Source organism: Pseudophryne corroboree, chromosome 7 (genome assembly GCF_028390025.1).
Source record: "Pseudophryne corroboree isolate aPseCor3 chromosome 7, aPseCor3.hap2, whole genome shotgun sequence".
In the NCBI taxonomy this organism is placed as follows: domain Eukaryota; kingdom Metazoa; phylum Chordata; class Amphibia; order Anura; family Myobatrachidae; genus Pseudophryne; species Pseudophryne corroboree.
The window spans coordinates 183,740,713-183,884,891 of NC_086450.1; the positions used below are offsets into that span (position 1 = coordinate 183,740,713).

The 144,179-nt window shown below is 46.9% G+C and overlaps 1 pseudogene; it reads right to left on the bottom strand.

The window, feature by feature from the left end:
* Positions 1-110,511: 110,511 nt before the first annotated feature.
* LOC134945993 (5S ribosomal RNA) lies at positions 110,512-110,630 on the bottom strand (annotated as a pseudogene).
* Positions 110,631-144,179: the final 33,549 nt, after the last annotated feature.

Consider the following 144,179-nt stretch of genomic DNA (forward strand, 5'->3'; position numbering starts at 1 on the left):
TCTAAGGGAAACTAGACACCGTGCACTCCAAGTGTGGTACCTGACCGCTAAACTAACTAGGTAAATGGTGACTAAATCAAATCTCCCAAACCTCTTTTTGAACGCCCCATACGCCCACTCAGGGTAACTAAGCCCCGAAAGGCACGGAAGGCGTAAGGCGGCTGAAACGGCTTTGTAAATTTTTACATTAAAGGGACACTCGAGCAAGAAGTGGTCCACAGTCTCCACCACCCCAGGACACTCCTCACGTGGGCAAACACGATCACTGGCACCTCGAAACCCGATCTTCCCCCTAACCTAAAGCTTCCCTTGAAAAAGAAGCCAGGCAATGTCCCTGAACTTCAGTGGGATCCTCCGAGAATTAATTAGATTCAACCCAGCTGAGTACACATTGCCCGGGCAGTCCCTTAGCGATGGCTGGTCATAAAAATGAGATCGCAAAATGCTCCTCTCCAACTCCCTTCTAGAGAAGCCTTTGACTTCACTCATCAAAATTCCCCATAGCCTTGTCACCTTCAAGCACAAGATGACGTAGATCGGGAGGTATCCGCATTTATCAACTCGGAGGTTTCTCACCTGACCGCCATCTATCCATGACCTGAGGAAGGGGTGCACCCAAACCCTAAAGCCTTCTACCCACCGAGGGGGGGCCTCCAAAAACAGACTCCCAAGATGTAACTTTACAAAAGTGGATGTGAAAAACACCACAGGGTTGACCATACCAAGTCCACCCTCTGCCCTCGGTCTGTAGGTGATGCCTCTCTTAACGAGATTCATCCTGTTCCCCCACAACAACAGGAAGAACAAAGAATAAATCCTGGACCACAAAGATTGAGGCAAACAGCACACATAACTGACATAAAGAAACACCGGGATCAGGTGAGTCTTACACAGGTCAACCTTTTCCCTGAGAGAAAATTTCCATCTTCTCCAGCTCTCTACTTTACGGGCAGCAACTTCCAGCTTACTCACCCAATTTAGAGTGGTATAATCACCACGACTAAACCAAATCCCTAAGATTTTGATTGACGAATTGGCCCGGGGAAGGCTGTCCGGAAGGCTGAACTCCTCACCTTCCTCCCCCATCCAGAAAGCTTCACATTTGTCTTGGTTTATCATGGAGCACGAGGCCCCAGAGTACTCGCAGATAAGGTGTTCCACATCACGTGCCTCAGTCGTAGACGATACGACAATCGTGACGTCATCTGCATAGGCCACCACCTTCAGCAGACACTCCGGCCCCAATTGCACCCCCTCGAGTGCACCACTTTCAACCCTCCTGACGAAAGGGTCGATTGCGAACACATACAGAAGGGAGCTCAAGGGACAACCCTGACGGACACCGGAGTTGACCGCGAAGGCAGGACCTACCCAACCATTGACAAGCGGGAAACTCTCGGCCTGATTATAAATAACGCAAAGCCAATCCACCACCCTCACTGGAAGTCCATACCTTTCAAGCAAGGCCCACAGGTACTCATGATTGACTCTATCGAAAGCCTTAGACTGATCCAATGCCAGCAAGTACTTTACCCACTTCTCAGCACGACACCGCTCCACAGCCTCCCGGACGCCAAGGACAGCACTAAAGGTGCTACGGCCTTTCACGGTACCATGCTGAGAAGAAGAAAGCAACAGCCCGGAAACTTCCATCAGCCTATTGAAGAGCACCTTTGCCAAAATCTTCCTGTCTGTATTGAGAAGAGCGATGGGGCGCCAGTTCTCAACACGAGATGGATCCTTACCTTTGGACAATTATATGAGGGCAGACAACCTCATGGAGGGAGGGAGCAAACCCTCAGCCAGGCTCTCATTAAAAACCTCCACAAGATGAGGAACCAAGAGGTCCGAAAATGCCTTAAAAAATTCAGATGTTAAGCCATCCGGGCCCGGAGATTTCTTTATAGACAAACCGTCTATGGCCTTCCTGATCTCCTCCGCCGTCACATCACTTCCCAAAGAGTCAAAAGAGGCATCAAGGCCCCCGAGCCCAGGTGTCTCCCTAAGAAACCTTTCCATCCTCTCTCTGATGAGTGGCTGCTCGGACAAAAGATCGGAGTAGTAGGATCTGATGACCCCCAGAATGCCCTCCCTATCCTCACGAAGGACACCCAGAGAATCAACCAAACCCCGCACCTCCTTCAGATCAACCGACTTTCTACAATTCTGACAGGGATCAGGTGAGTGGTAAGCTCCATAATCCCTCTCCAAAATCAAGGAAGCCATGCGACTGTATTGATATTCCCTCAACCGAGCCTTCACCCGAGAGATCTCCCCACTATCTCCACGCTCAGAGATCAAGAAATCAAGTTTCCTTCGCAAGTCATAGTAGGCATTTTGTTTTATCAAGTTTTTCCGGGCTACCAGCCTACGGAAAAAACCCCGAGTACGCTTTTTACACTCCTCCCACCACTCGGATCTACTCCAACCTGCCTCCAAAAGAGTCTCTTGTAGTTGAAAGAAATCTCTAAAGGACTGTCTCACCATCTCCTCCTTCAGGAGCCCCGAATTCAGCCGCCATAGACCCCGCCCTTTCTGAGGGGTTTCCGAAGCATTCAAAGCAAAACTCAGAATACAGTGATCGGAGAACTCTACTAGCTTCACCACAGGAGGCAAAGTTTTCGCGGACTCCTTAACAAAAAACCTATCTGTCCTAGACCTACGACTACCACAATAGAAGGTGTAACCCGTGAGGTCTGGAAAATGGCGAACGTGCACATCCACCAGACCAGCCTCCCTAGTCATGCTAGCTAAAAAATTGGAATCATGACCCAGGGTTGTCTTTGTGCCCCCCCTGTCTTTTGGCCTAGTGATAGCGTTAAAATCGCCACCAAAGACAATCTGCCGGGCTGAAAAAAGAAACTGTTTTATCTCCATGAAGAGACATCTCCTGTCCCTTGGGGACTGGGGCCCATAGATGTTAATTAGCCGTAGGTTCTGTCCCTTCAAGTTGATATCCAAAACCATACACCTACCTACCTGTAACTCTACAATCCTGTGCACGGTTACCATACCGGTAAAAAGCACCGCCACCCCACCGTACGGCTCGGCCGCAAGAGACCAGAAAGACGGTCCACGCCTCCATTCACGCTTTGCTCTATGAAGAACCGCCAGATCACCAATCCTAGTCTCCTGCAAAAATAAAAAATCAGCCTCAATTGTGCTGAAAAAATCAAAGGCCATAAAACGAGCACGTTTGGACAAAACGGAAGCCACATTAATTGTGGCACATCGTATAGGCTGAGGATCCATGTTTCATTGGATTGTAAGGTAGGACCCAATCACTTTCTCTTTGCTTGCCTACTTGACTCCTCATCGGAGCCATACCTTTTAAAACTAGTCCCCAAGGGAAGAGGATCATCCTCCCCAACAAACACCTCCTCAGTATCACTCTCACCTGCAGTGGGAGAGACAGAGAGGTCCATGTCCCGAGCCTCCCCCAAAACAGCAGAAATATCTTGGCCCAAATCATCATGAGGAGGACCCGGATCAGGAGGCTCCGCTCCTGGAGAAGCGGGAAAGGGTCTAGGGTCCACAGGGACAGGATCCACGAGATCCTGGGGCAATGAGGAAAGGATTTGAGGGGTACAGGAAGGCATGAAGGAAAAGTCCCCCACATCTTCCCCGACTGAACTCTGAGGTTTCCCATCAGTGTCTGATGTTACCACCGATCTAACTTTTGAAGACACATGACCAGAACTATCAACCTCATTACTTCGTCTCCTCCTTTCACTCCTCCTACACCCCTTCCCCTCCACCACGGACGCTACTTCCCCAAAGGAACTCTTAACAGAGGACCTCCTTCTTTGTTTCTTGGGTTTATCTTTTGGGACATGGACAAGCTGCCCTTCAGATAAGACGATATCACTGTCCTCCACCTCAGACTCTTCCTCAGAGTTAAACTGAAATCTATTAACACAAAAAATACCAGGGTCTGAATCCCTTCTTTTGGCCAACCTTTTCCTTGACTTAGATTCAACCACCTGAAAGCCATCTTTATCCACCTCAGCAGGCACCTTCCTCACCACACTGTTCTTCTCTACCACCGCCCTCACCACTTGCTTTTCTACAACCTCCCGTCGCTCCTCCTCAAAAAGACGACCCATTTCCCTCTCTAGCTCTTCCCCCATAACCTCAAGGTTATGGGAGGCCTTGGGGCACCTACTATAAGGATGTCCTTCGCACCCACAAAGGTTGCAGGTTACGTTGCCACAATCCCTCGCCACGTGCCCAGTTTTACCACAGAGGGCACATTTCAGGACAGTACAGTCACTGCTTAGGTGACGAAAGTCTCCGCAGCGGTGACACTGTCTAGGTTGACCAGGATAAAAACATTGGATTTTGTCTCTCCCAATGAAAGCAGCAGAGGGAACATGGCAAGGCACCTGACCATTATGCCTAAGCCTGATCACAGCCGACCAGGCTCCACCCCACACACCTTTCGTGAAATCAATCTTCACCAGAGGAGACAAGATGTCGCAATATCGACTTAACCAATAGCCAATATCTGCAGCAGGGAGGGATTCATTCCTGACCAATACAGTTGCACGGACTCTATCCTGGCGAGTAACAGCCGCCGCTTTATAGCGACAATACGATTCACACCCCTTCTTTAGCTCCCACTGTTCCCAGAACACCCGCAGCCCTTAATAAGATATGAAACTAAGGTCGTAGTCAGGGGTCTTTACAGGGTGGATGCAAGCAAAAAGATCAGGGGCATGGAAACCCAATGAGAACACCATTTCCAGGAAATCCCCTTTAGAAGGGGGTTCCTCAATCCCTATCCACTTAAGTGAAACCACGTTGCGACGCTTACCAGCCTGATCAGAAGCCGAAAACACCTTTGGAGCAACAATCCTATTGCCACTTGAGACAGCACCCGCATAAGAGGACAAGCCCGGCTTAGGAACTACCTGAGGCGAGGCCTGCCCAACAGAGCCCACAACATTACTCCGCCCCGCACCCTGCCCAACAGATACAGAACTAGCATTTTTATTGGCCAAAGAGGTTCTAATAACGGATATAGCTGGCAAGGATCTCACAGGTACGCCCAAGCTACCATATAGACCATCAACAATAGCCCGCTCCTCTGCAGATAAATCTTCTTTCCTTAACGCCGGAAGACCTTGGGCAAGTCCACACGATGACACTGGACCCACCGACACACTCTTAACACCAGTCTCGGCAACATGTTTTGTTTTAGCCCTAGCCTTAGAGCAAGTGACACCATCAACATTAGTGCCAGTGGCGTCTTTGGCACCACTCACTCCTGCCACCATGCTTGGCTTGCTAACGCCACCACCCGTAGGCAGATTGGGGAGACTCGCCTCAGCCATCTCACCGGCACGCGCCGGACCCACCATGGACGCAACCTGCTTCCCAGCAGAGGAGGCCAGATCTTGGGAGGTCGACCCCGAGCAAGCAACACCAGCCTGAACAGCGACACCTCCCAGACCACCATCCAACCGCTGTTCCACAATCAAAAGAGGAGACGCCTCCTCCACCATAGCAACATTACACTCCAGGCCCTGATCCATCGCAGAATCCACAGCATCTTCACCAGCAGAAGCACCACCATCACACCTTGGATCCTCTTCCTCAGGCACGGTCGATCCACTTGGCTCACACTCAATTTTCTCCTCTTCCTCCAGCTCTTTCTGAAGTGCTAGCATCCTGGCCTCCAAACATATACATTCAAGCTCCAACCTGCGTATGTCCCCCTCCATCCTCTCCCTTTCCCATTTTGGACAAGTGTTCCTCCTCCTCTTCTTCTCCGCAATCAAAATCCCCTTCTTAACAACTAACATTTTCAACTCAGCAATGTCAATACTTGATTCACCAGTGCTAGCAAAGTCCTGCATCTCCATCTCCTTAGTATCCTCATCGATAATTGCCATGCTAGTCCCACAAGAAGGTTGGGAGTCGCCAGACGACAAACCCGTCTCACAGACAGACTGCTCTGTCACTTTGTCCTGGACCTCCACAGGCAGGTCAGAGGATATACTCCGGGCACCAGCCGCCCTACACTCCAACTTAATTGTCGCAGGGAGATTACCCCCAATTGCAGCGGATGAGAGTTGTGCTTGCGTTTGTTCGGTGTCAGAGGATACCACATCAAGCAACGATCCTGACTCCACCAAGACATCACACTTCAGCCCCGGCTTCTTTGTTTTTGACACAGAGGCCACAGTGGCTAATTTCTTGACATCACCGATCCCTGAGCTACCCACAATAAACTTTGCAGGGGCTACCACAGGTTTAACAGCTCTGGACCTGGTCACCGGTCCCACGGTAGCATCGGTAGCAGCCACTGACTTTCCCTCACACACCAACAAAGCAGATCCAGATGGCACGGAAACGGGGGGACTTAAATTCACTGTACAGGGGGTCATCTTCACTAGACACCCCTCAATTTTCACAGCAACCGAGCCCCCAGTCACTTTTTCCTTAATCATAGATGTCTCATCACCAGTTGGGCACACAGGATTTTTTTTAAGCACAGCAGATGTAGAAATAGGCGCCACTTGAACGTCACCTTCCTTAATCATTGTCACTGATTTATTGGCAGCCAAACTTAACATGGGGGGAACCACTTTAGTAACACCTGTTGGCATGGATGGAACATTACTAGCATGGGGCTTTATTCCCTGATTGTCCTTATCACCATCCAAAACCTCCTCCACCTCCTTTTGATTTTTTACATTAAGGCTGGCAGCAGTGCACACTGGTGCAGCAGACCCAGAGGCCACTATACCAGCCCCTGCATCTACAGAGCGACGATAACATGCAGGGAACCCGCCGACGGCCGGACTTACTAACCTCTTCACCGTCGCGTCAGCAGGGGCTCCAGCGGCAGAAAACTCTCCTTCCAGCTGCTTCACTTCCAGACGCCGGGTCTCAACGCCATTCACAGCACTTGCAGGGGGGAGCTCAGGGCTGCCTATTAAGGTCTTTACCAGCTCTCCTGACCACCGGACTCTGCCGCTAGCACCCGCTGAAAAGGGAGCACAGCCCCCGGTACTATGCAGCGGCTCCACATAAGATTCCATGCTCTGGCCATTAACAGATGCAGCAGGGGATCCACTAGTAGGCAAACTAGGAGCAGTCTTTGCAGGATCAGGGAACACTGGTGTAGATAAACCAGCTGTTGTAGATAGGTCAGTAATTGCAGTTAAACCACAGGCTTTAGACACACTGCTGGGGATTTCCACAGTGACCTCCATAGCAGACTGCATGCAGGATGATTTTACAGAAGTCTTTGCAGGATCAGGGAACACTGGTGTAGATAAACCAGCTGTTGTAGATAGGTCAGTAATTGCAGTTAAACCACAGGCTTTAGACACACTGCTGGGGATTTCCACATTGACCTCCATAGCAGACTGCATGCAGGATGATTTTACAGCAGACTGGGACACTGGACTTGAATCCCCAGCACCAGAGCCTTTGCACTGTATAGGTTCCCCTGGGTCAGGCTCCATAACCGGGGGAAACTGCTTCTCCTTACCCCTGGGAGGCTCCATCCCAGCTGGGAAGGGCTCCAGGGATCTTGGGTGTAATCCGACACTCGAGTGGAACTCAGGAGCTCACAACACACACGTCTGACCAGGCCCATGTAGGAGTGGCACTGCAGTGTCAGGCAGGATGGCACTTCAAAAAAATAGTCCCCAAACAGCACATGATGCAAAGAAAAAAAGAGGTGCTATGAGGTAGCTGTGTGACTAAGCTAAGCGACCCAAGTGGCCGACACAAACACCTGGCCCATCTAGGAGTGGCACTGCAGTGTCAGACAGGATGGCACTTCAAAAAAATAGTCCCCAAACAGCACATGATGCAAAGAAGAAAAGAGGTGCACCAAGGTCGCTGGATGGCTAAGCTAATCATCACAAGTGGCCGACGCAAACACCTGGCCCATCTAGGAGTGGCACTGCAGTGTCAGGCAGGATGGCACTTCAAAAAAATAGGCCCCAAACAGCACATGATGCAAAGAAAAATGAAAGAAAAAAGAGGTGCAAGATGGAATTGTCCTTGGGCCCTCCCACCCACCCTTATGTTGTATAAACAGGACATGCACACTTTAACGAACCCATCATTTCAGCGACAGGGTCTGCCACACGAATGTGACTGAAATGACTGGTTGGTTTGGGCCCCCACCAAAAAAGAAGCAATCAATCTCTCCTTGCACAAACTGGCTCTACAGAGGCAAGATGTCCACCTCCTCCTCATTGTCCGATTCCTCACCCCTTTCACTGTGTACATCCCCCTCCTCACAGATTATTAATTCGTCCCCACTGGAATCCACCATCTCAGGTCCCTGTGTACTTTCTGGAGGCAATTGCTGCTGGTGAATGTCTCCACGGAGGAATTGATTATAATTCATTTTGATGAACATCATCTTCTCCACATTTTCTGGAAGTAACCTCGTACGCCGATTGCTGACAAGGTGAGCGGCTGCACTAAACACTCTTTCGGAGTACACACTGGACGGGGGGCAACTTAGGTAAAATAAAGCCAGTTTCTGCAAGGGCCTCCAAATTGCCTCTTTTTCCTGCCAGTATACGTATGGACTGTCTGATGTGCCTACTTGGATGCGGTCACTCATATAATCCTCCACCATTCTTTCAATGGTGACAGAATCATATGCAGTGACAGTAGACGACATGTCAGTAATCGTTAGCAGTTCCTTCAGTCCGGACCAGATGTCAGCACTCGTTCCAGACTGCCCTGCATCACCGCCAGCGGGTGGGCTCGGAATTCTTAGCATTTTCCTCGCACCCCCAGTTGCGGGAGAATGTGAAGGAGGAGCTGTTGACGGGTCACGTTCCGCTTGACTTGACAATTTTCTCACCAGCAGGTCTTTGAACCTCTGCAAACTTGTGTCTGCCGGAAAGAGAGATACAACGTAGGTTTTAAATCTAGGATCGAGCACGGTGGCCAAAATGTAGTGCTCTGATTTCAACAGATTGACCACCCGTGAATCCTGGTTAAGCGAATGAAGGGCTCCATCCACAAGTCCCACATGCCTAGCGGAATCGCTCTGTTTTAGCTCCTCCTTCAATGTCTCCAGCTTCTTCTGCAAATGCCTGATGAGGGGAATGACCTGACTCAGGCTGGCAGTGTCTGAACTAACTTCAAGTGTGGCAAGTTCAAAGGGTTGCAGAACCTTGCACAACGTTGAAATCATTCTCCACTGCGCTTGAGTCAGGTGCATTCCCCCTCCTTTGCCTATATCGTAGGCAGATGTATAGGCTTGAATGGCCTTTTGCTGCTCCTCCATCCTCTGAAGCATATAGAGGGTTGAATTCCACCTCGTTACCACCTCTTGCTTCAGATGATGGCAGGGCAGGTTCAGGACTGTTTGCTGGTGCTCCAGTCTTCGGCACGCGGTGGCTGAATGCCGAAAGTGGCCCGCAATTCTTCGGGCCACCGACAGCATCTCTTGCACGCCCCTGTCGTTTTTTAAATAATTCTGCACCACCAAATTCAATGTATGTGCAAAACATGGGACGTGCTGGAATTTGCCCAGATGTAATGCACGCACAATATTGGTGGCGTTGTCCGATATCACAAATCCCCAGGAGAGTCCAATTGGGGTAAGCCATTCTGCGATGATGTTCCTCAGTTTCCGTAAGAGGTTGTCAGCTGTGTGCCTCTTATGGAAAGCGGTGATACAAAGCGTAGCCTGCCTAGGAACGAGTTGGCGTTTGCGAGATGCTGCTACTGGTGCCGCCGCTGCTGTTCTTGCTGCGGGAGGCAATACATCTACCCAGTGGGCTGTCACAGTCATATAATCCTGAGTCTGCCCTGCTCCACTTGTCCACATGTCCGTGGTTAAGTTGACATTGGGTACAACTGCATTTTTTAGGACACTGGTGAGTCTTTTTCTGACGTCTGTGTACATTTTCGGTATCGCCTGCCTATAGAAATGGAACCTAGATGGTATTTGGTACCGGGGACACAGTACCTCAATCAAGTCTCTAGTTGCCTGTGAATTAACGGTGGATACCGGAAACACGTTTCTCACCACCCAGGCTGCCAAGGCCTGAGTTATCCACTTTGCAGCAAGATGACTGCTGTGATATTTCATCTTCCTCGCAAAGGACTGTTGGACAGTCAATTGCTTACTGGAAGTAGTACAAGTGGTCTTCCGACTTCCCCTCTGGGATGACGATCGACTCCCAGCAGCTACAACAGCAGCGCCAGCAGCAGTAAGCATTACACTCAAGAATGCATCGGAGGAATCCCAGGCAGGAGAGGACTCGTCAGACTTGACAGTGACATGGCCTGCAGGACTATTGGCTTTCCTGTCTAAGGAGGAAATTGACACTGAGGGAGTTGGTGGTGTGGTTTGCAGGAGCTTGGTTACAAGAGGAAGGGATTTAGTGGTCAGTGGACTGCTTCCGCTGTCATCCAAAGTTTTTGAACTTGTCACTGACTTCTGATGAATGCGGTCCAGGTGACGTATAAGGGAGGATGTTCCTAGGTGGTTAACGTCCTTGCCCATACTTATTACAGCTTGACAAAGGCAACACACGGCTTGACACCAGTAGTCCGCATTTCTGTTGAAATAATTCCACACCGAAGAGGTGATTTTTTTTGTATTTTGACCAGGCATGTCAATGGCCATATTAGTCCCACGGACAACAGGTGTCTCCCTGGGTGCCTGACTTAAACAAACCACCTCACCATCAGAATCCTCTTTGTCAATTTCCTCCCCAGCGCCAGCAGCACCCATATCCTCATCCTGGTGTACTTCAACAGTGACATCTTCAATTTGACTATCAGGAACTGGACTGCGGGTGCTCCTTCCAGCACTTGCAGGGGGCGTGCAAATGGTGGAAGGCGCAACCTCTTCCCGTCCAGTGTTGGGAAGGTCAGGCATCGCAACCGACACAATTGGACTCTCCTTGGGGATTTGTGATTTAGAAGAACGCACAGTTCTTTGCTGTGCTTTTGCCATCTTAAGTCTTTTAAGTTTTCTAGCAGGAGGATGATTGCTTCCATCCTCAGGTGAAGCTGAACCACCATAGGCCAGGGCCTCAGCCGTTCCTTGCCACTCCGTGTCGTAAATGGCACATTGGCAAGTTTACGCTTCTCCTCAGACGATTTTGATTTCGATTTTTGGGTCATTTTACTGAGCTTTATTTTTTTGGATTTTACATGCTCTCTACTATGACATTGTGCATCGGCCTTGGCAGACGACGTTGATGGCATTTCATTGTCTCGGCCATGACTAGTGGCAGCAGCTTCAGCATGAGGTGGAAGTGGATCTTGATCTTTCCCTATTTTACCCTCCACATTTTTGTTCTCCATTTTTTTAATGTGTGGAATTATATGCCAGTAATAGATCAACGTATAATACTGGTGGTCACTGGTCAGCAAAACTCTGCACTGTACTCCTCCTATATAATACTGCTGGTCCCCAGTCCCCACAATAAAGCAGTATGAGCACAGATATATGCAGCACACTGAGCACAGATATGGAGCGTTTTTCAGGCAGACAACGTATACTGGTGGTCACTTGTCAGCAAAACTCTGCACTGTACTCCTCCTATATAATACTGCTGGTCCCCAGTCCCCACAATAAAGCAGTGTGAGCACAGATATATGCAGCACACTGAGCACAGATATGGAGCGTTTTTCAGGCAGACAACGTATAATACTGGTGGTCACTGGTCAGCAAAACTCTGCACTGTAATCCTCCTATATAATACTGCTGGTCCCCAGTCCCCACAATAAAGCAGTGTGAGCACAGATATATGCAGCACAATGAGCACAGATATGGAGCGTTTTTAAGGCAGACAACGTATAATACTGGTGGTCACTGGTCAGCAAAACTCTGCACCGTACTCCGTCTCCTCCTATATAATACTGCTGGTCCCCAGTCCCCACAATAAAGCAGTGTGAGCACAGATATATGCAGCACACTGAGCACAGATATGGAGCGTTTTTCAGGCAGACAACGTATACTGGTGGTCACTGGTCAGCAAAACTCTGCACTCTACTCCTATATAATACAGCTGCTCCCCAGTCCCCACAATAAAGCAGTGTGAGCACAGATATATGCAGCACACTGAGCACAGATATGGAGCATTTTTCAGGCAGACAACGTATAATACTGGTGGTCACTGGTCAGCAAAACTCTGCACTGTACTCCTCCTATATAATACTGCTGGTCCCCAGTCCCCACAATAAAGTAGTGTGAGCACAGATATATGCAGCACACTGAGCACAGATATGGAGTGTTTTTCAGGCAGACAACGTATAATACTGGTGGTCACTGGTCAGCAAAACTCTGCATTGTACTCCTCCTATAATACTGCTGGTCCCCAGAATAAAGATATTTGCACTGCAGCACCCTGAAACAAAGTGAGAGGATGCCAGCCACGTCCTCTCACTATCATTTCCAATGCACGAGTGAAAAATGGCGGCGACGCACGGCTTTATATAGAATCCGAATCTCGCGAGAATCCGACAGTGGGATGATGACGTTCGGGCGCGCTCGGGTTAACCGAGCAAGGCGGGAAGATTCGAATCTGCCTCGGAACCGTGTAAAAAGGGTGAAGTTCGGGGGGGTTCGGATTCCGACGAACCGAACCCGCTCATCACTAACTGACATTAAATTGATTTCCAATCGAAGTAAAATTTCCTGCATTAAGAACTATCCCCCTTAGGTAGGAGTTAGTTGGACCACGACCCATCCTCTCGTATATTTACACTTACTGTAAACTGCAATCTTCTCAACCCTGAAGGACCTGCTGACTTGTACAATTCAAAAGCTGATAATATGGATGGAGCACTAGAAGCGTCACCATTGGCATATAATTATAGTGTAACCTTAGCAATCTAACAGCTTCTTCAAAGATGTTCTGGAGCTTATGAAAATAGAGTAATAAAAGCACACTTTACATGAATGGAGTAAAATGCTTGGTAACGTTAATGAAATAAATAAAAAAAGTTATAAATTACATAGACAAACATATGTTGCAATTTCAAAATAAAAAGGTAAAATTTACACAGAATTACACTTGGCTTTTCTGGGCCAGGGGGCACAGGAAATGCAGGTCCAGACTCCAACTTAGAAATTATTCCCCAACTCTGACAAAAAGTTGATTGGTCCCATATCTTTCATCAACTCCACCACCCCCTGCCCCCCATAGTGATGGTATGACAGTCCTTGAATATTGGTTGGCTTGCTAATTAACCCAATATCAATTACAGGACCACCCATGTAACGTTTAACCTAAGTGCATATAAGAGTATATCATTTTCCCTGTATAATAGCCATATAAAACATTGTATGTTCACATTAATTTATATTATATAAGCTATACTATGTAGATAAAAGTGTTTGGACATTGAGAGCAAATAGATCAAGGAGATTTTATTGACAGTACTTTGTAGGTCCACCACATGCAGTGATTATTGAAGACAACCTTCTTGGCAAACTGTCCACAAGTTCCTGGACAACAGCAGGTGGTATGTTTTGTCATTCCGCCTTCAGTACAGTGACCAACTGCGACACTATAGAAGCTTGAGTTAGTCTAGAACATACCCCTCACTCCAGTTTGTCCCAGAGGTTCTCAATGGGGTTAAGATCTGGACTCTGAGAAGGCCAGTCCATCAGGGTTACCAACTTTTTTGTATACCAGTCCACAGTGTCACCCTGGGAATATGACATTGCGCAGCCTAAAATGATCTTCTTTTCAAACTTGGTTAGCTCCTTCCACCAAGCCATTTCATTAGCAAATGATCTAATCAGTGTCCCTCTACCCCTTTTTCTACCTTCACGAACACGTCTGCCGCAGGAGCATTCCAATTTCCTTTTGCGAGTGTGTGTGTGTGTGTGTGTGGGGGGGGGGTGTTCAATCACTTATGTCTACGTAGTGTTGTCTAATAGTATATAAAATGATAGTAAATTTGATTCCTCTGGGATGTGTGATTGGTTCGATACCTAATTTCTCCCAAACTGTATGCCCTAGGTCCTCTCAAGCCACACCAGCCCAGCATAAAGACTTCAGGTATGTTTATATGATTTGGGAACTTCTAGCTGTGGTGGAAATATCAATATTTAGTAAAAAAACAGATGAAATATGGTGAGCCTTTGCTCTCTGCCTATGTACATTCAATCCACACCTAGGGATCAGACTGCTGTTTGAAAACCCCCTGCCAGCAAAGAATCCTTAAGTAATCTACAGATGTGTCCTCTTACATCTAGTCTTAATACACCATGCAGCACAAGATGCCTGGCATGAGTGAGCCATCAGGTCCTGTGCAACTCTGCTAATATCGGGCGTCTTTGATTAATCAATATATGACCCTTATTATTTTGTGTATGACTGAGTCTGTGTATGGAGCAGAACAGAACTTGTATTGGAAAAAGTCTGCAGCTGCTACATTGTATTACTTCTTATACAGAGGCAGAGTCCATACTTGCCGACTTTTTGGCTGCTCCCTCCAGGAGAGAGCAGCCGAGTCAGCTCATCAGGTGGCGGGGCTCAGCATCTGAGGGTAATCCAGGGCTGTGGAGAAGCAATTGCGGCCATGCCAACTGCTATTCTCACATTATAGGCATAGCAAAGTGGGGGGCTGAGCTATGATGACGCAATTCACTGCAAATTGCGTCATCACCTGCCCACTTTCCCTAAGCGCAGGTACGTCACGGAGGCTATGGGGGGTGCACTCAACTTCGAGAGACTTGGCCACTTTTCCAAGTGGCCGGGAGTGCCACTCGATTTTTGGGAACCTCCCGGCCATTCCGGGAGAGTAGGTCAGTATGGCAGAGACACAGATTTACAAGTGTCATATATCAAATTAACCAGAACAGTCTCATCGTGCATCCTAGTCGCATTGCACTACGACTAAAATGCATATTCAGCGAGAAAAGAAGCAAATAATATGCCTGATGCTAGAAGATTCTCACGCGACCTGGCGTGCCAAGAGGGACTGTTTAGCGTGACTGCAGCTAAGATGTATGAGAACATATCTGCATATTATGCATTTATAGCCAAAAAGCCTTATGTGTACGAATATCACGTCTAGGTAATTACTTTTCCTACTCATAGGACACCATAAGGAATGTACATTTTAATGAAACTACAGTTCCCCTCTGGTTTCCTGAGTGTGATTAACTCCTATTTATCTTTGTGCAGAATTTTAACAGGACATCACAAAAACATAATTTGCAATATCCTAATATGTCCATAATCCCTACAGTGCTCCGAAAGGTTTTGTGAAGAAAGTATACAAAGTTTTTTTACATTACCGTATTGAAATGCACAATCAAAATCAAAACCTCTTACGCAGGATTATTCCTATACTGGTTCCTTTTTCTGTGTTTGAGATGTGTAGAGCAAATCTAGCCATTACCGGCACAACACAAAGCAAGGGGACCCTTCTAACTTCCAATCCCGCATATTAGCTGCATCCAGCATGCAGCTAGACAGACTGGTGCAGTAGTCAGAAAGTGAAAATGTGAGTAAATGAGCAGCCAGCATCTCAGACAGGTGGCTGAAAAGAGACAAAACTGCCTTCATCCCAACAGAAAGTGGGACACAGCTTCGCTGTGACTACTGTAAGACTGCACATTTCTTACACAGTATGGGGACCAATATAGGGATAGAGCCTGGTGAGAACATTCTCATTTGTATCCACTTGTGGCTGCAATTTGTATGCTGAACTCTTTTGCATCTTATGAACTATCAGGCTGTAAAGTTTGGTCTCTGCATACAAATGTGTGAAATAAAGGAGGGTGTATATTATACCTGTCCCCAGCACCAACTTTCCATACAGCGTAAATCATTACAATGGTACATTAGAGCGGTCAGCTTTTGCATGATGAATAATTCAACAAATGAGTTGCTCTTTGTACAACAGGGGGTAGCACAAGTAATTTTATTATATAATTTTTATATATTATTATATAATTTTATTAAAGTAATTGTTTTATATAAATTATCACTGGACGGGGTTAACGCTGATACCACTGACACCAGGAAAGGGGGATTGGCCTCTTGGCACTTTTATTAGGAAGCTGTATAATTGAAAGGATCATAATCTGATAAATAGTGGGTAAAGGGTAACATATTCAATCTGAGATCTATGGAGCCATGAAATGGAAATGACATACAGGAGCTGATTCTGAGTCAGGAGCAAAGCAAAAAACACTTGGACAAGCCATGCTGCGCTGCAAGGGTGCACATACATTTGTTATTTGTGCCTGCTATTCCACTGAAAGTCTTATCTGGCCGAATAGATTGCTCCTGTTATGCTGGGCAATACATTACTTGCAGCACTGCTTTTCTCACAACCTCTGATTTACTGACTTGCAATAAATACTCACAAGTAGCTCCTCTACATTGCTACAGTATTGCTGCTACAGGACCCGATTCAGAACGGACCACTCTTGTGCGAATTCGCAAGGCAGATGATTATCTATCGAATGCGCAAGCATATGGATCATGCACAAGGCCAAACTACGAAAAAATCCTACGTCTTTTTTGATCGCTAGGTGTACGCAAGTTGATTGACAGGAAGATGGCGTTTGGGTGTGGTAACTGGACGTTTTCTGGGAGTGGCAGGGTGTATCTACCCATTGGCCAGAATGGCACTCGCCAGGGGCGCCAAGCAAGGAGGGGGCGCCGCCTGGTGGTGCCACCCACGGCCAAAGGGTGGAAGAGAAGTACTGTCAGACTGTACCTGGTGAGAGTCTGTTACTGCCGGCGCGGCACCGGTGTCCTTCAGCACCGCACTGCACTGGGAGCTCCCAGCAGCAAGCGCTGCTGGGAGCTGTAGTTTATTTTGAGTCTGATTACAAGTGTGGTGCTGCTGGACACTAGTCTGTTCACTAGTGCAGTGCGGTGCTGACAGACACAGGCAGTAACAGACTCTCACCCTGAGCCGGCCCTAGCCAATAGGCATTTTAGGCAAATGCCTAGGGAAGCTAGCATGCCAGGGGCATCCATTCCCAAGGCTAGGGCCAGCTCTGTTATCGCAGCCAGCCAGGAGGAGAGAGGAGAGTTAAGGCCCGTACACACTGGTCGATATATCGGGCGTTCTCTTGAACGGCCGATATATCGCGGGACCGTCGGCCAGTGTGTACGGCCGATATGTCTGTGAACTCCGTCGTTCACAGACGTATCGCGTCGGCCGCGCAGCACAGCCGACGGCCAATATATCTACCGATATATTGATGCGTCGTTGTGTGTGTACGGGGCGGTCGGCCGACCGCCCGTACACATGCTGCAGCGGCCGGCGGTGACTGACAGCTGAACTGGGCGGGCGTGTGTACACGCCACCCAGTTCATGACATTAGTCCCCGACGGATCGGGCAGTGTGTATGCACAGCACACTGCCCGATCCGTCCATAGATATTTCTGCAGATCAGTTGATCTGCAGATATATCTACTAGTGTGTACCCACCTTAAGGACGGAGGCTGCAGTAGAACACAGAGCCGAATCTCTGGTCACACAGGCAGGAAGTGACTTTACTTTCACTTTCTGTCTGCCCTGTGGCTGAGCACAGACGGCAGCTGCAGAGGAAGTCAGGCACTGAGCCTGCGGAGCCAGGACCCTGCCCCAGCACTGCAGCATCACAGCACAAAGGTAAGTTATGGATGGGATAACGGGGGACTTATGGGGAGAGGAAGGTGGCTAATAACACTGCTACGGGGAGGGGGGAGAGACCTATGAGGAGTGGGGGAAGGGGGGTAATGACACTGCTATGTGGGAGTGGGAGACCTATGGGGAGTGGGGGAAGGGGGGTAATGACACTGCTGTGTTGGAGTAGGAGAGCTATGGGGAGTGGGGGAAGGGGGGTAATGACACTGCTGTGTTGGAGTAGGAGAGCTATGGGGAGTGGGGGAAGGGGGGTAATGACACTGCTATGGGGAGACTTCTAAGGAGTGGGGGAAGGGGGGTAATGACACTGCTATGAGGGGGAGAACTATGGATATTTAATATAGAACCAGCCCTGGCCAGCACTTGCTGACTAATTACACATAATACACACTATGCAGTCACAATGTGTGGGTACCATCTCTTCCCGGCTCCCACTGTGGCACTGTCCGCCGTGATACCTAACTTGCCAATGGAGCAGACACAGCATACCAGGAGAAGGTTCTGTGTGTGAGCTGTACTGGCTGATAGGGGGAGATCTGTCTCAGGGGGATGGGGGACTCTTCTATATTCAGAGGAAGGAACTATTATGTGATAATGTGTCTGAGAGGAAGGGGGATCCCTGTATTAGGGGGAAATAACCTGTATGAGGGAGCAAGGTGCAGGTGTGAGAGGAGTGAGGTGCAGAGGAGATGGAAGATGGGAGCAAGGTACAGGTGTGGGACATGGAAGGTGGGAGCGAGGTGCAGGTGTGGAGGATAGAAGGTGGGAGCATGGTACAGGTGTGAGACATGGAAGGTGGGAGTGAGGTGCAGGTGTGGGGGATAGAAGATGGGAGCAAGGTACAGGTGTGAGACATGGAAGGTGGGAGCGAGGTGCAGGTGTGGGGGATAGAAGGTGGGAGCAAGGTACAGGTGTGAGACATGGAAGGTGGGAGGGAAGTGCAGGTGTGGGGGATAGAAGGTGGGAGCAAGGTACAGGTGTGAGACATGGAAGGTGGGAGCGAGGTGCAGGTGTGGGGGATAGAAGGTGGGAGCAAGGTACAGGTGTGAGACATGGAAGGTGGGAGGGAAGTGCAGGAGTGGGGGATAGAAGGTGGGAGCAAGGTACAGGTGTGAGACATGGAAGGTGGGAGCGAGGTGTAGAGGAGATAGAAGGTGGGAGCAAGGTACAGGTGGGAGACATGGAAGGTGGGAGCGAGGTGCAGGTGTGGGGGATAGAAGGTGGGAGCAAGGTACAGGTGTGAGACATGGAAGGTGGGAGGGAAGTGCAGGTGTGGGGGATAGAAGGTGGGAGCAAGGTACAGGTGTGAGACATGGAAGGTGGGAGCGAGGTGTAGAGGAGATAGAAGGTGGGAGCAAGGTACAGGTGTGAGACATGGAAGGTGGGAGCGAGGTGCAGGTGTGGGGGATAGAAGGTGGGAGCAAGGTACAGGTGTGAGACATGGAAGGTGGGAGCGAGGTGCAGGTGTGGGGGATAGAAGGTGGGAGCAAGGTACAGGTGTGAGACATGGAAGGTGGGAGGGAAGTGCAGGTGTGGGGGATAGAAGGTGGGAGCAAGGTACAGGTGTGAGACATGGAAGGTGGGAGCGAGGTGTAGAGGAGATAGAAGGTGGGAGCAAGGTACAGGTGGGAGACATGGAAGGTGGGAGCGAGGTGCAGGTGTGGGGGATAGAAGGTGGGAGCAAGGTACAGGTGTGAGACATGGAAGGTGGGAGGGAAGTGCAGGTGTGAGGGATAGAAGGTGGGAGCAAGGTACAGGTGTGAGACATGGAAGGTGGGAGCGAGGTGTAGAGGAGATAGAAGGTGGGAGCAAGGTACAGGTGTGAGACATGGAAGGTGGGAGCGAGGTGCAGGTGTGGGGGATAGAAGGTGGGAGCAAGGTACAGGTGTGAGACATGGAAGGTGGGAGCGAGGTGCAGGTGTGGGGGATAGAAGGTGGGAGCAAGGTACAGGTGTGAGACATGGAAGGTGGGAGCGAGGTGCAGGTGTGGGGGATAGAAGGTGGGAGCAAGGTACAGGTGTGAGACATGGAAGGTGGGAGGGAAGTGCAGGTGTGGGGGATAGAAGGTGGGAGCAAGGTACAGGTGTGAGACATGGAAGGTGGGAGCGAGGTGTAGAGGAGATAGAAGGTGGGAGCAAGGTACAGGTGTGAGACATGGAAGGTGGGAGCGAGGTGCAGGTGTGGGGGATAGAAGGTGGGAGCAAGGTACAGGTGTGAGACATGGAAGGTGGGAGCGAGGTGCAGGTGTGGGGGATAGAAGGTGGGCAGCAAGGTACAGGTGTGAGACATGGAAGGTGGGAGGGAAGTGCAGGTGTGGGGGATAGAAGGTGGGAGCAAGGTACAGGTGTGAGACATGGAAGGTGGGAGCGAGGTGTAGAGGAGATAGAAGGTGGGACCAAGGTACAGGTGTGGGAGATGGAAGGTGGGAGCGAGGTGCAGGGGAGACGGAAGGTAGGAGTGAAGAAGAGGTGTGAGAGATGGAAGGTGGGAGCGAGGTGCAGGGGAGACGGAAGGTAGGAGTGAAGAAGAGGTGTGAGAGATGGAAGGTGGGAGCAAGGTGCAAGTGAGATGGAAGGTGGGAGTGAAGAAGAGGTGTGAGAGATGGAAGGTGGGAGTGAGGTACAGGTGTGATGTGAGAGATGGAAGGAGGGAGTGAGGTACTGTATATGGGTAATAGAGGGAGGGAGTGAGAGGTGCAGGGGTGAGACTGAGAGATGGAAAGAGGGAGTGAAAACTACAGGGCTAAAGAGGAACATAGGCCATGAGAGGTGCAAGGGGGTAAGTAAGCGAAGGAAGTTCAGGCAGGGGTGACATATAGTATGAGACATCAAGGCATTTGGTATCCCAGCGGTCGGAAAGCTGACGCCAGTATCCCGAAACTGCCGCATGGGAGGGTTAGGGTTAGGCTGCGATGGTGGGAGGGTTAGGGTTAGGCTGCAGGGAGGGAGATTAGGAGGGACACTATTGTGTGGCATAATTTGAATTGAAAGTACTATTGTGTCCACACCCTTCCCCCACAAGACAATGCCCCATTTCCAATACTCACACCTTATTTCAAATGTCTGTAGGAGGGGGTGTGTGGGGGGGGAGTCCGGCCCCTAACTTTGCCAGGGGCGCTCGGACCCCTAGATACGGCCCTGGTGTCAGGAAAAATGCAGGCGTGCCCAATCGTTTTCAGGGAGGGTGTGTGACATCAGCTCCATCCCCGATCAGCCTGATTCTATCGCGCTAAAAATAACAAGAAGATGGCAGCGCTAAAAATGGAAATGATTGATATTGGTAAAAAACGTAAAACAATTTTATTCTATTAATAAATACAATTTCATTATAAAAAGACTATTGTCACATCTCATGCCAGAACAAAGTACAATGTAAATTATAAAAAGTACAATATACACCTTCTCCGATCCCTTGAATATCTGTTTTTAATCAGACCATTTGGTGTCTGTTCCTGATAAATGCCCCATTGTATGTCCATAAGTCTTTGTTAGAAGTATAATGAACAACACAGTTCGGCAAAGTCGATATATTTACTGGTCACCGTTTATTAGAGGTGGAGATGTTTCCATTAGATTGAGTTCTTGCTTGGAATCTTTATCCTCATTAGATACGGTGAATGCCACTGTTTTCTTCTCTGTAGTATGTGCTGTAAGTGGAACAGTGGCCCTCATTCCGAGTTGATCGCTAGTTGCCGTTGTTCGTAGCGCAGCGACCAGGCAAAAAATCGGCACTTCTGCGCATGCATAGTGGCCGCAGTACGCACGCGCCAAGTACTTTCACACAAAACTATGCAGTTTTACACAAGGTCGAGCGACGCTTTTCTGTCGCTCTGTTGATCGGTGAATGATTGACAGGAAGTGGGTGTTTCTGGGTGGTAACTGGCCGTTTTCCGGGAGTGTGCTAAAAAATGCAGGCGTGTCAGGTAAAAACGCAGGCGAGCCTGGGGAAACGGCTGGCCGAACGCAGGGCGTGTTTGTGATGTCAAAGCAGGAACTAAACTGTCTGCAGTGATCGCAAGGTAGGAGTAGGTTTGGAGCTGCTCAGAAACTGCATGAAAATTTTTTCGAGCAGTTCTGCTAACCTTTCGTTCGCACTTCTGCTAAGCTATGATACACTCCCAAAGGGCGGCGGCTTAGCGTTTGCACTGCTGCTAAAAGCAGCTAGCGAGCGATCAACTCGGAATGAGGGCCAAAGTTGGTAGTAAATCCGGGGCTGGTTCAGACACCTGAAGTCACGGTCCGTGGAGCTTGGATGGTGATATTGGGAGATTCTATCGCACTGTAGAGAAGGCCCTTTGCTACGCACAGACTGCACAGACTGTAAAAATAATTTGATGGTGAGTGATTTGCAACGGATTTGCAGCTGACCGGCGTTTGCAGAGATTTTCGCAAGGCATACACAGATTTTCACTGTCTGGGTGGCAGCTATCTGATTGCAAACCTCTGCAAATTCGCAGAGGAGCGTTCAGGTCTGAATTTCCCCATAACCTACAGTGTATTGACTTGGTGCATAACAATGTGCTTTGGCCCTCATTCCGAGTTGTTCGCTCGGTATTTTTCATCGCATCGCAGTGAAAATCCGCTTAGTACGCATGCGCAATGTTCGCACTGCGACTGCGCCAAGTAACTTTACTATGATGAAAGTATTTTTACTCACGGCTTTTTCTTCGCTCCGGCGATCGTAATGTGATTGACAGGAAATGGGTGTTACTGGGCGGAAACACGGCGTTTCAGGGGCGTGTGGCTGAAAACGCTACCGTTTCCGGAAAAAACGCAGGAGTGGCCTGGGAAACGGTGGGAGTGCCTGGGCGAACGCTGGGTGTGTTTGTGACGTCAACCAGGAACGACAAGCACTGAAATGATCGCACAGGCAGAGTAAGTCTGGAGCTACTCTGAAACTGCTAAGTAGTTAGTAATCGCAATATTGCGAATACATCGGTCGCAATTTTAAGAAGCTAAGATTCACTCCCAGTAGGCGGCGGCTTAGCGTGTGTAACTCTGCTAAAATCGCCTTGCGACCGATCAACTCGGAATGAGGGCCTTTATTTAGTTACTTGTTGCTCTGTGCTGCTAAGAGGAGGAGTTGCTGATCTTGTGTACTGTATCCATAGTGCGGCCATGCTACATCCTGTATGCCAACAATATCCTGCCTCTCTTGCAGCACTTGTTCCCATTGTATTCACTATCACAGCGACCTCCTCTATTTTGCAGCATCTCTGATCTCTTTCTCCATTCTTTTCCACTTGGTAAATATAACTGGTCCAGCAATAGCTCTGTCCACCTCCCCTATAAGCACACTAACAGGGTTAACAATTATCCACAGCACCCTGTGTCCCATTCACAGGCATATCCCAGTTATTATATGCATTTAATTGACTTTGACACATTGTCTAAAGTGAGTGTGGTATGATATGTCAACACTCATAATGTCGACATCAGTATGTCAACATTCATCATGTCGACATTGATGACGTGTTGACATGATAGAATGTTAACATATAGTCCTTGATGGTCCAGCAGTCAATTGCCTCTTCGTGACGGCTGCTGTGGTATATTCCGTGCCCCAGTCACTTCTGACGTCACTTCCGATGATGTCAAGTGACAAAGCTGCATTGCATTGAATATTTTCCCCCTAGCCCCAACCACTAACCTTAACCTGCCCCCTAGTACCTAAACCTATCCCCACCCCGGCCCAGTTGCCTAACCCTAAACCCCCCCCCCCTCCCATGGCCTAGCCCTAACCTTCTCCTAGTGCCTAACCTCCGTCCAGGAGCATTCTAAGAGAGGAGGGGACCCGTGTGCAGACTCTGGGAGGGCCACCTCCTCTCCACAGCGCTGTAGGTTCCGGCATTGTGCCACAGTCTACTGCACATGTGCAGGTCTCCGTAAACATGACGTCCGCCATGATTTGGAGACAAATTTCGTACTGCGCATGAGCAGCGGTCATTTTGGGTGAGATTTTTTGCCGCGACTACTGTGACTGCAGCGGCTGCAGTGCAAGTCACGGGACTCCGGAAAGGTAAGTATTAAAACAACATGGATGCAGTATGGGCGCCCCCCGGGACCCAGGGGCACCTGTGCACTGCGCACATTGCACCTATGATGAAAAGGTTAATGCTCCTGTCCCACAGCCTAACTAATGTCGACATTCTAAGAATAGTTAAATCATTTCTCTAACGTCCTAAGTGGATGCTGGGGACTCCGTAAGGACCATGGGGAATAGCGGCTCCGCAGGAGACTGGGCACATCTAAAGAAAGCTTTAGGACTATCTGGTGTGCACTGGCTCCTCCCCCTATGACCCTCCTCCAAGCCTCAGTTAGATCTCTGTGCCCGAACGAGAAGGGTGCACACTAGGGGCTCTCCTGAGCTTCTTAGTGAAAGTTTTAGATTAGGTTTTTTATTTTCAGTGAGACCTGCTGGCAACAGGCTCACTGCATCGAGGGACTAAGGGGAGAAGAAGCGAACTCACCTGCGTGCAGAGTGGATTGGGCTTCTTAGGCTACTGGACATTAGCTCCAGAGGGACGATCACAGGCCCAGCTTGGATGGGTCCCAGAGCCGCGCCGCCGGCCCCCTTACAGAGCCAGAAGGCAGAAGAGGTCCGGAAAATCGGCGGCAGAAGACGTCCTGTCTTCAACAAGGTAGCGCACAGCACTGCAGCTGTGCGCCATTGCTCTCAGCACACTTCACACTTCGGTCACTGTGGGTGCAGGGCGCTGGGGGGGGGGGGGCGCCCTGAGACGCAATAAAAACACCTTGGATGGCAAAAAAAATGCATCACATATAGCTCCTGGGCTATATGGATGCATTTAACCCCTGCCAGAATCCATAAAAAAGCAGGAGAAAAGTCCGCTAAAAAGGGGCGGAGCCTATCTCCTCAGCACACTGGCGCCATTTTCCCTCACAGCTCCGTTGGAGGGAAGCTCCCTGTCTCTCCCCTGCAGTCACTACACTACAGAAAGGGTTAAAAAAAAGAGAGGGGGGCACTAATTAGGCGCAGTATTAACTATACAGCAGCTATAAGGGGAAAAACACTTATATAAGGTTATCCCTGTATATATATAGCGCTCTGGTGTGTGCTGGCAAACTCTCCCTCTGTCTCCCCAAAGGGCTAGTGGGGTCCTGTCCTCTATCAGAGCATTCCCTGTGTGTGTGCTGTATGTCGGTACTTTTGTGTCGACATGTATGAGGAGAAAAATGATGTGGAGACGGAGCAGATTGCCTGTAATAGTGATGTCACCCCCTAGGGGGTCGACACCTGAGTGGATGAACTGTTGGAAGGAATTACGTGACAGTGTCAGCTCTGTATAAAAGACAGTGGTTGACATGAGACAGCCGGCTACTCAGCTTGTGCCTGTCCAGACGTCTCATAGGCCGTCAGGGGCTCTAAAGCGCCCGTTACCTCAGATGGCAGATATAGACGCCGACACGGATACTGACTCCAGTGTCGACGGTGAAGAGACGAATGTGACTTCCAGTAGGGCCACACGTTACATGATTGAGGCAATGAAAAATGTTTTACACATTTCTGATAATACGAGTACCACCAAAAAAGGGGTATTATGTTCGGTGAGGAAAAACTACCTGTAGTTTTCCTGAATCTGAGAAATTAAATGAGGTGTGTGATGATGCGTGGGTTTCCCCCAATAACAACGGATAATTTCTAAAATGTTATTGGCATTATATCCTTTCCCGCCAGAGGTTAGGGTGCGTTGGGAAACACCCCCTAGGGGGGATAAAGCGCTCACACGCTTGTAAGGGCTCTACCTTCGCCTGAGATGGCCGCCCTTAAGGATCCTGCTGATAGAAAGCAGGAGGGTATCCTAAAAGGTATTTACACACATACTGGTGTTATACTGCGACCAGCAATCGCCTCAGCCTGGATGTGCAGTGCTGGGTTGGCGTGGTCGGATTCCCTGACTGAAAATATTGATACCCTAGATAGGGACAGTATATTTTTGCCTATAGAGCATTTAAAAGATGCATTTTTATATATGCGTGATGCACAGCGGAATATTTGCCGACTGGCATCAAGTCTAAGCGCGTTGTCCATTTCTACCAGTAGAGGGTTATGGACACGTCAGTGGTCAGGTGATGCGTATTCCAAACGGCATTTGGAAGTATTGCTTTATTAAGGGAGGAGTTATTTGGGGTCGGTCTTTCAGACCTCGTGGCCACGGCAACAGCTGGGAATTCCACGTTTGTACCCCAGGTCGCCTCTCAACATGAGAAGACGCCGTATTATCAGGCGCAGTCTTTTCGTGGACAAGCGGGCAAAAGGTTCCTCATTTCTGCCCCGTGACAGAGGGAGAGGAAAAAGGCTGCAGAAATCAGCCAGTTCCCAGGAACAGAAACCCTCTCCCGCCTCTGCCAAGCCCTCAGTATACGCTGGGGCTTTACAAGCAGAATCAGGCACGGTGGGGGCCCATCTCAATGAATTTCAGCGCGCAGTGGGCTCACTCGCAAGTAGACCCCTGGATCCTTCAGGTGATATCTCAGGGGTACAAATTAGAATTCGAGACGTCTCCCCCTCGCCGTTTCCTAAAGTCGGCTTTACCGATGTCTCCTTCTGACAGGGAGACAGTTTTGGAAGCCATTCACAAGCTGTATTCCCAGCAGGTGATAATCAAGATACCCCTCCTGCAACAGGGAACGGGGTATTATTCTACACTGTTGTGGTACCGAAGCCGGACGGCTCGGTGAGACCGATTCTAAATCTAAAATCTTTGAACACTTACGTACAGAGGTTCAAATTCAAGATTGAGTCACTCAGAGCAGTGATTGCGAACCTGGAAGAAGGGGACTACATGATGTCTCGGGACATCAAGGATGCTTACCTTCATGTCAAAATTTACCCTTCTCACCAAGGGTACCTCAGGTTTATGGTACAGAACTGTCACTATCAGTTCAGACGCTGCCGTATGGATGGTACACGGCACCCCGGGTCTTTACCAAGATAATGGCCGAAATGATGATATTCCTTCGAAGGAAGTGAATTTTAGTTATCCCTTCCTTGGACAATTCCCTGATAAGGGTAAGATCCAGGGAACAGTTGGAGGTCGGTGTAGCACTATCTCAGGTAGTGTTGCGGCAGCACGATTGGATTCTCAATATTCCAAAATCGCACCTGGTTCCGACGACGTGTCTTCTGTTCCTAGGGATGATCCTGGACACAGTCCAGAAAAAGGTGTTTCTCCCGGAGGAGAAAGCCAGGGAGTTATCCGAGCTAGTCAGGAACCTCCTAAAACCGAGCCAAGTCTCAGTGCATCAATGCACAAGGGTTCTGGGTAAAATGGTGGCTTCCTACGAAGCAATCCCATTCGGCAGATTCCACGCAAGAACTTTCCAGTGGGACCTGCTGGACAAATGGTCCGGATCGCATCTTCAGATGCATCAGCGGATAACCCTGTCACCAAGGACAAGGGTGTCCCTCCTGTGGTGGTTGCAGAGTGCTCATCTTCTAGAGGGCCGCAGATTAGGCATTCAGGACTGGGTCCTGGTGACCACGGATGCCAGCCTGCGAGGCTGGGGAGCAGTCACACAGGGAAGGAATATCCAGGGCTTATGGTCAAGCCTGGAGACATCACTTCACATAAATATCCTGAAGCTAAGGGCCATTTACAATGCTCTAAGCTTAGCAAGACCTCTGCTTCAAGGTCAGCCGGTGTTGATCCAGTCGGACAACATCACGGCAGTCACCCACGTAAACAGACAGGGTGGCACAAGAAGCAGGAGGGCAATGGCAGAAGCTGCAAGGATTCTTCGCTGGGCAGAAAATCATGTGATAGCACTGTCAGCAGTATTCATTCCGGGAGTGGACAACTGGGAAGCAGACTTCATCAGCACGACCTCCACCCGGGAGAGTGGGGACTTCACCCAGAAGTCTTCCACATGATTAAAAACTCGACAGGTATTGCGCCAGGTCCAGGGACCCTCAGGCAATAAGCTGTAGACGCTCTGGTAACACCGTGGGTGTACCAGTCAGGGTATGTGTTCCCTCCTCTGCCTCTCATACCCAAGGTACTGAGATTGATAAGATGGAGAGGAGTAAGCACTATATTCGTGGTTCCGGATTGGCCAAGAAGGACTTGGTAACCGGAACTTCAAGAGATGCTCACGGAGGATCCGTGGCCTCTACCTCTAAGAAGGGACCTGCTCCAGCAAGGACCCTGTCTGTTCCAAGACTTACCGCGGCTGCGTTTGACGGCATGGCGGTTGAACGCCGGATCCTGAAGGAAAAAAGGCATTCCGGATGAAGTCATCCCTATCCTGATCAAAGCCAGGAAGGATGTAACCGCAAAAACATTATCACCGCAATTGGCGTAAATATGTTGCGTGGTGCGAGGCCAGTAAGGCCCGACGGAGGAAATTCAACTGGGTCGATTCCTACATTTCCTGCAAACAGGAGTGTCTATGGGCCTGAAATTGGGGTCCATTAAGGTTCAAATTTCGGCCCTGTCAATTTTCTTCCAAAAAGAACTAGCTTCAGTCCCTGAAGTTCAGACGTTGTAAAAGGGGTACTGCATATACAGCCTCCTTTTGTTCCTCCAGTGGCACTTTGGGATCTCAATGTAGGTTTGGGTTCCAAAAGTCACATTGGTTTGAACCACTTAAATCTGTGGAGTTAAAATATCTCGCATGGAAAGTGGTCATGCTGTTGGCCCTGGCCTGGGCCAGGCGCGTGTCAGAATTGGCGGCTTTATCCTGAAAAAGCCCTTATCTGATTTTCCATTCGGACAGGGCGGAATTGAGGACTCGTCCTCAGTTTCTCCCCAAGGTGGTTTCAGCGTCTCACCTGAACCAACCTATTGGTGGTGCCTGCGGCTACTAGGGACTTGGAGGCCTCCAAGTTGCTAGACGTTGTCAGTGCCCTGAAAATATATGTTTCCAGGACGGCTGGAGTCAGGAAATCTGACTCGCTGTTTATCCTGTGTGCACCCAACAAGCTGGGTGCTCCTGCTTCTAAGAAGACTATTGCTCGTTGGATTTGTAGTACAATTCAGCTTGCACATTCTGTGGCAGGCCTGCCACAGCCAAAAATCTGTAAATACCCACTCCACAAGGAAGGTGGGCTCATCTTGGGCGGCTGCCCGAGGGGTCTCGGCTTTACAACTTTGCCGAGCAGCTACTTGGTCAGGAGCAAATACGTTTGTAAAATTCTACAAAATTGATATCCTGGCTGAGGAGGACCTGGAGTTCTCTCATTTGGTGCTGCAGAGTCATCCGCACTCTCCCGCCCGTTTGGGAGCTTTGGTATAATCCCCATGGTCCTTACGGAGTCCCCAGCATCCACTTAGGACGTTAGAGAAAATAAGAATTTACTTACCGATAATTCTATTTCTCATAGTCCGTAGTGGATGCTGGGCGCCCATCCCAAGTGCGGATTGTCTGCAATACTTGTACATAGTTATTGTTACAAAAATCGGGTTATTATTGTTGTGAGCCATCTTTCCAGAGGCTCCTCTGTTATCATGCTGTTAACTGGGCTCAGATCACAAGTTGTACGGTGTGATTGGTGTGGCTGGTATGAGTCTTACCCGGGATTCAAAATCCTTCCTTATTGTGTACGCTCGTCCGGGCACAGTATCCTAACTGAGGCTTGGAGGAGGGTCATAGGGGGAGGAGCCAGTGCACACCAGATAGTCCTAAAGCTTTCTTTAGATGTGCCCAGTCTCCTGCGGAGCCGCTATTCCCCATGGTCCTTACGGAGTCCCCAGCATCCACTACGGACTATGAGAAATAGAATTATCGGTAAGTAAATTCTTATTTTTTCTTGGGAATTCAAGTAAAAGTAACATAACCAATAAAATAATAAATAGCAAATAATATATATATATATATATTAGCATCAAAGAAGTAGTGTATATATACTCACATCTGGCTGGTATCTTGTAAAATACTCAAAATGTAGTCCGTGTGTTTAATGCTGTAACCGTTGCCATACACAGATGACTGAATGACTGTATAAGCTCGGTATAAGCTGTCCATATCTTCCTTTTAAATTCTGATTTCCCGTAATGTATTACCACTGGCACTTTACAGTTCTATTACATATTACCCCTACTTCAGCCGTCGCTAATCTATCCTCCTCTCTGGCTCCACACTCCGAGTACCATTAAGTTCACGCCTCTCTTTCTGCAGTATATTGTGGCTAAAAGTACCTCCTAAGCCAATTAATGATCCAGTGATGGCCATGCCCATACAGGACTGACCTGGGACTGAAGCAGTCTATATCTCCTCTTGTTATTGGTGGGCTGTTCCTACAGCGTAGCTTTCCCCTGACTCTTCCATGTCCATGTCCTATCAGCTCGGATTGGGCAAAGATGAGGCAAACTCAGTCTATACCTCTAAGGTACTGGCCCCACCACTGTTAGGGATCACTTTTGCCACTTTCATGGTATTAATCACTACTGGAATACTTTAGCCTCTGGGTGGCTTCCTGCATTACCTTCACCTCTTATACCACCTAAGTGATGTTCTCGGTGCCTCTGTCCTATTAATACAGTATTATTGCCTCCTGCCCATTACTGAAAGCAAAGCCACACTCACTCTGTAGCCGGGTGAAATGCTGTGGAGGGTGCATGCTGCGGATGCAGGCCACTCAGAGGTTCCCCAGCTCTTAGCGGTAGCAGCTACATCAGTACCTCTGAACTTTCACACCCACAGCTGGTCCCCAGCTCCCAGCAGTAGTCGTTCGCCAGCACCTCCGGACTTTCACAGCCGCAGCGGGTCCCCGTCTCCCAGCAGTAGCCACTCGCCAGCACCTCTGGTCTTTCACAGCCACAGCGGGTCCCATTGTGCCAGAGTCTACTGCACACGTGCAGGTCTCTGGAAACATGGCGCCCGCTATGTTCCGTAGACCAATTTCACTATGGCGCCTGCGCAGCTGCCGTTTTTGAAGAGATTTTCGTCACAGCTGCAGCGCCCGACGCTGGACTCCGGAAAGGTAAGTATTAAAATATGGGTGCAATGTATGTGGCGTGGACCCCCCTGGACCCAGTGGCCCGTGTGCACCGCACACATTGCACCCATTATAGAAACGCCAATGGATACCATAACCTGCACTGTTGCTTACAGAACAGCGGGTATCAGAAATGGAGAGGCAAAACCATGGACATTACTGGGCAGTGGCTAGAAGAGAATACAAAGAAATCATCCCGTGGGGTGCTATCTGAGTGTCATGGGAGTGCAGTGAAAGTGGCTGCATTTTCAGAGCGAAAGTACTAATCACAGCACAGTCCCCTGAAATAAGAACTCTCACTCCGAAATCAGGACAGTTGGGAGTCGCTGTATGTATGGAGGAAAAAGGTGTTTTTCTGTGGATGACTGTCTGGGACTCACGTTCCTACTTGCTCACTGTGTAATCGATAAATGTGGTAATGAAGACTTTGCTCTATAAAAAATTTCCCATGAATGCTGCCTATCTTAAAGCAGTAATTCCTCACTGGATATATGTTCCTTTCAAAGTAATTGACCCATTGAAAATAATAGCTCCATTGAAAGTAATAGCTCTGCTTAAACCTCATAGACTGTAATAGGTTATGCCGAGTCTGAGCAGAAGTCTTTCAGGAAAAAAGAATTTGGTGTTTATGACACCTCATACTTTTCTAATAGGTTGAAATAGATAAAATATATGTAAATAGTGATAAAACTAGCAAATATATGCAAAGTACTCTATGACGTACATTTGTTGAAGATAGAAACAGTGCTTTTTTCTGTTAGTACTCAACAGGGGTGGTCTTCAGGTTGCCGACGGCCGGGCATACCGACATCTTTTCTCCCTCTTGGGGGTCCACGACCCCCCTGGAGGGAGAATAGCGCCCACAGCGTGGCGAGCGCAGCGAGCCCGCAAGGGGCTCATTTGCGCTCGCCCAGCTGTCGGTATGCCGGCGCCGGTATGCTGGTCGCCGGGACCCCGACCGCCAGCAAACCATACTACACCCCTTAACAGTACTCAGCACTGGTATTTCTAGCACTCCTGTCCTGTATCACAAAACGGACACAAGACCGTTTCTAGCTACTTTATGGACCAGGGAGACACTGACACTTACCTGGCAACAGGAACTTCAGCAAGCCAGGTGAGTTTAGGTAAGTAACAGTCTATGGCTTAGCCAGGGGAATGCAGGAGGAAAAGACTGTTACCCCATGTGAAACTCAGCATATATTGGCATCTGGATCCCAAATACCCAAGTATCCAGCAGCGTTTTCCAGCCCGAGACTGGAAGAGCCACCATCATCAGCACTACAGAGGACTGGAGAACGGTGCGGAGCTGAAAGAATAGAACTGGAAGATAGCTTGCATGAGGTAATGTAATGTGTGTGCGCAATGCTTGAGAAGGGAAATAGCAACTTGTGCCACTCCCGCCACTTGTGACATTATGAGATCACGTTAAGAAGTCAAGCCACGAGAATGAGGAAGTAAAGCGATGTCCACCCTGTCCTCAGGATGATCCAGGCGCTGTAGGATGTCCTGAGCAGCTCTGCAACAGCAGTACTGGCTGCAGGGAGCTGTTCCAGCACACTGCAAGCCAAATGCAGGGGCCATGGGGCAGTTAGCTACCTGGGTGACAGCTCCGCTCGCGTACCCCTAGTGTGAGGGGCATGCAGATGAGGGAGAGCACAGTACAGGAAGTACAGATGAGGTGTTTGGGGGGGGGTACAAAAACATGGAAATGGAGGAGTTTACTGTACATTACAGGACATAAAGATGAGAGGAGGGGAAGGATATCTTTTTTTTGAGGGTGGGAATATAGAACATATTGGAGATCAAATAGGTGAGTGGGGTGGATATACAGATGAGGGAGCACAATACAAATGCGGGGCACAGTGTTGGACTTACAGGTTAGAGAGGCACAAAAGAGAACATACAGATTGAGGGCATGTGGTGGGGAGTCTGACGGACTTTATAAGGGGGCATGTAGGAAACACATTGGGAGCCTATGTTTCAATGTTTGTTCCATTATATGTCAAAAGCTGGCTACATACCAAGGCTATATTAAGAATGGGGTAGATGAAGCTGCAGCTCCATGCCCCCAATTGAAAACAAGCCCACAAGATCCCTTTGCAGTGCAGCCAATGTTGGCAGGAAAACAAAAATTCCTGTTGCCACCAAAAGCTCAGCTCACTCACCTACCGGCATTGCACATTCACCCCCTACTCTAACCGGCCGGCCGAAGATCCCGAACCACGCCACGGCCTCTCTGAAATTCTGTATTAAATTTGCCTGAGACTTCCCTGCTGGACCAGTCTAAAGCGACGCCTCTGGACCATCTGAAGCTCCACCCTCATACCATCAGAAGTCTGTTCTGTCACGAGTTATTGCTTACCAGTCACGACAGTGAGATGCATGTTGAAAGAGAGGAAGGTCCTGGGGAGGAGGCTGCTGTCTGGGAGAGCTGGGTCCACGGATGCAAGAGCAACACTCAAGAGACGCAACACACACTAGGTCCAGGAGTCTCCTTCTCCAACTATTTCAGTGGTGTCAGTGTCAGTAAGTTTATCTGTGTCGTGTTATGTGTGTATCAGTAAGAGGTGTCTGTGTCATTAAGTGTGTGTGTGTGTGTGTGTGTGTGTGTGTGTGTGTGTGTGTGTCTGAAAGTGGTGTCTGTCCATAAGTGGTGTCTGTTTCAGTAAGTGTGTGTGTGTCAGTAAGGGGTATCAGTCAGTAGGTGGTGTTTGTGTCAGAAAGTGGTATCTGTTATCAGTAAGTGTGTTTGTGTCAGTAACAGGTGTCTGTCTCAGCAAGGGGTATATGTCAGCAAGTGGTGTCCATGTCAGTGTTTGTGTCAGTATATCAGTGTTTGTGTCAGTAAGGGTTGTCTGTGTCAGTAAGTAGTATCAGTCAGTAAGGGGTGTCCATGTCAGTAAGGAGTGTCTGTGTGAGTAAGCAGCATCTGTGTCAGTAAGGGGTGTCTGTGCCAGTTAGTGTGTCTGTGTCTGTAAGTAAGTGTGTCTGTGTCAATAAGCAGTGTCAGTAAGCAGAGTCTGTAAGTAAGGGGTGTCTGTGTCAGTGTGTCCCAGTAGCCCTCAGTTCCCTGTCTGCTTTGTTTTGCCCAAATCTCTGCACACCTTTTCTGTCTGCTCTGTTATGCTTCCGTATCTGCTCTAATTTCCCTGTCTGCTATGTTTTGCCCCCCTCTCTGCTCCCCTTTCCCCATCAGCTCTGCATTGCCCCCATCTTTTCTAATCTGCTCCGTTTTGCCCCATTGTTGATCCCCTTTCCATCTTCTTTGCATGTTGATACTATGCTTTGTATTATATGGCGTTACTGTGTTCCTATCTGTATCATATGGTGGTCACAAACTTTTTCTTGTTATAGCTCAACTAGTAAGTAGTTGAAGGTAGGCACTATGACCTCCATGCAGATAGGCCCTATGTAGCCACACCCACACTACATTGGTCACATCATTAGTCACACCACTGCTGCGCTTTTCACACCTCCTGCTGAGGCACAGAATAGACCATTCATAAATTTCAGCTCAAGGCCCATGTGGACCCTAATCTGGCACTGATTGGTACCAGCAGTTTTTTCATAGGAAATAAACACTGTATACTGTATATAGTCTATGGGAAAAAAACACTTTGATCTTTTTTCAAATAAATCCCTATACCCAGGGGCGCCAAGAGTGGGGGAAAGCGGGTATGGATTACCCAGGCCGGGTCTCTGTAGAAGCCCAAGAATGCAGAGGTGCCATAACCACGCCCTCTACCCCAGCAGTGCTGTGATTACACAACCTAGTGCCATGCACCAGTGTGAAGCATAGACACGCCCCCTCCTTTGGAGATATTCCCCTCAGCGCCAAGGCCCACTGGAAGTCTTCAGATAGGGTGGAAGAAAAAAGACAAAAACACTCTTTTGGGAGCACTCATGGTGATAATTAAAGAATAGAGTTGAAATTCATATTGTGTATTCTGGTTTTATTTTAAAACTTAATCTTTTTTGTATCACTAGCATAAGAAATTAATCACATTGATTATAAGCACCTTGGCTAATATTAAACTTTAAAAAACGTGAGTACCTGTTTAACAAATAAGGTTCAAGTTAAATAGTTGAGGTGAAAATCTCATTTTTGGAACTATGGATTCCAGTGATAAATTATAGGGGGTTATAATTTATCACTGGAATCCATAATTCCACAGGTTACTATTCCCAATCGGAGTCCACGTGGATTGTAAAGTACTGTATGAAAAAGGTCAATATATGAAAAAAAGTGAAAAACTCATGTCTACCTTTTCACGTGTTGACCTTTTTATGTGTCGACCTTTACAAGTCGACCTAGTAACCATGTCGACCTAATGACCATGTTGACATAATGCATGTCGAACAATAGTGGTTGACCTAATGAGTGTCGACCTAAGTGTTGTCGACCTAAAGACCGGATACCGGTCAAATATCTGTCATCATTATTAGTGCTCTCTTGCACCAGCCTTATCCTTGTTGCAAATGGGTGTGGATTATTAGAGCTACACTAAAAAGATCTACTGATAGACATGCATTGTGTCGACAGGGTCAAAAGGTCGACATAAAAAAGACACTATGTTTTATTTTGGGGGGGGGGTATATTCTCACTTGTCTGCCACAAATCCCATTAGTGCACCGCGTCCACTCGAATGACTCGCTTCCCAATCGTAGGCCATGTGGATGGTAAAGTATGAAAAAGTTGGGGAAAAAAACTTGAGTAGACCATATGCGTGTCGACCATTGTAATGTCAACCTTTTGAACTGTCTACTTTCTACATGTCAATGTTTTGACCCAGTCGACCTAATGCATCTCAATACTGCATCAGTCCTATCGTGATGAAACAAATCAGGAAAGTGAAGAGACCCACAGGCATATTAACTAATTATCAGTTTCCAGACCCAATAATTATAATTTGTTATTTCCGCTTATTGTGCCAATAAGATATTAAAGATTGCCTGGATGTATTAAAGACAAGTACACCAGCAGGGACAGGGGCCCGGACAGGAGCCCATCCCTGTGGTGTGTTAGAACGAAGTGAACTGATCGCTAATATGGATCCTTCACCAATACATGTTATGATCTGTAGTCCATAGGTTACAACTGTCTGAGCCATTTGGGGATGGCATTAGCTACTAGAGTCCACGCACTAGAATGTTATAGCAAATGGAGCAAGTACAGTAGGTTTCTATGGAGGCTGCTTTTGTAATAAAAAATGGGGTATCACAGCATAGTGGCGGGATACAAGGGCATTCAAGTTCGCTGGGGATGCAAGATGCCAGACTATCTCAGACGTTTTTTAAAGGGGCAATCACTTACAAGACAAAACCATGCCTTGTGATTCCCCTTTTAAAAAAACGTCCAAGATTGGCCGGCATCTCGCAACTCGGATGCCATTACATTACACCAGATATCTCTGATATCTCCAATATCTGCTGCAGTCACCTGTAGATGCTTATATAGGATATTTAGTATTTGGGGTATTTTGCAATAAATCTCAGTACACATTCCAGCCACATATAGACTATCATTATACAACCCCTGTGCTTTAGTGTAGTAAATAATCACATGTATACAACAACAATGTGGCAATCTAAAGGGTTTCAGAAATGGATCGATAAAAATGTAAAGCATATGGTTAAATATAAAAAAAAAAAAATTCTGATCAAATCTTTGAATACAAGAAGTGATAACCGTAACATCATCTATATTACTTGTGCACTGTCGTTTAGGAGAATTAATTAATGTACGCCATCAGCCAGTGTTAACAAGACTGTGTTTAGATGAGAGTTGCCTTGTGAATCTCATCCCCAAACCACTTGGTGTTTCTGTGTCCTCTCCTCCGGGAAGGATGAATGTGCCAAAATGCTGCTACCTCGATGTCTCTCTTCATTCTCTTCCTTTCTGTTGCTTACACAGAGGTGATAGATCGCACCAATAAATCCCGCAGTGTGTAAGCAGTAATATCCAATATATTTTCAAATATAGTTCAATTATTTTTCACATATATCATAGCAAAATTGGGCTGGCGCGAGGCAGAATTAAGGTCTGTGAGCAGAGTGGGGAAACCTTAATGAGTTTTCTGTGTGATATTATGCATGAGGTCAAGTAGGACACAGCAGGGAATTTTATTCTGGTGGCCAGTCCTCCAGACAGTCTCTGGCTGCCGGCATTAAAACCTGCTGCCCTGAGTGCGACTCTTTCTATTCCTTGTAATTCAGAACAACAGGGCACATGAAGGCACAGGTTCCATGGCAGAGGTGACTGCTCGGACACCCTGTATAGATTGTATTTCTGTGTGTTCTTACACGGCCTTATAATGAACATTTACACCACACATATATCACTGGTTTTATAGAGCAGACAGATTGCTCATTCACTGTAAATCTACTTGCCAAGTATAACGAGGGTGTCTCAAGTCTGAGAAATTCTTCTGTGGAAAGGTTCTTACATTGTTAATCCCAAACTAGTGTACATTTCCTAGAATGTGACCACTAGTGGCGTTCTGTAAAGTTGTTTATGGATCATATTGAATGATCCTACCTTAAAGATGCATGAAATAATCCTGTGCTTAGGCATACCAGGTGACAGATATCTGAGTGTCAGCTCAGTGTCAGACAGAGGCAGCAAAAGCAAATAAAATCATATGATGCATACAAGGGGAGTACACGCATATGACGCAAATGTACAGTAATAGTGCCGTTGTATAAATCCCTAGATAGACGGACCATGTCTTGAATAAGGGATATCGTTCTAGGTCGAATATTGTAATAAGACCAGTTTTCTGTACATGCCAAATTGGAAAAAGCCTACTTTCCAGGTTTGTCACCAGTGAGTGTCATAATAAAAACAAGCACATTTCATTTTTTTAGCCACTTGAATATTGGTCCAGCCTCCAGCGAGTACCTAGTTATGGACTGAGGGCCTCATTTGTATTTGTATGCAAATCTGATTTTATGTACATATCTTATGTTGTTTGGGGGTCTGCACATGCGCAGAATAGATGCTGTAATATCACTTGCAGTCCCCCTTGAGCCGCAGCGTGAATGTGTTGGCAGAGTATATGGGATTGCCTGGTGCAGTGACGTCAGTCTACACACGTAATAAACAGCAATGCAGGTTTATTCAGTAAACACACAGGTGACTCGGATGCATTATTGACATAGGTAATTGGGCCCTTTATATCATACAAGGTAACACAGCAGTGGTAGAGATACCTATCAGTCTGATTGTGTGGCTGCGGTGCCCCAGCAGAAGTTATCTCCTGGTGGCAAGCAACGGAGGACTGCACAGCCGTGCAGTCTGACTCCCGCTGTAGAGAAGATGCGGCGTCCGGCTCTGCGGTAGCTCCGGAGCCACGATACATGCAAGGAACACTGTAAGTCTCTGTTACAGAGCTCCACTCCCGGTCTCAGCTCTGGACGCTTACACCCACACTCTAAGTTGGAGGACCAGAGCATACATCACACATAGCTCCGCCTCTGAGAGACACTTGGCACAAGGGTATTAACACTAGGGGATGTGCCCATAGACATCTATGTAGAAGGAGAAAGGTACAGAGCACATCATACACTAACAGAATGAATGGCAAAGTGGGAGTGATGACCAGGTCTGTTTTACAAAATAGGTTATTTTACCCCCGTCTTGTAGGCATGCCAGTTCCAGGGTCTGCGTCATCGGATGCAGACCCCCTGGACCTGGCTGACCTGATCCTAAGCTTCGGCTTGTGCAGACTGACAGGAGGTCTACAGTAACTCAAATAAACATGCATTACATCAGTTGTTTTGATGAATTTCAGTTTCTGCAGCAACATGCAGATGGTAGGGTCAAAATTTGGCATAAACAACATGGATCATCCCTGCCTTCTGTGCCAACGGTTCGGGCTGCTGTTGGTGGTGGTATAATGCAGGGCCGTAACTAGGTGTGTGCAGAGGGGGCACTGCACATAGTGCTGTAGGGTAGGGGGCGCTGTTGGCAGCACTTGTCAATTATCTATTTTAATTACTTTCACTTGCAGCTTCACCCCTTTTTAAAGACCAGCATCTCCTGACCGCCCCTGTCTACTACTCTGACCCCTTCTGCCGCTAATACCAGAGCCGGCCCTAGGCATAGGCGAACTAGGCAATTGCTTAGGGCATTTGGTATGCCTAGGGGCACATGCAGCTTCTGCTGATTAAAATGATATGCGGCATGCCTATATTCTGTGTGTAGCATTTCGTATGCAGATACAGCCACAGTCACACACAGTATATAGGTATTCCGCATTTCATTTTAATCAGCAGAAGCTGTTTGTGCATCCTAGTCATGACGTTAGCAGAGCTGCCAGCTGACTCACACCAGGCATCTCCTGCTGCATGGTGTATTGCGGCAAGATGTATGAGGACACATCTGTATCCAAGCATAGGCCGAGATCACAGTGTTAGCGGATGTTCGAGTGCTGTGTGTGTGAGTGGGTTGGTTGTGCAATAGTGTTCGGCATATGTGTAAGGTTCATTATGCATGTCATGTGTATAAATGCATTAATAATGTGCAGCAAATGTGTAAGGGGCATTATGTGTGTCATTGTGTGTATAAGGGCACTAATAATATGTAACATATGTGGAAGGGGCACTATGTGTGTCATTATGTGTATGAGGGCACTAATAATGTGCGGCATGTGTGTAAGGTACATTATGTGTGTCATTATGTGTATGAGGTCATTAATAATTTGCAGCATATGTGTGTAAGGGACATTATGTGTATAAGGGCATTAATAAAGGTTGGCATTATGTGTAAGGCGCATTATGTTTATAAGGACATTAATAATGTGTATCATATGTGTAAGGGGCATTACTGTTTGGTGTTATGTGTATAAATGCATTACTAATGTTTTTCATTATGTGTATAAGGTGCTCTACTGTGTGGTGTACCATATAGAAAGGGCAATACTGTGTGGTCTAATGTGAATAAAGAGCAATATGGTGTGGTGTAATGTGAATAAGGAGCAATTCAGTGTGATGTAATGTGAATAAGGGGCACTACTGTGAGGAGTAACATACATAAGGTAAAGTGATACTACTGTGTGATGTAACACGAATTAGGGACACTATCACATGATAAATTGTGAATACAGTTGCAGTACTGTGTGGCGTAATTTGAATTGTGGTTACTATTGTGTGGCCATGCCCCTGGCCAGCAAAAACACACACCTTTTTGACTGTGCACCGAATGTGCACACTGTTCCTATAAAAAATATAGGGCTTAGGAGCACCAAAATTAGGACTACTATGGGGGAGGGGTGATGGTGCTGAGAAAGGAGTGCAGGGTCAGAGGCGGACCTAGCGGTAGTGCTAGGGGGCACCAGCCAAAATCTTGCCTAGGGCATCATATTGGTTAGGGCCGGCTCTGGCTAATACCTATACAACTTGAGATTTCTTTGTTATTCGGTCACACTGTCCTTTATTACAGTCTATTCATTGAGCTACTGTATCTACTCTTGCATTGAAAGGTAGATAATTCTAAGCTAGAGAATTCTAACTACAGTACCAGTCAAAGTTTGGACACACCTTCTCATTCAATGGTTTTTATTAATTTTAATTATTTTTTACATTGTAGATTAATACTGAAGACATCAAAACTATGGGGGTCATTCCGAGTTGTTCGCTCGTTGCCGATTTTCGCTATGCTGTGATTTGTTGCTAATTGCGCATGGCACGCAGGGCGCATGCACTTAGTTATTTAACTAAAAGCTTAGCAGTTTTGCTGTGGATCCTGCGGCGCTTTTCAGTCGCACTGCTGATCGGTGTATGATTGACAGGAAAGGGGCGTTTCTGGGTGGTAACTGAGCGTTTTCCGGGAGTGTGCTAAAAAACGCAGGCGTGTTAGGGAAAAACGCGGGAGTGTCTGGAGAAACGGGGGAGTGGCTGGCTGAACGCAGGGCGTGTTTGTGACGTCAAACCAGGAACTAAACGGACTGAGCTGATCGCAATCTGTGAGTAGGTCTGGAGCTACTCAGAAACTGCAAAGAATTATTTATTAGCAGTTCTGCTAATCTTTCGTTCGCATTTCTGCTATGCTAAGATACACTCCTTGAGGGCGGCGGCCTAGCGTGTGCAATGCTGCTAAAAGCAGCTAGCGAGCGAACAACTCGGAATGAGGGCCTATGAAAGAACACATATGGAATTATGTTGTAAACAAAAAAGTGTTAAACAAAACAAAATATGTTTTATATTTTAGATTCCTCAAAGTAGCCCCCTTTTGCTTTGATGACAGCTTTGCACACTCTTGGCATTCTCTCAGTCAGCTTCATGAGGTAGTCTCCTGGAATGGTTTTCCAACAGTCTTGAAGGAGTTCCCAGAGGTGCTGAGCACTTGTTGGCTGCTTTTCCTTCACTCTGCGGTCCAACTCATCCCAAACCATCTCAATTGGGCTTAGGTCAGGTGATTGTGGAGGCAGTGGAGTAACTAGAAATTTTTCTCCCCCAAGCCAAAACATTCCCTGGCGCCCCCACCCCCATTATTGCCACTAGTAAAATGATGAATCTGCGCGCGCTGCAAAAAAGGTGGCGTGGTCTTGCTGAAATAGGAGTGGCTTTGCATAAAGGGGCATGGCATTGCAGGAAAAGCCCACCTTATACCACAGTTTTACAACCTGCACGCCCAGATGTTGGCACCACAGGAAAAAAAATAATCCTGATTCATGCCCTTTACATTATTTGTAATTTTTCCTCCTTATTGTAATGCCCAGTATACATTATGCCACATACTGCAATGGCCCTTCGATATTATGCCACACACAAAAATGCCCATGACACAATATGCCACACACCATAATGCCCCCGACACATTATGCCACACACCGTAATGCCTGCGACACATTATGCCTTGCATCGCAATGCCCGTTATACATTATGCTACACACTGCAATGCCCCTGATACATTATAGCACATACAATGCCTGTGACACATTATGTGACACACCGCAATGTCTGTGATACATTATGCCACACACTACAATGACCCTGAGACATTATACCACAATGCCCGTTATACCATATGCCACACACCACAATGCCCGTTATACATTATGCCACACACTGCAATGCCCCAGAGACATTATACCACATACCACAATGCCTGTGATATAGTATGCCACACACCGTAATGCCTGTGACACATTATGACACACACCGCAATGTCCGTGATACATTATGCCACACACCGCAATGTCCATTACACATTAAGCCCTACAGTAAGGCTTCTAATTACTTTTACATTACCTGCTCGTTGCCAGGGGTTTCATGCTCTTGGTTCCATGCACGGTGCCAGGGGTTTTCAAGCTCAAGGTGTCATGCTCGTTGCCAGGGGTTTCATGCGCTAGGTTTATGCTTGTTGCCAGAGGTATCATGTGCTGGGTTTCAAGCTTGTTGCCAGGGGGTAATATTTGTTGCCAGGGATTTCATGCACTGGGTGTCATGCTCATTGCTAGGGGGTAATGCTTGTTGCCATGGATTTCATGAGCTGGGTGTTGTGCTTGTAACCAGGGGGTAATGCCTGTTGCTAGGGCTATGCTCCCAGTGCCTCATATGCCCCCAGTGCCAGAGACACATATGCACCCAGTGCCCCCTATGTCCCCCCAGTGCCAGCTACACACATACCGCCAGTGTCAAGTACACATATACCCCCAGTGCCAAATATGCCCCCCCCCCAGTGCCAGGTACACATATACCCCCAGTGCAGTGCCAAATAGGCCCCCCCAGTGCCATTTACACATATATCCCCAGTGCCAAATATGCCCCCCCAGTGCCCGGTATACACCATCCCCGGGTTCCCTGGGCTGCCGCTGCTGTTAGTTTTGGGAAGGAGCCAGAGGGGCAGGAGGGCACAGCGCGTGCCTCTCCTGTGTATCCCTCCTGTGTCTCCAGCGGCATGTCTGTCAAATGAAGTGCCAGTTCATGAGCCAATCAGAGCTCACGAACCGGCACTTCATTTAACAGACATGCCGCTGCCGCCAGAGACCCAGGAGGGACACACAGGAGAGGCGCGCGCTGTGCCCTCCCGCCCCTCCGCCTCCTTCCCAAAACAGCAGCAATCAGTGGCGGCGGCGCCCCCGCAGCCCTGCGCCTCCAAGCCACCGCAGTGGTTGCAGGGGCAGTAGTTACGCCAGTGTGTGGGGGCCAGGTCATCTGACGCAGCACTCCATCACTTTCATTCTTGGTCAAGTAGCCCTTACATAGCCTGGAGGTGTGTTTGGGGGTCATTGTCTTGTTGAAAAACAAATGATGGTGCCAGTAAGCACAAAGCATGTAGCCATACTGGTTAAGTGTGCCTTGAATTTTGAATAAATCACCAACAGTGTCACCTGCAAAGCACCCCCACACCATCACACCTCCTCCTCCATGCTTCACAGTGGGAACCACACATGCAGAAACTATCCGCTCACCTACTCTGCATCTCACAAAGACACGGCGGTTGGAACCAAAAATCTCAAATTTGGGCTCATCAGACCAAAGTACAGATTTCCACCGGTCTAATGTTCATTCCTTGTGTTTCTTGACCCAAACAATTCTCTTCTTCTTGTTGTTCATCCTCAGTAGTGGTTTCTTTGCAGCAATTCGACCATGAAGGCCTGATTCACGCAGTCTCCTCTGCACAGTTGATGCTGAGATTTGTCTGCTACTTGAACTCTGTGAAGAATTTATGTTGGCTCTAATCTGAGGTGCTGTTAAGTAGCGGTTTCTGAGGCTGGTAACTCTTGGTCTTCCTTTCCTGGGGCAGTCCTCATGAGGGGATCCGGTCTGAAGATCGACAGTATCTAGGTCGACAATGTTTAGGTCGACCACTATAGGTCGACAGTCACTAGGTCGACATGGATGGAAGGTCGACAGGGTTTCTAGGTCGACATGTGCTAGGTCGACAGGTCTAAAGGTCGACATGAGTTTTTCAAATTTTTTTTCTTTTTGTGAATTTTTTCATACTTAACGATCCACGTGGACTACGATTGGAACGGTAATCTGTGCCGAGCGAAGCGAAGGCACCATGCCCGAAGCATGGCGAGCGAAGCGAGCCATGCGAGGTGACGCGGTGCACTAATTTGGGATCCCGGTCACTCTACGAAGAAAACGACTCAAAAAAAAAAAAATCCTCATGTCGACCTTTAGACCTGTCGACCTAGCACATGTCGACCTAGAAACCCTGTCGACCTTCCATCCATGTCAACCTAGTGACTGTCGACCTATAGTGGTCGACCTAAACATTGTCGACCTAGATACTGTCGATTTGATGAACCACACCCCCTCATTAGAGCCAGTTTCCTCATAGTGCTAGATGGTTTTTGCAACTGCACTTGAGGATACATTCAAAGTTCTTGAAATTTTCCGTATCGACCGACCTTCATATCTTAAAGTAATGATGGACTGTTGTTTCTCTTTTGCTGAGTTGAGTGGTTTGTACCATAATATGGATTACAACAGTAGTCAAATAGGGGTGTCCACTGTGTACTAACCCTACCTCTGCACAACACATCTGATGGTCTCAAACTAGTGATGTGCACCGGACATTTTTCGGGTTTTGTTTTGGTTTTGGATTCGGTTCCGCGGCCGTGTTTTGGATTCGGACGCGTTTTAGCAAAACCTCACCGAAAATTTTTTGTCGGATTCGGGTGTTTTTTTACAAAAAACCCTAAAAAACAGCTTAAATCATAGAATTTGGGGGTCATTTTGATCCCATAGTTTTATTAACCTCAATAACCATAATTTCCACTCATTTCCAGTCTATTCTGAACACCTCACACCTCACAATATTATTTTTAGTCCTAAAATTTGCACCGAGGTCGCTGGATGGCTAAGCTAAGCGACACAAGTGGCCAACACAAACACCTGGCCCATCTAGGAGTGGCACTGCAGTGTCAGGCAGGATGGCACTTTAAAAAAATTGTCCCCAAACAGCACATGATGCAAAGAAAAAAAGAGGCGCACCAAGGTCGCTGTGTGACTAAGCTAAGCGACACAAGTGGCCGACACAAACACCTGGCCCATTTAGGAGTGGCACTGCAGTGTCAGGCAGGATGGCACTTCAAAAAAATTGTCCCCAAACAGCACATGATGCAAAGAAAAATTAAAGAAAAAAGAGGTGCAAGATGGAATTGTCCTTGGGCCCTCCCACCCACCCTTATGTTGTATAAACAGGACATGCACACTTTAAAGGAACCCATCATTTCAGCGACAGGGTCTGCCACACGACTGTGACTGAAATGACTGGTTGGTTTGGGCCCCCACCAAAAAAAGAAGCAATCAATCTCTCCTTGCACAAACTGGCTCTACAGAGGCAAGATGTCCACCTCATCATCATCCTCCGATTCCTCACCCCTTTCACTGTGTACATCCCCCTCCTCACAGATTATTAATTCGTCCCCACTGGAATCCACCATCTCAGGTCCCTGTGTACTTTGTGGAGGCAATTGCTGCTGGTGAATGTCTCCACGGAGGAATTGATTATAATTCATTTTGATGAACATCATCTTCTCCACATTTTCTGGAAGTAACCTCGTACGCCGATTGCTGACAAGGTGAGCGGCTGCACTAAACACTCTTTCGGAGTACACACTGGAGGGAGGGCAACTTAGGTAGAATAAAGCCAGTTTGTGCAAGGGCCTCCAAATTGCCTCTTTTTCCTGCCAGTATACGTACGGACTGTCTGACGTGCCTACTTGGATGCGGTCACTCATATAATCCTCCACCATTCTTTCAATGGTGAGAGAATCATATGAAGTGACAGTAGACGACATGTCAGTAATCGTTGGCAGGTCCTTCGGTCCGGACCAGATGTCAGCACTCGCTCCAGACTACCCTGCATCACCGCCAGCGGGTGGGCTCGGAATTCTTAGCCTTTTCCTCGCACCCCCAGTTGCGGGAGAATGTGAAGGAGGAGATGTTGACGGGTCACGTTCCGCTTGACTTGACAATTTTCTCACCAGCAGGTCTTTGAACCTCTGCAGACTTGTGTCTGCCGGAAAGAGAGATCCAACGTAAGTTTTAAATCTAGGATCGAGCACGGTGGCCAAAATGTAGTGCTCTGATTTCAACAGATTGACCACCCGTGAATCCTGGTTAAGCGAATTAAGGGCTCCATCCACAAGTCCCACATGCCTAGCGGAATCGCTCTGTTTTAGCTCCTCTTTCAATCTCTCCAGCTTCTTCTGCAAAAGCCTGATGAGGGGAATGACCTGACTCAGGCTGGCAGTGTCAGATGATGGCAGGGCAGGTTCAGGAATGTTTGGTGGTGCTCCAGTCTTCTGTACGCGGTGGCTGAATGCCGAAAGTGGCCCGCAATTCTTCGGGCCACCGACAGCATCTCTTGCACGCCCCTGTCATTTTTTAAATAATTCTGCACCACCAAATTCAATGTATGTGCAAAACATGGGACGTGCTGGAATTTGCCCAGATGTAATGCACGCACAATATTGCTGGCGTTGTCCGATGTCACAAATCCCCAGGAGAGTCCAATTGGTGTAAGCCATTCTGCGATGATCTTCCTCAGTTTCCGTAAGAGGTTGTCAGCTGTGTGCCTCTTCTGGAAAGCGGTGATACAAAGCGTAGCCTGCCTAGGAACGAGTTGGCGTTTGCGAGATGCTGCTACTGGTGCCGCCGCTGCTGTTCTTGCTGCGGGAGGCAATACATCTACCCAGTGGGCTGTCACAGTCATATAGTCCTGAGTCTGCCCTGCTCCACTTGTCCACATGTCCGTGGTTAAGTGGACTTTGGGTACAACTGCATATTTTAGGACACTGGTGACTCTTTTTCTGAGGTCTGTGTACATTTTCGGTATCGCCTGCCTAGAGAAATGGAACCTAGATGGTATTTGGTACCGGGGACACAGTACCTCAATCAAGGCTCTAGTTGCCTCTGAATTAACAGTGGATACCGGAACCACGTTTCTCACCGCCCAGGCTGCCAAGGCCTGAGTTATCTGCTTTGCAGCAGGATGACTGCTGTGATATTTCATCTTCCTCGCAAAGGACTGTTGGACAGTCAATTGCTTACTGGAAGTAGTACAAGTGGTCTTCTGACCCTCTGGGATGACGATCGACTCCCAGCAGCTACAACAGCAGCGCCAGCAGCAGTAGGCGTTACACTCAAGGATGCATCGGAGGAATCCCAGGCAGGAGAGGACTCGTCAGACTTGCCAGTGACATGGCCTGCAGGACTATTGGCTTTCCTGGGTAAGGAGGAAATTGACACTGAGGGAGTTGGTGGTGTGGTTTGTAGGAGCTTGGTTACAAGAGGAAGGGATTTAGTGGTCAGTGGACTGCTTCCGCTGTCACCCAAAGTTTTTGAACTTGTCACTGACTTATGATGAATGCGGTCCAGGTGACGTATAAGGGAGGATGTTCCGAGGTGGTTAACGTCCTTACCCCTACTTATTACAGCTTGACAAAGGCAACACACGGCTTGACACCTGTTGTCCGCATTTGTGTTGAAATAATTCCACACCGAAGAGCTGATTTTTTTTGTATTTTGACCAGGCATGTTAATTGCCATATTCGTCCCACGGACAACAGGTGTCTCCCCGGGTGCCTGACTTAAACAAACCACCTCACCATCAGAATCCTCCTTGTCAATTTCCTCCCCAGCGCCAGCAACACCCATATCCTCATCCTGGTATACTTCAACAGTGACATCTTCAATTTGACTATCAGGAACTGGACTGCGGGTGCTCCTTCCAGCACTTGCAGGGGGCGTGCAAATGGTGGAAGGCGCAAGCTCTTCCCGTCCAGTGTTGGGAAGGTCAGGCATCGCAACCGACACAATTGGACTCTCCTTGGGTATTTGTCATTTAGAAGAACGCACAGTTCTTTGCTGTGCTTTTGCCAGCTTAAGTCTTTTCATTTTTCTAGCGAGAGGATGAGTGCTTCCATCCTCATGTGAAGCTGAACCACTAGCCATGAACATAGGCCAGGGCCTCAGCCGTTCCTTGCCACTCCGTGTCGTAAATGGCATATTGGCAAGTTTACGCTTCTCCTCAGACGCTTTTAATTTTGATTTTTGGGTCATTTTACTGAACTTTTGTTTTTTGGATTTTACATGCTCTCTACTATGACATTGGGCATCGGCCTTGGCAGACGACGTTGATGGCATTTCATCGTCTCGGCCATGACTAGTGGCAGCAGCTTCAGCATGAGGTGGAAGTGGATCTTGATCTTTCCCTATTTTAACCTCCACATTTTTGTTCTCCATTTTTTAATGTGTGGAATTATATGCCAGTAACTATCAATAGCAATGGCCTACTACTATATATACTGCGCACAACTGAAATGCACCACAGGTATGGATGGATAGTATACTTGACGACACAGAGTTAGGTAGAGCAGTGGCCTTCCGTACCGTACTGCTATATATAGTATACTGGTGGTCACTGTGTCAGCAAACTGCAAAACTAAAATGCACCACAGGTATAGAATGTAGATGGATAGTATACTTAATGACGACACAGAGGTAGGTACAGCAGTGGCCTTCCGTACCGTACTGCTATATATAGTATACTGGTGGTCACTGTGTCAGCAAACTGCAAAACTAAAATGCACCACAGGTATAGAATGTAGATGGATAGTATACTTAATGACGACACAGAGGTAGGTACAGCAGTGGCCTTCCGTACCGTACTGCTATATATAGTATACTGGTGGTCACTGTGTCAGCAAACTGCAAAACTAAAATGCACCACAGGTATAGAATGTAGATGGATAGTATACTTAATGACGACACAGAGGTAGGTACAGCAGTGGCCTTCCGTACCGTACTGCTATATATAGTATACTGGTGGTCACTGTGTCAGCAAACTGCAAAACTAAAATGCACCACAGGTATAGAATGTAGATGGATAGTATACTTAATGACGAGAGGTAGGTAGGGCAGTGGCCTTCCGTACCGTACTGCTATATATAGTATACTGGTGGTCACTGTGTCAGCAAACTGCAAAACTAAAATGCACCACAGGTATAGAATGTAGATGGATAGTATACTTAATGACGACACAGAGGTAGGTAGAGCAGTGGCCTTCCGTACCGTACTGCTATATATAGTATACTGGTGGTCACTGTGTCAGCAAACTGCAAAACTAAAATGCACCACAGGTATAGAATGTAGATGGATAGTATACTTAATGACGACACAGAGGTAGGTACAGCAGTGGCCTTCCGTACCGTACTGCTACATATAGTATACTGGTGGTCACTGTGTCAGCAAACTGCAAAACTAAAATGCACCACAGGTATAGAATGTAGATGGATAGTATACTTAATGATGACACAGAGGTAGGTACAGCAGTGGCCTTCCGTACCGTACTGCTATATATAGTATCCTGGTGGTCACTGTGTCAGCAAACTGCAAAACTAAAATGCACCACAGGTATAGAATGTAGATGGATAGTATACTTAATGACGACACAGAGGTAGGTACAGCAGTGGCCTTCCGTACCGTACTGCTATATATAGTATACTGGTGGTCACTGTGTCAGCAAACTGCAAAACTAAAATGCACCACAGGTATAGAATGTAGATGGATAGTATACTTAATGACGACACAGAGGTAGGTACAGCAGTGGCCTTCCGTACCGTACTGCTATATATAGTATACTGGTGGTCACTGTGTCAGCAAACTGCAAAACTAAAATGCACCACAGGTATAGAATGTAGATGGATAGTATACTTAATGACGACACAGAGGTAGGTACAGCAGTGGCCTTCCGTACCGTACTGCTACATATAGTATACTGGTGGTCACTGTGTCAGCAAACTGCAAAACTAAAATGCACCACAGGTATAGAATGTAGATGGATAGTATACTTAATGACGACACAGAGGTAGGTACAGCAGTGGCCTTCCGTACCGTACTGCTACATATAGTATACTGGTGGTCACTGTGTCAGCAAACTGCAAAACTAAAATGCACCACAGGTATAGAATGTAGATGGATAGTATACTTAATGACGACACAGAGGTAGGTACAGCAGTGGCCTTCCGTACCGTACTGCTATATAAAGTATACTGGTGGTCACTGTGTCAGCAAACTGCAAAACTAAAATGCACCACAGGTATAGAATGGAGATGGATAGTATACTTAATGACGACACAGAGGTAGGTACAGCAGTGGCCTTCCGTACCGTACTGCTATATATAGTATACTGGTGGTCACTGTGTCAGCAAACTGCAAAACTAAAATGCACCACAGGTATAGAATGTAGATGGATAGTATACTTAATGACGACACAGAGGTAGGTAGAGCAGTGGCCTTCCGTACCGTACTGCTATATATAGTATACTGGTGGTCACTGTGTCAGCAAACTGCAAAACTAAAATGCACCACAGGTATAGAATGTAGATGGATAGTATACTTAATGACGACACAGAGGTAGGTACAGCAGTGGCCTTCCGTACCGTACTGCTATATATAGTATACTGGTGGTCACTGTGTCAGCAAACTGCAAAACTAAAATGCACCACAGGTATAGAATGTAGATGGATAGTATACTTAATGACGACACAGAGGTAGGTACAGCAGTGGCCTTCCGTACCGTACTGCTATATATAGTATACTGGTGGTCACTGTGTCAGCAAACCGCAAAACTAAAATGCACCACAGGTATAGAATGTAGATGGATAGTATACTTAATGACGACACAGAGGTAGGTAGAGCAGTGGCCTTCCGTACCGTACTGCTATATATAGTATACTGGTGGTCACTGTGTCAGCAAACTGCAAAACTAAAATGCACCACAGGTATAGAATGTAGATGGATAGTATACTTAATGACGACACAGAGGTAGGTAGAGCAGTGGCCTTCCGTACCGTACTGCTATATATAGTATACTGGTGGTCACTGTGTCAGCAAACTGCAAAACTAAAATGCACCACAGGTATAGAATGTAGATGGATAGTATACTTAATGATGGCACAGAGGTAGGTACAGCAGTGGCCTTCCGTACCGTACTGCTATATATAGTATACTGGTGGTCACTGTGTCAGCAAACTGCAAAACTAAAATGCACCACAGGTATAGAATGTAGATGGATAGTATACTTAATGACGACACAGAGGTAGGTACAGCAGTGGCCTTCCGTACCGTACTGCTATATATAGTATACTGGTGGTCACTGTGTCAGCAAACTGCAAAACTAAAATGCACCACAGGTATAGAATGTAGATGGATAGTATACTTAATGACGACACAGAGGTAGGTACAGCAGTGGCCTTCCGTACCGTACTGCTATATATAGTATACTGGTGGTCACTGTGTCAGCAAACTGCAAAACTAAAATGCACCACAGGTATAGAATGTAGATGGATAGTATACTTAATGACGACACAGAGGTAGGTACAGCAGTGGCCTTCCGTACCGTACTGCTATATATAGTATACTGGTAGTCACTGTGTCAGCAAACTGCAAAACTAAAATGCACCACAGGTATAGAATGTAGATGGATAGTATACTTAATGACGACACAGAGGTAGGTAGAGCAGTGGCCTTCCGTACCGTACTGCTATATATAGTATACTGGTGGTCACTGTGTCAGCAAACTGCAAAACTAAAATGCACCACAGGTATAGAATGTAGATGGATAGTATACTTAATGACGACACAGAGGTAGGTACAGCAGTGGCCTTCCGTACCGTACTGCTATATATAGTATACTGGTGGTCACTGTGTCAGCAAACTGCAAAACTAAAATGCACCACAGGTATAGAATGTAGATGGATAGTATACTTAATGACGACACAGAGGTAGGTACAGCAGTGGCCTTCCGTACCGTACTGCTATATATAGTATACTGGTGGTCACTGTGTCAGCAAACTGCAAAACTAAAATGCACCACAGGTATAGAATGTAGATGGATAGTATACTTAATGACGACACAGAGGTAGGTACAGCAGTGGCCTTCCGTACCGTACTGCTATATATAGTATACTGGTGGTCACTGTGTCAGCAAACTGCAAAACTAAAATGCACCACAGGTATAGAATGTAGATGGATAGTATACTTAATGACGAGAGGTAGGTAGGGCAGTGGCCTTCCGTACCGTACTGCTATATATAGTATACTGGTGGTCACTGTGTCAGCAAACTGCAAAACTAAAATGCACCACAGGTATAGAATGTAGATGGATAGTATACTTAATGACGACACAGAGGTAGGTAGAGCAGTGGCCTTCCGTACCGTACTGCTATATATAGTATACTGGTGGTCACTGTGTCAGCAAACTGCAAAACTAAAATGCACCACAGGTATAGAATGTAGATGGATAGTATACTTAATGACGACACAGAGGTAGGTACAGCAGTGGCCTTCCGTACCGTACTGCTACATATAGTATACTGGTGGTCACTGTGTCAGCAAACTGCAAAACTAAAATGCACCACAGGTATAGAATGTAGATGGATAGTATACTTAATGATGACACAGAGGTAGGTACAGCAGTGGCCTTCCGTACCGTACTGCTATATATAGTATCCTGGTGGTCACTGTGTCAGCAAACTGCAAAACTAAAATGCACCACAGGTATAGAATGTAGATGGATAGTATACTTAATGACGACACAGAGGTAGGTACAGCAGTGGCCTTCCGTACCATACTGCTATATATAGTATACTGGTGGTCACTGTGTCAGCAAACTGCAAAACTAAAATGCACCACAGGTATAGAATGTAGATGGATAGTATACTTAATGACGACACAGAGGTAGGTACAGCAGTGGCCTTCCGTACCGTACTGCTATATATAGTATACTGGTGGTCACTGTGTCAGCAAACTGCAAAACTAAAATGCACCACAGGTATAGAATGTAGATGGATAGTATACTTAATGACGACACAGAGGTAGGTACAGCAGTGGCCTTCCGTACCGTACTGCTACATATAGTATACTGGTGGTCACTGTGTCAGCAAACTGCAAAACTAAAATGCACCACAGGTATAGAATGTAGATGGATAGTATACTTAATGACGACACAGAGGTAGGTACAGCAGTGGCCTTCCGTACCGTACTGCTACATATAGTATACTGGTGGTCACTGTGTCAGCAAACTGCAAAACTAAAATGCACCACAGGTATAGAATGTAGATGGATAGTATACTTAATGACGACACAGAGGTAGGTACAGCAGTGGCCTTCCGTACCGTACTGCTATATAAAGTATACTGGTGGTCACTGTGTCAGCAAACTGCAAAACTAAAATGCACCACAGGTATAGAATGGAGATGGATAGTATACTTAATGACGACACAGAGGTAGGTACAGCAGTGGCCTTCCGTACCGTACTGCTATATATAGTATACTGGTGGTCACTGTGTCAGCAAACTGCAAAACTAAAATGCACCACAGGTATAGAATGTAGATGGATAGTATACTTAATGACGACACAGAGGTAGGTAGAGCAGTGGCCTTCCGTACCGTACTGCTATATATAGTATACTGGTGGTCACTGTGTCAGCAAACTGCAAAACTAAAATGCACCACAGGTATAGAATGTAGATGGATAGTATACTTAATGACGACACAGAGGTAGGTAGAGCAGTGGCCTTCCGTACCGTACTGCTATATATAGTATACTGGTGGTCACTGTGTCAGCAAACTGCAAAACTAAAATGCACCACAGGTATAGAATGTAGATGGATAGTATACTTAATGACGACACAGAGGTAGGTACAGCAGTGGCCTTCCGTACCGTACTGCTATATATAGTATACTGGTGGTCACTGTGTCAGCAAACCGCAAAACTAAAATGCACCACAGGTATAGAATGTAGATGGATAGTATACTTAATGACGACACAGAGGTAGGTACAGCAGTGGCCTTCCGTACCGTACTGCTATATATAGTATACTGGTGGTCACTGTGTCAGCAAACCGCAAAACTAAAATGCACCACAGGTATAGAATGTAGATGGATAGTATACTTAATGACGACACAGAGGTAGGTAGAGCAGTTGCCTTCCGTACCGTACTGCTATATATAGTATACTGGTGGTCACTGTGTCAGCAAACTGCAAAACTAAAATGCACCACAGGTATAGAATGTAGATGGATAGTATACTTAATGACGACACAGAGGTAGGTAGAGCAGTGGCCTTCCGTACCGTACTGCTATATATAGTATACTGGTGGTCACTGTGTCAGCAAACTGCAAAACTAAAATGCACCACAGGTATAGAATGTAGATGGATAGTATACTTAATGATGACACAGAGGTAGGTACAGCAGTGGCCTTCCGTACCGTACTGCTATATATAGTATACTGGTGGTCACTGTGTCAGCAAACTGCAAAACTAAAATGCACCACAGGTATAGAATGTAGATGGATAGTATACTTAATGACGACACAGAGGTAGGTACAGCAGTGGCCTTCCGTACCGTACTGCTATATATAGTATACTGGTGGTCACTGTGTCAGCAAACTGCAAAACTAAAATGCACCACAGGTATAGAATGTAGATGGATAGTATACTTAATGACGACACAGAGGTAGGTACAGCAGTGGCCTTCCGTACCGTACTGCTATATATAGTATACTGGTGGTCACTGTGTCAGCAAACTGCAAAACTAAAATGCACCACAGGTATAGAATGTAGATGGATAGTATACTTAATGACGACACAGAGGTAGGTACAGCAGTGGCCTTCCGTACCGTACTGCTATATATAGTATACTGGTAGTCACTGTGTCAGCAAACTGCAAAACTAAAATGCACCACAGGTATAGAATGTAGATGGATAGTATACTTAATGACGACACAGAGGTAGGTAGAGCAGTGGCCTTCCGTACCGTACTGCTATATATAGTATACTGGTGGTCACTGTGTCAGCAAACTGCAAAACTAAAATGCACCAAAGGTATAGAATGTAGATGGATAGTATACTTAATGACGACACAGAGGTAGGTAGAGCAGTGGCCTTCCGTACCGTACTGCTATATATAGTATACTGGTGGTCACTGTGTCAGCAAACTGCAAAACTAAAATGCACCACAGGTATAGAATGTAGATGGATAGTATACTTAATGACGACACAGAGGTAGGTACAGCAGTGGCCTTCCGTACCGTACTGCTATATATAGTATACTGGTGGTCACTGTGTCAGCAAACTGCAAAACTAAAATGCACCACAGGTATAGAATGTAGATGGATAGTATACTTAATGACGACACAGAGGTAGGTAGAGCAGTGGCCTTCCGTACCGTACTGCTATATATAGTATACTGGTGGTCACTGTGTCAGCAAACTGCAAAACTAAAATGCACCACAGGTATAGAATGTAGATGGATAGTATACTTAATGACGACACAGAGGTAGGTAGAGCAGTGGCCTTCCGTACCGTACTGCTATATATAGTATACTGGTGGTCACTGTGTAAGCAAACTGCAAAACTAAAATGCACCACAGGTATAGAATGTAGATGGATAGTATACTTAATGACGACACAGAGGTAGGTACAGCAGTGGCCTTCCGTACCGTACTGCTATATATAGTATACTGGTGGTCACTGTGTCAGCAAACTGCAAAACTAAAATGCACCACAGGTATAGAATGTAGATGGATAGTATACTTAATGACGACACAGAGGTAGGTACAGCAGTGGCCTTCCGTACCGTACTGCTATATATAGTATACTGGTGGTCACTGTGTCAGCAAACTGCAAAACTAAAATGCACCACAGGTATAGAATGTAGATGGATAGTATACTTAATGACGACACAGAGGTAGGTACAGCAGTGGCCTTCCGTACCGTACTGCTATATATAGTTTACTGGTGGTCACTGTGTCAGCAAACTGCAAAACTAAAATGCACCACAGGTATAGAATGTAGATGGATAGTATACTTAATGACGACACAGAGGTAGGTACAGCAGTGGCCTTCCGTACCGTACTGCTATATATAGTATACTGGTGGTCACTGTGTCAGGAAACTGCAAAACGAAAATGCACCACAGGTATAGAATGTAGATGGATAGTATACTTAATGACGACACAGAGGTAGGTAGAGCAGTGGCCTTCCGTACCGTACTGCTATATATAGTATACTGGTGGTCACTGTGTCAGCAAACTGCAAAACTAAAATGCACCAAAGGTATAGAATGTAGATGGATAGTATACTTAATGACGACACAGAGGTAGGTACAGCAGTGGCCTTCCGTACCGTACTGCTATATATAGTATACGGGTGGTCACTGTGTCAGCAAACTGCAAATCTAAAATGCACCACAGGTATAGAATGTAGATGGATAGTATACTTAATGACGACACAGAGGTAGGTACAGCAGTGGCCTTCCGTACCGTACTGCTATATATAGTATACTGGTGGTCACTGTGTCAGCAAACTGCAAAACTAAAATGCACCACAGGTATAGAATGTAGATGGATAGTATACTTAATGATGACACAGAGGTAGGTACAGCAGTGGCCTTCCGTACCGTACTGCTATATATAGTATACTGGTGGTCACTGTGTCAGCAAACTGCAAAACTAAAATGCACCACAGGTATAGAATGTAGATGGATAGTATACTTAATGACGACACAGAGGTAGGTAGAGCAGTGGCCTTCCGTACCGTACTGCTATATATAGTATACTGGTGGTCACTGTGTCAGCAAACTGCAAAACTAAAATGCACCACAGGTCTAGAATGTAGATGGATAGTATACTTAACGACGACACAGAGGTAGGTAGAGCAGTGGCCTTCCGTACCGTACTGCTATATATAGTATGCTGGTGGTCACTGTGTCAGCAAACTGCAAAACTAAAATGCACCACAGGTATAGAATGTAGATGGATAGTATACTTAATGACGACACAGAGGTAGGTACAGCAGTGGCCTTCCGTACCGTACTGCTATATATAGTATCCTGGTGGTCACTGTGTCAGCAAACTGCAAAACTAAAATGCACCACAGGTATAGAATGTAGATGGATAGTATACTTAATGACGACACAGAGGTAGGTACAGCAGTGGCCTTCCGTACCGTACTGCTATATATAGTATACTGGTGGTAACTGTGTCAGCAAACTGCAAAACTAAAATGCACCACATGTATAGAATGTAGATGGATAGTATACTTAATGACGACACAGAGGTAGGTACAGCAGCTGTACCGTAATGCTATATATTATATACTGGTGGTCACTGGTCAGCAAAACTCTGCACTGTACTCCTCCTATATAATTTTATACTGGTGGTCCCCAGTCCCCACAATAAAGCAGCACACTGAGCACAGATATGGAGTGTTTTTCAGGCAGACAACGTTTACTGGTGGTCACTGTCAGCAAAACTCTGCACTGTACTCCTGCTATATAATACAGCTGCTCCCCAGTCCCCACAATTAAGCAGTGTGAGCACAGATATATGCAGCACACAGAGCACAGATATGGAGCATTTTTTTCAGGCAGAGAACGGATAACTGGTGGTCACTGATCAGCAAAACTCTGCACTGTACTCCTCCTATATTATACAGCTGCTCCCCAGCCCTCCCCACAATTAAGCAATAGTGCAAAATCAAGTTTAACAATAACGGAGAGGACGCCAGCCACGTCCTCTCCCTAACATTTCCAATGCACGAGTGAAAATGGCGGCGACGCGCGGCTGCTTATATAGAATCCGAATCTCGCGAGAATCCGACAGCGGGATGATGACGTTCGGGCACGCTCGGGTTAACCGAGCCATACGGGAGAATCCGAGTATGCCTCGGACCCGTGTAAAAAGGGTGAAGTTCAGGGGGGGTTCGGTTTCCGAGAAACCTAACCCGCTCATCACTATCTCAAACACATTAAGAAGGCAAGTAATTCCACAGATTGACTCTTGACAAGCCACACCTGTTAATTCAAAACCATTCCAGGAGACTACCTTAGGAAACTGATTGAGAGAATGCCAAGAGTGTGCAAAGCTGTAATCAAAGCAAAAGGGGGCTACTTTGAGGAATCTAAAATATAAAACATATTTTGATTTGTTTAACACTTTTTTGTTTACAACATAATTCCATGTGTTCTTTTCATAGTTTTGATGTCTTCAGTATTAATCTACAATGTAGAAAATAATTAAAATAAATAAAAACCATTGAATGAGAAGGTGTGTCCAAACTTTTGACTGGACTGTATTTGAAGCTTACCTTGTACTTTGTGAAAAAATTATCAGCATTGCTGCTGAGCAGATCTACAGTATGTAGTGTGTGGCTGCAAGGGATCAGATGTATGCCTGCACACTATATGGATCTGCTCAATTGCAATGCCGATTATTTTTTTTACAAAGTACCAGTAGCTTCATATAGTGTTCATAGTTTTTATGCAGGATCAAATAGGGTATTTGATTAGAATTCAACAGGTTATAGGTTTGAATCCTGGGTATGGCAGTATATTTAAAATTGTTATTTAATAAAGGGTACTGTCATTGAATAACAATGAGCTCTCAAGTTAAGTGCATGAATGTGGTATAAAGAGGATTTGTGTCCAAATCCATTTTCTTGCAATGGTCTATAAATGTGCGCATTATAATTAAATAAGTAAATATATATATATATATATATATATATATATATAAGGTCATTCACTGGCTTTTGAGAGAGGTGGCAGCATTGAAGCACTCAAACTACATGATTTGAGGCCAACAAATTTTTATCTATCCAGTGTTGCGTAAAAACACACAGTACATGGGTCTGATATAAACGTATAGACCTACTCCATTCTTTTTGACCATTCTTATAAATAATAGTCAAAGGAATAGTCACTTCGGTATCAGTCTATGAGTCTGATTGGTCCAATATTGGTGTAGGCTTATCTTGATCTTATAAATATGGATTTCGTCTGGAGTTATTAGCCTCCAACATATTTTGATCTAATACCCCTGAGGAAGTCCTAAGGGACGAAACGCGTCGGGTTCTACATCTGATTAAACCTAATTGGTGTATATTGAAATTGGGTTTCGTATTTGATCTAACCTAATTGGTGTATATTGAAATCTATATATGTCAGATTGAATATCCATCCTGTATGATGATAATGTTATTGACACTATGAAATGGAGATAACATTGTGTTTTATGAATACATTTTTTAAATTATTGTGACTGTCTGTAATAGATTAAGAAGTCATTAGCGCCCTCAGATTTGGTGTGTATATATGTATATATATATATATATATATAAATTAAAATGTGGGAAGGGCCATCAGCCATCATAGAATGGGATTTCTCTGGGATGATTCTTGTCATGCCTCTTCCCCATGAGGCTTGCGCCTTATGTCCCTATTGGAAAAATGGGGGGGCCCCAATTCTATCGCTGCCACCAAAAGTCTCTGGTATAATGTGTGCTAAACGTTTTCTTGATGCTCCCTAGGCCCCTTAATAACAACAACAACAACTAAGCATTGTTTACATGCCACAGTTAGCCAGTGAATTGTTGCAGACCATGTGCATCCCTTTATGCCACACTCTACCCATCTTCTAATGTCAGCTTCCAGCAAGAAAACGTGATGTCACAATGCACACATACTATATCAAGTTTGTCCCACAAACATGGCAGTGAGCTGTGTACTCCACAACTGGCATTTGCCAACCTAATAGAGCATTTTTTGTATGGGGTGGAATGGAAAATACTGTATATAGCATATGCAGCAAACAAATCTGCAGCAATCACATGATGCCATCATGTCAACACGCTCTAGAATCACTAAGAAAAAAACAGCATTTTTTGTGTGGCTACGTGCTACAAAGAATTCAGGCTTTTCTGTGGGTCCTAACCAACATTAGAAATCAGAGATGGATAAAGGGTTGAAGCATGGTGACTGGTATTTACATTTGCAGAGCTGGACTTTGGGGTTGAATTGGCAGAAAAGCAAAAAAAAGTAAGTAACTTTATAACCCAAGCAACCCATGTTGCAATGCAAAGGGTGCAAATGTTGAAAGTGGAGTGTGCTACTGTGCAGGCTCTATGTTGCTACTGCTCTAGGGAGGCTTCATTCCCTGCACCAAGATGGCCACTAAGGCTACTACTGAGCATGTGCAAAACCATTTTGAGACTGTGGACCTAATTCAGATGTGGACAGAGTTGCTAATACTGCTGCTTCCTTGGATGTATGGTGATGCAGCAGGAGTCTTACCTCCGGTTCTGGTCCCTGCGGCCTTCCTGTTACCCGGCTGGTGCGGCTGCGGCGGATAGGCGCTGCGGCAGCGAGGTCCTCTGGTGCGGCTACCGGGTGTCTGGAGGCCGGGGTCCGGGTCCTGGGGAGCGGAGCATGGCACCCGGAGGTGTCTGTTTCCAAGTGTTCTGTTGCTGGAGTGCGGTGTCTGGGAGGCTGAGGCCTGAGGTAGTGGCTGTGTGCTGGTTCCACATGTGTCCTCTGTGCAGGGGGCTGCCATGTTGGAGACCAAGCCAAGCCAATAGGTATCCCAGTTCACATCCAGCCAATCCGGTGCAGTCTTCCCTTATAAAAAGGGGTTGATGCTTAGTCATGGTGCCAGTGCTTCAAGATACTTGCTGCTGTAAGGTGCTGAAGCTCTGTGCTCCCAGGTTAACCCCTGGTATCCTGGTTCTGTTGTGGCCGCTCGGTGGTCGGTTCTGTTATTACAGTCCTTTGCTCCCAGTCCACCTGCTCTTGTGGTTTAACTGCTGGGTCCTCTATCTTGTAGAGGGTCTCCGTTTGCCGACAGTGCTCACAGCGATCCTCTCTTCAACATCGTTCTTCAAGTCGTCTCTTCATTCAGTGTTCTTCAGCATCATTTACAAATCACAAGTCATCTCTTCATTCAGTGTTCTTCAGCATTGTTTACAAATCACAAGTCATCTCTTCATTCAGTGTTCTTCAGCATCATTTACAAATCACAAGTCACTTCTTCATTCAGTATTCTTCAGCATCGTTTACAAGTTTACATTTCGTCTTTCAGAATTCACTCAGACTTATCTCCTAGTCGTTGTGTATGATTGTGGTCTCAGTAAAGCTGAGTTAATCTTTCTTCAGTGTATCGTTCATTGTCCTCATCGCCTACCCCTCTACATTTGACCCAAGTCTTCAATCCATAAGTAAGAACTACATTCAGCCATGTTGTTTCCTTCCTTTGCTGAAAGCTGCTCCCTCAATCAATTGTCAGTTGTCAGAACCTCAACTCAAGCCGAGCGTGACAGCCTCTTGCTGCAGTAGTGCTCTGAGCTGCATCCTAGGATACAGCATCAGATCAGTCACAATCGGGCAGCTTACGGCACCCGTTGTGCCACACAAGCCGCCAGTCACAGAGGCTAGGAATTCTGTGTCCTACAACGGAGATTCCTGACCTCTTCCCACCCTCTAAACTGCAGCGACACGCCTCCGTTTTCAGAAATGGAGGCCTTTGCACCCTCTCCCTGCCCCCAGATGGCAGCAGACTATCAATCAATGACAGCCTGCTGCCCCTCTGCGTCCTATGTCCCAGGACTCATTTGCGCACATGCACAAAGTACCAAAAATTGATACTTTGCAATGATGGGTGCAGATCTAACCGGACCTGAACTTGGCCCAGTGTGAGCGCCACCGTGGAAGATAGTAGTCTTCCAACTAGCTCCAGTGAGACCTGCACTTACCTGCTGTTTTAACCATGGTTCCAGCATCCTGCACTGGGTGATAAATAATCTGTGTAGTGAAAGCACACACTGACTCTGGACTTCTCCACTGTGGCTTTATTTCATCAAGATGACCACACATACCTCCCAACTGTCCCGATTTTCACGGGACAGTCCCGTTTTTTTGGGACTGTCCTGCTGTCCCACCCAAGGGCCGCAGTGTTCCGCGGTGGGGGACGGGAAGGCAGTTGAGAGGCTCCTGTAACTGCTGCTCTGCTTAGCAGAGCAGCGTTGCATAGATGCTGGGCACATGCGCACAGCGTCTATTCAAAGGTGACAGAAAGAGGGGGGCATGCCAGCAGCTCACAGAGCGCTGGGTATGCCCCCTCAGTGACGGTAAAAGGGAGTGTGACTCGCAATCGTGGCGCTGCCATGAAGCCATGCCCCTTTCAGGTAGGCCACGTCCCCTTTCCGGGCATGCACCAGGGTCCCTCTTTGTACATTTCACCACAGACCAGCAACCATTGCACAGTAAAATGTTCATGACCCTGTCACTGACAAACAGAGATCTACTTCCTAGTTACCGGCCAGCTTTCCTGGCGTCGGTCATCAACATAAATCCCCCCCAAAAGATTTTTTTTTATACCTTAGACTCCACCTCCCCTTCCCAGATTGACAAGCAAATTACATTCCAACCTTAAAAGGGAGCACATCACAGCTGTTCTGGTTGATTAATCATATGCTTTCTGCTGCGTCAGGCTGGAGAGGAGAACTGCACCGAAATTCACCAAGCAGGTAAGACATACATTTCCTGGTCTCCAAATGCAAGGTTTTCCTGGGCTTAACAGATAAGCATCCCTGGCTACTTTGAAGCACACTGCCCCTATTGCCACAAGTACTACCCGATACCTATATACACTCACCAGTCCATGAGCTGTATGACACCCCACTCCACTCCATCTACTAGTGTGTATAACAGTGAGTATGGCTGTACCTGCTTTAAAATAAAACCAATCCTCTGGTTAAGTAACTGGCTTCATAGTTGTAGGGAATCCGCTAGTGTGTACAGAAACTCTGCTACATCCTCAAGCCTGGACACACATACTTCCAACAGTTATGGACCCAAGCACAAAAACTTCAAGGACACAAACCCCAAGCTAGTAGAATGCCCACAAAATCATACAGACGCCATCTTGAGCACATACACAGAACACAGAGAGAAGATAGCACAGAGTGTTTCCAGCATAGAGTAGTAGCACAGCAGCAGATTAGAGCACAGAAGCTGCAGAATTATGTCTGTAAGAAGCAGGCATACAGATGCTACACTCACAATGGGGGTTTTCAAGCTAAAAGGTGCACAGAATTATGCAACCTTGAAATTGCTTGTAAATGCAATTAAAGTGTGAGAGATTGTGGAAAGTGACAGTAGAACCCGTTGCAGGAAGATATCAACTGTCACGATTTTGTGCACAATGTTACCTTTGTCAGGTGATGACTGGTGTCCTATGGCTGAGGCTTGAGGCTGGAATCTAGGAGGCTAAATATAGCTCTTGCTCATGGAATTTGGGTAGCAGCCTTTGGCATGAATTCAGGAGATGGATCACACAGTGGCTCGTACCGGACAGACCATCGGCTGAAGTAAGCTGGGCCAGTCTAGTTCCTGATTGAATAAATGCTAGACCGGATTGGTCACTGGCTGACGAAATACTGGACCGGACTGATAGAGACTGAAGTTATCCAACTAGACCGGACAGGATTCTGGTTGAAGAAAAGCTGGACAGGACTGCTTACCAAGTGAAGATATGTTGCTGGACTGGACTGGCTATTGGCTGAAGATAAGCTGGACCAGACTGGCTACTGGCAGAGTCTAGCCTGGACTGGACTGGCTACCAACTGAGGATAAGCTGGATCGGACTGGCTACCAACTGAGGATAAGCTGAACCGGGCTGGCAACCTGCTGAGGATAAGCTAAACTGGACTGGCTACTGGCTGAAGATCAGCTTGACCGGATTGGCTACCCGCTGAGGACAAGCTGTACCGGACTGGTTACCAGCTGAAGATAAGATGGACCAGACTGGCTACCGGCAGAGATTAGGCTGGACTGGCTACCAGCTGAGGATAAAATGGACCAGACTGGCTACCTGCTGAGGATAAGCTGAACCAGACTGGCTACCGGCTGAGGATAAGCTGAACCGTACAGGCTACCAGCTGAGGATAACATGGACCGGACTAGCTACCAGCTGAGGATAAGCTGGACCAGATTGGCTACTGGCTGAGGACAAGGCGGCCCAGACTGGCCACCCGCTGAGGATAAGCTAGACCAGACTGGCTACCGCATGAGGATAAACTGGACTGGACTAACTACTGGCTGAGGATAAGCTTGACTGGACTGGCTACCGTCTGAAGACAAGCTGGGCCTGTTATTGCTGCACAGAAAGACAATACAGGTTCACTTGTTACACTATGCAAGGTAACTAGTTGCACAGGCTCTGAATGCATGCAGCTGGACTTCCTTTAAACCCCCTGCCAGGCTGTGATTGGCTGCAGGGAAACTGGCTAGCTGGACTAAGGCTTAGGTTGGTGAAGTTGAGATCAGCTGGAAATCATGGAATGCAGCAATGTCAGAGAGAATTACAGTACTGCACAAAGGAGCTTGAATAAACCTCAGGCACACAAATAGTTACCAACTGGTCCAGAGAACACTGCTGCAATTTGGAGTCTGTGCACCTGTGCAATCCGCCTGGGAAGGTGCTGCAGTTTGGAAACTAGTATGCACAGCAGCTACTGGTGACCCCAGGGACCCTGAGGATGATCATCACAGAATTCCAGAGCCCTCCTGTCAGAGGACCTAACGGACCCCCCGCCGCACCCACAGTGACACTGGTGAGTGTTTAGGATTCCAGCACTGACCCTGCGTTCTGATCCCAACTAAAGACAGGAAATGAGCTTTGAATGCTCAAAGACAGACCATTTCCTCTACCATAAGTATAGACAAGTATAGACAAGAGAAACTCTTCCTCATTGTATATGTACATTGATGATTTACTATTTGCAGGCCAGAGAACACATTGTAGAAGTAAAGGAGTTACTTGGACAAAGGTTCGAAATGAAATATCTGGGTCCAGCGCATTATTTGTTAGGCCTGAAGATCGAGCAAGATCTGTAAAAAGGTACCATATCTATGGACCAGCAGAATACAGGCAGTACGGATGGTGTAATGGTTAGCATTACTGCCTTACAGCACTGAGGTCATGGGTTCAATTCCCACAATGGCCCTAATTGTGTGGAGTTTGTATAGTCTCCCCAAGCTTGCGTGGGATTCCTCAGTATACTCTGGATTCCTCCCATAGTCTAAAAATATACTTGTATGTTAATTGGCTCCCAACAAAAACTAACTATAGTATGTCAGTGTGTGTAAAGACTAGATGAGAATATTAAACTGACTAAAGACATGTCACCCAAAGATGAGAAAGAGGCTGAAGATATGAAAAACTTTTTTCATCAGAATACCATCAAGCATCTGACGTATACAGTGCAAGTGCCGGGACCTGACCTGATATCACAGATGCAATGTCTGCCAATTTGCTACAAACTCAGGGAAACAGCATTGGATTGCTGTAAAATGGATCTTGAGGTATATAAATGGGACACTTCCATGAAATTGGAGTTCACCAGGTTTGGAAACCCTGCATTGGAATCATTCTGCGATGCTGACTGGGGGAGGATGAAGATAACTGCCATTCCTACACAGGATACTTGTTTATACTAGCAGGCGCAGTGGTCAGCTGAGCACGCAGGAAACAGCCCACAGTGGCATAGTCCACTACCATACCTCCCAACCTCGGTGTATCCGAAGAAGGGCCATCTGTGCGCGTGAAGCGCGCACCCGGCCAAAAAGGGTGTGTGGCCTATTGAAAAAGGTTTGTGGCTTCATGGGAGGGAACACGATCACGAGCCACGCCCCATTTTCATCACTGAGGGGGCATGCCCCCACTGTGAGCTGCTGGCATGCCCGCTCTCCTCCTGTCTCCACTGAATAGACGCTGTGCGCACAGCGTCTATTCACCGCTGCTCTGCTAAGCAGAGCAGTGAGTGCAGGAGCCTCCCAACTGCCCCCCCCCCCCACCCCCCCACTGCGGGACACTGAGTAGTGATGTGCACCGGAAATTTTTCGGGTTTTGAGTTTTGGTTTTGGGTTCGGTTCCGCGGCCGTGTTTTGGGTTCGGACGCGTTTTGGCAAAACCTCACCAAAATTTTTTTGTCGGATTCGGGTGTGTTTTGGATTCGGGTGTTTTTTTCAAAAAACCCTAAAAAACAGCTTAAATCATAGAATTTGGGGGTCATTTTGATCCCATAGTATTATTAACCTCAATAACCATAATTTCCACTCATTTTCAGTCTATTCTGAACACCTCACATCTCACAATATTATTTTTAGTCCTAAAATTTGCACCGAGGTCGCTGGATGGCTAAGCTAAGCGACCCAAGTGGCCGACACAAACACCTGGCCCATCTAGGAGTGGCACTGCAGTGTCAGACAGGATGGCCCTTCAAAAAAATTGTCCCCAAACAGCACATGATGCAAAGAAAAAAAGAGGCGCAATGAGGTAGCTGTGTGACTAAGCTAAGTGACCCAAGTGGCCGACACAAACACCTGGCCCATCTAGGAGTGGCACTGCAGTGTCACGCAGGATGGCCCTTCAAAAAAATACTCCCCAAACAGCACATGACGCAAAGAAAAAAAGAGGCGCAATGAGGTAGCTGTGTGACTAAGCTAAGCGACCCTAGTGGCCGACACAAACACCTGGCCCATCTAGGAGTGTCACTGCAGTGTCACGCAGGATGGCCCTTCAAAAAAATACTCCCCAAACAGCACATGACGCAAAGAAAAAAAGAGGCGCAATGAGGTAGCTGTGTGACTAAGCTAAGCGACCCAAGTGGCCGACACAAACATCTGGCCCATCTAGGAGTGGCACTGCAGTGTCACGCAGGATGGCCCTTCAAAAAAATACTCCCCAAACAGCACATGATGCAAAGAAAAAAAGAGGCGCAATGAGGTAGCTGTGTGACTAAGATAAGCGTCCCAAGTGGCCGACACAAACATCTGGCCCATCTAGGAGTGGCACTGCAGTGTCACGCAGGATGGCCCTTCAAAAAAATACTCCCTAAACAGCACATGATGCAAAGAAAAAAAGAGGCGCAATGAGGTAGCTGTGTGACTAAGATAAGCGTCCCAAGTGGCCGACACAAACATCTGGCCCATCTAGGAGTGTCACTGCAGTGTCACGCAGGATGGCCCTTCAAAAAAATACTCCCCAAACAGCACATGATGCAAAGAAAAATGAAAGAAAAAAGAGGTGCAAGATGGAATTGTCCTTGGGCCCTCCCACCCACCCTTATGTTGTATAAACAGGACATGCACACTTTAACGAACCCATCATTTCAGTGACAGGGTCTGCCACACGACTGTGACTGAAATGACTGGTTGGTTTGGGCCCCCACCAAAAAAGAAGCAATCAATCTCTCCTTGCACAAACTGGCTCTACAGAGGCAAGATGTCCACCTCCTCCTCATCGTCCGATTCATCACCCCTTTCACTGTGTACATCCCCCTCCTCACAGATTATTAATTCGTCCCCACTGGAATCCACCATCTCAGGTCCCCGTGTACTTTTTGGAGGCAATTGCTGCTGGTGAATGTCTCCACGGAGGAATTGATTATAATTCATTTTAATGATCATCATCTTCTCCACATTTTCTGGAAGTAACCTCGTATGCCGATTGCTGACAAGGTGAGCGGCTGCACTAAACACTCTTTCGGAGTACACACTGGAGGGAGGGCAACTTAGGTAGAATAAAGCCAGTTTCTGCAAGGACCTCCAAATTGCCTCTTTTTCCTGCCAGTATACGTACGGACTGTCTGATGTGCCTACTTGGATGCGGTCACTCATATAATCCTCCACCATTCTTTCAATGGTGAGAGAATCATATGCAGTGACAGTAGACGACATGTCAGTAATCGTTGGCAGGTCCTTCAGTCCGGACCAGATGTCAGCACTCGCTCCAGACTGCCCTGCATCACCGCCAGCGGGTGGGCTCGGAATTGTTAGCCTTTTCCTCGCACCCCCAGTTGCAGGAGAATGTGAAGGAGGAGCTGTTGACGGGTCACGTTCCGCTTGACTTGACATTTTTCTCACCAGCAGGTCTTTGAACCCCTGCAGACTTGTGTCTGCCGGAAAGAGAGATACAACGTAGGTTTTAAATCTAGGATCGAGCACGGTGGCCAAAATGTAGTGCTCTGATTTCAACAGATTGACCACCCGTGAATCCTGGTTAAGCGAATGAAGGGCTCCATCCAAAAGTCCCACATGCCTAGCGGAATCGCTCTGTTTTAGCTCCTCCTTCAATGTCTCCAGCTTCTTCTGCAAAAGCCTGATGAGGGGAATGACCTGACTCAGGCTGGCAGTGTCTGAACTGACTTCACGTGTGGCAAGTTCAAAGGGTTGAAGAACCTTGCACAACGTTGAAATCATTCTCCACTGCGCTTGAGACAGGTGCATTCCACCTCCTTTGCCTATATCGTGGCCAGATGTATAGGCTTGAATGGCCTTTTGCTGCTCCTCCATCCTCTGAAGCATATAGAGGGTTGAATTCCACCTCGTTACCACTTCTTGCTTCAGATGATGGCAGGGCAGGTTCAGGTATTTTTGGTGGTGCTCCAGTCTTCTGTACGCGGTGCCTGAACGCCGAAAGTGGCCCGCAATTCTTCGGGCCACCGACAGCATCTCTTGCACGCCCCTGTCGTTTTTTAAATAATTCTGCACCACCAAATTCAAGGTATGTGCAAAACATGGGACGTGCTGGAATTTGCCCAGATGTAATGCACGCACAATATTGCTGGCGTTGTCCGATGTCACAAATCCCAAGGAGAGTCCAATTGGGGTAAGCCATTCTGCGATGATCTTCCTCAGTTGCGGTAAGAGGTTTTCAGCTGTGTGCGTATTCTGGAAAGCGGTGATACAAAGCGTAGCCTGCCTAGGAACGAGTTGGCGTTTGCGAGATGCTGCTACTGGTGCCGCCGCTGCTGTTCTTGCAGCGGGAGGCAATACATCTACCCAGTGGGCTGTCACAGTCATATAGTCCTGAGTCTGCCCTGCTCCACTTGTCCACATGTCCGTGGTTAAGTGGACATTGGGTACAACTGCATTTTTTAGGACACTGGTGAGTCTTTTTCTGAGGTCTGTGTACATTTTCGGTATCGCCTGCCTAGAGAAATGGAACCTAGATGGTATTTGGTACCGGGGACACAGTACCTCAATCAAGTCTATAGTTGGCTCTGAATTAACGATGGATACCGGAACCACGTTTCTCACCGCCCAGGCTGCCAAGGCCTCAGTTATCCGCTTTGCAGCAGGATGGCTGCTGTGATATTTCATCTTCCTCGCAAAGGACTGTTGTACAGTCAATTGCTTACTGGAAGTAGTACAAGTGGTCTTCCGACTTCCCCTCTGGGATGACGATCGACTCCCAGCAGCAACAACAGCAGCGCCAGCAGCAGTAGGCGTTACACTCAAGGATGCATCGGAGGAATCCCAGGCAGGAGAGGACTCATCAGACTTGACAGTGACATGGCCTGCAGGACTATTGGCTTTCCTGGGTAAGGAGGAAATTGACACTGAGGGAGTTGGTGGTGTGGTTTGTAGGAGCTTGGTTACAAGAGGAAGGGATTTACTGGTCAGTGGACTGCTTCCGCTGTCGCCCTAAGTTTTTGAACTTGTCACTGACTTATGATGAATGCGCTGCAGGTGACGTATAAGGGAGGATGTTCCGAGGTGGTTAACGTCCTTACCCCTACTTATTACAGCTTGACAAAGGCAACACACGGCTTGACACCTGTTGTCCGCATTTGTGTTGAAATAATTCCACACCGAAGAGCTGATTTTTTTTGTATATTGACCAGGCATGTCAATGGCCATATTCCTCCGACGGACAACAGGCGTCTCCCCGGGTGCCTGACTTAAACAAACCACCTCACCATCAGAATCCTCCTTGTCAATTTCCTCCCCAGCGCCAGCAACACCCATATCCTCATCCTGGTGTACTTCAACACTGACATCTTCAATTTGACTATCAGGAACTGGACTGCGGGTGCTCCTTCCAGCACTTGCAGGGGGCGTGTAAATGGTGGAAGGCGCAAGCTCTTCCCATCCAGTGTTGGGAAGGTCAGGCATCGCAACCGACACAATTGGACTCTCCTTGGGGATTTGTGATTTCGAAGAACGCACAGTTCTTTGCTGTGCTTTTGCCAGCTTAAGTCTTTTCTTTTTTCTAGCGAGAGGATGAGTGCTTCCATCCTCATGTGAAGCTGAACCACTAGCCATGAACATAGGCCAGGGCCTCAGCCGTTCCTTGCCACTCCGTGTCGTAAATGGCATATTGGCAAGTTTACGCTTCTCCTCAGACGCTTTTAATTTAGATTTTTGGGTAATTTTACTGATCTTTTGTGTTTTGGATTTTACATGCTCTGTACTATGACATTGGGCATCGGCCTTGGCAGACGACGTTGATGGCATTTCATCGTCTCGGCCATGACTAGTGGCAGCAGCTTCAGCACGAGGTGGAAGTGGATCTTGATCTTTCCCTATTTTTTTAACCTCCACATTTTTGTTCTCCATATTTTAATGCGCACAACTAAAAGGCACCACAGGTATACAATGTAGATGGATGGATAGTATACTTATGGACGACGAGTGACGACACAGAGGTAGGTACAGCAGTGGCCTACCGTACTGCTATATACAGTATAATGGACCTGGTGGACACGGTCAGCAGACTGCTAAACTAGTACTACTAGTATAAAGAAAAAAAGCCACCACAGGTATACAATGTAGATGGATGGATAGTATACTTATGGACGACGAGTGACGACACAGAGGTAGGTACAGCAGTGGCCTACCGTACTGCTATATACAGTATAATGGACCTGGTGGACACTGTCAGCAGACTGCTAAACTAGTACTAGTATAAAGAAAAAAAGCCACCACAGGTATACAATGTAGATGGATGGATAGTATACTTATGGACGACGAGTGACGACACAAAGGTAGGTACAGCAGTAGCCTACCGTACTGCTATATACAGTATAATAAATGGACCTGGTGGACACTGTCAGCAAACTGCTAAACTAGTATAAAGAAAAAAAGCCACCACAGGTATACAATGTAGATGGATGGATAGTATACTTATGGACGACGAGTGACGACACAGAGGTAGGTACAGCAGTGGCCTACCGTACTGCTATATACAGTATAATAAATGGACCTGGTGGACACTGTCAGCAAACTGCTAAACTAGTATAAAGAAAAAAAGCCACCACAGGTATACAATGTAGATGGATGGATAGTATACTTATGGACGACGAGTGACGACACAGAGGTAGGTACAGCAGTGGCCTACCGTACTGCTATATACAGTATAATGGACCTTGTGGACACTGTCAGCAGACTGCGTTTATAGTATAAAAAAAAAAAGACACCACAGGTATACAATGTAGATGGATGGATACTTAGTATACTTATGGACGACGAGTGACGACACAGAGGTAGGTACAGCAGTGGCCTACCGTACTGCTATATACAGTATAATGGACCTGGTGGACACTGTCAGCAGACTGCTAAACTAGTACTACTAGTATAAAAAAAAAGCCACCACAGGTATACAATGTAGATGGATGGTAGTATACTTATGGACGACGAGTGACGACACAGAGGTAGGTACAGCAGTGGCCTACCTTACTGCTATATACAGTATAATGGACCTGGTGGACACTGTCAGCAGACTGCGTTTATAGTATAAAGAAAAAAAGACACCACAGGTATACAATGTAGATGGATGGATACTTAGTATACTTATGGACGACGAGTGACGACACAGAGGTAGGTACAGCAGTGGCCTACCGTACTGCTATATACAGTATAATGGACCTGGTGGACACTGTCAGCAGACTGCGTTTATAGTATAAAGAAAAATGACACCACAGGTATACAATGTAGATGGATGGATACTTAGTATACTTACGAGTGACGACACAGAGGTAGGTACAGCAGTGGCCTACCGTACTGCTATATACAGTATAGTGGACCTGGTGGACACTGTCAGCAGACTGCGTTTATAGTATAAAGAAAAAAAGACACCACAGGTATACAATGTAGATGGATGGATACTTAGTATACTTATGGACGACGAGTGACGACACAGAGGTAGGTACAGCAGTGGCCTACCGTACTGCTATATACAGTATAATGGACCTGGTGGACACTGTCAGCAGACTGCGTTTATAGTATAAAAAAAAAAAGACACCACAGGTATACAATGTAGATGGATGGATAGTATACTTATGGACGACGAGTGACGACACAGAGGTAGGTACAGCAGTGGCCTACCGTACTGCTATATACAGTATAATGGACCTGGTGGACACTGTCAGCAGACTGCGTTTATAGCATAAAAAAAAAAAAAAGACACCACAGGAGTGTTTTTCAGGCAGACAAACGTATACTGGTGGTCACTGTCAGCAAAACTGTGCACTGTACTCCTGCTATAGCTGCTCCCCAGTCCCCACAATTAAGCAGTGTGAGCACTCAGCACAGATATATCATGCAGCACACTGAGCACAGATATGGTATGGAGCGTTTTTTTCAGGCAGAGAACGGATAAAAAACTGGTGGTCACTATTAGCAAAACTCTGCACTGTACTCCTCCTAACAGCTGCTCCACAATCCTCCCCACAATAAGCTAAGCAATCAGATCAACTGTGTAACTATATAAACGGAGAGGACGCCAGCCACGTCCTCTCCCTATGAATCTCAATGCACGTGTGAAAATGGCGGCGATGCGCGGCTGCTTATATAGAATCCGAATCTCGCGAGAATCCGACAGCGGGATGATGACGTTCGGGCGCGCTCGGGTTAACCGAGCCATACGGGAGAATCCGAGTATGGCTCGGACCCGTCTAAAAAGGGTGAAGTACGGGGGGGGGTTCGGTTTCTCGGAAACCGAACCCGCTCATCACTAACACTGAGGCCCAAGGGTGGGACAGCGGGACTGTCCCCAAAAATGGGACTGTCCCACGAAAATCGGGACAGTTGGGAGGTATGCACTACAGAGCAGTATTGACTGAATCAGCCAAGGAGGCCTTACACCTCAAGGAGACCTTGGGTCTGATTCAGATTTGTATGCAGTGCTGATGTTCACACAATTGAGCGATTATTGGTAGATAGTGCATGCACTGCAATCGCACTGTACATGTGCCAAGGATTTAAAAAGTGATTGACAGGAAGAGGCCATTTGGGTTAGGTAATGGGAAGTGGCAACAAAAACACAGTCGTGTCACTGCTTTCAGCTGCAATCATATACTTAAAGAAACATGGTGTCAGCATTAGAGATGAGCGGGTTCGGATTCTCTGAATCCGAACCCGCACGAACTTCATGTTTTTTTCACGGGTCCGAGCAGACTCGGATCCTCCCGCCTTGCTCGGTTAACCCGAGCGCGCCCGAACGTCATCATGACGCTGTCGGATTCTCGCGAGACTCGGATTCTATATAAGGAGCCGCGCGTCGCCGCCATTTTCACACGTGCATTGAGATTGATAGGGAGAGGACGTGGCTGGCGTCCTCTCCATTTAGATTAGGGTTGAGAGAGAGAGAGAGAGATTGACCTGAGGCTGTGATACTGTAGAAGAGAGTGCAGAGTTTAGTGACTGACGACCACAGTGACCACCAGACAGTGCAGTTGTTTGTTTTATTTAATATATCCGTTCTCTGCCTGAAAAAAACGATACACACAGTGACTCAGTCACATACCATATCTGTGTGCACTGCTCAGCCCAGTGTGCTGCATCAATGTATATATATATCTGACTGTGCTCAGCTCACACAGCTTATAATTGTGGGGGAGACTGGGGAGCACTGCAGTGCCAGTTATAGGTTATAGCAGGAGCCAGGAGTACATAATATTATATTAAAATTAAACAGTGCACACTTTTGCTGCAGGAGTGCCACTGCCAGTGTGACTAGTGACCAGTGACCTGACCACCAGTATATATAATATTAGTAGTATACTATCTCTTTATCAACCAGTCTATATTAGCAGCAGACACAGTACAGTGCGGTAGTTCACGGCTGTGGCTACCTCTGTGTCGGCACTCGGCAGCCCGTCCATAATTGTATATACCACCTAACCGTGGTTTTTTTTTCTTTCTTTATAGTCATACTAGTTACGAGTATACTATCTCTTTATCAACCAGTCTATATTAGCAGCAGACACAGTACAGTGCGGTAGTTCACGGCTGTGGCTACCTCTGTGTCGGCACTCGGCAGCCCGTCCATAATTGTATATACCACCTAACCGTGGTTTTTTTTTCTTTCTTTATACATACATACTAGTTACGAGTATACTATCTCTTTATCAACCAGTCTATATTAGCAGCAGACACAGTACAGTGCGGTAGTTCACGGCTGTGGCTACCTCTGTGTCGGCACTCGGCAGCCCGTCCATAATTGTATATACCACCTAACCGTGGTTTTTTTTTCTTTCTTTATACATACATACTAGTTACGAGTATACTATCTCTTTATCAACCAGTCTATATATTAGCAGCAGACACAGTACAGTGCGGTAGTTCACGGCTGTGGCTACCTCTGTGTCGGCACTCGGCAGCCCGTCCATAATTGTATATACCACCTAACCGTGGTTTTTTTTTCTTTCTTTATACATACATACTAGTTACGAGTATACTATCTCTTTATCAACCAGTCTATATTAGCAGCAGACACAGTACAGTGCGGTAGTTCACGGCTGTGGCTACCTCTGTGTCGGCACTCGGCAGCCCGTCCATAATTGTATATACCACCTAACCGTGGTTTTTCTTTCTTTCTTTATACATACATACTAGTTACGAGTATACTATCTCTTTATCAACCAGTCTATATATTAGCAGCAGACACAGTACAGTGCGGTAGTTCACGGCTGTGGCTACCTCTGTGTCGGCACTCGGCAGCCCGTCCATAATTGTATATACCACCTAACCGTGGTTTTTTTTTCTTTCTTTATAGTCATACTAGTTACGAGTATACTATCTCTTTATCAACCAGTCTATATTAGCAGCAGACACAGTACAGTGCGGTAGTTCACGGCTGTGGCTACCTCTGTGTCGGCACTCGGCAGCCCGTCCATAATTGTATATACCACCTAACCGTGGTTTTTTTTTCTTTCTTTATACATACATACTAGTTACGAGTATACTATCTCTTTATCAACCAGTCTATATTAGCAGCAGACACAGTACAGTGCGGTAGTTCACGGCTGTGGCTACCTCTGTGTCGGCACTCGGCAGCCCGTCCATAATTGTATATACCACCTAACCGTGGTTTTTTTTTCTTTCTTTATACATACATACTAGTTACGAGTATACTATCTCTTTATCAACCAGTCTATATATTAGCAGCAGACACAGTACAGTGCGGTAGTTCACGGCTGTGGCTACCTCTGTGTCGGCACTCGGCAGCCCGTCCATAATTGTATATACCACCTAACCGTGGTTTTTCTTTCTTTCTTTATACATACATACTAGTTACGAGTATACTATCTCTTTATCAACCAGTCTATATTAGCAGCAGACACAGTACAGTACGGTAGTTCACGGCTGTGGCTACCTCTGTGTCTGCACTCGGCAGGCAGTCCATAATTGTATACTAGTATCCATCTCCATTGTTTACCTGAGGTGCCTTTTAGTTGTGCCTATTAAAATATGGAGAACAAAAATGTTGAGGTTCCAAAATTAGGGAAAGATCAAGATCCACTTCCACCTCGTGCTGAAGCTGCTGCCACTAGTCATGGCCGAGACGATGAAATGCCAGCAACGTCGTCTGCCAAGGCCGATGCCCAATGTCATAGTACAGAGCATGTCAAATCCAAAACACCAAATATCAGAAAAAAAAGGACTCCAAAACCTAAAATAAAATTGTCGGAGGAGAAGCGTAAACTTGCCAATATGCCATTTACGACACGGAGTGGCAAGGAACGGCTGAGGCCCTGGCCTATGTTCATGGCTAGTGGTTCAGCTTCACATGAGGATGGAAGCACTCAGCCTCTCGCTAGAAAAATGAAAAGACTCAAGCTGGCAAAAGCAGCACAGCAAAGAACTGTGCATTCTTCGAAATCCCAAATCCACAAGGAGAGTCCAATTGTGTCGGTTGCGATGCCTGACCTTCCCAACACTGGACGTGAAGAGCATGCGCCTTCCACCATTTGCACGCCCACTGCAAGTGCTGGAAGGAGTACCCGCAGTCCAGTTCCTGATAGTCAGATTGAAGATGTCAGTGTTGAAGTACACCAGGATGAGGAGGATATGGGTGTTGCTGGCGCTGGGGAGGAAATTGACCAGGAGGATTCTGATGGTGAGGTGGTTTGTTTAAGTCAGGCACCCGGGGAGACACCTGTTGTCCGTGGGAGGAATATGGCCGTTGACATGCCAGGTGAAAATACCAAAAAAATCAGCTCTTCGGTGTGGAGGTATTTCACCAGAAATGCGGACAACAGGTGTCAAGCCGTGTGTTCCCTTTGTCAAGCTGTAATAAGTAGGGGTAAGGACGTTAACCACCTCGGAACATCCTCCCTTATACGTCACCTGCAGCGCATTCATAATAAGTCAGTGACAAGTTCAAAAACTTTGGGTGACAGCGGAAGCAGTCCACTGACCAGTAAATCCCTTCCTCTTGTAACCAAGCTCACGCAAACCACCCCACCAACTCCCTCAGTGTCAATTTCCTCCTTCCCAAGGAATGCCAATAGTCCTGCAGGCCATGTCACTGGCAATTCTGACGAGTCCTCTCCTGCCTGGGATTCCTCCGATGCATCCTTGCGTGTAACGCCTACTGCTGCTGGCGCTGCTGTTGTTGCCGCTGGGAGTCGATGGTCATCCCAGAGGGGAAGTCGTAAGCCCACTTGTACTACTTCCAGTAAGCAATTGACTGTTCAACAGTCCTTTGCGAGGAAGATGAAATATCACAGCAGTCATCCTACTGCAAAGCGGATAACTGAGGCCTTGACAACTATGTTGGTGTTAGACGTGCGTCCGGTATCCGCCGTTAGTTCACAGGGAACTAGACAATTTATTGAGGCAGTGTGCCCCCGTTACCAAATACCATCTAGGTTCCACTTCTCTAGGCAGGCGATACCGAGAATGTACACGGACGTCAGAAAAAGACTCACCAGTGTCCTAAAAAATGCAGTTGTACCCAATGTCCACTTAACCACGGACATGTGGACAAGTGGAGCAGGGCAGGGTCAGGACTATATGACTGTGACAGCCCACTGGGTAGATGTATGGACTCCCGCCGCAAGAACAGCAGCGGCGGCACCAGTAGCAGCATCTCGCAAACGCCAACTCTTTCCTAGGCAGGCTACGCTTTGTATCACCGCTTTCCAGAATACGCACACAGCTGAAAACCTCTTACGGCAACTGAGGAAGATCATCGCGGAATGGCTTACCCCAATTGGACTCTCCTGTGGATTTGTGGCATCGGACAACGCCAGCAATATTGTGTGTGCATTAAATATGGGCAAATTCCAGCACGTCCCATGTTTTGCACATACCTTGAATTTGGTGGTGCAGAATTTTTTAAAAAACGACAGGGGCGTGCAAGAGATGCTGTCGGTGGCCAGAAGAATTGCGGGACACTTTCGGCGTACAGGCACCACGTACAGAAGACTGGAGCACCACCAAAAACTACTGAACCTGCCCTGCCATCATCTGAAGCAAGAAGTGGTAACGAGGTGGAATTCAACCCTCTATATGCTTCAGAGGTTGGAGGAGCAGCAAAAGGCCATTCAAGCCTATACAATTGAGCACGATATAGTAGGTGGAATGCACCTGTCTCAAGCGCAGTGGAGAATGATTTCAACGTTGTGCAAGGTTCTGATGCCCTTTGAACTTGCCACACGTGAAGTCAGTTCAGACACTGCCAGCCTGAGTCAGGTCATTCCCCTCATCAGGATTTTGCAGAAGAAGCTGGAGACATTGAAGGAGGAGCTAACACGGAGCGATTCCGCTAGGCATGTGGGACTTGTGGATGGAGCCCTTAATTCGCTTAACAAGGATTCACGGGTGGTCAATCTGTTGAAATCAGAGCACTACATTTTGGCCACCGTGCTCGATCCTAGATTTAAAGCCTACCTTGGATCTCTCTTTCCGGCAGACACAAGTCTGCTGGGGTTGAAAGACCTGCTGGTGACAAAATTGTCAAGTCAAGCGGAACGCGACCTGTCAACATCTCCTCCTTCACATTCTCCCGCAACTGGGGGTGCGAGGAAAAGGCTCAGAATTCCGAGCCCACCCGCTGGCGGTGATGCAGGGCAGTCTGGAGCGACTGCTGATGCTGACATCTGGTCCGGACTGAAGGACCTGACAACGATTACGGACATGTCGTCTACTGTCACTGCATATGATTCTCTCAACATTGATAGAATGGTGGAGGATTATATGAGTGACCGCATCCAAGTAGGCACGTCACACAGTCCGTACTTTTACTGGCAGGAAAAAGAGGCAATTTGGAGGCCCTTGCACAAACTGGCTTTATTCTACCTAAGTTGCCCTCCCACAAGTGTGTACTCCGAAAGAGTGTTTAGTGCCGCCGCTCACCTTGTCAGCAATCGGCGTACGAGGTTACATCCAGAAAATGTGGAGAAGATGATGTTCATTAAAATGAATTATAATCAATTCCTCCGCGGAGACATTGACCAGCAGCAATTGCCTCCACAAAGTACACAGGGAGCTGAGATGGTGGATTCCAGTGGGGACGAATTGATAATCTGTGAGGAGGGGGATGTACACGGTGATATATCGGAGGGTGATGATGAGGTGGACATCTTGCCTCTGTAGAGCCAGTTTGTGCAAGGAGAGATTAATTGCTTCTTTTTTGGGGGGGTCCAAACCAACCCGTCATATCAGTCACAGTCATGTGGCAGACCCTGTCACTGAAATGATGGGTTGGTTAAAGTGTGCATGTCCTGTTTTGTTTATACAACATAAGGGTGGGTGGGAGGGCCCAAGGACAATTCCATCTTGCACCTCTTTTTTCTTTTCTTTTTCTTTGCATCATGTGCTGATTGGGGAGGGTTTTTTGGAAGGGACATCCTGCGTGACACTGCAGTGCCACTCCTAAATGGGCCCGGTGTTTGTGTCGGCCACTAGGGTCGCTAATCTTACTCACACAGTCAGCTACCTCATTGCGCCTCTTTTTTTCTTTGCGTCATGTGCTGTTTGGGGAGGGTTTTTTGGAAGGGACATCCTGCGTGACACTGCAGTGCCACTCCTAGATGGGCCCGGTGTTTGTGTCGGCCACTAGGGTCGCTAATCTTACTCACACAGCTACCTCATTGCGCCTCTTTTTTTCTTTGCGTCATGTGCTGTTTGGGGAGGGTTTTTTGGAAGGGACATCCTGCGTGACACTGCAGTGCCACTCCTAGATGGGCCCGGTGTTTGTGTCGGCCACTAGGGTCGCTAATCTTACTCACACAGCTACCTCATTGCGCCTCTTTTTTTCTTTGCGTCATGTGCTGTTTGGGGAGGGTTTTTTGGAAGGGCCATCCTGCGTGACACTGCAGTGCCACTCCTAGATGGGCCCGGTGTTTGTGTCGGCCACTAGGGTCGCTAATCTTACTCACACAGCTACCTCATTGCGCCTCTTTTTTTCTTTGCGTCATGTGCTGTTTGGGGAGGGTTTTTTGGAAGGGACATCCTGCGTGACACTGCAGTGCCACTCCTAGATGGGCCCGGTGTTTGTGTCGGCCACTAGGGTCGCTTATCTTACTCACACAGCGACCTCGGTGCAAATTTTAGGACTAAAAATAATATTGTGAGGTGTGAGGTATTCAGAATAGACTGAAAATGAGTGTAAATTATGGTTTTTGAGGTTAATAATACTTTGGGATCAAAATGACCCCCAAATTCTATGATTTAAGCTGTTTTTTAGTGTTTTTTGAAAAAAACACCCGAATCCAAAACACACCCGAATCCGACAAAAAAAATTCGGTGAGGTTTTGCCAAAACGCGTTCGAACCCAAAACACGGCCGCGGAACCGAACCCAAAACCAAAACACAAAACCCGAAAAATTTCAGGCGCTCATCTCTAGTCAGCATTTCTACTGCCGCAGCCAGTCTGTGTGACAATATACTCTCTCAAGAAATCGATGTTTCTTGTTTCTGCGTCAATGCTGCATATTTTGCTATGGCTGTGGTGGGTGTCTCTATTCTATTCTACGAAGTGGCTGCTTCACTTGATTAGCAAGTCTGTAGGCTGAAAAATTGCAACTGCATATAGGCATGTGTGTACAATCAGAATCAGGCCTTAAATGTCATACATAAGATACTGTACCATCAACTTGGAGTGCGATATAGAGGATCCATCAATCTATCACACAACACCAAGCACCACAGGAGGTCCAAACATATCCAGATGAGACACCACTTCATTCGTGACCTCGTAGAAAAAAGAATCAGTTAAGGTAGTCTACATTGCCAACAAAGAGATTCCTGCAGATGTGCCAATGATAGGTGTCCAGCATCCTCCACCGCTACCTGGTACCTACAGTACATACTCACCAACTGATGAGCAGTATGGCACCCCGCTTCGTTATATCTACAGGTGTGTTTAACAGTGAATATGGCTGTATCTGCTTTATCTTCAATAAAACCACTTTATTGTTTAAGTAACTGGGCCATTCTTAGTTGTGAGGCGCCAGTGGTGCAATTAGAAAGATTTTCTTAGCGGTACTGAATGCCGAAAAATGGGCGTACTCATGTGTTGTGAGGGGGCATGGCCACATGTTACTAGTGGGAGTGGCTACATGACACTAGCAGACAACACAGACCCTTTTCTTTGGACTCTGGGGGCATGGCTAGAAATATATAGTAATGCCTCCAGTATAATAAATACATATAGTAATGCCCCCAATTTGATAACAATATATAGTAATGCCTCCAAGATGCTTTGTGGTGCATTATAATTGTGGCAATGGCATTCAGGGGTGCAAAGTGTGTGGCAGGTGGTACTGCGTACCCGCTGCCAAATTCTTAAGGGTACTCCATACCCGAGCATACCCGCATACTTCCGCCACTGTGAGGCACTGATGCTTTATATTTACACTGCAATTTAGATTACAGTTTGGATACGCCTCTTTCATATCTAAGTCTCTCTGCACATTTAAAATCTGCCTCACCCACGGTGCAGCATGGTTTTTACTAGTGATGAGCGGATTCGGTTCCTCGGAAACCGAACCCCCCAAACTTCACCCATTTTACACGGGTCCGAGGCATACTCAGATTCTCCCGTATGGCTCGGTTAACCCGAGCGCGCCCGAACGTCATCATCCCGCGGTCGGATTCTCGCGAGATTCGTATTCTATATAAGGAGCCGCGCGTCGTCGCCATTTTCACTTGTGCATTGGAAATGTTAGGGAGAGGACGTGGCTGGCGTCCTCTCCGTTTATTAATGTTGCTGCAAATATTTGTGCTTATTGCTTAATTGTGGGGACTGGGGAGCAGCTGTATTATATAGGAGGAGTACAGTGCAGAGTTTTGCTGATCAGTGACCACCAGTTTTATCCGTTCTCTGCCTGAAAAACGCTCCATATCTGTGCTCAGTGTGCTGCATATATCTGTGCTCACACTGCTTTATTGTGGGGACTGGGGACCAGCAGTATTATATAGGAGGAGTACAGTGCAGAGTTTTGCTGACAGTGACCACCAGTATATATAGCAGTACGGTACGGAAGGCCACTGCTCTACCTACCTCTGTGTCGTCAAGTATACTATCCATCTAGATTCAATACCTGTGGTGCATTTTAGTTTTGCAGTTTGCTGACAGTGACCACCAGTATATATAGCAGTACGGTACGGAAGGCCACTGCTCTACCTACCTCTGTGTCGTCAAGTATACTATCCATCTAGATTCTATACCTGTGGTGCATTTTAGTTTTGCAGTTTGCTGACAGTGACCACCAGTATGTATAGCAGTACGGTACGGAAGGCCACTGCTCTACCTACCTCTGTGTCGTCAAGTATACTATCCATCCAGATTCTATACCTGTGGTGCATTTTAGTTTTGCAGTTTGCTGACAGTGACCACCAGTATATATAGCAGTACGGTACGGAAGGCCACTGCTCTACCTACCTCTGTGTCGTCAAGTATACTATCCATCTAGATTCTATACCTGTGGTGCATTTTAGTTTTGCAGTTTGCTGACAGTGACCACCAGTATATATAGCAGTACGGTACGGAAGGCCACTGCTCTACCTACCTCTGTGTCGTCAAGTATACTATCCATCTAGATTCTATACCTGTGGTGCATTTTAGTTTTGCAGTTTGCTGACAGTCACCACCAGTATATATAGCAGTACGGTATGGAAGCCCACTGCTCTACCTACCTCTGTGTCGTCAAGTATACTATCCATCTAGATTCTATACCTGTGGTGCATTTTAGTTTTGCAGTTTGCTGACAGTGACCACCAGTATATATAGCAGTACGGTATGGAAGCCCACTGCTCTACCTACCTCTGTGTCGTCAAGTATACTATCCATCTAGATTCTATACCTGTGGTGCATTTTAGTTTTGCAGTTTGCTGACAGTGACCACCAGTATATATAGCAGTACGGTATGGAAGGCCACTGCTCTACCTACCTCTCTGTCGTCAAGTATACTATCCATCTAGATTCTATACCTGTGGTGCATTTTAGTTTTGCAGTTTGCTGACAGTGACCACCAGTATATATAGCAGTACGGTATGGAAGGCCACTGCTCTACCTACCTCTGTGTCGTCAAGTATACTATCCATCTAGATTCTATACCTGTGGTGCGTTTTAGTTTTGCAGTTTGCTGACAGTCACCACCAGTATATATAGCAGTACGGTATGGAAGCCCACTGCTCTACCTACCTCTGTGTCGTCAAGTATACTATCCATCTAGATTCTATACCTGTGGTGCATTTTAGTTTTGCAGTTTGCTGACAGTGACCACCAGTATATATAGCAGTACGGTATGGAAGCCCACTGCTCTACCTACCTCTGTGTCGTCAAGTATACTATCCATCTAGATTCTATACCTGTGGTGCATTTTAGTTTTGCAGTTTGCTGACAGTGACCACCAGTATATATAGCAGTACGGTACGGAAGGCCACTGCTCTACCTACCTCTCTGTCATCAAGTATACTATCCATCTAGATTCTATACCTGTGGTGCATTTTAGTTTTGCAGTTTGCTGACAGTGACCACCAGTATATATAGCAGTACGGTACGGAAGGCCACTGCTCTACCTACCTCTGTGTCGTCAAGTATACTATCCATCTAGATTCTATACCTGTGGTGCATTTTAGTTTTGCAGTTTGCTGACAGTGACCACCAGTATATATAGCAGTACGGTACGGAAGGCCACTGCTCTACCTACCTCTGTGTCGTCAAGTATACTATCCATCTAGATTCTATACCTGTGGTGCATTTTAGTTTTGCAGTTTGCTGACTGTGACCACCAGTATATATAGCAGTACGGTACGGAAGGCCACTGCTCTACCTACCTCTGTGTCGTCAAGTATACTATCCATCTAGATTCTATACCTGTGGTGCATTTTAGTTTTGCAGTTTGCTGACAGTGACCACCAGTATATATAGCAGTACAGTACGGAAGGCCACTGCTCTACCTACCTCTGTGTCGTCAAGTATAATATCCATCCATACCTGTGGTGCATTTCAGTTGTGCGCAGTATATATAGTAGTAGGCCATTGCTATTGATACTGGCATATAATTCCACACATTAAAAAATGGAGAACAAAAATGTGGAGGTTAAAATAGGGAAAGATCAAGATCCACTTCCACCTCGTGCTGAAGCTGCTGCCACTAGTCATGGCCGAGACGATGAAATGCCATCAACGTCGTCTGCCAAGGCCGATGCCCAATGTCATAGTAGAGAGCATGTAAAATCTAAAAAACAAAAGTTCAGTAAAATGACCCAGAAATCAAAATTGAAAGCGTCTGATGAGAAGCGTAAACTTGCCAATATGCCATTTATGACACGGAGTGGCAAGGAACGGCTGAGGCCCTGGCGTATGTTCATGGCTAGTGGTTCAGCTTCACATGAGGATGGAAGCACTCATCCTCTCGCTAGAAAAAAGAAATGACTTAAGCTGGCAAAAGCACAGCAAAGAACTGTGCGTTCTTCGAAATCACAAATCCCCAAGGAGAGTCCAATTGTGTCGGTTGCGATGCCTGACCTTCCCAACACTGGACGGGAAGAGCTTGCGCCTTCCACCATTTGCACGCCCCCTGCAAGTGCTGGAAGGAGCACCCGCAGTCCAGTTCCTGATAGTCAAATTGAAGATGTCACTGTTGAAGTGCACCAGGATGAGGATATGGGTGTTGCTGGCGCTGGGGAGGAAATTGACAAGGAGGATTCTGATGGTGAGGTGGTTTGTTTAAGTCAGGCACCCGGGGAGACACCTGTTGTCCGTGGGACGAATATGGCCATTGACATGCCTGGTCAAAATACAAAAAAAATCACCTCTTCGGTGTGGAATTATTTCCATACAAATGCGGACAACAGGTGTCAAGCCGTGTGTTGCCTTTGTCAAGCTGTAATAAGTAGGGTAAGGACGTTAACCACCTAGGAACATCCTCCCTTAAACGTCACCTGGACCGCATTCATCAGAAGTCAGTGACAAGTTCAAAAACTTTGGATGACAGCGGAAGCAGTCCACTGACCACTAAATCCCTTCCTCTTGTAACCAAGCTCCTGCAAACCACACCACCAACTCCCTCAGTGTCAATTTCCACCTTACACAGGAAAGCCAATAGTCCTGCAGGCCATGTCACTGGCAAGTATGACGAGTCCTCTCCTGCCTGGGATTCCTCCGATGCATCCTTGAGTGTAACGCCTACTGCTGCTGGCACTGCTGTTGTTGCTGCTGGGAGTCGATCGTCATCCCAGAGGGGAAGTCGGAAGACCACTTGTACTACTTACAGTAAGCAATTGACTGTCCAACAGTCCTTTGCGAGGAAGATGAAATATCACAGCAGTCATCCTGCTGCAAAGCGGATAACTCAGGTCTTGTCAGCCTGGGTGGTGAGAAACGTGTGTCCGGTATCCACCGTTAATTCACAGGCAACTAGAGACTTGATTGAGGTACTGTGTCCCCGGTACCAAATACCATCTAGGTTCCATTTCTCTAGGCAAGCGATACCGAAAATGTACACAGACGTCAGAAAAAGAGTCACCAGTGTCCTAAAAAATGCAGTTGTACCCAATGTCCACTTAACCACGGACATGTGGACAAGTGGAGCAGGGCAGACTCAGGACTATATGACTGTGACAGCCCACTGGGTAGATGTATTGCCTCCCGCAGCAAGAACAGCAGCGGCGGCACCAGTAGCAGCATCTCGCAAACGCCAACTCGTTCCTAGGCAGGCTACGCTTTGTATCACCGCTTTCCAGAAGAGGCACACAGCTGACAACCTCTTACGGAAACTGAGGAACATCATCGCAGAATGGCTTACCCCAATTGGACTCTCCTGTGGATTTGTGACATCGGACAACGCCACCAATATTGTGCGTGCATTACATCTGGGCAAATTCCAGCACGTCCCATGTTTTGCACATACATTGAATTTGGTGGTGCAGAATTATTTAAAAAACAACAGGGGCGTGCAAGAGATGCTGTCGGTGGCCCGAAGAATTGCGGGCCACTTTCGGCGTTCAGGCACCGCTTGCCGAAGACTGGAGCACCAGCAAACAGTCCTGAACCTGCCCTGCCATCATCTGAAGCAAGAGGTGGTAACGAGGTGGAATTCAACCCTCTATATGCTTCAGAGGATGGAGGAGCAGCAAAAGGCCATTCAAGCCTATACATCTGCCCACGATATAGGCAAAGGAGGGGGAATGCACCTGACTCAAGCGCAGTGGAGAATGATTTCAACGTTGTGCAAGGTTCTGCAACCCTTTGAACTTGCCACACGTGAAGTCAGTTCAGACACTGCCAGCCTGAGTCAGGTCATTCCCCTCATCAGGCTTTTGCAGAAGAAGCTGGAGACATTGAAGGAGGAGCTAAAACAGAGCGATTCCGCTAGGCATGTGGGACTTGTGGATGGAGCCCTTAATTCGCTTAACCAGGATTCACGGGTGGTCAATCTGTTGAAATCAGAGCACTACATTTTGGCCACCGTGCTCGATCCTAGATTTAAAACCTACGTTGTATCTCTCTTTCCAGCAGACACAAGTCTGCAGAGGTTCAAAGACCTGCTGGTGAGAAAATTGTCAAGTCAAGCGGAACGTGACCCGTCAACAGCTCCTCCTTCACATTCTCCCGCAACTGGGGGTGCGAGGAAAAGGCTAAGAATTCCGAGCCCACCGGCTGGCGGTGATGCAGAGCAGTCTGGAGCGAGTGCTGACATCTGGTCCGGACTGAAGGACCTGCCAACGATTACTGACATGTCGTCTACTGTCACTGCATATGATTCTGTCACCATTGAAAGAATGGTGGAGGATTATATGAGTGACCGCATCCAAGTAGGCACGTCAGACAGTCCGTACGTATACTGGCAGGAAAAAGAGGCAATTTGGAGGCCCTTGCACAAACTGGCTTTATTCTACCTAAGTTGCCCTCCCTCCAGTGTGTACTCCGAAAGAGAGTTTAGTGCAGCCGCTCACCTTGTCAGCAATCGGCGTACGAGGTTACTTCCAGAAAATGTGGAGAAGATGATGTTCATCAAAATGAATTATAATCAATTCCTCCGTGGAGACATTCACCAGCAATTGCCTCCAGAAAGTACACAAGGATCTGGGATGGTGGATTCCAGTGGGGACGAATTAATAATCTGTGAGGAGGGGGATGTACACAGTGAAAGGGGTGATGAATCGGAGGATGATGATGATGAGGTGGACATCTTGCCTCTGTAGAGCCAGTTTGTGCAAGGAGAGATTGATTGCTTCTTTTTTGGTGGGGGCCCAAACCAACGAGTCATTTCAGTCACAGTCGTGTGGCAGACCCTGTCGCTGAAATTATGGGTTCGCTAAAGTGTCCATGTCCTGTTTATACAACATAAGGTTGGGTGGGAGGGCCCAAGGACAATTTCATCTTGCACCTCTTTTTTCTTCAATTTTTCTTTGCATCATGTGCTGTTTGGGGACTATTTTTTTAAGTGCCATCCTGTCTGACACTGCAGTGCCACTCCTAGATGGGCCAGGTGTTTGTGTCGGCCACTTGTGTCGCTTAGCTTAGCCATCCAGCGACCTCGGTGCAAATTTTAGGACTAAAAATAATATTGTGAGGTGTTCAGAATAGACTGAAAATGAGTGTAAATTATGGTTATTGAGGTTAATAATACTATGGGATCAAAATGACCCCCAAATTCAATGTTTTAAGCTATTTTTGAGGGTTTTTTCTAAAAAAAACACCCGAATCCAAAACACATCCGAATCCGACAAAAAAATTTCAGGGAGGTTTTGGCAAAACACGTCCGAATCCAAAATACGGCCGCGGAACCGAATCCAAAACCAAAACCCGAAAAATTTCCAGTTCACATCTCTAGTTTTTACCGAGCTTTGCTCCCAACTAAGAATCAGGCCCTCTGTACTGTATGCACAGTGACAATAGTACAAAAACACATAACAATGTTATATGTGTACTACTGTATTTAAAAATCTGTTAAATCAATATCCCTTTTGTGATGGAATTGGTCTGCCTCTTTAGCATTTATCACATATTAGTAGCTCTCACCCTCTCTCTCCTGTGATAATGCTATACCCTTACTTCACTATGGTGGCCATGGCCCCAGCTGCCACAAATCTTTAAACCTAAAAGGTATAACTAATAAAATGGCCAATGACCATATATTTAATAATATAGGCCCTCATTCCGAGTTGTTCGCTCGCAAGGCGAATGTAGCAGAGTTACACACGCTAAGCCGCCGCCTACTGGGAGTGAATCTTAGCTTCTTAAAATTGCGACCGACATACGCGCAATATTGCGATTACAAACGAGTTAGCAGTTTCTGAGTAGCTTCAGACTTACTCTGCCTGTGCGATCAGTTCAGTGCTTTTCGTTCCTGGCTGACGTCATAAACACACCCAGCGTTCGCCCAGGCACTCCCACCGTTTCTCCGGCCACTCCTGCGTTTTTTCCGGAAACGGTAGCGTTTCCAGCCACACGCCCCTAAAACGCCGTGCATCCGCCCAGTAACACCCATTTCCTGTCAATCACAATGCGAACGTCGGAGCGATGAAAATGCCGTGAGTAAACTTACTTTCTTCATAGTAAAGTTACTTGGCGCAGTCGCAGTGCGAACATTGCGCATGCGCACTAAGAGAATTCTCACTGCGATGCGATGAAAAACTCCGAGCGAACAACTCGGAATGAGGGCCATAGTTACTGCTTTTCAAATACTGAATGTGTATGCAGTTGCTAAGGACTTTGGTTAAATGTTAAATCCTCACTTATGCCTGAACACAGATACACAGGTGAACCACAAAGGTATGATTATTCAACTAATGAACTTGGGAGGCAGTATAAGTAGATTTAATTGTGTTGGGGTGGCTTGACCAACGCCAAGCTAGGTGGCCAGTATCTGTTGAGGAAATCACTATGTCAGTGACAGGGTTATGGGGTTACTGTTTGCTGGTGTGATGTTAGAACCAATGTTGATGCTGTCTATTCCATTCCGACAAACCTGACAATCCTGAATAAACTACAGCAGGTTGGTCCAGCAAGATGTGCGTGGACATTCAATTATAACCTGGTTTGCCACTTATCTATCTATCTATCTATCTATCTATCTATCTATCTATCTATCTATCTATCTATCTATCTATCTATCTATCTATCTATCTATCTATCGTATATATTGAACAGGGTGGCACTTGATATCCCGGCTCAGCATACCGGTGCCGGGATCCTGACCGCCGGGATATGACAACTATTTTCCCTCTTGGGGTGTCCACAGCACCCGTGGAGGGATTATAAATAGCATGGCGCGCATAGCACGTCACTGTGCCTGCAGTGTGGTGAGCGCAGCGAGCCCGCAAGGGACTCTTTTGCGCTCACCATGCTGCCGGCATTCCGGCGGCCAGGATCCTGGCGCTGGTATGCTGGGCACCGGGATCCTGACAGCCGGCCAAGCGTAGTAGACCCATATTGAACTTATTGGGTAATTACTAATACAAGAACAACATGCAATGTGTCGGGTGCTAGATTAAATACAGATGTGCCAATGTGAATTTAGATAAAAAGACAATTAATTGGCTGCCTTCACAATGTGGACCTCGGAACCCACCTACAATATGTGAATAGATAAATCAGATAAAATAAGAATTTACTTATTTCTAATTCTATTTCTCATAGTCCGTAGTGGATGCTGGGGACTCTGAAAGGACCATGGGAATAGCGGCTCCGCAGGAGACTGGGCACAAAAGTAAAAAGCTTTAGGACTACCTGGTGTGCACTGGCTCCTCCCCCTATGACCCTCCTCCAAGCCTCAGTTAGGATACTGTGCCCGGACGAGCGTACACAATAAGGAAGGATTTTGAATCCCGGGTAAGACTCTTACCAGCCACACCAATCACACCGTACAACTTGTGATCTGAACCCAGTTAACAGCATGATAACAGAAGGAGCCTCTGAAAAGATGGCTCACAACAACAATAACCCGATTTTTGTAACAATAACTATGTACAAGTAATGCAGACAATCCGCACTTGGGATGGGCGCCCAGCATCCACTACGGACTATGAGAAATAGAATTATCTGTAAGTAAATTCTTATTTTCTCTAACGTCCTAGTGGATGCTGGGGACTCCGAAAGGACCATGGGGATTATACCAAAGCTCCCAAACGGGCGGGAGAGTGCGGATGACTCTGCAGCACCGAATGAGAGAACTCCAGGTCCACCTCAGCCAGGGTATCAAATTTGTAGAATTTAGCAAACGTGTTTGCCCCTGACCAAGTAGCTGCTCGGCAAAGTTGTAAAGCCGAGACCCCTCGGGCAGCCGCCCAAGATGAGCCCACTTTCCTTGTGGAATGGGCTTTTACAGATTTTGGCTGTGGCAGGCCTGCCACAGAATGTGCAAGCTGAATTGTACTACAAATCCAACGAGCAATAGTCTGCTTAGAAGCAGGAGCACCCAGCTTGTTGGGTGCATACAGGATAAACAGCGAGTCAGATTTTCTGACTCCAGCCGTCCTGGAAACATATATTTTCAGGGCCCTGACTACGTCCAGTAACTTGGAATCCTCCAAGTCCCTAGTAGCCGCAGGCACCACAATAGGCTGGTTTAAGTGAAATGCTGAAACCACCTTAGGGAGAAATTGAGGACGAGTCCTCAATTCTGCCCTGTCCGTATGAAAAATTAGGTAAGGGCTTTTATAGGATAAAGCCGCCAATTCTGAAACACGCCTGGCTGAAGCCAGGGCTAACAGCATTACCACTTTCCATGTGAGATATTTTAAGTCCACAGTGGTGAGTGGTTCAAACCAATGTGATTTTAGGAACCCCAAAACTACATTGAGATCCCAAGGTGCCACTGGAGGCACAAAAGGAGGCTGTATATGCAGTACTCCCTTGACAAATGTCTGAACTTCAGGAACAGAAGCTAGTTCTTTTTGGAAGAATATTGACAGGGCCGAAATTTGAACCTTAATGGACCCTAATTTTAGGCCCATAGACAGTCCTGTTTGCAGGAAATGCAGGAATCGACCCAGTTGAAATTCCTCTGTAGGGGCCTTCCTGGCCTCGCACCACGCAACATATTTTCGCCAAATACGGTGATAATGTTGTACGGTCACATCCTTCCTGGCTTTGATCAGGGTAGGGATGACTTCATCCGGAATGCCTTTTTCCTTCAGGATCCGGCGTTCAACCGCCATGCCGTCAAACGCAGCCGCGGTAAGTCTTGGAACAGACATGGTCCCTGCTGGAGCAGGTCCTTTCTTAGAGGTAGAGGCCACGGGTCTTCCGTGAGCATCTCTTGAATTTCCGGGTACCAAGTCCTTCTTGGCCAATCCGGAGCCACGAGTATAGTCTTTACTCCTCTCCTTCTTATGATTCTCAGTACTTTTGGTATGAGAGGAAGAGGAGGGAACACGTACACTGACTGGTACACCCACGGTGTTACCAGAGCGTCCACAGCTATTGCCTGAGGGTCCCTTGACCTGGCGCAATATCTGTCCAGTTTTTCGTTGAGGCGGGACGCCATCATGTCCACCTTTGGTTTTTCCCAACGGTTCACAATCATGTGGAAGACTTCTGGGTGAAGTCCCCACTCCCCCGGGTGAAGATCGTGTCTGCTGAGGAAGTCTGCTTCCCAGTTGTCCACTCCCGGAATGAACACTGCTGACAGTGCTATCACATTATTTTCCGCCCAGCGAAGAATCCTTGCCACTTCCGTCATTGCCCTCCTGCTTCTTGTGCCGCCCTGTCTGTTTACGTGGGCGACTGCCGTGATGTTGTCCGACTGGATCAACACCGGCTGACCCTGAAGCAGAGGTCTTGCCTGACTTAGGGCATTGTAAATGGCCCTGAGTTCCAGGATATTTATGTGAAGTGACGTTTCCATGCTTGACCACAAGCCCTGGAAATTTCTTCCCTGTGTGACTGCTCCCCAGCCCCTCAGGCTGGCATCCGTGGTCACCAGGACCCAATCCTGAATGCCGAATCTGCGGCCCTCTAGGAGATGAGCACTCTGTAACCACCACAGGAGAGGCACCCTTGTCCTTGGAGACAGGGTTATCCGCTGATGCATTTGAAGATGCGATCCGGACCATTTGTCCAGCAGATCCCACTGAAAAGTTCTTGCGTGGAATCTGCCGAATGGAATCGCTTCGTAAGAAGCCACCATCTTTCCCAGGACCCTTGTGCATTGATGTACTGACACTTGGCCTGGTCTTAGGAGGTTCCTGACTAGGTCGGATAACTCCCTGGCTTTCTCTTCCGGGAGAAACACCTTTTTCTGTACTGTGTCCAGAATCATTCCTAGGAACAGCAGACGTGTCGTCGGAATCAGCTGCGATTTTGGAATATTTAGAATCCATCCGTGCTGTCGTAGTACTACTTGAGATAGTGCTACTCCGACCTCTACCTGTTCTCTGGACCTTGCCCTTATCAGGAGATCGTCCAAGTAAGGGATAATTAAGACGCCTTTTCTTCGAAGAAGAATCATCATTTCGGCCATTACCTTGGTAAAGACCCGTGGTGCCGTGGACAATCCAAACGGCAGCGTCTGAAACTGATAGTGACAGTTCTGTACCACAAACCTGAGGTACCCTTGGTGAGAAGGGCAAATTGGGACATGGAGGTAAGCATCCTTGATGTCCAGAGACACCATATAGTCCCCTTCTTCCAGGTTCGCTATCACTGCTCTGAGTGACTCCATCTTGAACTTGAACCTTTTTATGTAAGTGTTCAAGGATTTCAGATTTAAAATGGGTCTCTCCGAGCCGTCCGGCTTCGGTACCACAAACAGCGTGGAATAATACCCCTTTCCCTGTTGTAGGAGGGGTACCTTGATTATCACTTGCTGGGAATACAGCTTGTGAATGGCTTCCAATACCGCCTCCCTGTCGGGGGGAGACGTTGGTACAGCAGACTTCAGGAACCGGCGAGGGGGAGACGTCTCAAATTCCAATTTGTACCCCTGAGATACTACCTGCAGGATCCAGGGGTCCACTTGCGAGTGAGCCCACTGCGCGCTGAAATTCTTGAGACGGGACCCCACCGTCTTGCCTGAGTCCGCTTGTAAGGCCCCAGCGTCATGCTGAGGACTTGGCAGAAGCGGGGGAGGGCTTCTGTTCGTGGGAAGAGGCTGTCTGCTGCAGTCTTTTTCCCCTTCCTCTGCCCCGGGGCAGATATGAGTGGCCTTTTGCCCGCTTGCCCTTATAGGGACGAAAGGACTGAGCCTGAAAAGACGGTATCTTTTTCTGCTGTGAGGTGACTTGGGGTAAAAAGGTGGATTTCCCAGCCGTTACCGTGGCCACCAGGTCCGATAGACCGACCCCAAATAACTCCTCCCCTTTATACGGCAATACTTCCATATGCCGTTTGGAATCCGCATCACCTGACCACTGTCGCGTCCATAACCCTCTTCTGGCAGAAATGGACATCGCACTTACTCTTGATGCCAGAGTGCAAATATCCCTCTGTGCATCACGCATATATAGAAATGCATCCTTTAAATGCTCTATAGTCAATAATATATTGTCCCTGTCCAGGGTATCAATATTTTCAGTCAGGGAATCCGACCAAGCCACCCCAGCACTGCACATCCAGGCTGAGGCGATTGCTGGTCGCAGTATAATACCAGTATGTGTGTATATACTTTTTAGGATATTTTCCAGCTTCCTATCAGCTGGTTCCTTGAGGGCGGCCGTATCAGGAGACGGTAACGCCACTTGTTTTGATAAGCGTGTGAGCGCCTTATCCACTCTAGGGGGTGTTTCCCAACGCGCCCTAACCTCTGGCGGGAAAGGGTATAATGCCAATAATTTTTTAGAAATTAGCAGTTTTTTATCGGGGGAAACCCACGCTTCATCACACACCTCATTTAATTCATCTGATTCAGGAAAAACTACAGGTAGTTTTTTCACACCCCACATAATACCCTTTTTTGTGGTACTTGTAGTATCAGAAATGTTCAAAACCTCCTTCATTGCCGTGATCATGTAACGTGTGGCCCTACTGGAAAATACGTTTGTTTCCTCACCGTCGACACTGGAGTCAGTGTCCGTGTCAGTGTCTGTATCGACCTGAGGTAACGGGCGTTTTATAGCCCCTGACGGTGTTTGAGACGCCTGTACAGGTATTAACTGATTTGCCGGCTGTCTCATGTCGTCAACAGTCTTTTGTAAAGTGCCGACACTATCACGTAATTCTTTCCATAAGACCATCCAGTCAGGTGTCGACTCCCTAGGGGGTGACATCACTAACACAGGCAATTGCTCCGCCTCCACACCATTTTCCTCCTCATACATGTCGACACAGCGTACCGACACACAGCACACACACAGGGAATGCTCTGATAGAGGACAGGACCCCACTAGCCCTTTGGGGAGACAGAGGGAGAGTTTGCCAGCACACACCAGAGCGCTATATATATATATATACAGGGATAACCTTATATAAGTGTTTTTCCCTAATATAGCTGCTGTATATATTAATATGCCAATTTAGTGCCCCCCCTCTCTTGTTTTACCCTGTTTCTGTAGTGCAGGACTGCAGGGGAGAGTCAGGGAGCCTTCCTCCAACGGAGCTGTGAGGAAAAAATGGCGCCAGTGTGCTGAGGAGATAGGCTCCGCCCCCTTCACGGCGGCCTTTCTCCCGCTTTTTAATGGAAAAATTGGCAGGGGTTAAATGCATCCATATAGCCCAGGAGCTATATGTGATGTATTTTTTGCCAAAAAAAGGTTTTTTATTGCGTCTCAGGGCGCCCCCCCCCAGCGCCCTGCACCCTCAGTGACCGGAGTGTGAAGTGTGCTGAGAGCAATGGCGCACAGCTGCGGTGCTGTGCGCTACCTTATTGAAGACAGGACGTCTTCTGCCGCCGATTTTCCGGACCTCTTCACTCTTCTGGCTCTGTAAGGGGGCCGGCGGCGCGGCTCCGGGACCCATCCATGGCTGGGCCTGTGATCGTCCCTCTGGAGCTAATGTCCAGTAGCCTAAGAAGCCCAATCCACTCTGCACGCAGGTGAGTTCGCTTCTTCTCCCCTTAGTCCCTCGGTGCAGTGAGCCTGTTGCCAGCAGGTCTCACTGAAAATAAAAAACCTACTTTAAACTTTTACACTAAGCAGCTCAGGAGAGCCCCTTAGCCTGCACCCGTCTCGTTCGGGCACAAAAATCTAACTGAGGCTTGGAGGAGGGTCATAGGGGGAGGAGCCAGTGCACACCAGGTAGTCCTAAAGCTTTTTACTTTTGTGCCCAGTCTTCTGCGGAGCCGCTATTCCCATGGTCCTTTCGGAGTCCCCAGCATCCACTAGGACGTTAGAGAAATGAAGGCGCACAAAAAAAATCGTCAGCTGCTGTTTTGATACAAATGCATAAAGCAATTTATTAAAGTTTAAAGTGAATTAAAAATTGGCTTTAAATAACCATGCTAAAACATAAGTAACACATGTATAACAGTGAACAGCATAGATGTTAATAGCTCCACACAGACTAGCAGATTGCTTGTTAAAAGAGTTCTTCAGTTAGAAATGATTAGCATGTACATGCAACCAATGAAAGGGGATGAATGATGTTGCTTCTCACACACAGTATGAGGTACTGGGAGATATACTTCACCCTTCCAGTGTATATAGGAGTGCTCCTTTGTAATGCACAGTCCCGTGTAACCTATGTGTCCTCCTGCTTGGTCTCTTGGAGCATGAGAGTCCCAGTGCTGGGTGCAGGAGACGGGGGACTTTGGTTGTGTCCACGGGACGCACACTTTGCAGCAGCTGTGTGAGTCTTGGGAACGCCTGTGTGTGTCGTGTGCAGCGACTTCCGGGTTCGGGCTTCCGGGTTTTGCGTTCCAACTGCGGTCCACCTGTGTAGCAATCAACTGACGCGTTTCTCCACCCACAGGGGTGGTGGTTTCATCATGACCGCACTTATAGTTTGTTTTATATATGTGTAACACTTTCACACCATTCTTTTTCACTCTTCACATTATTCACACATGCAGCAGCAGCTGCTCCTACCTATCTAATTATTTACTTGTATCACTCTTGCAGTGCCCTGGGGTTGGCTGGCTGGGAGGCTTTGGGGTGTCCTGCCCCCCGGACCTGAACCCCTGTAGTTAGTGTTAGGCACTTACCCAATGAGAGGCTACCTTGGTGCGGTGAGTAAGCTCATAGCCCTGGCCAGGATTATGCTAAATGCCTCTGGTTATTACAGGTTGAGCTAGTGTGAGATAGTACACCTGCATATTTTCCCCTCTGACCACTGCATATATATCTATATATTTCTGCTGCGGGGTACACTGGGCTCCACAAGGAATGGACAATGGGGTGTAGAGTAGGATCTTGATCCGAGGCACCAACAGGCTCAAAGCTTTTGACTGTTCCCAGAATGCATAGCGCCGCCTCCTATATCACCCCGCCTCCCTGAACAGGATCTCAGTTTTGTAGTTGGTGCTGCAGTAGCAGGCACTTAACAGAGGGGCTGCTCCAGGCAGCCCTAAGAAGAGCTTTTTTTCTGAGGAAAAAAGTGAAGACTTCAAGGGCAGTAGCAGTGTTACATGTCAGTGGACATTCATGGCTGCAGCTCCGGCTCTCCCCAGCGGCGCTGTACACTCCCGAGCCCTGGTTGCCGGGTAACTACAGCTGGAGGCTCCGGTTTTCTTCTTGTCAGGCACACACGACGGGGGCTCTCCGGGATCGCGTGGCCGCGCTTCGGGAGGTGGTAAGTGGGTCCCGCTTGCGGGACCTGGTCTTTATCGTGATCCGGCGCGGTCAGTGGGAGACGGGCCGCACGCGCTTGCGGTGGACACTGTGGCAGTACAGGCGATCCCACTAGATCACCAGGGCATGGGACAGGTCAGGTTTTTTCTATAAACCGTTTTATTAGACCCCTCAGTTCCCGGTGATTTTGCCAGCAGGGGGTTAGAGCTTGGACCTGAAGCCCCTCCCCCAGCCCCAGGGCGCCATTTTCTGCAAATTTTCCCGCCCTGTAGCTGCATATCTGTCTCTCCCTCACTCCCTGGCAGTGTCTGCTGCGCCATTATCCCTCAGCTCACTGTTCCTGGGAATGCTTGGGCAAATCCTCCTATGTAAAGCCGCCTGGTTGTCAGTGCTGTGACTTTACAAGACACTTAAGTATTCTACCTGCCTTTTTTAGTCAGTGTTAGTTAAGAAAGAGTGCATTTAGTCAGGGTTTCCTAGTACAATTACCCTGTGATATACATCCAGTTCTTACTGTGTACTGTTATATCTATTGTTATATAGCTGTGTAAGCTAGTCCAGTGCAGTATTATTGTTAGTAATAACCTCTGCATTGTACAAACTGTGACGGGATCAGTACGTAATCCCGCTGGACGGGATCCCGGCGGTCAAAATACCGACGCCGGAATCCCGACCACACAATCCCGACAGGGGTGGCAAATGGAACGCAGCCCCTTGCGGGCTCGCTTCGCTCGCCACGCTGCGGGCACGGTGCCTCGCTACGCTCGGCACACTATTATTTTCTCCCTCTATGGGTGTCGTGGACACCCACGGAGGGAGAATATGTCGGGATTCTGCCCGTCGGGATTCCGGCGTCTGTATTTCGACCGCCGGGATTCCGTCCGGCGGGATGTTGACCGCATCCCACTGTAACTATTTGTGTGTGCATTTGATAGCTGAGTGGTGTCCATTTCGTGTCTTTCACTCAAACTGCTATCCCTATTTCTCTGACGTCCTAAGTGGATGCTGGGGACTCCGTCAGGACCATGGGGTATAGCGGCTCCGCAGGAGACAGGGCACAAAAATAAAGCTTTAGGATCAGGTGGTGTGCACTGGCTCCTCCCCCTATGATCCTCCTCCAAGCCTCAGTTAGGTTTTTGTGCCCGTCCGAGCAGGGTGCAATCTAGGTGGCTCTCTTAAGGAGCTGCTTAGAAAAAGTTTTTTAGGTTTTTTATGTTCAGTGAGTCCTGCTGGCAACAGGCTCACTGCATCGAGGGACTTAGGGGAGAGAAGTTCAACTCACCTGCGTGCAGGATGGATTGGCTTCTTAGGCTACTGGACACCATTAGCTCCAGAGGGAGTCGGAACACAGGTCTCACCCTGGGGTTCGTCCCGGAGCCGCGCCGCCGACCCCCCTTGCAGATGCTGAAGATTGAAGGTCCAGAAACCGGCGGCAGAAGGCTTTTCAGTCTTCATGAAGGTAGCGCACAGCACTGCAGCTGTGCGCCATTGTTGTCACACACTTCACACCATAGGTCACGGAGGGTGCAGGGCGCTGCTGGGGGCGCCCTGGGCAGCAATGTATAATACCTTTTATGGCTAAAAAATACATCACATATAGCCCTTGAGGCTATATGGATGTATTAAACCCATGCCAGATATCTCAAACTCCGGGAGAAAAGCCAGCCGGAATAGGGGGCGGGGCTTATTCTCCTCAGCACACAGCGCCATTTTCCTGCTCAGCTCCGCTGTGAGGAAGGCTCCCAGGACTCTCCCCTGCACTGCACTACAGAAACAGGGTAAAACAGAGAGGGGGGGCACTTTTTTTGGCGATATTTTATATATTTAAGCTGCTATAAGGATACAACACTTATATAAGGTTGTTCCCATATATATTATAGCGCTTGGGTGTGTGCTGGCAAACTCTCCCTCTGTCTCCCCAAAGGGCTAGTGGGGTCCTGTCTTCGATAAGAGCATTCCCTGTGTGTCTGCTGTGTGTCGGTACGTGTGTGTCGACATGTATGAGGACGATGTTTGTGTGGAGGCAGAGCAATTGCCGATAATGGTGATGTCACCCCCCAGGGAGTCGACACCGGAATGGATGGCTTTGTTTATGGAATTACGTGATAATGTCAGCACATTACAAAAATCAGTTGACGACATGAGACGGCCGGAAAACCAGTTGGTACCTGCCCAGGCGTCTCAGACACCGTCAGGGGCTGTAAAACGCCCTTTACCTCAGTCGGTCGACACAGACCCAGACACGGACACTGAATCTAGTGTCGACGGTGAAGAAACAAACGTATTTTCAAGTAGGGCCACACGTTATATGATCACGGCAATGAAGGAGGCTTTGCATATCTCTGATACTGCAAGTACCACAAAAAGGGGTATTATGTGGGGGGTAAAAAAACTACCTGTAGTTTTTCCTGAATCAGAGGAATTGAATGATGTATGTGATGAAGCGTGGGTTAACCCAGATAGAAAAGTGCTAATTTCAAAAAAGTTATTGGCATTATACCCTTTCCCGCCAGAGGTTAGGGCGCGCTGGGAAACACCCCCTAGGGTGGATAAGGCGCTCACACGCTTATCAAAACAAGTGGCGTTACCGTCTCCTGATACGGCCGCCCTCAAGGATCCAGCTGATAGGAGGCTGGAAACTACCCTAAAAAGTATATACACACATACTGGTGTTATACTGCGACCAGCCATCGCCTCAGCCTGGATGTGCAGTGCTGGGGTGGTCTGGTCGGATTCCCTGACTGAAAATATTGATACCCTGGATAGGGACAGTATTTTATTGACTATAGAGCAATTAAAGGATGCTTTTCTTTATATGCGAGATGCTCAGAGGGATATTTGCACTCTGGCATCGAGAGTAAATGCGATGTCCATATCTGCCAGAAGAAGTTTATGGACGCGACAGTGGTCAGGTGATGCGGATTCTAAACAACATATGGAAGTATTGCCGTATAAAGGGGAGGAATTATTTGGCGTCGGTCTATCGGATCTGGTGGCCACGGCAACTGCCGGAAAATCCACCTTTTTACCTCAGACCCCCTCCCAACAGAAAAAGACACCGTCTTTTCAGCCGCAGTCCTTTCGGTCCTATAAGAACAAGCGGGCAAAAGGACAGTCATATCTGCCCCGGGGCAGAGGAAGGGGTAAGAGAGGACAGCAAGCTGCCCCTGCCCAGAAACAGAAGCCCTCACAGGGTTCTGCAAAGCCCTCAGCATGACGCTGGGGCTTTACAAACGGACTCAGGAGCGGTGGGGGGTCGACTCAAGAATTTCAGCGCACAGTGGGCTTGCTCACAGGTGGACCCCTGGATCCTGCAGGTAGTATCTCAAGGTTACAGGTTGGAATTCGAGAAGTCTCCCCCTCGCCGGTTCCTAAAGTCTGCTTTGCCAACGTCTCCCTCAGACAGGGCGACGGTATTGGAAGCCATTCACAAGCTGTTTTCTCAGCAGGTGATAGTCAAGGTACCCCTCCTACAACAAGGAAAAGGGTATTACTCCACGCTATTTGTGGTACCGAAGCCGGACGGCTCGGTAAGACCTATTCTAAATCTGAAATCTTTGAACCTGTACATACAGAAATTCAAATTCAAGATGGAGTCACTCAGAGCAGTGATAGCGAATCTTGAAGAAGGGGACTTTATGGTGTCCCTGGACATAAAGGATGCTTACCTGCATGTCCCAATTTGCCCTTCACATCAAGGGTACCTCAGGTTCGTGGTGCAAAACTGTCATTATCAGTTTCAGACGCTGCCGTTTGGATTGTCCACGGCACCTCGGGTCTTTACCAAGGTAATGGCCGAAATGATGATTCTTCTTCGAAGAAGAGGCGTATTAATTATCCCTTACTTGGACGATCTCCTGATAAGGGCAAGGTCCAGAGAACAGCTGGAGGACGGAGTAGCACTAACCCAATTAGTGCTGCAACAACACGGGTGGATTCTGAATTTTCCAAAATCTCAGTTGACACCGACAACACGTCTGCTGTTCCTAGGAATGATTCTGGACACGGTTCAGAAAAAGGTGTTTCTTCCGGAGGAGAAAGCCAAGGAGTTATCCAAACTTGTCAGGAACCTCCTAAAACCAGGAAAAGTGTCTGTGCATCAATGCACAAGAGTCCTGGGAAAGATGGTGGCTTCTTACGAAGCGATTCCATTCGGCAGATTCCACGCACGAACTTTTCAGTGGGATCTGTTGGACAAATGGTCCGGATCGCATCTGCAGATGCACCAGCGGATAACCTTATCACCACGGACAAGGGTGTCTCTTCTGTGGTGGTTGCAGAGTGCTCATCTGTTAGAGGGCCGCAGATTCGGCATACAGGACTGGGTCCTGGTGACCACGGATGCCAGTCTGAGAGGCTGGGGAGCGGTCACACAGGGAAGAAACTTCCAGGGAGTATGGTCAAGCCTGGAGATGTCTTTTCACATAAATATACTGGAGCTAAGAGCGATTTACAATGCTCTAAGTCTGGCAAATCCCCTGCTTCAGGGTCAGCCGGTGTTGATCCAGTCGGACAACATCACGGCAGTCGCCCACGTAAACAGACAGGGCGGCACAAGAAGCAGGACAGCAATGGCAGAAGCTGCAAGGATTCTTCGCTGGGCGGAAGATCATGTGATAGCACTGTCAGCAGTGTTCATTCCGGGAGTGGACAACTGGGAAGCAGACTTCCTCAGCAGACACGATCTACACCCGGGAGAGTGGGGACTTCATCCAGAAGTCTTCCACATGATTGTGAACCGTTGGGAAAAACCAAAGGTGGATATGATGGCGTCCCGCCTCAACAAAAAACTGGACAGGTATTGCGCCAGGTCAAGAGACCCTCAGGCAATAGCTGTGGACGCTCTGGTAACACCGTGGGTGTTCCAGTCAGTGTATGTGTTCCCTCCTCTGCCTCTCATACCAAAAGTACTGAGAATTATACGGCAAAGGGGAGTAAGAACGATACTCGTGGCTCCGGATTGGCCAAGAAGAACTTGGTACCCGGAACTTCAAGAGATGCTCACGGAGGATCCGTGGCCTCTACCTCTAAGACGGGACCGGCTTCAGCAGGGACCGTGTCTATTCCAAGACTTACCGCGGCTGCGTTTGACGGCGTGGCGGTTGAACGCCGAATTCTAAGGGAAAAAGGCATTCCGGAAGAGGTCATTCCTACACTGGTAAGCCAGGAAGGAGGTGACTGCACAACATTATCACCGCATTTGGAGAAAATATGTTGCGTGGTGTGAGGCCAGGAAGGCCCCCACGGAGGAATTTCAATTGGGTCGATTCCTACATTTCCTGCAAACAGGATTGTCTATGGGCCTCAAATTGGGGTCCATTAAGGTTCAAATTTCGGCCCTGTCGATTTTCTTCCAGAAAGAATTGGCTTCAGTTCCTGAAGTCCAGACTTTTGTAAAAGGAGTACTACATATACAGCCCCCGGTTGTGCCCCCAGTGGCTCCGTGGGACCTTAATGTAGTTTTGGATTTTCTCAAATCCCATTGGTTTGAGCCACTCAAATCGGCGGATTTGAAATATCTTACATGGAAAGTAACCATGCTACTGGCCCTGGCTTCAGCCAGGAGAGTGTCAGAATTGGCGGCTTTATCCTATAAAAGCCCATATCTGATTTTCCATTCGGACAGGGCAGAACTGCGGACGCGTCCTCATTTTCTGCCTAAGGTGGTGTCAGCGTTTCACCTGAACCAGCCTATTGTGGTGCCTGCGGCTACTAACGATTTGGAGGATTCCAAGTTGTTGGACGTGGTCCGGGCATTGAAAATATATATTTCAAGAACGGCTGAAGTCAGAAAGTCTGACTCGCTGTTTATATTGTATGCACCCAACAAGCTGGGTGCTCCTGCTTCTAAGCAGACGATTGCTCGTTGGATTTGTAGCACAATTCAACTTGCACATTCTGTGGCAGGCTTGCCACAACCAAAATCTGTCAAGGCCCATTCCACAAGGAAAGTGGGCTCATCCTGGGCGGCTGCCCGGGGGGGTCTCGGCATTACAACTCTGCCGAGCAGCTGCGTGGTCGGGGTAGAACACGTTTGTAAAATTCTACAAATTTGATACCCTGGCTAAAGAGGACCTGGAGTTCTCTCATTCGGTGCTGCAGAGTCATCCGCACTCTCCCGCCCGTTTGGGAGCTTTGGTATAATCCCCATGGTCCTGACGGAGTCCCCAGCATCCACTTAGGACGTCAGAGAAAATAAGATTTTACTTACCGATAAATCTATTTCTCGTAGTCCGTAGTGGATGCTGGGCGCCCATCCCAAGTGCGGATTGTCTGCAATACTTGTACATAGTTATTGTTACAAAACAATCGGGTTGTTATTGTTGTGAGCCGTCTGTTCAGAGGCTCCTACGTTTGTCATACTGTTAACTGGGTTCAGATCACAAGTTGTACGGTGTGATTGGTGTGGCTGGTATGAGTCTTACCCGGGATTCATTATCCTTCCTTATTGTGTACGCTCGTCCGGGCACAGTATCCTAACTGAGGCTTGGAGGAGGGTCATAGGGGGAGGAGCCAGTGCACACCACCTGATCCTAAAGCTTTATTTTTGTGCCCTGTCTCCTGCGGAGCCGCTATACCGCATGGTCCTGACGGAGTCCCCAGCATCCACTACGGACTACGAGAAATAGATTTATCGGTAAGTAAAATCTTATTATTCCATAACCTGAGGGGGCTTGGTGCGTCAGGTTTGATCTAATATAGAATTTTCACAAAGATATACTGTTTTACGTATTTTTCTCTGTGATTTAGTCACCATATCTCTCCTTTATCTCTGCTGGTGCTGACTACACTGCGCAGGGGTTTGGGCTAGAGGTATCGTGCTGCTGACAAATTGTACTGTGTTACCTGATACTGCAAGTTATATCATGTCTGCTTCTGAGGGTAACGGTTCTGCGGCTGAACACACTGCTGGTGTTGCTGAAGCCGCAGATACCTATGAGGAGAATATAGCAGCTTTGGGCTCTGGTTCTGGGGGCTCCTTGCCCCCCAGTGGGACGGTGGCAACGGGGGCAAATAATGACCTGCCGTGGGCCGCTTTTTCCACGCTTCTGCATACGCTAGTTCATAAACTAACACCCCCTATGGGACCCCCAATGCCGGTACAACCGTTTGTGGTCCCTGCAGCTAACCCGCTGTGGGCAGACGATTTATCTGCTCAAATAAAGAAGTTGAACCAGTCCCTGACTACTAAAAAGTCTGACCGTCGCTCGCCTACGTCCAAGGGGTCCTCTAAGCGAGCGCTTGTCTCCTCACAATCCACTGCTGTCACTGACACCTCGTCAGATGAAGACGGCACTTACACTGACCCCACAGGTTCTGACTCAGATACGGCTGATGGGGAGGGTGGCTCACCTGTGGATGTTCCTGATCTCTTGGAGGCTATTAAGTTAATTTTACAGATTACAGATGATCCCGAGCCATCCGTTCCTCCTAAGAAACCGGATAGGTTCAAGCGTCAGAAGGTGATTAAACAAGTTTTACCTTACTCTGACCACCTAATTGATATACGTCAGGAACCCTGGGAAAACCCGGGTACGAAGTTTGTGCCTCAAAAGAAGATGCTGGCTCGCTATCCCCTCGCGCCGGAGCTAAGAATTGGGAAACGCCTCCTCCAGTGGACTCACATGTAGCTAGGATGGTGGTTTCCTCAGCTCTACCGGTCACCACCGTCACGTCTCTAAAAGAGCCTACGGATAAACGTGTGGAGGCTTGTCTGAAAGCGATTTACACCCTCACGGGTGCTGCACAAAGGCCCACTATTGCAGCTACTTGGGCTGCAGAGGCCATTGAAACATGGGCCTTGGATTTAGATGCTGAAATCTCCTCTGACCATGCTAGACAATGCTTGTCTTTTATTGTCACAGCTTCTCGTTATATTAAAGAGGCGGCTTCTGATGCCGGTATCCTGGCAGCCAAGGCCTCTACTACATCAGTCCTGGCTCGCCGGATATTGTGACTGAGATCCTGGTCTGTGGATCTGGACTCTAGAAAAACCCTGGAGGTACTCCCTTTTAAGGGGGATATTCTGTTTGGGGAGGATTTAAATAAGATTGTGGCTGACTTGGCTACTGCCAAAACTGCCTGTCTGCCAAGTACTGCTCCTTCTGTGTCGAAGGCTAAAGGTACTTACTTTCGCCCCTTTCATCCATCAGGTAAAGCAAAAGGTCAGGCGTACAACAAGCAGGCCTGCACTTCCAAACCTGGTAAGCCTAAGCCCAAAAGAGCCTGGGCAGCCCGTCAGCCAGCTTCCAAGACAGATAAGCCTGTCGCATAATGGGGTGGGCCTCCCTCTGGGTTATCCCAGGGTGGGGGGCCGGCTTCTAGGGTATACCCACTTCAGATGCCTGGGTACGGGAAGTCGTCACACGAGGTTACGCCATAGCCTTCAAAAACCGACCCCCTCATCGATTTTGCCAGACAGATGTCTCGTTGGACAAGACAAAGGCAAACACTCTACATTCGGTGGTACAGACCCTCCTGGATACAGGAATCGTAGTACAGGTGCCTCTTGCGCAGAGGGGCCGGGGGTACTATTCTCCGCTGTTTCTAGTCCCGAAACCGAATGGGTCCTCCCGGCCCATTCTCAACCTCAAGGCATTGAACAGATTTGTGAAGGTTTCCAAGTTCCGTATGGAAACCCTTCGCTCTATAGTTCTGGCCTTGGAACCTGGGGACTTCATGGTCTCCCTGGATATACAGGATGCTTACCTGAATGTTCCTATAGCAGTGTCACATCAGCAATACCTGAGATTTGCCATTACCAGTTTCGGGCGTTACCTTTTGGTTTAACAACGGCTCCGCGAGTCTTTACAAAAGTCATGGCGGTGATGACGGTGGTACTCCGCCGTCAAGGGGTCAGGATACTGCCGTATTTGGACGACTTGTTAATCCTGGCAAATTCCCCAGAACTTCTCCTGCGTCATCTAGATGTGACGGTCCGGTTTCTGCAAGCCCACGGGTGGCTCATCAACTGGAAGAAGTCATCCCTGATCCCTGCTCAGAGCATGGTGCATCTGGGAGTACTATTGGACACTCACAACCAGCGGTTGTTCCTGTCTCAGGAGAAAGTCCTGAAACTTCAGGACAGGATTCGTTGCTTCCTATCTCGTCCGCAAGTGTCGATACATTCGGCGATGCAGGTGCTGGGCCTCATGGTGTCAGCATTCGACATGGTGGAGTACGCTCAATTTCATTCTCGCCCTCTCCAGAGGCTGATTCTAGCCAAATGGGACGGCCCGCCTCACCGGATCAGGTCTCAAATGATCGCATTGACTCCGGAGGTCCGTCTGTCACTGCTCTGGTGGCTCCAGGACCAACAACTGTGCAGGGGCCGTCCGTTCTGGATATCCGACTGGGTCCTGTTGATGACAGATGCCAGTCTAAGAGGTTGGGGCGCGGTGCTGGAGCAACACTCCCTTCAGGGGCGGTGGACCAAGGAGGAGTCCCTCCTCTCGATCAATATTCTGGAGTTGCGGGTGGTCTTCAATGCCTTGAACCTAGCCCAGCATTTAATTCAGAACCGTCCTGTTCAAGTAAAGTCGGACAACGCCACCACAGTGGCTTACATAAATCATCAAGGCGGCACTCGAAGCCGCCTAGCAATGAAGGAAGTCTCACGGATTCTACAGTGGGCAGAACGCCATCTACCGGCCATATCGGCAATATTCATTCCGGGAGTCCTGAATTGGGAAGCGGACTTTCTCAGTCGTCAGGACGTGCATGCCGGCGAGTGTGACCTCCATCCAGAAGTGTTTCAACTCCTAGTGGAAAGGTGGGGCCTTCCAGACGTAGATCTGATGGCGTCCTGACACAATCACAAGGTTGCGGTCTTCGGAGCAAGGGCAAGGGATCCTCAAGCAGCATTCATGGATGCGCTGGCGGTACCGTGGAGGTTTCGGCTGCCGTACGTGTTCCCTCCGGTGTCACTCCTGCCCAGGGTAATTCGGAAGTTCAAGCAAGAAAAAGGAATTCTGCTTCTCATAGCTCCAGCGTGGCCCAGACAGCACTGGTTCTCAGACCTACAAGGCCTATCATCAGAGCGTCCATTTCTACTTCCACAATGCCCAGACCTCCTCGTTCATGGCCCCTGTGTCTACCAGGACCTAGCCCGGCTGTCTTTGACGGCGTGGCTCTTGAAGCTTCCGTCTTAAGGGCTAAAGGGTTTTCTGAGGCGGTCATTCAAACTATGTTGCGGGCCCGGAAACCGGCTTCGGCTCGGATTTACTATAGGGTCTGGCATTCTTACTTTGTTTGGTGCGCATCTAACGATTATGACGCTTCCAAGTTTAGTATAGCCAAGTTGTTGGCTTTTCTTCAGCAGAGCCTGGACTTAGGCCTTCGTCTGGCCTCCCTCAAGGTTCAAATATCTGCCTTGTTGGTGTGGTTTCAGAGAAAAATTGCGACCTTACCTGATGTGCATACCTTTACTCAGGGCGTGTTACGTATCCAACCTCCCTATGTCCCGCCTGTGGCTCCTTGGGACTTGTCGGTAGTTTTGGAGGCGTTACAAGAGTCTCAGTTTGAACCTCTTAGTTCAGCTGACCTTAAGTGGCTTTCCCTTAAGGTGGTGTTTCTGCTGGCTATTGCTTCAGCTAGAAGAGTGTTGGATTTGGGTGCCTTGTCCTGTAGTTCCCCAAATCTGATATTTCACCGTGACTGGGCGGTTCTTAGGACTCGTCCCGGCTATCTACCTAAGGTGGTTTCTTCGTTCCACCTTAATCAGGAGATTGTAGTTTCGGCACTTGTTTCTCCTGATCTGTCTCACAAAGAGCGGTCTTTGGATGTGGTATGTCCATCCATTATTTGGTGTTAATATAAAACTTGTTATGAATATTTGGTGTTAATCACTCGTTATGACTACTATGAAATTTACTTATTTCCCTCTGTAACTATTCAGATTATAAACCCCTGATGAAGTCCTAACGGACGAAACGCGTTGGATTTCGCGATTTGGGTCAATAGAGCCTTAACCACAAGCATCTGGTTGGAGATACATCTCTTCCAAGTTCTGACTATGATCACCTGACTGTTAATCCCTCACATCAGCTTAAAAATGTTTATGTATGAGACTGTTATATTGTTTTAATAAGCTTTTACATTCTTACGTCAAAGACGAATGTCTAGGTTGTGAATATTGTTCATTTTGTGTGAATAAAAAAATCTTTTAAATATTGTTATACTAAAGGCGTTTTGGCTCCCACGAGAATCTTTTACTATTTTATATCTATCTTTTAATACCTCATCTGACAGAGGGTATTTCTTAGTGGCTTGAGACTAGTGGTATAGCGCAAGAAAGGGTTACATATTGTTTTGCATATATATATATATATATATATATAGTGCTGTGCAAAAGTTTTAGGCAGATGTGGAAAAAATGCTGCAAAGTTAGAATGCTTTATAAAATAGAAGTGTTGATAGTTTAATTTTATCAATTAACAAAATGCAAAGTGAATGAACAGAAGATAAATCTAAATCAAATCAATATTTGGTGTAACCTTTGCCTTAAACAGCATCAATTATTCACTTGTACACATGTACACAGTTTTTGAAGGAACTTGGTAGGGAAGTTCTTCCAAAGATCTTAGAGAACTAACCACAGATCTTCTGTGGATGTAGGCTTGCTTAAATCCCTCTGTCTCTTCATGTAATTTCAGACAGACTCAATGATGTTGAGATTGGGGCTCTGTGGGGGCCATATCATCACTTCCAGGACTCCTTGTTCTTCTTTACGCTGAAAATAATTCTTAATGACAATTGGCTGTATGTTTGGGTTGTTGTCCTGCTGCAGAATAAAATTTGGAGTCAATCAAACACCTCCCTGATGCTATTGTATGCTGAATAAGTACTTGCAGTGGCACTCCTTGGTCTTATCATCATAAATAAATAGACACTTAGCCATTTTGGGTTTTAATGACCCATCATCAGGCATCAGGTAGCATAAATACTAGTATTTATGGTCCCGTCATCAGGTAGCATAAATACTAGTATTTATGCTGCCTGAGAACAGGTCATTAAAACACGAAACGGCCGCAAGGTGATTTACAGCTACAGCCATCGGGGTGGGACTGGGGGGCCCCATCATGGAGTTTTGTGGGTACAGGCTGGACAACGCAGGCATGTTCAGACCATTTTCAGGGCGACTGCGTAATGTCACAAGCAGCCACTCCGAGAAAAAAATGGCGCTGGAACACCTGCCAGTGCAGCCAGGTTGTGCAGGCTGGTGTCAACCTTAAATTCATGCCTCCGCAACTAAAATTGCGGACGCATTGCGGAGTGGCACCACACACACGCTGGTGCTGGGTGGCTTGCCCTGTGCCGGACGGCCCTCAGCATGTTAGTAGATAGACGCAGATCTTGCTGCGGGGAGCAAGATCTGCGTCCACCTCTGAATAACCCCCTATGTGTCTATTTATTTATGGATAGATATATATATATAGATATATATATATATATATATATATACACACACACACAGATGTAGCCATGCTCATCTATGCTGCAACACAGCTTGCTGCACGGCATGCCACCCTGCGACTATTCACAGTTGGCGATTAGTAAAGGAATTAATGGAGCGATCGCCGACTGAATAATGCTGCATGCCGCATCACAGTAAGATGAGCATGGCTACATCTGTATACTGTGTGTGTGTGTGTGTGTGTGTGTGTGTGTGTGTGTGTGTGTGTGTGTGTGTGTGGTTGCGTGTGTGTGTTGATGTAGATTTTCTTAAATTTCATGGATACCTAAAATTGCCTAAACAATGCAAAAACGGGCATTTTCAAATAGTGTGAAATGGAGCAGTGCTGAATATGGGCCTCAGGGGTCTATTTACTAAGCGTTGGATGGAGATAAAGTCACTGGAGATAAAGTACCAGCCAATCACCTCCTAACTGCCATGTCACAGGCTGTGTTTGAAAAATGACAGGAGCCGATTGGCTGGTACTTTATCTCCAGCGACTTTATCTCCGTCCAAGACTTAGTAAATAGACCCCTTAGTCAGGTTTGTTAGCAAACCAAAAAAGCACACTTCTGGACAAAACCATGCTGCACTGCAGTGGGGCAGATGTAACATGTGCAGAGAGATTTAGATTTGGGTGTGGTGTGTTCAAACTGAAATCTAAATTGCAGTGTAAAAATAAAGCAGACAGTATTTACCCTGCACAGAAACAAAATAACCCACCCAAATCTAACTCTCTCTGCACGTGACATCTCCCCCACCTGCAGTGCAGCATGGTTTTGCCCGTTGTGCTTTTTAGTTTGCTAACAAACCTGAAAAAACTCCTATCTGCAATTTCCTAACTAGCAAAGCTGACTCTCACCCAGATCTCTTTGGTCAGTAACCAGCTTGTGTTAATGTCTTGTGGAGCTCTACTTAGGATTCAGAGGTGCTGAGGTTATGAATCACTTGTTCCCTATAGATACTGTATAATGACATGTACATTCACACATTGACTTGTCTCTGAAATAAAAGAGTGTCCACAACCTCTAATGAGAAACCAAAAGGCCAGTACTTCAAAATAGCTTCACAGTTTAATTTACAAACAAATTAGCCCCTGTTGTTATTACTGAACATCTCTGTGAGAAAGTGCTGACGTACAGTATGTGTTTAGCCCTTAACTAGAGCTGATGCACCAACTAGACCCCTACATGTGTCCTCATACAGAGGGTGGCATTGCACCATACGGTGCGAGATGCATAAACGACTGTGATACTCAGAGGAGTACAGTATCATATTGCTTTAAATTTTGCGACTTAGTTGCATGCAGATGCAGTGAAAAGCCACTTACAGTGTATCAGAGAATGTTAAGTGTAGACTAGTAGGGATCAGCACCACACTGGATTTGAAATCGCCAGGAGTTGTATATAGGGGGTAATTCCAAGTTGATCGCAGCAGGATTTTTGATAGCAATTGGGCAAAACCATGTGCACTGCAGGGGAGGCAGATATAACATGTGCAGAGAGAGTTAGATTTGGGTGGGTTATATTGTTTCTGTGCAGGGTAAATACTGTCTGCTTTATTTTTACACTGCAAATTAGATTGCAGATTGAACACACCCCACCCAAATCTAACTCTCTCTGCACATGTTATATCTGCCTCCCCTGCAGTGCACATGGTTTTGCCCAATTGCTAACAAAAATCCTGCTGCGATCAACTTGGAATTACCCCCATATACCCTTGCGAGTGGACCAACAGTGTGGAACAATAGAAGGATCCCTGATAGGGGTGCTTGATGTAAAAGTTGGTGGTGCTCACAGAGTCAGTGGTATCAATTATAGTGTACAAAGAAAAAAGAAAAGACTATGGGGTAAATTTACTAAGATGGGAGTTCTATTTAATATGGGAAGTTGCCCATAGCAACCAATCAGATTCCAGGTATTATCTTCTAGAAGGTGCTAGATAAATGAGAAGTAGAATCTGATTGGTTGCTATGGGCAACATCCCATCTTAAAAATAGAACTCCCATCTTAGTAAATTTACCCCTATGTTGGGGCACACTTGATGGATATGAAATATGTTAAAAACTTTTTTATTATGGTTAATCATAAAAGAAGAATGAACACAGACTTACATACAAAAAACAGTCACCTTAGGTGGAGTTGAATGGTATAAGTTAAAAGGGTTGACATGCCCCATGTTGACACAAAGCAAATTGCTAAGTGTACATATCCAATACGCCTGTGGTGAAAAATATTAAAATCAAAGATATGCATAATATTTTAGTATATCAGTGTAATATCGTTATGGAGGAAAATGATTTTCAATAATGGTAGATATACTCCTTGATAATGGCTCCCTTGGTATTTGTAATGGTTGTGCTATTGAAGCTTCTTTCTCTGGTTTGTGATCTTGCAAAATTGTACTTCTAGTTGGTAGAATAGGTATAGAGGTAAGGCCAATGTTTTCTCCACCACTTCTGCTGTTTGTTGATGATTGGAGCTACTGCACCTGATATTCCAAGGTAGTCACCTGACCTTGTACTGATCAGGCCTGTCACTGCTTTGCTTCCAAGAACAGATGGATTTGGGCATAGCCAGTGAAGTATGGCAGTAGTAATATGATTCAAACAAATGAGAGAGCGTGTGGTTTCCGCATTTATACCAAGTAGAGAACTTCTGCTGCCCCGCTGATCTGCCCCAAGTCCCTGTTACAGTTGCATTGCAGGGAACTTGATATCTGGCAGTGGATGAGAAGGTTCTCGAAAAAAAGAAAGTGGAGAGAGAGAGAGTGTGTCCCAACTTCTGCTGTTCACCGTCATATAGAATTATAGTGGATGGTGTATGAGAGAGAGGGGGTACAGAGAGGAAAAGGAGGTGGTGAGCTGAGACTCCCCAAAATTACCATTAATAAATGTCTATCATTGACAGTATTGGACCTCTGCTCTAAAAGGCTTTGTGAAAACCGATAAATAACCTTTCATAGTGAGTGATGGTTTGTCAAGTAATATTGGATATGTAAAAGATTGCAAGAAGGTTATGAATATGTTTCATTCATTGGCAGTACAATATGTGATACATTCATTGATAATCCTCATGGAAAAGGTACCACTTAATTTCCTGCAAAGGTTGTGCAATAAAATATGCAACACATTAATCTGAGTACTAGTTAGGTTATAAGTATAATACATTCATTAGTAACCCACATGAAAGAGAAAAACATCTAATTGCATACCAAATAGTGCAGTTAGGCATGAGGCACAAAATGGTAAATATGGGTTCCATGTAGGCTAAAGAAATTTACACCAGGGAGAAAAGGAATATGTTGCTCAAATAGAGTAGAAAGCCACTATATGAGAGGTGGTGAGCTGAGACTCCCCAAAACTACCATGAATAAAAATCTATCATTGACAATATTGGACCTCTGCTCTAAAAGGCATTGTGAAAACCGATAAATAACCTTTCAAAGTGAGTGATGGTTTGTCAAGTAATATTGGATACTGTATGTAAAAGATTGCAAGAAGGTTATGAATATGTTTCATTCATTGGCAGTACAATATGTAATATATTCATTGATAATCCACATGGAAAAAGAACCACTTAATTTCCTGCAAAGTTTGTGCAATAAAAGATGCAACACATTAATCTGAGTACTAGTTAGGTTATAAGTATAATACATTCATTAGTAACCCACATGAAAAAGAAAAACATCTAATTGCATACCAAATAGTGCAGTTATGCATGAGGCATGAGGCACAAAATGGTAAATATAGGTTCCATGTAGGCTAAAGAAATTTACACCAAAGAGAAAAGGAATATGTTGCTAAAATAGAGTAGAAAGCAACTATATGAGAGGTTTCTACAATAAAGAAAGCCACAATGTGTTACGATCCTGATGCTCAGGACAGGGGAGATCTTATGTAGTGAGTCCTGAGCACCAAGACGGAATGCTGGGATTGGGAAATGGGAAGGAAATAGCCCCTAGCACCCTACCTCCGTTGTCTTACCCGTGTTATCAATTCACGCCTGAACGACTATGGTTTCTTGGGCCCATGGCAGCCGCGTTTGAAGGGCGGATTAGGTCTGCCCAACTCCGATGCCCCCTCAGGTCTTAAAGAGAGACAAGGCGTGAACTGAGACAGGGTAATAACAAGGGGACCTCTAACTGAAACAACCACGCTAGGGGCTATAACTACCTAAAAATTAAACGTATGTACGGCACGCCGCCAAAGGAAAAAGAACTACAAAGAAACCACTGTCCACTCCCCTACACGGCACCGCCGAGTTCCGGGGAGGACAGTGAAAGCGGAAACCTCCGCAAATGCACCAATTCACAGTAAAGTAAACACTAAGCGGCATAGGCCGCAACACGCGGCAGAAGCCGCTACTCACGAAACCGGGCGAGAACCCCAGATGACAAACAGGTTCGCAAGGACTAGAAGGATTCCCAGGACCGGCTTCGGACCTCCAAAGTACCAAAGGGCAGGGAGCAAGATCCACCAAACACGGCTGACAGGAACAGAGTTCTGCAAGGCAGGAACAGCATACAAGAAGCTATCACCGGCGGGGCTGCAGTGTGCTGGCTCACATAAAAAGGCCCTGCTGGCCAATAACAGGAGGGCCAGCAGGACCAGCCCCCAGACCCTAATTACTAGTTGCCGTGCAGCTGCCCTGCTGCACGAGCAACCTAATTAACTATTCTTAGCAACGGGGAACGCAGTCCACCTGTGGCGTCCCCATTGCTATGCACCCGGCGGCCCTGCACGCACGGCGTCCTGCGTTGCCAGGGACCCGGCGGCTATCGTGCGCACGGCGTCCTGGCGTTGCTAGGCGCCGTGCGGGGGACAGGGAAGGAGAGTGGCGCGGCGGCCGTGACCGCTGCTCAGTCAGGGCACGGCCGAAGACCGCCGCGCCTAACAGTACCCCCCCCCCCCTTGAGGATGTCACGAACCGGTCTCTCACCTCTGCGGGTTCTGGGGTTCGTCCGTTGCCAGTGCGGTTGCTCGCGGTGCTGTGCGCCTGTGTGGGGACGCGGCGTGATCAGTGGCACAGGTAATGCAGAGTCTGGGAACTGGGAGTGCGGGGACCAAATGGCCTAAGGCACTGCGGTGTGTCTGCTGTATAGGAGGTGGCCATGTTGGAGACCAAATAGGTAATACAGAGCACTTGTGAAAACACCTGTGGGCAGGTGTAAGCCAATCCCGTGCTTGTGCTGCCTTTAAGTAGGCTGGGATTATGTTACTCTGGGCCAGTGCTTTGTTGTATCAACGCTGTGCTCTAGCTCTGAGCTCTCTCCGTGCATTCCTGTGTGATTCCCGTGGTCCAGATATCGCCTCCGTTCCCAGAGGTCCGTCTGCAGCCTTCACTGCTAAAGATCCACCGGCTCTCCGCTGTGCTGTCAGTTAATTGCACACCTACTGGAAACAGTTGGATTCCCAGAGTCTTGCATGAGGTTACCTTGTCTGCCTGCCTTCAACCATACAAAGTTTGGAGGATTCCACTACCCTCAGCTGTTCGTTTGTTCTACTCTGCATTTAACCCGTTCATCACCTTGTCATCTGCTACAGTTTTCACAGTGATCTCCGGAACCCGCAAGTAACCCAATTCAGTACTTTTATTTTTTTATGTTACCATAACAAGGATAATTCTTCACAGCCTCTCAGTTAACTCTCAAAACTTCATTGCAAATCCTTACAGTTATTTCTTCATGTCTGCATTACCCAGTTAAGCACATTCTGCAGTTCAGCATCAAAGCTTGTTTATATTTGGACAATTCAACATTTATTCATCAGCTTGTTTTATATACAGTTCCATGAACATTTCTTTTATTTGTTTTTGAGATTTATCCTGCATATTATTTCTGCCATTCCTGCAATACTTCAGTATAATATGATGATTAACAACTTGTCATTTAACTCTTTACTGAATTGTTATTTTTAATAAATATATGAAACGGAACTTTCTTCGTCCTCCCTGCTTTCTTCATACCCCAGCACCTATACCTGTGGTTGGTCCCGGGTTAACGGATTCACAAAAATACCCGGACCTGACAGTAAGCACTGGCCACATGGATCCGTCAAGTGACCAATTCGCAGGAGACGGTGCTACGTCAGATATCCTTTCCCGTCTGGAAAACCAGGAGTCTATACAGACACAAATAGTGCAGTTTATGCAAACTATGGCAGACCGTTTAGAGACTCTTCATACGGCTATTAAAACGTCTCAAGTCCAGATTCCAACTTCGGTTGTCCCAGTTACCAGTACAGCTTCTCCTGTGACGCTGCCTACGTCCCGCTTGCAGTTACCCTCTCCGAGTAAGTTTGACGGAACTCCAAAACTTTGCAGAGGATTCCTGAATCAATGCGAGATCCAGTTCGAACTGTTGTCCGCCAATTTCCCATCAGCTCGTTCTAAGGTTGCATATATTATTGCCCTCCTCTCCGGTCAGGCTCTGGAGTGGGCATCACCATTATGGGAAAGAGGTGATCCTATCCTCTCTAATTACAAGGAGTTCGTATCATCCTTCCGGAGAATCTTTGACGAACCAGGCAGGACCACCTCAGCATCTTTGGAGATTCTCCGTCTACGTCAAGGTTTACGTCCTGTCAGTCAATATATTATTCAGTTTCGCACGTTGTATTCAGAGTTAAACTGGAATGAGGAGGCCCTGATCGCCGCGTTTTGGAATGGACTTTCAGAGAGAATCAAGGATGATTTAACTATCCGGGATGTGCCAACTAAACTGGATGAATTGATTTCTCTCTGTAACAAACTTGACCGACGCTACAGGGAGCGATGTTTAGAGAAATCCAGGGCAGAGCGATCCAGTCCACGTTATCATCCTAGGCCTCGACAAGATTCTTCATCACAGTCTCCGGTAACGACAGAAGAACCAATACAGATTGGGCGCTCTCGCCTCACAGAGGAGAAACTACTTCGTCGTCGACAGGGTAACCTCTGCATGTACTGTGGGTCCTCCGAACATTTAGTTAAATTCTGCCAACTCCGACCGGGAAACTCTCGCTCCTAGCTTATTCAAGAGAGGTTAAGCTAGGAGTTACTTTAGAATCACGTTCTGGGAAAGAGCCGACCTTGTCTATTCAATTAGAAGTTCCAAGTTCTACAGTGAAAGTTTCAGCTCTCCTAGATTCCGGGGCAGCCGAGAACTTCATCTCCTCAGCCTTTGTCTTACGGTCTAAAGTTCAAACCATGCCTCTGGAAGCAGCAGTTGCTGTTACAGCAGTGGATGGAAGTCGAATTCCAGATGGTATAATTACTCATCGAACCGTATGGCTCAAGATGAAAGTTGGTGTGCTCCATTCCGAATACATCTCCTTCTACGTGATTCCCAAAGCCTCTCAAGATGTGATACTTGGTTTACCTTGGCTGCAGAAACATAATCCTCAACTTAATTGGCAAACCATGGAAGTCCTTTTGTGGGGTAAATCTTGTACCAAGGACTGTTTAGCCTCAATTGTACCTCTCCGGTCAATTAGCCTTCCCGACCTACCTCCGGTGTATCAATCCTTTGCGGATGTTTTCAGTAAACAAGCAGCAGACTCTCTACCTCCTCATCGCGAATGGGACTGCCCAATCGTCCTGGTTCCGGGCAAAACCCCTCCTAGGGGACGAATTTATCCGCTATCCATCCCAGAGACGCAAGCTATGTCTGATTATATACAGGAAAATCTAACCAAAGGATTTATCAGACCATCTTCTTCACCTGCAGGAGCCGGATTCTTTTTCGTTAAGAAGAAGGATGGTGGGTTACGACCATGCATAGATTACCGTGGACTCAGTGAGATCACTGTGAAAAACAAGTACCCATTACCCTTAATTCCAGAATTATTTGATCGGGTAAAGGGAGCTACTGTGTTTACAAAATTGGATCTCCGAGGGGCCTACAATTTAATCCGCATCCGGGCAGGGGACGAGTGGAAGACTGCTTTTAATACCCGGGATGGGCATTACGAATACCTTGTAATGCCTTTTGGTCTTTGTAATGCACCTGCAGTTTTTCAAAGCTATGTGAATGAACTTTTTCGTGATCTTCTCTACAAGTGTCTAGTAGTGTACCTGGATGATATCCTAATATTCTCTAAGGATCTAAAGTCTCACCGTCACCAAGTTAAAGAGGTACTGACACGTCTGAGGAAAAATCAACTTTATTGTAAGTTAGAGAAGTGCACCTTTGAAGTATCTTCCATACCGTTCCTTGGTTACATCATTTCTGGATCAGAGCTATGTATGGATCCCGGTAAGGTACAAGCTATCCGAGATTGGACCACTCCTACGACTCTCAAGGGGATTCAGCGATTTCTTGGCTTTGCTAATTTCTATAGGAGATTCATTAAGAATTATTCTACGTTAGCTGCTCCCATTACAGCCCTAACTCGCAAGGGAGCAAATCCTACAAACTGGTCTTCTGAAGCAATCAAAGCCTTCTCTGATTTAAAGAAAGCCTTTGTGTCAGCCCCCATTCTTTGACAGCCTGATTTGAATCGTCCCTTTCTACTAGAGGTGGATGCATCTACAGAAGCAGTAGGAGCTGTGTTGTCACAAGTCTTTGAAGATAAAAAGGTCCATCCCTGCGGATATTTCTCCCGTAAGTTCCTCCCGGCCGAACGTAATTATGCAATCGGTGAGCAAGAATTACTTGCCATCAAGTTGGCATTTGAGGAGTGGAGATACCTTCTAGAAGGAGCACAACATCGCATTACAGTTTATACTGATCATAAGAATCTTCTATATCTGCAGTCAGCTCAGTGCTTGAATCCACGACAAGCTAGATGGGCGCTTTTCTTCACACGATTCAATTTCAAGCTCACATATCGACCAGGGTCTCAGAACAAAAAGGCAGATGCCCTTTCTCGGCCCTTTGCTTCTTCTGAATTAAATGATGCTACCACGAATCAAGCCATTGTGAATCCTACGTCCTTTTTAATGACTCGAACCTCTCCAGTTCCTCCGCCTGGCAAGACCTTTGTCGCCACAAATCTTCGTAAACGGCTGCTTACCTGGGCTCACTCTTCCTTCATGGGTCATCCTGGGGTTCTAAAGACTCTCAAATTTATTCAACAGTCTTATTGGTGGCCACGTCTCAAAGCCAATGTCCAAGAGTTTATAGCAGCATGTCCTAAATGTGCCCAACATAAGAGTCCAAGAAGTTCTCCACCAGGTTTATTACATCCATTATCCATACCCAAACAACCATGGACTCATATCTCAATGGATTTCGTGACCGATCTACCTCCATCAAAAGGGCGAAATACCATTTGGGTGATAGTGGATCGATTTTCGAAAATGGCACATTTCATTCCATTAACTGGATTACCATCAGCCCCTTTACTAGCCAGATTGTTCATCTCTGAAATCTTCAAGTTGCATGGCCTTCCTCGAGAGATCATCTCTGATCGGGGAACACAGTTTGTGGCCAAGTTCTGGAGGTCGCTTTGTTCATCTTTAAATGTCAAGTTGAATTTTTCTTCTGCATATCATCCTCAGACAGATGGACAAACTGAGAGAGTAAACCAAGACCTTGAAACATTTCTCCGGCTATATATATCGTCCTCACAGGATGACTGGGTTGACTACCTTCCATTGGCTGAATTTGCTCATAATAATCTCTTCCATTCGTCTTCAGAATCTACGCCCTTTTATATTAACTTCGGCTTTCATCCTCGTGTGCCAGAGTTCCATCCATTGCCAGCCCTAAAGGTTCCAGCAGCAGATCAAGAGCTTCAACGTCTATCTAGAATCTGGAGTTGTGTGCGTAAGTCGTTGGTCAAAACTTCCGCTCGTTATAAATCTTTTGCAGATAGAAAATGTAAAGCTGTACCGAATTACAAGGTGGAAGACCAAGTTTGGATTTCTACGCGCAATCTCAGGTTCAAAGTTCCTTCTAAGAAATTTGCTCCCAAGTTTATTGGTCCATTTCCCATTGTAAAGGTACTCAATCCTGTGTCATACAAAGTCAAGTTGCCACCGTCTTTGAGAATTCCTAACGCCTTTCATACATCTTTATTGAAACCTTTGATTCTCAATAAATTCCGTACTACCCAGTCCAAATCTCTTAAAGTTCACTCTTTGCAGGATGAGGAATTTGAAGTTAAAGAGATTGTGGACTCACGTTCCCGATATGGACGTTTACAGTTTTTGGTCGACTGGAAGGGTTACGGTCCGGAGGAGAGATCCTGGGTTTTTTCTGAAGATGATCATGCTCCAAGACTGGTACAGAAATACTTCTCCAAAAATCCTGATAAGGTTCAAAGGTGTTCGAAGACCACCCTTAGAAGAGGGGGTACTGTCACGAACCGGTCTCTCACCTCTGCGGGTTCTGGGGTTCGTCCGTTGCCAGTGCGGTTGCTCGCGGTGCTGTGCGCCCGTGTGGGGACGCGGCGTGATCAGTGGCACAGGTAATGCAGAGTCTGGGAACTGGGAGTGCGGGGACCAAATGGCCTAAGGCACTGCGGTGTGTCTGCTGTATAGGAGGTGGCCATGTTGGAGACCAAATAGGTAATACAGAGCACTTGTGAAAACACCTGTGGGCAGGTGTAAGCCAATCCCGTGCTTGTGCTGCCTTTAAGTAGGCTGGGATTATGTTACTCTGGGCCAGTGCTTTGTTGTATCAACGCTGTGCTCTAGCTCTGAGCTCTCTCCGTGCATTCCTGTGTGATTCCCGTGGTCCAGATATCGCCTCCGTTCCCAGAGGTCCGTCTGCAGCCTTCACTGCTAAAGATCCACCGGCTCTCCGCTGTGCTGTCAGTTAATTGCACACCTACTGGAAACAGTTGGATTCCCAGAGTCTTGCATGAGGTTACCTTGTCTGCCTGCCTTCAACCATACAAAGTTTGGAGGATTCCACTACCCTCAGCTGTTCGTTTGTTCTACTCTGCATTTAACCCGTTCATCACCTTGTCATCTGCTACAGTTTTCACAGTGATCTCCGGAACCCGCAAGTAACCCAATTCTGTACTTTTATTTTTTATGTTACCATAACAAGGATAATTCTTCACAGCCTCTCAGTTAACTCTCAAAACTTCATTGCAAATCCTTACAGTTATTTCTTCATGTCTGCATTACCCAGTTAAACACATTTTGCAGTTCAGCATCAAAGCTTGTTTATATTTGGACAATTCAACATTTATTCATCAGCTTGTTTTATATACAGTTCCATGAACATTTCTTTTATTTGTTTTTGAGATTTATCCTGCATATTATTTCTGCCATTCCTGCAATACTTCAGTATAATATGATGATTAACAACTTGTCATTTAACTCTTTACTGAATTGTTATTTTTAATAAATATATGAAACGGAACTTTCTTCGTCCTCCCTGCTTTCTTCATACCCCAGCACCTACACCTGTGGTTGGTCCCGGGTTAATGGATTCACAAAAACACCCGGACCTGACAGAGGAGGGGTTAAAGAACCCCTAGAGCCAGGTTTCTGAGGATACTCCTGAAAGAAAATCCTCTTCAGCTTGGGAGCATGTAAATCTTTATCCAACACCCAAGATCTTTCTTCAGGGCCATAACCTTTCCAGTGGACCAAAAAATAGAGCCGACCCCGAGAAAGCTTAGAATCTAAAACCTTTTCCACCAAGAACTCTTGTTGCCCCTGAACATCCACCGGAGATCTACCCTGGGAAGTCCTCCGAGGAAATCTCCTGGAAGAAAAATAATGTTTCAAAAGAGAACAGTGAAAAGTATTGCCAATTTTGAGAGATCTTGGCAAGCGTAGCCGAAAAGCAACTGGGTTGACCTTCTTAATGATAAGGAATGGTCCAATAAATTTGGGTCCCAATCTGGCCGAAGGTTGTCGGAGCTTGATGTTGCGAGTTGACAACCATACCTTATCTCCCACCTTAAAAGTGCAAGGACGTCGGAGCCTATCAGAAAATTTATTTTCTCGGAAGGCAGCTTTTCTCAAGGCAAGGTGCACCTTTCTCCAAATTGTTCTGAGATGGGAGGTTAAGGTCAACGAGGAGACTGGAGAATGAGGAAAAAAAGAGTTGGCTCTAGGATGAAAGCCAAAGACTGAAAAGAATGGGGACTCCTTGGTGGAAGAATGACAAGAGTTATTATAAGCAAATTCGGCTAACGGAAGAAATTCAGAGCAATCATTCTGGAGTTTGGCCGAATACAACCGTAAATACTGTTTTAATGACTGGTTAACTCGTTCGGTTTGTCCGTTAGATTGTGGATGGTACCAAGATGTTAAAGAGAGTTTCATATTTAATGAGGCACAAAAACGTTTCCAGAAACGAGCAATGAATTGCGGACCCCGATCAGAGACAATATCCCTGGGCAACCCATGGAGCCTGAACACATGACGGAGAAACAAGACTGCCAACCCTTGAGCAGAGGGTAATCGGGGAAGAGCAATGAAATGAGCCATCTTACTAAAACGATCTACTACCACCCAAATGACTCGAAATCCGGCTGAAAGAGGAAGGTCCACCACGAAATCCATGGATATATGTGACCATGGCCTGAGAGGAACGGCTAAAGGTACGAGTTGCCCGATCGGCAATGAACGAGGAACCTTATGCCGTGCACAAACCTGACAGGAATGGACAAATTCCCTTACATCTTTAGAAAGACTAGGCCACCACACCGAGCGAGAGACTAACTCCAAGGTCTTAGAGACACCTGGATGACCAGAGACTTTGTTGTCATGAAACTCAGCTAAAACAGTGCCTCTCAGAAATTCAGGGACAAAGAGACGATCAGCAGGAGTCGGTTTAGGAACCTGCTGTTGAAGCTGGACTAACTGAGTAAATAAATCCTGTGTGAGGCCTGCCCGGATGATAGATGATGGAACTATGGGGGTAGTAGCAGGATGGTTATTGTGAACCGGAAGAAAACAACGTGACAGGGCATCAGCTTTAGTATTTTTGGAGCCGGGCCTGAAGGTGATAATAAACCTGAAACGAGTAAAAAACAATGCCCAACGTGCCTGCTGAGCATTAAGCCGTTTAGCTGACTCAATATACTGCAGGTTCTTATGGTCAGTAAACACTGTAATAGTATGCCTAGCTCCCTCCAGCCAATTCCTCCACTCCTCGAAACCCCATTTAACTGCCAGCAATTCTCGATTACCAACGTCATAGTTGGATTCTGCGGAGGAGAATTTCCTGGACATGAAGGCACAAGGGTGTAATTCCTGAGACTCCGGATCTTCCTGAGATAGGATAGCCCCCACTCCAACCTCTGAGGCATCTACCTCGACTATAAAGGGGAGCTCCGGGTTAGGGTGCCTGAGAACAGGAGCCGAGACAAAGGCCTGTTTTAAGGCCCGAAAGGCAGACTCGGCTGCAGGCGACCAATTGGAAGGGTCCGCTCCTTTTTTAGTCAATGCTACTATAGGAGCGACCAAATCAGAAAAGGTATGAATGAACCGCCTATAATAGTTTGCAAACCCTAAAAAGCGCTGAATTGCTTTTAAATTTGTGGGTTGCGCCCAATTAAGGATGGTCTGGAGTTTTTTCGGTTCCATGAAAAATCCCTGGGGAGAAATAATATACCCCAAGAAGGACACTTCCGTGATGTGAAAATCACATTTCTCTAGTTTTGCGTATAAATGATTCTGCCGTAGTTTTTGAAGAACCAGACGCACATGGGTAATATGTTGTTCCATAGACTCAGAATAAATCAAAATGTCGTCTAAATAAACGACAACAAACTTTCCAAGAAAGTCACGAAGAACATCATTGATGAGGTCTTGAAATACCGCAGGAGCATTTGACAACCCAAAGGGCATCACCAGGTATTCATAATGACCCGACTGTGTGCTGAAAGCCGTCTTCCACTCATCCCCAGATCTTATTCGGATGAGATTGTAAGCTCCTCTAAGATCGATTTTTGAGAAGATAACGGCAGAGCGTAACTGATCAAAAAGTACTGAAATCAAAGGCAAAGGGTAGGTGTTTTTAACAGAAATTTTATTCAGAGCCCGAAAATCAATACATGGTCTGAGCGACCCATCTTTTTTCTCAACAAAAAATAATCCTGCACTCAAAGGAGATTTCGAAGGCCTAATGAAGCCTTTTTTCAGGCTTTCCTGGATATAATTATCCATAGCCGTGGTTTCTGGCCCGGAGAGGGCATATAATCTCCCCTTAGGTAAAGTGGCCCCGGGAACTAAATCTATAGCGCAGTCATAGGACCGATGGGGAGGCAGAACGTCCGCATTACCCTTGGAGAACACATCAGCAAAATCCTGATATTCCAGAGGAATAAGTTCTGGGGTAACTGCCACAACCCGGACAGGATTGGAAATACACTCCTTAACACAAAAAGGACCCCATTGGGAAATCTCCCCAGACCGCCAATCTATGGTGGGATTATGAAAGGCAAGCCAGGGGTGACCCAAAACTACTGGAACTGCCGGACAATGTGTAAGGTAAAATTCTATTTCTTCTGAATGTAGGGCCCCCACTGACAGCAATACTGGAGGTGTGCGGTGAGTAATAACCCCATTGGAAAGCGGACCCCCATCCAAGTTGTGCATGGTGATACGTCTATCTAAGGGTATAAGTGGAACGCCTAAAGCCTTAGCCCAAGCTAAATACATAAAATTTCCTGCAGCTCCACTGTCGACGAAGGCCGACACCAATGAACTGAGGCTGCCAAAGGAAATCTTTACCGGAACTAATAGAGAATTATTAGAGGAGATTAACTGCAGACCTAAGTGAACCCCCTCACAATTCACTTGGTCAGAGCGTTTCCCGGCTTGTTCGGGCAGTTACGTGTGATATGTCCCTTACCACCACAATACAAACAAAGACCAGAACTTAACCTTCTGGTTCTTTCCTCTGGGGACAGCCGGGAGAGACCCATTTGCATGGGCTCCTCGACGTCCTCAGGAAAAGTATATACACATGGATTAGGCCTAAAAGTTGTTCCTCTTTCAGCCCTCCGCTCTCGGAGACGATGATCAATTTTAATAGCGAGCTCCATGAGTTTGTCTAGAGTCTCAGGAGCGGGGTACTGAAGGAGACTGTCTTTAATCACTTCCGACAGTCCGAGGCGAAACTGACTGCGCAGGGCCGGGTCATTCCAGCCACAGTCGTTCGACCAACGGCGAAATTCGGTACAATACACCTCTGCTGGATTTTTGCCTTGCTTAAGGGCACGCAGGTGACTCTCAGCTGATGCTTCTCTATCTGGGTCGTCATATAAGAGGCCTAAGGATTTAAAAAAGGTGTCTACTGATAACAAAGCAGCATCATCCGCTCTTAGCCCAAACGCCCAGGTCTGTGGATCACCCTGAAGTAGAGACATCACAATCCCGACCCGCTGAGACTCAGTACCAGAGGAACGGGGCCTTAAACGAAAATAAAGCTTACAAGCTTCCTTAAAATTACAAAAATCCTTTCGGTGACCTGAAAAACGGTCAGGTAAATGCATCTTTGGTTCTGGAACCATACTCGGGGAGGCTCGCAAAAGATCTTCCTGCGATCTCACCCGAAGAGTAAGGTCCTGAACCATCTAAGTTAATTCCTGTATTTGGTTAACCAAAAGCTGACTGGGGTTTGGCCCTAAACCTGCCGGATTCATGAGGCCGAATTTCTAGGCCCACCAATACAACGGAAAAAATTAAACCCCTTTTTTTTTTTTTATGTTGGCCGGTGATAATGTTACGATCATGATGCTCAAGACAGGGGAGATCTTATGTAGTGAGTCCTGAGCACCAAGACGGAATGCTGGGATTGGGAAATGGGAAGGAAATAGCCCCTAGCACCCTACCTCCGTTGTCTTACCCGTGTTATCAATTCACGCCTGAACGACTATGGTTTCTTGGGCCCATGGCAGCCGCGTTTGAAGGGCGGATTAGGTCTGCCCAACTCCGATGCCCCCTCAGGTCTTAAAGAGAGACAAGGCGTGAACTGAGACAGGGTAATAACAAGGGGACCTCTAACTGAAACAACCACGCTAGGGGCTATAAACTACCTAAAAACTAAACGTATGTGCGGCACGCCGCCAAAGGAAAAAGAACTACAAAGAAACCACTGTCCACTCCCCTACACGGCACCGCCGAGTTCCGGGGAGGACAGTGAAAGCGGAAACCTCCGCAAATGCACCAATTCACAGTAAAGTAAACACTAAGCGGCATAGGCCGTAACACGCGGCAGAAGCCGCTACTCACGAAACCGGGCGAGAACCCCAGATGACAAACAGGTTCGCAAGGACTAGAAGGATTCCCAGGACCGGCTTCGGACCTCCAAAGTACCAAAGGGCAGGGAGCAATATCCACCAAACACGGCTGACAGGAACAGAGTTCTGCAAGGTAGGAACAGCATACAAGAAGCTATCACCGGCGGGGCTGCAGTGTGCTGGCTCAAATAAAAAGGCCCTGCTGGCCAATAAAAGGAGGGCCAACAGGACCAGCCCCAGACCCTAATTACTAGTTGCCGTGCAGCTGCCCTGCTGCACGAGCAACCTAATTAACTATTCTTAGCAACGGGGAACGCGGTCCACCTGTGGCGCCCCCGTTGCTATGCACCCGGCGGCCCTGCACACACGGCGTCCTGCGTTGCCAGGGACCCGGCGGCTATCGTGCGCACGGCGTCCTGGCGTTGCTAGGTGCCGTGCGGGGGACAGGGAAGGAGAGAGGCGCGGCGGCCGTGACCGCTGCTCAGTCAGGGCACGGCCGAAGACCGCCGCGCCTAACACAATGGGCTATACGATACCAAGAGAGCAGGTGTGGACCAGACCGTGCACTGTCTGGCTCCACTAGTTCACAGACGGGCCGTTTCACCACTGTGTGGTTTGTTCACTGTGTACTGATTCTGAGACTGGTTCCCTTATTTATAGCCAGTGTCGGTGGGAGGGGCAATGGCAATTACCTGTAATTGAAGAGGACAGGTAGCTCGTTTGCACATTTATGTGCACTTCCTGTGTCCGAGTGCATCATAGCACTCTGAGATTCATCATGTTTCTAAGTAACCAGCGTGTCACATTGCGCTGTTTACCAGATGTATCCCCCATTGCCGGGCAGCAACTTTCGGCTGGTCAGAGCGCGTCACAGAGCTCTGAAATGTGCCATATTGCTGGACAACAAAGTGCGCCTCATCGCACTCGTTGCCGAATGTGTCTCCCCGTTGTTAAGTGACGAGGGTCACGTAAATCTCTGCGTCGTTGATGTGGTTGCGTCATCGCGTAGGGGGACGTGTAAAGTTGTTAGGCAACCGGGGCCGCGTCGATCTCCACACTATGCACTGGTCCCTTGGTAGCTACTGGTTGTTTGTACAGTAATGTAAGTGATTAACGTAGCACTGAGCTGTGCAGATTTACAGCTTACAGTACTTTAGTTGTTTAGAATAAAATTAATAAATAATGTGCTAATATTAATAAAGTGAAATATACTATTATTAATAAAGTTGTGGCAAAATGAGGTGTGATGTTGAAGGTAAAAAAAATTAAAAATAAAATAGAAAATATATATTGTTACTGCGATAAGTTGCAAGCCCTTATTGGATATACAGTATGAGCAGGAAAAATGTGACACATAAAGTGCTGTGACTAAAGTCCATTGATGCAAAGTGCAATACTGTGGATCTAAGTTGGGTAACTAATCGCATTATGTGGGATGGGGGCAATGTGAGGTATGTAGTGTATGAGGTAGCAACTGCTGATTGTTAAATGTTGTGCTATTGGAGTAAATGGGTATAGATGTGATGTGGATATAGTGTGGAGGTGTGTAGTGGTGTCGAGAGAGGGGGGGAGAGGGTACAAATTACCCGGGACCAGGTCTGATGGAGGGTCCCAGTGAGGGTCCAGTAGGGGCCCATGCCCCCTCCCCCTTACCTGGCAGCAGCAGCTGCAGCTCTTCTCCTCAGCCCAGCACACGCTGCTGTGTACTGGGCTGCAGTGTGGCCATGGAGGTACTTAAAATACAATTTTTTCAGTTTTTTTTTCCTAAGGGTACATGGCCACACCTCTTGTGATTAGGCCACGCCCCTTGAAAAGTACCTGGGCCCAGTCCGGCTCTCGACTGCCCTGGAGGTGTGATGTGTGATTGCAGAAGCAGGGGGGGGGGGATTTGTTGAGATAATGGTCAATACATTGGCGTTTCTATAATGGGTGCAGTGTGTGCGGTGCACACGGGCCCCTGGGTCCAGGGGGGTCCACACTGCACACACTGCACCCAGTGTGTGCGGGCACAAATCACTCGGAAAATGTCCGCCACGGCCAATTCTGAGTGATTTGCGCATGCGCACTGAAGGTGTCCCCGGGAACAATGCGCGGCTGCCATGTTCCCGGAGACCTGCGCATGCGCATTATGCCAGAGTCTACTGCTGCCGGAGAGGAGGGGGCCCGCGACGGAGGGTCCCCTCCTCTCTTAAAACGCCCCTGGGTCAATATGGAGTAATTGTGAGGGTAATTTGTATAACATGTGGGTGAGTTAAAAGGATAGGGATAATGTAACCAGGTAAGTGAATAGTTGAATAAGATAATTTATAAATTAGAAAGAGATTAGATTCAGGTCTTATTTTGAAGGGTCTGTTGTTTAAATCTACATTTGGAGGAGTTATGTTACGTTTGCATGTCCTCTGTTTGAGGACTGGATGGGTTAGATGAACACTCCATAATTGATGTGCTCATTCATCCCTCTTGGTGCAAGGCTATCCAGTCTGAAAGTCCATTCGGATTCGCGTTTGATGAGTTCTTGCATTAGGTCACCACCTCTGATACCCAAATTAATTTTTTCCAGACCAAAGGCTTGTAGTTCCAATGGGTTGCTCTGATGGTGCCTAAGTGGCGTGCCACAGATGTAAGTTTCCTCATTTTTTGTAAGTCTGCTCAGGCATTTTTCACTGATCCCACATGTTCTAGGATACGTTGTTTTAAGGCTCTCGTGGTAATTCCAACATACTTCATTTTACAACTGCATGAGATACAATAGACAACCCCAATAGCATTGCAGTTGATGAATTGTTCAATTGTCCTTTCTTCACCATATCGATCTGATACTTTGTATGTTTTTCTCATGTTGACACGCTTTGCAGGACCCACAGAAAAAAAGATCCTCTGTCTGTTTTTTCTTTGGATTAGCAGTGAAGTGACTGCGGGTTAGTTTATCCCTAAGTTTCTTCGAACGTCTCCAGCTTATGGACACCTTTTCACCCAATTCATCAGCTAGATCTTTATCAAGGAGAAGAACTGGCCAGTGTCTTTGGATGGATTGCTGTATTTCTCTCCATTCCCTGCAGAAAGTGCCGATAAATCTCATTGTATTCGTATCTTCTTTATCCCTTCTTGCTGATTGTTGACTGTTATTCTTTGGGAAAATTAAGGTTTCTCTTGGAGTTCGGGAGGTGTGCCATTTTGCTTTTTTTATAGTTCAGTGGCTATATCCTCGTTCCCTTAATCTTGTAGTCAATTCTATGCTTTTCTGTTGGAAGGTTGTTCTTACGGCTCAAAAGAAATTGTTCAGATCCCACGACCTTCCAACGGAAAAGCATAGAATTTTTGATTTGATTTCATTTGATTTCATATCAAACTCACGTAGAACTCGCTGGCTAGCTAATGCAGGGCTAACTAACCTAACACACAGACCAGGAGACGTCCCAAATCTGATAGATTCTGACCTTTTCGGACCCGACTTCATAGACAAAGTGAAGGTACGCTATAAAGCTTGCAAATCCTTTGCAGACCATAAAGGACCTCAGCCATCCAGGCGGCCCTTTCATCAGGAGGGACGTCCTGCGGGAGCCAGCAGTTCGACCCGAGACTACAGAGGCGCTCCCAGAGCTCACAGAGGTGGCCCTTCCCGGACACGGGATCCGGCGGCACATATGCCCCCAGAAAAGACAGAGGATACAGTAAGTCACCTTACTTTACAACCTCTGCCTTGTCTTTCCCAGGCAATAGCCTCCTGGAGGCAGATTACCACAGACAGGTGGTTGCTAAAAATCGTGGAAAAAGGTCTATCCCTCCCCCTTTTGCATTTTCCACAACAGATTTTTCCCTGTTCAAAAAACGCCAGTCAGTTATTAGATGGAGTCCTATCCCTTGCCGTGCAGCTAGGCAAGATAGAGTTGGCAGACACTTCCACAAGAGGCTGGATCAGTCACCTTTTTCCTGTCAGGAAACAGGACGGTTCATACAGACCAGTCTTAAATTTCAAATCTCTCAACCGACACATAAAACCTCATTCCTTCCGTATGGTGGGCTTACCCGACATACCTTTCCTACTAACAAAGAATGATTTCTGTATCAAAATAGATCTCAAGGAGGTCTTTCAAACAATTCAAATGCACCCAAACCACAGAAGACTTCTAAGGTTCCTATGGAAAGACGTTCTCTATCAGTGGACAGTCATGGTCTTCGGCCTTTCCAACACCCCTATACATTCACTCGTTTTATGAAAGCAGTGATCTCTCACCTTCACCAGAAAGCAATCCGTTGTATAATCTACCTAGATGACTTGTTAGTAGTCCACTCAGACCAAAAAACCCTTCTGCTTCACAAAGAGCTCATTCTTTCTCTCCTCCAGAAGCTAGGGTTTACTATAAATTATGACAAGTCCATGTTAACACCTACCCAGTCAATTGTTTTTCTGGGTTTCTTGATAGATACCTCTTCTTCTCGATAGCAGTTCCCCCAGACAAGTGGAAAGACATTCAAGACTTCGTAACTCGAACCCTCAAACATCGTTTCTCGCTGAGAGACTTGGCCAGAGTGATAGGGAAAATGAGGTCTTTAGATCTGCAGACACTCTCAGATTTTTCTTTCAGCTCTCCTTCGTCGAGGATGGACTTGGTCAGACAAAATCCTCTTGACACCCATAGGGGGTCATTCCGAGTAGATCGTTAGCTGCCATTGTTCGCTGCATAGCGATCAGTTAAAAAAATGGCTAATCTGCGCATGCGTATGCACCGCAATGCGCACGCGCGTCGTATGGGTACAAAGTCCTATGTGGTTTTGCACTGGTTCTAGCGACGATTCCAAATGCACAGCCGATCGCAAGGAGATTGCAGTAAGAGGGCGTTTCTGGGTGTCAACTGACCGTTTTCTGGGAGTGTTTGGAAAAACGCAGGTGTGGCCGAGCGTTTGTTGAGCGGGTATCTGACGTCATTACCGTGTCACTCGTCGCAGCAATCTTCGCACAGGATAAGTAACTACAGGGCTGGTCTTGTTTTGCACAAAATGTGTTTGCAGGCGCTCTGCTGCACAGGCGTTCGCACTCCTGCAAAGCGAAAATACACTCCCCTGTGGGCGGCGACTATGCATTTGCACGGCTGCTAAAAACTGCTAGCGAGCAATCAACTCGGAATGACCTCCATAGTTCTCAAAGAGGTTCGCAGTTGGAGGTACCTTCCACTGCCATCTCCCAGACCTCTCCTACCTCCTCCTCCAGACATGGTCATCACATAAGATGCATCCCTCTCGGGTTGGGGAGCATTTACAAGAGACCGGGCGGTAAGGGGAAAATGGTCCACTCAAGAATCAACAGCGCACATCAATCTCTTAGAATTGAGGACAGCGAAGTTAGCACTTTCCTCCTCTCTAGTTCTTCCGGGACAACTCAGTCCTCCTCTGTCTAGACAACAGAACTGTAGTGTCCTACCTCAACAAAATTGGAGGTACTCGATCCCTGATTCTCTGCCAAGAAGCAATAGACATCTGGAACTGGGCGGTGGAACGGTCCATACTCCTCTCCGCAACATACGTCCCAGGAGAGCTGAACGAGTTAGCCGACTCCTTATCCAGGAAAAAATTAACACTGGATCGGGCATCTCTAAGACCGGAAATTTTCATCAGTATTGTGAAAACCTTTGGTCAACCACAGGTAGACCTATTTGCAACTCCATCGAACACACAGGTCCCAACCTTTGTGTACAAAATCTGGACTCAAGGGGCTCTCCACACGGATGCGATGTCCTTTCCGTGGACAGATCTGATTCTCCCATATGCTTTCCTTCCTCCAGCTATGCTACTGAAGGTACTTCACAAGATCAAGACAGACAGAGTGTCTCAGCTCGTCTTGGTTTACAAGAAAAAACAGTATAGCAAATACTGGGCGCTGATAATAATTACAATGATGTTGAATATCAATGATTTAGGACTGCTGCTTCACCCAGAGGTCACTGCCAACCTCACAAACAAATACACAAAGATATATACAAAATAATGAAGCGCTGTCCAAATCAATATATATTTAAAACATGTAACATTTAATTAACAATTACAAGACAAACATGAATCACACGGCCGGTGTTTGTTCTGATATCACTTAAAACATATATAATATATATGATAAATAATGTAGCCACTCCGGAATAATTATGCTTAATTGGTGGGCTGAATGTTAGTAGCCATTAGCATGCCATAATGAAAAGCGAAGAAAGTTTAAAAGCATGAAACTCTTTCAGCTGATAATTTGATTATGGTTCAAAGCTTGAAATTTGTTAGTAGCAAGCGTATTAGTGCAGGAATCTCCTTGCTTAATTGTAACAATTGCAGACAGTTTTTAGTATATTATTGTACTTATCGGTCCAGCGTGGCCACGCTAAACAAACAGCAGCTCGGCGTGTCTTCAGACCGTAGTGTGGTTTAGCCGGGGTGACGTCTCACTCCTTGTACTCCAGCCAGGTCCTCACGCTTGCGGTGCTGGTTGTAAGCAACAATTGATCCCAGCCGAGGATGGCACTCCTCTAACGCGTTTCCCCGCCTTTGTGCAGCTCGGCGGCTTCTTCAGAGAGAATAAATGAATGAATGGTGCTGTCTTACACCGCTCTGTATTTAACGGAGTCCAGGAACCTCCCTCTCTTTCCTGTTTCCGTAGGTCGCGCATGCGCACTCCGTGCGTTCCAATCAATTGTTTCTTATGATTGGCTTTCCTTCTATATATATATGTGCGTGTATATTTAGATGTATATGCACATATATATGTCTATGTATATGTAATACCATCTTAATTGTTATCATAGTCTCCAGATATATCATTTGATGTGATATAATGAATTAATAAAATATCATTATTTTTTTGATTGTTTGAAAATCATGTGATAACTATGGTGGTTATTATTATAATCATTATAATTATTATGAGTATTATTATTTATATATATATATTTTAAATTTTTTTAATTTGAACTGAGATAGATTGAATATATCAGTGGTGTGGAAAATTGCGATGATGATTGATATATAGCCTAATAATTAATGATTGATGTGTGTACAGTAAACTGATACTTGTTTTTTAAATAATGCCACATAAGTAATATATATCAATGGGCAAAACACGAGATTGATATAAACAGGAAATGATACCATAACAACCATGAAAACGTTTGATGGAACGCATGATTGGAACGCACGGAGTGCGCATGCGCGACCTACGGAAACAGGAAAGAGAGGGAGGTTCCTGGACTCCGTTAAATACAGAGCGGTGTAAGACAGCACCATTCATTCATTTATTCTCTCTGAAGAAGCCGCCGAGCTGCACAAAGGCGGGGAAACGCGTTAGAGGAGTGCCATCCTCGGCTGGGATCAATTGTTGCTTACAACCAGCACCGCAAGCGTGAGGACCTGGCTGGAGTACAAGGAGTGAGACGTCACCCCGGCTAAACCACACTACGGTCTGAAGACACGCCGAGCTGCTGTTTGTTTAGCGTGGCCACGCTGGACCGATAAGTACAATAATATACTAAAAACTGTCTGCAATTGTTACAATTAAGCAAGGAGATTCCTGCACTAATACGCTTGCTACTAACAAATTTCAAGCTTTGAACCATAATCAAATTATCAGCTGAAAGAGTTTCATGCTTTTAAACTTTCTTCGCTTTCCATTATGGCATGCTAATGGCTACTAACATTCAGCCCACCAATTAAGCATAATTATTCCGGAGTGGCTACATTATTTATCACATATATTATATATGTTTTAAGTGATATCAGAACAAACACCGGCCGTGTGATTCATGTTTGTCTTGTAATTGTTAATTAAATGTTACATGTTTTAAATATATATTGATTTGGACAGCGCTTCATTATTTTGTATATATCGTCTTGGTTTACCCTGTTTGACCTTCCCGAGTTTGGTTCCCCTTGATCAACCCTCTTCGCAAAGGACCCAAGCTTCCCCTAGGCATGTCCAGGGATTGTTTCCAAGGGACTCCCGACTTCCTTCAGGAACTTCCACATTGCATGTGGATAGCGACATTACTCGGTTGCTGACCACCACTAAGCTCTCGGCCTCCTCAGTAGCCTTGATAAATGCTTCCCTTAGACCCAGAACAAAATCCAGGTACCAGTCCATCATAAATGAGTTTATGTCTTCGCAGGCTTCTCAGAATCCTCCTTTAGCTTCTCTTTTGGAACCTAACTTAGCGCTAGACTTCCTGGCCGTTAAGTTTAAGTCAGGCCTGGTATCCACCACCATACGGTCGTATGGCTCAGCCCTAGCTCTTCTCATCCCAGGGCTTACGGAAAACAAGATGTACCTTAGATTACTCAAAGATATTTTCTTGTCTAGGCCACCATGTCTGCGATACTCTTCCACGTTGGACATTAATCCTTATCTTAAACTACTTAGCCACAATCCCTATAGATTTCAACATCTCCAATCTTTCTAGAAAACTGGCTTCACTACTAACACTAGTTTTCACAGCTAGAGGGGCCAAACTTTACTTAATAGACACATCCGAACCCTGGATGACAACCACTCCAATGGATTTCCATATCGTCCTACAAGGTCACACAAAGACCAGCTCCATTCGAAACCCTTTGGTGGAGTTTGATCTAGTCAAAGACCAGTCAGACACGGATCTTTGCATAGTTGAGTGCTAATCCGCTTATCTTGCAACAACAGCTCCATGGAGAGATGACATTTCTAGCCTTTTTATCACATGCCGAAAGCCTTTTCGCCCGGCCAGACACTCTACAATCAGGGGTTGGATAGTTTCTGCCATGCAAAGCTTGGGAATAGATACCCCCATTTTCAAGGGAAACTCCATCTGCGGAGCCGCCGTCACCTCGGTAATGGCTAGAGGCATAACATTACAATCCATAATGCAGGCCGCAAGTTGGTCGTCCACTTGTACCTTCGTGAAACATTATTGGAGGCCTTCTGATACTCAAAGGATAGAATTCCTTAGATCAACTACCAGGTATGTGGTAGTCTACCCACCAGATGTTGCTAGGTGGCAAGCCTCCTGACGAACAAACACTAGATTGCAGGAATCTATGACCTGCAAACTCTCTATGTTCTAGGGAATAGGATTGCCACCTAGCAACAGCTCCCACCCTACCCACCCTATACCTTGCTAGGTCTATCTCTAACAACAGTCATTAATTATGCCTATTTTCTCTTTGGATTTCAGGCGCTCCAAAAGGTCAGAAGAAACAGCTGCAGACGCAGCAACCTAAAGATCAGAAATAGCCTTACAAATATCTTTAAGGGACTCTACAAGTTTGCAGGAGTTTGGTTTATGTGCTAATTTCAAAAGCAGGATAACAGTTCTTTCTTTGGCCATTGCCAGTTGTTTTTCTTATCACCTGTATTACTGTTGAAAGGTTTCTAGTAAACACATTTGTTTCTGCATCTATATGGTCTCCTGTGTCCTTCGTTACTAGGTTAGAGGAGCTAAGGTGATCTTACCCCTCTAAATTTTCTCTCTTGTTCCAGTTGGGATTGCCATCTGTAAACTTCCGTATAATCTACCGTCAGGGGGCGGGAGCAGAGGCGTCATGAGGGGGGTGCGGGGGGTGCGGCCCGCACCCAGGTGTCACCCTTCAATGGGGTGACACCAAAAAGAGCTGCACACCCGCACACCCATCCACAGATACGTCTGCGGCTGCACCCACACTTATTCCTCCCCAGCACCGCACCCCCGCCGACTTCATCACCGGACAGCGATGATATACACACCGGCCCGCCTGTACACCGCCGCGGCGCCACGGTGACCGGGTCCGTACTACTATCACCATGGTGATGAGCTATAAACTGTTGCCGGGTGCTGTACGTCACGAGTGACGTCATACGCACGCCTGCACCGCATGCCTTGCTGGGAGGGAGAATGGGAGGAGACTTTGCTGGGCAGGGAGGACGGCCGTTACCAGAGGGAGCTGTACTGCAGGGACTAAAGTGCGCACCTCATTGCCTTCTTCTCTGGCTGGCTGTGAGCTGTTTCAGCTGAGAGAGGGTGTGTATGTTTGATTCAATGTTTTACAGTTTACAATTACATTATAAACCATTATTACTTGAGTAAAAAAAAATGTTTTGAATAAAAAAAAATGTTTTGAGTGTGTGTGTGTATATATATATATATATATATATATATATATACATATGTGTGTATATATATATATATATATATATGTATGTATGAGTCTGAATACCTCCGCCGCCACATTGAGCTCTTGCCACGCGGCCGCTCCTGATTGGCTGCCGGTCCGCAAAATAGTAGCGCCGCGGTCATAGGAGCTGCAGTGCTGCCGACCACAGCCTCCTCCTCCTTGCACCGCCGCCGCCCTCTGCCTCCTCCTCCACTACACCGGCGCTGCCCTCAGCCACCCCACCGTTGCCCTCAGTCCTTCTCTGCACCTCCGCCTCCTCTGCACCATGCCAATCACAGCCATCTCATCCACCGCCCCGCAGACCACAGCATCCTCAGCACCGCCGCTGCTAAATAGGTAATCTTACCCTGCTGCCTTTCTCTCGCCCTAGTCCCTACTATGTGCCCTTGCTGTCCCTCTCTCTGTCCCTATGTCCCTGCTGTCACTTTCCCTGTCCATCTGTCACTCTCCCTGTCCCTGTTGTCACTTTCCCAGTCAATCTGTCACTCTCCCTGTTCCTATGTCCCTGCTGTCACTCTCCCTGCTCCTGCTGTCACTTTCCTTGTCTCTCTGTCCCTGTCCCTGCTGTCACTCTCCCTGAATTTTGTGTCATACAGTGTGCTATAATGTGAATTTCGGCTTAAACCGTGTGCTGTAATGTGAATTTCGGCTCATTCAGTGTACTGTAATGTGAATTTCGGCTCATACAGTATGCTATAATGTGAATTTCGGCTCATACCATGTGCTATAATGTGAATTTCGGCTCATTCAGTGTGCTATAATGTGAATTTCGGCTTATGCCGTGTGCTAAAATGTGAATTTTGGCTCATGCAGTGTGCTATAATGTGATTTTTGACTCATTCTGTGTGTTATAATGTGAAAACTAGTACAAAAACATAACTAAGGGTTCCGTGTATTGTGATACGGGAGGGTGGCATGGGGGGTGACACCGTGAGTTACCACACCGGGTGACACCAACCCTAGTGACGCCTCTGGGCGGGAGCCTAGTGCCTTATAGGGTGCACGCGCACGCATGCCCGGTGGTGTGTGCGCGCTCCCGTGATGCGTGCACGAGTTCCAGCGTGCCCGCTACCCGCGGCTCTGTCCCCGCTCCCCCAGGCTGTCGGAAGGTAAGTGAAAGTTTTCTTTCACTATACCTTCCCAGCGATCCGTCGGGAGGCTTGCACCTAACCCACTAGCTGTTGCTAGGTGGCAATCCTATTCCCTAGAACAAAGAGAGTTTGCAGGTCATAGATTCCTGCAAACTAGTGTTTATGTGTCACATTTTTCCTGCTCATGCAGTATATCCAATAAGGGCTTGCAACTTATCGCAATAACAATATATATTTTCTGTTTTATTTTTTGTTACCTTCAATACAACACACCTCATTTTGACACAACTTTATTAATAATAGTATATTTCACTTTATTAATATGAGTACATTATTAATTAATTTTATTCTAAACAACCTAAAGTAAGCTGTAAGTCTGCACAGCTCAGATGCATCTCAGAGTGCTATGATGCACTCGGACACAGGAAGTGCACATAAATGTGCAAACGAGCTACCTGTCCTCTTCAATTACAGGTAATTGCCATTGCCCCTCCCACCCACACTGGCTGTAAATAAGGGAACCAGTCTCAAAATCAGTACACAGTGAACAAGCCACACAGTGGTGCACGGTCTAGCCCATACAGAGCCGGCCATAGGCATAGGCAAACTAGGCAATTGCCTAGGGCATTTGATATGCCTAGGGGCATCATCGGCTTCTGTTGATTAAAATGATATGCGGCATGCCTATATTCTGTATGTAGCATTTCATATGCAGATACAGCCACAGTCTCACACAGTATATAGGCATGCTGCATATCAGTTTATTCAGCAGAAGCTGCTTGTGCATCCTAGCCACATAGCAATGCAAATAAGATGCATTTTCATTAAAAAAAAAAAGGTGCCGGACGTTAGCATTGATGCAAGATTTGGGAGGACACATCTGTATCCAAACAGAGGCAGAGGTCACAGTGTTAGTGGAAGTGTGAGTGCTGTGTACATGTGAGTGGGTTGGTTGTGCAGTAGTGTTCGGAATATGTGTAAGGAGCATTATGTGTGTCATGTAAAAATGCATTAATAATGTGCAACATATGTGTAAAGGGCCACTATGTGTGTCATTATGTGTATAAGGGCAATTTTAATGTGTGGCATTTGTGTAACAGGGTACTACTGTATGTGTGTCATAATGTGTATAGCGGCACTAATAATGTGCAACATATGTGTAGGGGCATTATGTGTGCCATTATGTGTAAAAGGGCATTAATAATGTGTGGCATATGTGTAAGGGACATTATGTGTAAAAGGGCATTAATAAAGGTTGTCATAATGTGTAAGGTGCATTATGTTTCTAAGGACATTAATGTGTCTCATATGTGTAAGGGGCATTACTGTGTGGAATTGTGTATAAATGCATTACTAATGTGTATAAGGTGCTCTACTATGTGGCGTTGCATATAGAAAGGGCACTACTGTGTCGTCTAATGTGAATAAAGAGCAATAAGGTGTGGTGTAATGTGAATAAGGAGCAATTCAGTGTGATGTAATGTGAATAAGGGGCTCTACTGTGAGGAGTAACGTTTATAAGGTAAAGTGATACTACTGTGGGATGTAATATGAATTATGGACACTATCGCAAGATAAAATGTGAATAAAGTTGCAGTACTGTGTGGCATAATTGGAATTGGGGTTACTATTGTGTGGCCATGCCCCTTCCCAGCAAGAAGATGCCCCTTTTTGTGCTGTGCGTTAAATGTGTGAACTGTTCCTATTTAAAATATAGGGGGTACAAGGACTGCTATGGGTGAGGGGTGATGGTGCTGGGAAAGAGGTGCAAGGTCAGAGGCGGAACCAGCAGTGGTGCTAGAGGGCACCAGCCAAAATCTTGCCTAGAGCATCATATTGGTTAGGGCCGCCTCTGGGCCCACACCTGCTCTCTTGGTATCGTATAGCCCATTGTGGCTTTCTTTGTTGTAGAAACCTCTCATATAGTGGCTTTGTACTCTATTTTAGCAACATATTCCTTTTCTCTTTGGTGTAAATTTCTTTAGCCTTCATGGAACCTATATTTACCATTTTGTGCCTCATTCCTAACTGCACTATCTGGTATGCAATTAGATGTTTTCCTTTTTCATGTGGGTTACTAATGAATGTATTATACTTATAACCTAACTAGTACTCAGATTAATGTGTTGCATATTTTATTGCACAACCTTTGCAGGAAATTAAGTGGTACCTTTCCCATGTGGATTATCAGTGAATGTATCACATATTGGGGGTAATTCTGAGTTGATCGCAGCAGGAACTTTGTTAGCAGCTGGGCAAAACCATGGGGGTCATTCCGAGTTGTTCGCTCGCAAGCTGCTTTTAGCAGCTTTGCACACGCTAACCTGCCGCCTACTAGGAGTGTATCTTAGCTTATCAAAATTGCGAACGAAAGATTAGCAGAATTGCGAATAGACACTTCTTAGCAGTTTCTGAGTAGCTCCAGACTTACTCGGCATCTGCGATCAGTTCAGTCAGTTTCGTTCCTGGTTTGACGTCACAAACACACCCAGCGTTCGCCCAGACACTCCTCCGTTTCTCCAGCCACTCCCGCGTTTTTCCCAGAAACGGCAGCGTTTTTTCGCACACACCCATAAAACGGCCAGTTTCCGCCCAGAAACACCCACTTCCTGTCAATCACATTACGATCACCAGAACGAAGAAAAAACCTCGTAATGCCGTGAGTAAAATACCTAACTGCATAGCAAATTTACTTGGCGCAGTCGCACTGCGGACATTGCGCATGCGCATTAGCGACTAATCGCTCCGTTGCGAGAAAAAAATAACGAGCGAACAACTCGGAATGACCCCCCATGTGCACTGCAGGGGAGGCAGATATAACATGTGCAGAGAGAGTTAGATTTGGGTGTGGTGTGCTTCAATCTGCAATCTAAATTGCAGTGTAAAAATAAAGCAGCCAATATTTACCCTGCAGAGAAGCAAAATAACACACCCAAATCTAACTCTCTCTGCACATGTTATATCTGCACCCCCTGCAGTGCACATGGTTTTGCCCAACTGCTAACAAAATTCCTGCTGCGATCAACTCAGAATTACCCCAATTGTACTGCCAATGAATGAAACATATTCATAACCTTATTGCAATATTTTACATATCCAATATTACTTGACAAACCATCACTCACTATGAAAGGTTATTGGTTTTCACAATGCCTTTGAGAGCAGAAGACAATATTGTCAATGTTAGATATTTATTAATAGTAATTTTGTGGAGTCTCAGCTCACCACCTACTTTTCCTCTCTGTACCCCCTCTCTTTCATTCACCGGCCACTATAATTCTATATGACAGTGAACAGCAGAAGTTGGGGAAAACTCTCTCTATCCACTTTCTTTTTTACAAGAACCTTCTCATCCACTGCCAGATATCAAGTTCCCTGCAATGCAACTGTAACAGGGACTTGGGGCAGATCAGCGGGACAGCAGAAGTTCTCTACTTGGTATAAATGCCGAAACCATACGCTCTCTCATTTGTTTGAATGTAGAATGTGTCCTAGGGCACATCACAACGGCAGTGGGCACGGGATTTGCGTCCCCTACAGAGCACAGTGGTGGACAGCGCTGGTGCAGCTTGTCTATCCCCAGCACTGGGTGTGCAGCAGCGGCGGGTGTCTGGTGCAGGGATCGGTTGTTTCCCTGCACCGGACTTACAGCGGCGTCGGGCGCGGAGGTGTCTCAAACTTGGCGCCAATTTGGCCGTCAATGAGAAGCGCCGCCCGCGGGATTTGAAATCACGGCTCGCAGGGTGCCGGCCAATCAGAAGAGGGTGCGGCGAGCCAATCGGCGCTCGCCGCGTCATAGGCCCTGCCCCCGGCATGTGACATCAGATGCTGGGTGGGAGCCGAAGATAGGGAAAGACGCTGCCGGGACCGCGGAGGAGAAGGAGGCTGCGTGGAAGAGCGGCGAAGAGCGGGCCGGAAGGAAGAGGCGGCGGAACCGAAGAAGACGGCGGCGGTGGGGAGAAGAGCTCCGGTGGCTGCTGAAGATGTCGGCCACCAAGAGAAGAATGTCCAGCGGTGGCTGGACTCAGAAAGACGGCAGAGGCGGCGCTGCTGGCCAGGACGGGTCAGCGGCAGAAGAGGGCGCCGGAGGTCCCTGGACCAGGTGAGGTCTAAGTGAGGCTTATCTCACCCCCCCCTTTCCTCCCTAGACCATCAGGGATCGGGCACTAGGCCCGTGGGGGACAGTCAGGCCACAGGCCTGTGGCGCAAGGTAGGTGGGCAATAGGCCAGTGGGCAAGTACAGGCAATAGGCCAGATCGGACAGTAAGAGGGCTATAGGCCCAGTCAATAGGTGCGCTCCCCCCCGCCCAGATGAATAAGGGTGGTACTGGGCGCTAGGCCCAGGTCACTCCACCCTGCCCAACGTTAGGTGGGCACTAGGCCCTAGGTAATTTGCGGCCGCTAGGGATATAAGATGACCCTGGGCATTAGGCCCAGGTAACCCAACGGGCACCAAGTTAGGCGGGTGCTAGGCCCAAGGGTAGAGCCAGGCCTCGGGCCTGTGGATAAATAGGGGGCAGTAGTCCCAAGTAAGTGTGCGGGAAGTGGGCAGGCTGTACGGCGTCCACTCCCTGGTGATCTGAAGCAGGTAATCAAAGGGACAGCACCGTGGTAGTTACTTGCACTGTTATTGTAATTCGTGATGTGTGTTGTTACCGTGCAGGGCCAAGTTTGTTAAGTTTGTGTTTAGTTTTGTCGCACCACACACACAGAGCTAGTTTGAGGGCTCTGCCTCCTTACAGGGACCTGTAAGTGGAGAGGAAGATCGCAGTGCAAGACTAACAATGGTGAGTAGCATCTGTGTCCGTCTGTCCCCTGAGCGCCGGAATAGGGGTTTGCTCATGGACGTGAGAACCCCTTTATCACACTACGCACGAGAGTGCGAGTGTGTGAGAATTGGGTGGCTGAGGCTATGTGCCGGTGATGACCTTACACCCAACCCTGGGGTATTCCCTTTTCCGGTGGAAGTAGGGTTGATACCCCCCCCCCCTTAAGTTAGTTTACTTTCTCCCCAGTTCATCCGTCGTCAGCTCCGAGAGGGGATCGCCGTGTCTAGGTCCAACTGAAGATTTCCAGGTCCGTTGAAGGAACCGGTACCTGAAGGTGAGAGAGTACGGCACCTGGTAAGTGGTGAATCTACACCTGCACGACAGCAGGCACTACACCGCACCGCCACCCTCTTACATGAATCATATTATTACTGCCATATTTCACTGGCTACACCCAAATCAATCTGATCTTGGAAGCAAAGCAGTGACAGGCCTGATCATTACAAGGTCAGGTGACTACCTTGGAATATCAGGTGCAGTAACTCCGATCATCAACAAACAGCAGAAGTGGTGGAGAAAACATTGGCCTTACCTCTATACCTATTCTACCAATTAGAACTACAATTTTGCAAGATCACCTACCAGAGAAAGTAGCTTCAATAGTACAACCATTACAAATACCAAGGGAGCCATTATCAAGGAGTATATCTACCATTATTGAAAATCATTTTCCTCCATAACGATATTACAATTCTGATATACTAAGATATTATACATATCTTTGATTTTAATATTTTCCCCAGAGGCATATTGGAATTGGTTATGTACCCTTAGCAATTTGCTTGGTGTCAACATGGGGCATGTCAACCCTTTATACTAATACCATTCAATCCCACCTAAGGTGACTGTTTTTTGTATGTAAATCTGTGTCCATTCTTCTTTTATGATTAACCATAATAAAAGTTGCTTTAACACATTTCATATCAATAGCGTCTTTCTTTTTTCTTTGTACACTAGGGGTGTATTCAATTCAAGTCGGATTTCCCGACTTGTTGGAAAAACGGGAATTTAAGGTCGAATTCAGATTCGACCTATTCAGTCTAACTCCTGTTTATCCGATAAGTCAGAAATTTCGACTTGTCGGAAAGCACATGGATCGGCGGATTAGCCACAGATCCATGTGTTTTGTGAGATTCGCGGCCAAATCTGACAGGTTTTAGCCCTGTTTCCGACAATGTCAATCCGACTTTAAAAAAAGTTGGATTGGCATTGTCGGGAACGTCCAAATCCTGTCGGATTTGACCGCAAATTGAATACTGAAATGTCGGATCCTTTCCGTCGGAAAGGATCCAACATCAATTGAATATACCCCTATAAGTGTATCAGAGATACTGGGCTGTCTCTTTAACTGCACAGAAATTGGTTTTACACATGTACAAAGTCACAGACGAAGCACAGTGGAATGTGACGTGAGGAAAAGCAGCGGCTGCTCGTATTGGAAGCCCCTTTTACAAACATCCAGACTCAGTCACGCACAGATATACCACCCCAGTGATCAATGTATTTATACAATAGTTCTACAAACCATGCCCTGAGATGGATATGATCGGTACGAGTTGTAACACATACCCTTCCTCCTCCTCCACTCCTCACCAACGGTGCAATGCAGATGTACCGTACGAGGAGAGAAGTAACCCTTCATCGCCCCAGTATAGATTGCAAAGCATAGTATATAAAATGCCGGCGCTGGGGATATCGTGGTCAAGGGTGTAGTACCAGCGTCGGAATCCCGACCGCCAGCATACCGACAGCTGGGCAAGCGCAAATAAGCACCTTGTGGGCTCACTGTGCTCGCCACGCTGTGGGCACGGTGGTGCGCTACGCTATCTATTCTCCCTCCAGGGGGGTCATGGACCCCCAAGAGGGAGAAAAGATGTCGGTATGCCGGGTGTCGGGATTCCGGCGCTGATATACTGTGCGCCGGGATCCCAACAGCCGGCAACCCATATACCACCCGTGGTCAAAATACTGGCCGTGGCATCCCGATGGTGAGAAACCTGACAGGGGAAGGTAAGTTAAGTCACCTTTTCCCTAATTCTCCCCTGACCCTCCGTAAACCGTAGCCTAACCCTTACCCCCCCCTCCGAAAAGTCTAAACCTACCCCATACATCCTTTGCATCCCCCCCCCCAACCTAACCCTAACCCTCCTCGGGGTGCCTAAACCTAACACACACCCCCCCAGCCAAACCCTAACCCTTCCCCCGCAGCCTAAACCAACCCCCCACCACCACCACCACCTGTGACTCACCTGTCCGGCGACCCAGCAAATAGTCGATCGGGATCCAGGCGGTTGGTATTCTGGTGCCGGGATTGTGTCCCTAATTGTAATGCTGGCAGCAGAAATACAATCAGTGTCGGGATTACGTTGTCGCTATTTCGACTGCCGGTACCCCAACTGCCGGAATCATGACCGGATCCCTATAATACAATATGAGGCAATAACACAGACTTTTTATCGCTGCTTATTGTAACAATAGATAGCTTGTATTGCTGCAAAGTTTCCAAAACAAGATTGGCTGGCAGGGGTAAGAGTAGTCCTGGCCTTGGTGGACCAGCACATACACCTGTACGGTGGAAATGGAAGCTATGACTTGAGATTTAAGTTTTACTTTAAAAAAAAAAAAAGGAAAAAAAGGTAACTTTTTTTACAGCAATTAATAAATATTTTTTATATTTTTTTACATTTAAAAAAATGTTTGCCTGAAAACACGTTATTCAATATTGTCTACTGTTGCCATTCTAAGATGATGATAGCGAAAGGAGGATTGCGCCAGTACTTGTGCCTCTGTGATCCCTGTCTTATAAGCTTTCTATCCCTTCATCGGTGGTAACCCCCGGCAGTATGGTAGTAGCCCATCATTGATAAGGAGAAACACTATTTCTGGCTACAAATTAGTCTTTCATTTTAGCTGCCCTTGCTATCACTTAGCATCATTATATTACCAATGCAGCACGCTGGTAGGGTTAAAGCTGATTTGACATATCCCATTTCCTCTCATTTGCACAAACTGCATATGTAAAATAGCATAGACCTGTCCCCTAGCTCTAATACAGTATCTCGGTGTGATTTGCACTCGCCTCTGACTGTTTTCCCCCTTCCCACATCTCTTCCAGTGTGCAGACAGACAGCTCAGAGATGGATGTAATTCTTCAGCTCGGGGTGCTGTGATTACAGAGGGCAGACCCATCTCTTTACAGCCGCAATGAATATTTATGTAATTTGTGCAGTATTGCCTGGGCTAGTAAGAATGGAAATGTCAGGGGACTTCTATGTTCTGCCCTTGGGTCCATTTTTGCTGTGCCCTCTTGTCAAGCCAGTTTAAGGGTGCAAAGACATAATGGAATGTGGGGGGACCACATGAGGCAAGGGAGGGCAGTTAGTGACCTTTACATTTACAGAACACAGAGTAGTGTCATTTAAAGATCTCTGTAAAACTGTCATCGGAAGACAATTACATTTACAAGACGGGGCACCAGCCTTTGGATAAGACATTAAGCCATAAACTTATACTGTGTTTTTCTCTGATATGACAGCATGTAGTTTACTCCCAGGACAGGGTATTTCCGTATAAAAGTAAATGTTTGCGGCACAATCTGATAGCAGCTGTAGAATAAATACTACACTGATGGGAACAGTCTATCTCTACAGCAACCCATAATACCTGATCCTGTCCTGTATTTTCTATTGCGCACTTAAAGTTCTCTTCCCATTTTTGTCTTTATAGGCTAATTTACCTATAGAAAGGAAAGCACGCAACACCACCTACAGGCAGCCATCTGGTACTGCACCACAATAAAATCTCAAGAAAACACTTTGGGGTCTATTTAGGAAGCTATTCAATCCCCTGAAAATGTCTCCCTAATATTGACGCAATTTAGTGTATTGGGGCTATTTAAGAAGTGGGTCCCACAGCAGATACTGGAGATATCTGCTG